This window comes from Plectropomus leopardus, chromosome 12, assembly GCF_026936395.1.
Source record: "Plectropomus leopardus strain MGB_pleo_1.0 chromosome 12, ASM2693639v1, whole genome shotgun sequence".
Lineage (NCBI taxonomy): Eukaryota > Metazoa > Chordata > Actinopteri > Perciformes > Serranidae > Plectropomus > Plectropomus leopardus.
The window spans coordinates 22,522,376-22,654,458 of record NC_142187.1 but is presented as its reverse complement, the minus strand read 5'-3'; the positions used below and the strand labels follow the sequence as shown (position 1 = coordinate 22,654,458).

At 39.2% G+C, this 132,083-nt stretch overlaps 2 protein-coding genes across 4 annotated transcripts; both read right to left on the bottom strand.

Annotated features, from left to right (window-relative positions):
• Window positions 1-31,916: 31,916 nt before the first annotated feature.
• Window positions 31,917-50,081, bottom strand: LOC121951723 (tetratricopeptide repeat protein 39C-like). The gene is made up of 14 exons (XM_042498172.2): window positions 49,595-50,081; window positions 45,447-45,495; window positions 42,215-42,343; window positions 41,931-42,045; window positions 40,149-40,548; window positions 37,947-38,115; window positions 37,738-37,831; window positions 37,549-37,656; window positions 36,692-36,801; window positions 35,628-35,751; window positions 35,425-35,522; window positions 35,120-35,224; window positions 34,874-34,912; window positions 31,917-32,701 (listed from the first exon to the last, which is right to left on the bottom strand). Exons 1-14 carry the CDS (start codon window positions 49,738-49,740, stop codon window positions 32,609-32,611), a joined length of 1,779 nt encoding a protein of 592 aa, XP_042354106.2. The 5' UTR covers window positions 49,741-50,081; the 3' UTR covers window positions 31,917-32,608.
• Window positions 50,082-51,622: 1,541 nt separating this feature from the next.
• LOC121950945 (laminin subunit alpha-3-like) lies at window positions 51,623-130,334 on the bottom strand. Of its 3 annotated transcripts, XM_042497082.2 has the most exons (78): window positions 129,819-130,334; window positions 128,368-128,520; window positions 113,343-113,460; window positions 111,042-111,160; window positions 110,770-110,940; window positions 109,168-109,268; window positions 107,295-107,410; window positions 106,456-106,574; window positions 105,181-105,271; window positions 104,944-105,075; window positions 102,355-102,486; window positions 99,627-99,677; window positions 99,455-99,505; window positions 98,160-98,294; window positions 97,251-97,385; window positions 96,681-96,815; window positions 95,617-95,669; window positions 95,023-95,122; window positions 92,800-92,852; window positions 92,558-92,663; window positions 91,562-91,661; window positions 91,277-91,433; window positions 90,596-90,734; window positions 90,256-90,398; window positions 88,621-88,724; window positions 88,198-88,354; window positions 87,498-87,661; window positions 87,272-87,380; window positions 87,091-87,188; window positions 85,890-86,088; window positions 85,615-85,741; window positions 85,184-85,332; window positions 84,563-84,678; window positions 84,061-84,272; window positions 83,763-83,967; window positions 81,928-82,072; window positions 81,677-81,817; window positions 81,174-81,332; window positions 79,866-79,967; window positions 79,688-79,771; window positions 78,858-79,088; window positions 74,803-74,916; window positions 73,705-73,823; window positions 73,525-73,605; window positions 72,681-72,781; window positions 72,524-72,577; window positions 72,275-72,426; window positions 71,658-71,768; window positions 71,442-71,553; window positions 71,051-71,218; window positions 70,117-70,313; window positions 69,701-69,817; window positions 69,241-69,395; window positions 68,915-69,056; window positions 68,014-68,113; window positions 67,820-67,936; window positions 67,530-67,700; window positions 66,406-66,557; window positions 66,107-66,313; window positions 65,871-66,019; window positions 65,105-65,267; window positions 64,876-65,006; window positions 63,520-63,664; window positions 63,314-63,409; window positions 62,902-63,059; window positions 62,687-62,804; window positions 62,428-62,568; window positions 62,173-62,303; window positions 61,171-61,305; window positions 60,894-61,014; window positions 56,540-56,673; window positions 56,181-56,361; window positions 55,894-56,052; window positions 55,600-55,765; window positions 54,455-54,609; window positions 54,095-54,188; window positions 53,860-53,979; window positions 51,623-52,915 (listed from the first exon to the last, which is right to left on the bottom strand). In XM_042497082.2, exons 1-78 carry the CDS (start codon window positions 130,089-130,091, stop codon window positions 52,773-52,775), a joined length of 10,395 nt encoding a protein of 3,464 aa, XP_042353016.2. In that variant the 5' UTR covers window positions 130,092-130,334; the 3' UTR covers window positions 51,623-52,772. The 3 variants fall into 3 exon arrangements, with proteins under 3 accessions (XP_042353016.2, XP_087941665.1, XP_087941666.1); XM_088085539.1 differs by lacking the exon at window positions 81,677-81,817 and having other exon boundaries at window positions 129,819-130,106; XM_088085540.1 differs by lacking the exons at window positions 51,623-52,915; window positions 53,860-53,979; window positions 54,095-54,188; ... (3 more) ...; window positions 56,181-56,361; window positions 56,540-56,673 and adding an exon at window positions 59,129-59,600 and having other exon boundaries at window positions 129,819-130,106.
• Between the last annotated feature and the right edge of the window lie 1,749 nt (window positions 130,335-132,083).

Genomic DNA, 132,083 nt, shown 5'->3' with positions numbered 1-132,083 from the left:
ATTGCCTCTTTTGGCCATTTTTTTGACATGCTAAATTTTGAAGTTTTTGGCGTTTTTTGTCCTTTATTTCCGCTTTGTGCGCTATGGCGCGTCTCTACAAGCTATTCTAGGTGGTTTTCAGCCATTTTTAGGAGCGGTCCAAATTTGACTTTTTCGCCATACTATACTATTGCCCCTTTTTTTGCTATTTTTTTGACATGCTAAATTTTGACGTTTTTGGCCTTTTTTGTCCTTTATTTCCACTTTGTGCGCTATGGTGCGTCTCTACAAGCTATTCTAGGTGGTTTTCAGCTATTTTTAGGAGCGGTCCAAATTTGACTTTTTCGCCATACTATACTATTGCCTCTTTTGGCCATTTTTTTGACATGCTAAATTTTGAAGTTTTTGGCGTTTTTGTCCTTTATTTCCACTTTGTGCGCTATGGCATCTCTACAAGCTATTCTAGGTGGTTTTCAGCTATTTTAGGATCGGTCCAAATTTGACTTTTTCGCCATACTATACTATTGCCTCTTTTGGCCATTTTTTGACATGCTAAATTTTGAAGTTTTTGGCCTTTTTGTCCTTTATTTCCACTTTGTGCGCTTATGGCGTCTCTACAAGCTATTCTAGGTGGTTTTCAGCTATTTTTAGGAGCGGTCCAAATTTGACTTTTTCGCCATACTATACTATTGCCTCTTTTGGCCATTTTTTTGACATGCTAAATTTTGAAGTTTGTGGCCTTTTTTGTCCTTTATTTCCACTTTGTGCGCTATGGCGCGTCTCTACAAGCTATTCTAGGTGGTTTTCAGCTATTTTTAGGAGCGGTCCAAATTTGACTTTTTCGCCATACTATACTATTGCCTCTTTTGGCCATTTTTTTGACATGCTAAATTTTGACGTTTTTGGCCTTTTTTGTCCTTTATTTCCGCTTTGTGCGCTATGGCGCGTCTCTACAAGCTATTCTAGGTGGTTTTCAGCTATTTTTAGGAGCGGTCCAAATTTGACTTTTTCGCCATACTATACTATTGCCTCTTTTGGCCATTTTTTTGACATGCTAAATTTTGAAGTTTTTGGCCTTTTTTGTCCTTTATTTCCACTTTGTGCGCTATGGCGCGTCTCTACAAGCTATTCTAGGTGGTTTTCAGCTATTTTTAGGAAGCGGTCCAAATTTGACTTTTTCGCCATACTATACTATTGCCTCTTTTGGCCATTTTTTGACATGCTAAATTTTGACGTTTTTGGCCTTTTTTGTCCTTTATTTCCACTTTGTGCGCTATGGTGCGTCTCTACAAGCTATTCTAGGTGGTTTTCAGCTATTTTTAGGAGCGGTCCAAATTTGACTTTTTCGCCATACTATACTATTGCCTCTTTTGGCCATTTTTTGGACATGCTAAATTTTGACGTTTTTGGCCTTTTTGTCCTTTTATTTCCACTTTGTGCACTATGGTGCTGCGTCTCTACAAGCTATTCTAGGTGGTTTTCAGCTATTTTTAGGAGCTGTCCCAATTTGACTTTCTCGCCATACTATACTATTGCCTCTTTTGGCCATTTTTTTGACATGCTAAATTTTGACGTTTTTGGCGTTTTTTGTCCTTTATTTCCACTTTGTGCGCTATGGCGCGTCTCTACAAGCTATTCTAGGTGGTTTTCAGCTATTTTTAGGAGCGGTCCAAATTTGACTTTTTCGCCATACTATACTATTGCCTCTTTTGGCCATTTTTTTGACATGCTAAATTTTTTAAGTTTTTGGCCTTTTTTGTCCTTTATTTCCGCTTTAGCGCTATATGCTGCTCTCTACAAGCTATTCTAGGTGGTTTTCAGCTATTTTTAGGAGCGGTCCAAATTTGACTTTTTCGCCATACTATACTATTGCCTCTTTTGGCCATTTTTTTGACATGCTAAATTTTTTAAGTTTTTGGCCTTTTTTGTCCTTTATTTCCGCTTTGTGCGCTATGGCGCGTCTCTACAAGCTATTCTAGGTGGTTTTCAGCTATTTTTAGGATCGGTCCAAATTTGACTTTTTCGCCATACTATACTATTGCCTCTTTTGGCCATTTTTTTGACATGCTAAATTTTGAAGTTTGTGGCCTTTTTTGTCCTTTATTTCCACTTTGTGCGCTATGGCGCGTCTCTACAAGCTATTCTAGGTGGTTTTCAGCTATTTTTAGGAGCGGTCCAAATTTGACTTTTTCGCCATACTATACTATTGCCTCTTTTGGCCATTTTTTTGACATGCTAAATTTTGACGTTTTTGGCGTTTTTTGTCCTTTATTTCCACTTTGTGCGCTATGGCGCGTCTCTACAAGCTATTCTAGGTGGTTTTCAGCTATTTTTAGGAGCGGTCCAAATTTGACTTTTTCGCCATACTATACTATTGCCTCTTTTGGCCATTTTTTTGACATGCTAAATTTTGACGTTTTTGGCCTTTTTTGTCCTTTATTTCCACTTTGTGCGCTATGGCGCGTCTCTACAAGCTATTCTAGGTGGTTTTCAGCTATTTTTAGGAGCGGTCCAAATTTGACTTTTTCGCCATACTATACTATTGCCTCTTTTGGCCATTTTTTTGACATGCTAAATTTTTTAAGTTTTTGGCCTTTTTTGTCCTTTATTTCCACTTTGTGCGCTATGGCGCGTCTCTACAAGCTATTCTAGGTGGTTTTCAGCTATTTTTAGGAGCGGTCCAAATTTGACTTTTTCGCCATACTATACTATTGCCTCTTTTGGCCATTTTTTGACATGCTAAATTTTGAAGTTTGTGGCCTTTTTGTCCTTTATTTCCACTTTGTGCGCTTATGGCGCGTCTCTACAAGCTATTCTAGGTGGTTTTCAGCTATTTTTAGGAGCGGTCCAAATTTGACTTTTTCGCCATACTATACTATTGCCTCTTTTGGCCATTTTTTTGACATGCTAAATTTTTTAAGTTTTTGGCCTTTTTTGTCCTTTATTTCCACTTTGTGCGCTATGGCGCGTCTCTACAAGCTATTCTAGGTGGTTTTCAGCTATTTTTAGGAGCGGTCCAAATTTGACTTTTTCGCCATACTATACTATTGCCTCTTTTGGCCATTTTTTTGACATGCTAAATTTTGAAGTTTTTGGCCTTTTTTGTCCTTTATTTCCGCTTTGTGCGCTATGGTGCGTCTCTCAAGCTATTCTAGGTGGTTTTCAGCTATTTTTAGGAGCGGTCCAAATTTGACTTTTTCGCCATACTATACTATTGCCTCTTTTGGCCATTTTTTTGACATGCTAAATTTTGAAGTTTTTGGCCTTTTTTGTCCTTTATTTCCACTTTGTGCGCTATGGTGCGTCTCTACAAGCTATTCTAGGTGGTTTTCAGCTATTTTTAGAGCGGTCCAAATTTGACTTTTTCGCCATACTATACTATTGCCTCTTTTGGCCATTTTTGACATGCTAAATTTTGAAGTTTTGGCCTTTTTTGTCCTTTATTTCCACTTTGTGCGCTATGGCGCGTCTCTACAAGCTATTCTAGGTGGTTTTCAGCTATTTTAGGATCGGTCCAAATTTGACTTTTTTCGCCATACTATACTATTGCCTCTTTTGGCCATTTTTTGACATGCTAAATTTTGAAGTTTGTGGCCTTTTTGTCCTTTATTTCCACTTTGTGCGCTATGGCGTCTCTACAAGCTATTCTAGGTGGTTTTCAGCTATTTTTAGGCGGTCCAAATTTGACTTTTTTCGCCATACTATACTATTGCCTCTTTTGGCCATTTTTGACATGCTAAATTTTGAAGTTTTGGCCTTTTTGTCCTTTATTTCCACTTTGTGCGCTATGGCGCGTCTCTACAAGCTATTCTAGGTGGTTTTCAGCTATTTTTAGGAGCGGTCCAAATTTGACTTTTTCGCCATACTATACTATTGCCCCTTTTGGCCATTTTTTTGTCATGCTAAATTTTGAAGTTTTGGCCTTTTTTGTCCTTTATTTCCACTTTGTGCGCTATGGCGTCTCTACAAGCTATTCTAGGTCGTTTTCAGCTATTTTTAGGAGCGGTCCAAATTTGACTTTTTTCGCCATACTATACTATTGCCTCTTTTGGCCATTTTTTTTACATGCTAAATTTTGAGTGTTTTGGCCTTTTTGTCCTTTATTTCCACTTTGTGCGCTATGGCGTCTCTACAAGCTATTCTAGGTGGTTTTCAGCTATTTTTAGGAGCGGTCCAAATTTGACTTTTTCGCCATACTATACTATTGCCTCTTTTGGCCATTTTTTGACATGCTAAATTTTGGCGTTTTTGGCCTTTTTGTCCTTTATTTCCACTTTGTGCGCTATGGCGTCTCTACAAGCTATTCTAGGTGGTTTTCAGCTATTTTTAGGAGCGGTCCAAATTTGACTTTTTCGCCATACTATACTATTGCCTCTTTTGGCCATTTTTTTGACATGCTAAATTTTGAAGTTTTTGGCGTTTTTTGTCCTTTATTTCCACTTTGTGCGCTATGGCGCGTCTCTACAAGCTATTCTAGGTGGTTTTCAGCTATTTTTAGGAGCGGTCCAAATTTGACTTTTTCGCCATACTATACTATTGCCTCTTTTGGCCATTTTTGACATGCTAAATTTTGAAGTTTTGGCCTTTTTTGTCCTTTATTTCCACTTTGTGCGCTATGGCTGCGTCTCTACAAGCTATTCTAGGTGGTTTTCAGCTATTTTAGGAGCGGTCCAAATTTGACTTTTTCGCCATACTATACTATTGCCTCTTTTGGCCATTTTTTGACATGCTAAATTTTGAAGTTTTGGCCTTTTTGTCCTTTATTTCCACTTTGTGCGCTATGGCGCGTCTCTACAAGCTATTCTAGGTGGTTTTCAGCTATTTTTAGGAGCGGTCCAAATTTGACTTTTTCGCCATACTATACTATTGCCTCTTTTGGCCATTTTTTGACATGCTAAATTTTGACGTTTTTGGCGTTTTTTGTCCTTTATTTCCACTTTGTTCGCTATTGCGCGTCTCTACAAGCTATTCTAGGTGGTTTTCAGCTATTTTTAGGAGCGGTCCAAATTTGACTTTTTCGCCATACTATACTATTGCCTCTTTTGGCCATTTTTTTGACATGCTAAATTTTGAAGTTTTTGGCGTTTTTTGTCCTTTATTTCCGCTTTGTGCGCTATGGCGCGTCTCTACAAGCTATTCTAGGTGGTTTTCAGCTATTTTTAGGAGCGGTCCAAATTTGACTTTTTCGCCATACTATACTATTGCCTCTTTTGGCCATTTTTTGACATGCTAAATTTTGAAGTTTTTGGCCTTTTTGTCCTTTATTTCCACTTTGTGCGCTATATGGCGTCTCTACAAGCTATTCTAGGTGGTTTTCAGCTATTTTTAGGAGCGGTCCAAATTTGACTTTTTCGCCATACTATACTATTGCCTCTTTTGGCCATTTTTTGACATGCTAAATTTTGAAGTTTTGGCCTTTTTGTCCTTTATTTCCACTTTGTGCGCTATGGTGCGTCTCTACAAGCTATTCTAGGTGGTTTTCAGCTATTTTTAGGAGCGGTCCAAATTTGACTTTTTCGCCATACTATACTATTGCCTCTTTTGGCCATTTTTTTGACATGCTAAATTTTGAAGTTTTTGGCCTTTTTTGTCCTTTATTTCCACTTTGTTCGCTATGGCGCGTCTCTACAAGCTATTCTAGGTGGTTTTCAGCTATTTTTAGGAGCGGTCCAAATTTGACTTTTTCGCCATACTATACTATTGCCTCTTTTGGCCATTTTTTGACATGCTAAATTTTGAAGTTTTGGCCTTTTTTGTCCTTTATTTCCGCTTTGTGCGCTATGGCGCGTCTCTACAAGCTATTCTAGGTGGTTTTCAGCTATTTTTAGGAGCGGTCCAAATTTGACTTTTTCGCCATACTATACTATTGCCTCTTTTGGCCATTTTTTGACATGCTAAATTTTGAAGTTTTTGGCCTTTTTGTCCTTTATTTCCACTTTGTGCGCTATGGCTGCGTCTCTACAAGCTATTCTAGGTGGTTTTCAGCTATTTTAGGAGCGGTCCAAATTTGACTTTTTCGCCATACTATACTATTGCCTCTTTTGGCCATTTTTTGACATGCTAAATTTTGAAGTTTTGGCCTTTTTTGTCCTTTATTTCCACTTTGTGCGCTATGGCGCGTCTCTACAAGCTATTCTAGGTGGTTTTCAGCTATTTTTAGGAGCGGTCCAAATTTGACTTTTTCGCCATACTATACTATTGCCTCTTTTGGCCATTTTTTTGACATGCTAAATTTTGAAGTTTTGGCCTTTTTTGTCCTTTATTTCCACTTTGTGCGCTATGGCGTCTCTACAAGCTATTCTAGGTGGTTTTCAGCTATTTTAGGAAGCGGTCCAAATTTGACTTTTTCGCCATACTATACTATTGCCTCTTTTGGCCATTTTTTTGACATGCTAAATTTTGAAGTTTTTGGCCTTTTTGTCCTTTATTTCCACTTTGTGCGCTATGGCGTCTCTACAAGCTATTCTAGGTGGTTTTCAGCTATTTTAGGAGCGGTCCAAATTTGACTTTTCGCCATACTATACTATTGCCTCTTTTGGCCATTTTTTGACATGCTAAATTTTGAAGTTTTGGCCTTTTTGTCCTTTATTTCCACTTTGTGCGCTATGGCGTCTCTACAAGCTATTCTAGGTGGTTTTCAGCTATTTTTAGGAGCGGTCCAAATTTGACTTTTTCGCCATACTATACTATTGCCTCTTTTGGCCATTTTTTTGACATGCTAAATTTTGAAGTTTTTGGCCTTTTTTGTCCTTTATTTCCACTTTGTGCTCTTTGGCGCGTCTTTACAAGCTATTCTAGGTGGTTTTCAGCTATTTTTAGAGGCGGTCCAAATTTGACTTTTTCGCCATACTATACTATTGCCTCTTTTGGCCATTTTTTGACATGCTAAATTTTGAAGTTTTTGGCCTTTTTGTCCTTTATTTCCACTTTGTGCGCTATGGCGTCTCTACAAGCTATTCTAGGTGGTTTTCAGCTATTTTTAGGAGCGGTCCAAATTTGACTTTTTCGCCATACTATACTATTGCCTCTTTTGGCCATTTTTTTGACATGCTAAATTTTGACGTTTTTGGCCTTTTTTGTCCTTTATTTCCACTTTGTGCGCTATGGCGCGTCTCTACAAGCTATTCTAGGTGGTTTTCAGCCATTTTTAGGAACGGTCCAAATTTGACTTTTTCGCCATACTATACTATTGCCTCTTTTTGCCATTTTTTGACATGCTAAATTTTGAAGTTTGTGGCCTTTTTGTCTTTTATTTCCACTTTGTGCACTATGGTGCGTCTCTACAAGCTATTCTAGGTGGTTTTCAGCTATTTTTAGGAGCGGTCCAAATTTGACTTTTTCGCCATACTATACTATTGCCTCTTTTGGCCATTTTTTTGACATGCTAAATTTTGAAGTTTTTGGCCTTTTTTGTCCTTTATTTCCACTTTGTGCGCTATGGCGCGTCTCTACAAGCTATTCTAGGTGGTTTTCAGCTATTTTAGGAAGCGGTCCAAATTTGACTTTTTCGCCATACTATACTATTGCCTCTTTTGGCCATTTTTTGACATGCTAAATTTTGAAGTTTTGGCCTTTTTGTCCTTTATTTCCACTTTGTGCGCTATGGTGGCGTCTCTACAAGCTATTCTAGGTGGTTTTCAGCTATTTTAGGAGCGGTCCAAATTTGACTTTTTCGCCATACTATACTATTGCCTCTTTTGGCCATTTTTTTGACATGCTAAATTTTGAAGTTTTTGGCCTTTTTTGTCCTTTATTTCCACTTTGTGCGCTATATGCGTCTCTACAAGCTATTCTAGGTGGTTTTCAGCTATTTTAGGAGCGGTCCAAATTTGACTTTTTAGCCATACTATACTATTGCCTCTTTTGGCCATTTTTTGACATGCTAAATTTTGAAGTTTTGGCCTTTTTGTCCTTTATTTCCACTTTGTGCGCTATAGCGTCTCTACAAGCTATTCTAGGTGGTTTTCAGCTATTTTTAGGAGCGGTCCAAATTTGACTTTTTCGCCATACTATACTATTGCCTCTTTTGGCCATTTTTTTGACATGCTAAATTTTGAAGTTTTTGGCGTTTTTTTGTGCTTTATTTCCACTTTGTGCGCTATGGCGCGTCTCTACAAGCTATTCTAGGTGGTTTTCAGCTATTTTTAGGAGCGGTCCAAATTTGACTTTTTCGCCATACTATACTATTGCCCCTTTTGGTCATTTTTGACATGCTAAATTTTGAAGTTTTTGGCCTTTTTTGTCCTTTATTTCCACTTTGTGCGCTATGGCGCGTCTCTACAAGCTATTCTAGGTGGTTTTCAGCTATTTTAGGAGCGGTCCAAATTTGACTTTTTCGCCATACTATACTATTGCCTCTTTTGGCCATTTTTGACATGCTAAATTTTGACGTTTTTGGCCTTTTTTGTCCTTTATTTCCACTTTGTGCGCTATGGTGCGTCTCTACAAGCTATTCTAGGTGGTTTTCAGCTATTTTTAGGAGCGGTCCAAATTTGACTTTTTCGCCATACTATACTATTGCCTCTTTTGGCCATTTTTTGACATGCTCAATTTTGAAGTTTTGGCCTTTTTTGTCCTTTATTTCCACTTTGTGCGCTATGGCGCGTCTCTACAAGCTATTCTAGGTGGTTTTCAGCTATTTTTAGGAGCGGTCCAAATTTGACTTTTTCGCCATACTATACTATTGCCTCTTTTGGCCATTTTTTTGACATGCTAAATTTTGACGTTTTGGCCTTTTTTACCCTTTTTTTCCACTTTGTGCACTATGGTGCGTCTCTACAAGCTATTCTAGGTGGTTTTCAGCTATTTTAGGAGCGGTCCAAATTTGACTTTTTCGCCATACTATACTATTGCCTCTTTTGGCCATTTTTTGACATGCTAAATTTTGAAGTTTTGGCCTTTTTGTCCTTTATTTCCACTTTGTGCGCTATGGTGCGTCTCTACAAGCTATTCTAGGTGGTTTTCAGCCATTTTTAGGAGCGGTCCAAATTTGACTTTTTCGCCATACTATACTATTGCCTCTTTTGGCCATTTTTTTGACATGCTAAATTTTGAAGTTTTTGGCCTTTTTTGTCCTTTATTTCCACTTTGTGCGCTATGGTGCGTCTCTACAAGCTATTCTAGGTGGTTTTCAGCTATTTTTAGGAGCGGTCCAAATTTGACTTTTTCGCCATACTATACTATTGCCTCTTTTGGCCATTTTTTTGACATGCTAAATTTTGAAGTTTTTGGCCTTTTTTGTCCTTTATTTCCACTTTGTGCGCTATGGCGCGTCTCTACAAGCTATTCTAGGTGGTTTTCAGCTATTTTTAGGAGCGGTCCAAATTTGACTTTTTCGCCATACTATACTATTGCCTTTTTTGGCCATTTTTGACATGCTAAATTTTGAAGTTTTTGGCCTTTTTTGTCCTTTATTTCCACTTTGTGCGCTATGGCAGCGTCTCTACAAGCTATTCTAGGTGGTTTTCAGCTATTTTAGGAAGCGGTCCAAATTTGACTTTTTCGCCATACTATACTATTGCCTCTTTTGGCCATTTTTTTGACATGCTAAATTTTGAAGTTTTGGCCTTTTTTGTCCTTTATTTCCACTTTGTGCGCTATATGGCGTCTCTACAAGCTATTCTAGGTGGTTTTCAGCTATTTTTAGGAGCGGTCCAAATTTGACTTTTTCGCCATACTATACTATTGCCTCTTTTGGCCATTTTTTTGACATGCTAAATTTTGAAGTTTTTGGCCTTTTTTGTCCTTTATTTCCACTTTGTGCGCTATGGCGCGTCTCTACAAGCTATTCTAGGTGGTTTTCAGCTATTTTTAGGAGCGGTCCAAATTTGACTTTTTCGCCATACTATACTATTGCCTCTTTTGGCCATTTTTTGACATGCTAAATTTTGAAGTTTTTGGCCTTTTTGTCCTTTATTTCCACTTTGTGCGCTATGGCTGCGTCTCTACAAGCTATTCTAGGTGGTTTTCAGCTATTTTAGGAAGCGGTCCAAATTTGACTTTTTCGCCATACTATACTATTGCCTCTTTTGGCCATTTTTTGACATGCTAAATTTTGAAGTTTTTGGCCTTTTTGTCCTTTATTTCCACTTTGTGCGCTATATGGCGTCTCTACAAGCTATTCTAGGTGGTTTTCAGCTATTTTTAGGAGCGGTCCAAATTTGACTTTTCGCCATACTATACTATTGCCTCTTTTGGCCATTTTTTGACATGCTAAATTTTGAAGTTTGTGGCCTTTTTTGTCCTTTATTTCCACTTTGTGCGCTTATGGCGTCTCTACAAGCTATTCTAGGTGGTTTTCAGCTATTTTTAGGAAGCGGTCCAAATTTGACTTTTTCGCCATACTATACTATTGCCTCTTTTGGCCATTTTTTGACATGCTAAATTTTGAAGTTTTTGGCCTTTTTTGTCCTTTATTTCCACTTTGTGCGCTATGGTGCGTCTCTACAAGCTATTCTAGGTGGTTTTCAGCTATTTTAGGAAGCGGTCCAAATTTGACTTTTTCGCCATACTATACTATTGCCTCTTTTGGCCATTTTTTGACATGCTAAATTTTGACGTTTTGGCCTTTTTGTCCTTTATTTCCACTTTGTGCGCTATGGCGTCTCTACAAGCTATTCTAGGTGGTTTTCAGCTATTTTTAGAGCGGTCCAAATTTGACTTTTTTCGCCATACTATACTATTGCCTCTTTTGGCCATTTTTTGACATGCTAAATTTTGGCGTTTTGGCCTTTTTGTTCTTTATTTCCACTTTGTGCGCTATGGTGCGTCTCTACAAGCTATTCTAGGTGGTTTTCAGCTATTTTTAGGAGCGGTCCAAATTTGACTTTTTCGCCATACTATACTATTGCCTCTTTTGGCCATTTTTTTGACATGCTAAATTTTGAAGTTTTGGCCTTTTTTGTCCTTTATTTCCACTTTGTGCGCTATGGCGGCGTCTCTACAAGCTATTCTAGGTGGTTTTCAGCTATTTTAGGAAGCGGTCCAAATTTGACTTTTTCGCCATACTATACTATTGCCTCTTTTGGCCATTTTTTGACATGCTAAATTTTGAAGTTTTGGCCTTTTTTGTCCTTTATTTCCACTTTGTGCGCTATGGTGCGTCTCTACAAGCTATTCTAGGTGGTTTTCAGCTATTTTAGGAGCGGTCCAAATTTGACTTTTTCGCCATACTATACTATTGCCCCTTTTGGCCATTTTTTGACATGCTAAATTTTGCAGTTTTTGGCGTTTTTTGTCCTTTATTTCCACTTTGTGCGCTCTGGCGCGTCTCTACAAGCTATTCTAGGTGGTTTTCAGCTATTTTTAGGAAGCGGTCCAAATTTGACTTTCTCGCCATACTATACTATTGCCTCTTTTGGCCATTTTTTTGACATGCTAAATTTTGACGTTTTTGGCCTTTTTTGTCCTTTATTTCCACTTTGTGCGCTATGGCGCGTCTCTACAAGCTATTCTAGGTGGTTTTCAGCTATTTTTAGGAGCGGTCCAAATTTGACTTTTTCGCCATACTATACTATTGCCTCTTTTGGCCATTTATTTGACATGCTAAATTTTGACGTTTTGGCCTTTTTGTCCTTTATTTCCACTTTGTGCGCTATGGCGCGTCTCTACAAGCTATTCTAGGTGGTTTTCAGCTATTTTTAGGAGCGGTCCAAATTTGACTTTTTTCGCCATACTATACTATTGCCTCTTTTGGCCATTTTTTGACATGCTAAATTTTGAAGTTTTTGGCGTTTTTTGTCTTTTATTTCCACTTTGTGCGCTATGGTGCGTCTCTACAAGCTATTCTAGGTGGTTTTCAGCTATTTTTAGGAGCGGTCCAAATTTGACTTTTTCGCCATACTATACTATTGCCTCTTTTGGCCATTTTTTTGACATGCTAAATTTTGAAGTTTTTGGCGTTTTTTGTCCTTTATTTCCACTTTGTGCACTATGGCGTCTCTACTAGCTATTCTAGGTGGTTTTCAGCTATTTTTAGGATCGGTCCAAATTTGACTTTTTCGCCATACTATACTATTGCCTCTTTTGGCCATTTTTTTGACATGCTAAATTTTGAAGTTTGTGGCCTTTTTTGTCCTTTATTTCCACTTTGTGCGCTATGGCGCGTCTCTACAAGCTATTCTAGGTGGTTTTCAGCTATTTTTAGGAGCGGTCCAAATTTGACTTTTTCGCCATACTATACTATTGCCTCTTTTGGCCATTTTTTTGACATGCTAAATTTTGAAGTTTGTGGCCTTTTTGTCCTTTATTTCCACTTTGTGCGCTATGGCTGCGTCTCTACAAGCTATTCTAGGTGGTTTTCAGCTATTTTAGGAAGCGGTCCAAATTTGACTTTTTCGCCATACTATACTATTGCCTCTTTTGGCCATTTTTTGACATGCTAAATTTTGAAGTTTTTGGCCTTTTTGTCCTTTATTTCCACTTTGTGCGCTATGGTGCGTCTCTACAAGCTATTCTAGGTGGTTTTCAGCTATTTTAGGATCGGTCCAAATTTGACTTTTTCGCCATACTATACTATTGCCTCTTTTGGCCATTTTTTGACATGCTAAATTTTGGCGTTTTTGGCCTTTTTTGTCCTTTATTTCCACTTTGTGCGCTATTGCGTCTCTACAAGCTATTCTAGGTGGTTTTCAGCCATTTTTAGGATCGGTTCAATTTTGACTTTTTCGCCTTACTATACTATTGCCCCTTTTTTTGCTTTTTTTTGACATGCTAAATTTTGAAGTTTGTGGCGTTTTTTGTCCTTTATTTCCACTTTGTGCGCTATGGCGCGTCTCTACAAGCTATTCTAGGTGGTTTTCAGCTATTTTTAGGATCGGTCCAAATTTGACTTTTCGCCATACTATACTATTGCCTCTTTTGGCCATTTTTTTGACATGCTAAATTTTGGCGTTTTGGCCTTTTTGTCCTTTATTTCCACTTTGTGCGCTATGGCGTCTCTACAAGCTATTCTAGGTGGTTTTCAGCTATTTTTAGGAGCGGTCCAAATTTGACTTTTAGCCATACTATACTATTGCCTCTTTTGGCCATTTTTTGACATGCTAAATTTTGAAGTTTTTGGCGTTTTTGTCCTTTATTTCCACTTTGTGCGCTATGGCGTCTCTACAAGCTATTCTAGGTGGTTTTCAGCTATTTTAGGAAGCGGTCCAAATTTGACTTTTTCGCCATACTATACTATTGCCTCTTTTGGCCATTTTTGACATGCTAAATTTTGAAGTTTTTGGCGTTTTTGTCCTTTATTTCCACTTTGTGCACTATGGCGCGTCTCTACAAGCTATTCTAGGTGGTTTTCAGCTATTTTTAGGAGCGGTCCAAATTTGACTTTTTCGCCATACTATACTATTGCCTCTTTTGGCCATTTTTGACATGCTAAATTTTGGCGTTTTGGCGTTTTTGTCCTTTATTTCCACTTTGTGCGCTATATGGCGTCTCTACAAGCTATTCTAGGTGGTTTTCAGCTATTTTAGGAGCGGTCCAAATTTGACTTTTTAGCCATACTATACTATTGCCTCTTTTGGCCATTTTTTGACATGCTAAATTTTGAAGTTTTTGGCCTTTTGTCCTTTATTTCCACTTTGTGCGCTATGGCGTCTCTACAAGCTATTCTAGGTGGTTTTCAGCTATTTTTAGGAGCGGTCCAAATTTGACTTTTTCGCCATACTATACTATTGCCCCTTTTTGCCCTTTTTTTTGACATGCTAAATTTTGAAGTTTTTGGCCTTTTTTGTCCTTTATTTCCACTTTGTGCGCTATGGTGCGTCTCTACAAGCTATTCTAGGTGGTTTTCAGCTATTTTTAGGAGCGGTCCAAATTTGACTTTTTCGCCATACTATACTATTGCCTCTTTTGGCCATTTTTTGACATGCTAAATTTTGAAGTTTGTGGCCTTTTTGTCCTTTATTTCCACTTTGTGCGCTATGGCGCGTCTCTACAAGCTATTCTAGGTGGTTTTCAGCTATTTTAGGAAGCGGTCCAAATTTGACTTTTTCGCCATACTATACTATTGCCTCTTTTGGCCATTTTTTTGACATGCTAAATTTTGACGTTTTGGCCTTTTTGTCCTTTATTTCCACTTTGTGCGCTATATGGCGCGTCTCTACAAGCTATTCTAGGTGGTTTTCAGCTATTTTTAGGAAGCGGTCCAAATTTGACTTTTTCGCCATACTATACTATTGCCTCTTTTGGCCATTTTTTTGACATGCTAAATTTTGAAGTTTGTGGCCTTTTTTGTCCTTTATTTCCACTTTGTGCGCTATGGCGCGTCTCTACAAGCTATTCTAGGTGGTTTTCAGCTATTTTTAGGAGCGGTCCAAATTTGACTTTTTCGCCATACTATACTATTGCCTCTTTTGGCCATTTTTTTGACATGCTAAATTTTGGCGTTTTGGCGTTTTTGTCCTTTATTTCCACTTTGTGCGCTATAGTGCGTCTCTACAAGCTATTCTAGGTGGTTTTCAGCTATTTTTAGGAAGCGGTCCAAATTTGACTTTTTTCGCCATACTATACTATTGCCTCTTTTGGCCATTTTTTTGACATGCTAAATTTTGAAGTTTTGGCCTTTTTTGTCCTTTATTTCCACTTTGTGCACTATGGTGCGTCTCTACAAGCTATTCTAGGTGGTTTTCAGCTATTTTTAGGAGCGGTCCAAATTTGACTTTTCGCCATACTATACTATTGCCTCTTTTGGCCATTTTTTTGACATGCTAAATTTTGAAGTTTTTGGCGTTTTTGTCCTTTATTTCCACTTTGTGCGCTATGGCGTCTCTACAAGCTATTCTAGGTGGTTTTCAGCCATTTTTAGGAGCGGTCCAAATTTGACTTTTTCGCCATACTATACTATTGCCTCTTTTGGCCATTTTTTTGACATGCTAAATTTTGAAGTTTGTGGCCTTTTTTGTCCTTTATTTCCACTTTGTGCGCTATGGCGCGTCTCTACAAGCTATTCTAGGTGGTTTTCAGCTATTTTTAGGAGCGGTCCAAATTTGACTTTTTCGCCATACTATACTATTGCCCCTTTTGGCCATTTTTTTGACATGCTAAATTTTGACGTTTTGGCCTTTTTTTGTCCTTTATTTCCACTTTGTGCGCTATGGTGCGTCTCTACAAGCTATTCTAGGTGGTTTTCAGCTATTTTAGGAGCGGTCCAAATTTGACTTTTTCGCCATACTATACTATTGCCTCTTTTGGCCATTTTTTGACATGCTAAATTTTGAAGTTTGTGGCCTTTTTGTCCTTTATTTCCACTTTGTGCGCTATGGCGCGTCTCTACAAGCTATTCTAGGTGGTTTTCAGCTATTTTAGGAGCGGTCCAAATTTGACTTTTCGCCATACTATACTATTGCCTCTTTTGGCCATTTTTTTGACATGCTAAATTTTGGCGTTTTGGCCTTTTTGTCCTTTATTTCCGCTTTGTGCGCTATGGCGCGTCTCTACAAGCTATTCTAGGTGGTTTTCAGCTATTTTTAGGAGCGGTCCAAATTTGACTTTTTCGCCATACTATACTATTGCCTCTTTTGGCCATTTTTTTGACATGCTAAATTTTGAAGTTTGTGGCGTTTTTTGTCCTTTATTTCCACTTTGTGCGCTATGGCGCGTCTCTACAAGCTATTCTAGGTGGTTTTCAGCCATTTTTAGGAGCGGTCCAAATTTGACTTTTTCGCCATACTATACTATTGCCTCTTTTGGCCATTTTTTGACATGCTAAATTTTGGCGTTTTTGGCCTTTTTGTGCTTTATTTCCACTTTGTGCGCTATGGCGCGTCTCTACAAGCTATTCTAGGTGGTTTTCAGCTATTTTTAGGAGCGGTCCAAATTTGACTTTTTCGCCATACTATACTATTGCCTCTTTTGGCCATTTTTTTGACATGCTAAATTTTGACGTTTTTGGCGTTTTTTGTCCTTTATTTCCACTTTGTGCGCTATGGCGTCTCTACAAGCTATTCTAGGTGGTTTTCAGCTATTTTAGGAAGCGGTCCAAATTTGACTTTTTTCGCCATACTATACTATTGCCTCTTTTGGCCATTTTTTGACATGCTAAATTTTGGCGTTTTTGGCATTTTTTAATCCTTTATTTCCACTTTGTGCGCTATGGTGCGTCTCTACAAGCTATTCTAGGTGGTTTTCAGCTATTTTTAGGAGCGGTCCAAATTTGACTTTTTCGCCATACTATACTATTGCCTCTTTTGGCCATTTTTTTGACATGCTAAATTTTGACGTTTTTGGCGTTTTTTGTCCTTTATTTCCACTTTGTGCGCTATGGCGCGTCTCTACAAGCTATTCTAGGTGGTTTTCAGCTATTTTTAGGAACGGTCCAAATTTGACTTTTTCGCCATACTATACTATTGCCTCTTTTGGCCATTTTTTTGACATGCTAAATTTTGACGTTTTTGGCCTTTTTTGTCCTTTATTTCCACTTTGTGCGCTATGGTGCGTCTCTACAAGCTATTCTAGGTGGTTTTCAGCTATTTTTAGGAGCGGTCCAAATTTGACTTTTTCGCCATACTATACTATTGCCTCTTTTGGCCATTTTTTGACATGCTAAATTTTGAAGTTTGTGGCCTTTTTTGTCCTTTATTTCCACTTTGTGCGCTATGGCGCGTCTCTACAAGCTATTCTAGGTGGTTTTCAGCTATTTTAGGAGCGGTCCAAATTTGACTTTTTAAGCCATACTATACTATTGCCTCTTTTGGCCATTTTTTGACATGCTAAATTTTGACGTTTTTGGCCTTTTTGTCCTTTATTTCCACTTTGTGCGCTATGGCGGCGTCTCTACAAGCTATTCTAGGTGGTTTTCAGCTATTTTTAGGAAGCGGTCCAAATTTGACTTTTCGCCATACTATACTATTGCCTCTTTTGGCCATTTTTTGACATGCTAAATTTTGAAGTTTGTGGCGTTTTTTGTCCTTTATTTCCACTTTGTGCGCTATGGCGCGTCTCTACAAGCTATTCTAGGTGGTTTTCAGCTATTTTAGGAGCGGTCCAAATTTGACTTTTTTCGCCATACTATACTATTGCCTCTTTTGGCCATTTTTTGACATGCTAAATTTTGGCGTTTGGCCTTTTTTGTCCTTTATTTCCACTTTGTGCGCTATATGCGTCTCTACAAGCTATTCTAGGTGGTTTTCAGCTATTTTTAGGAGCGGTCCAAATTTGACTTTTCGCCATACTATACTATTGCCTCTTTTGGCCATTTTTTGACATGCTAAATTTTGAAGTTTTTGGCGTTTTTTGTCCTTTATTTCCACTTTGTGCACTATGGCGCGTCTCTACAAGCTATTCTAGGTGGTTTTCAGCTATTTTTAGGAGCGGTCCAAATTTGACTTTTTCACCATACTATACTATTGCCTCTTTTGGCCATTTTTTGACATGCTAAATTTTGAGGTTTTGGCCTTTTTTGGCCTTTATTTCCACTTTGTGCACTATGGTGCGTCTCTACAAGCTATTCTAGGTGGTTTTCAGCTATTTTTAGGAGCGGTCCAAATTTGACTTTTTCGCCATACTATACTATTGCCCCTTTTTTTGCTATTTTTTTGACATGCTAAATTTTGACGTTTTTGGCCTTTTTTGTCCTTTATTTCCGCTTTGTGCGCTATGGCGCGTCTCTACAAGCTATTCTAGGTGGTTTTCAGCTATTTTTAAGCGGTCCAAATTTGACTTTTTGCCATACTATACTATTGCCTCTTTTGGCCATTTTTTGACATGCTAAATTTTGAAGTTTTTGGCGTTTTTTTGTGCTTTATTTCCACTTTGTGCGCTATGGCGCGTCTCTACAAGCTATTCTAGGTGGTTTTCAGCTATTTTTAGGAAGCGGTCCAAATTTGACTTTTCGCCATACTATACTATTGCCTCTTTTGGCCATTTTTTGACATGCTAAATTTTGGCGTTTTGGCCTTTTTGTCCTTTATTTCCACTTTGTGCGCTATGGTGCGTCTCTACAAGCTATTCTAGGTGGTTTTCAGCTATTTTTAGGAGCGGTCCAAATTTGACTTTTTCGCCATACTATACTATTGCCTCTTTTGGCCATTTTTTTGACATGCTAAATTTTGAAGTTTTTGGCGTTTTTTGTCTTTTATTTCCACTTTGTGCGCTATGGTGCGTCTCTACAAGCTATTCTAGGTGGTTTTCAGCTATTTTTAGGAGCGGTCCAAATTTGACTTTTTCGCCATACTATACTATTGCCTCTTTTTTGCCATTTTTTGACATGCTAAATTTTGAAGTTTTGGCCTTTTTGTCCTTTATTTCCACTTTGTGCGCTATGGCGGCGTCTCTACAAGCTATTCTAGGTGGTTTTCAGCTATTTTAGGAAGCGGTCCAAATTTGACTTTTCGCCATACTATACTATTGCCTCTTTTGGCCATTTTTTGACATGCTAAATTTTGAAGTTTGTGGCCTTTTTTGTCCTTTATTTCCACTTTGTGCGCTATGGCAGCGTCTCTACAAGCTATTCTAGGTGGTTTTCAGCTATTTTTAGGAAGCGGTCCAAATTTGACTTTTCGCCATACTATACTATTGCCTCTTTTGGCCATTTTTTGACATGCTAAATTTTGCGTTTTGGCCTTTTTAACCTTTATTTCCACTTTGTGCGCTATGGTGCGTCTCTACAAGCTATTCTAGGTGGTTTTCAGCTATTTTTAGGAGCGGTCCAAATTTGACTTTTTCGCCATACTATACTATTGCCTCTTTTGGCCATTTTTTGACATGCTAAATTTTGAAGTTTGTGGCCTTTTTTGTCCTTTATTTCCACTTTGTGCTATATGGCGTCTCTACAAGCTATTCTAGGTGGTTTTCAGCTATTTTTAGGATCGGTCCAAATTTGACTTTTTCGCCATACTATACTATTGCCTCTTTTGGCCATTTTTTTTACATGCTAAATTGTGAGGTTTTTGGCCCTTTTGTCCTTTATTTCCACTTTGTGCGCTATGGCGCGTCTCTACAAGCTATTCTAGGTGGTTTTCAGCTATTTTTAGGAGCGGTCCAAATTTGACTTTTCGCCATACTATACTATTGCCTCTTTTGGCCATTTTTTGACATGCTAAATTTTGAAGTTTGTGGCCTTTTTGTCCTTTATTTCCACTTTGTGCGCTATGGCGTCTCTACAAGCTATTCTAGGTGGTTTTCAGCCATTTTAGGAGTGGTCCAAATTTGACTTTTTTCGCCATACTATACTATTGCCTCTTTTTTGCCATTTTTTGACATGCTAAATTTTGACGTTTTGGCCTTTTTGTCCTTTATTTCCACTTTGTGCTATATGGCGTCTCTACAAGCTATTCTAGGTGGTTTTCAGCTATTTTTAGGAGCGGTCCAAATTTGACTTTTTCGCCATACTATACTATTGCCTCTTTTGGCCATTTTTTGACATGCTAAATTTTGAAGTTTGTGGCCTTTTTGTCCTTTATTTCCACTTTGTGCTTATGGCGTCTCTACAAGCTATTCTAGGTGGTTTTCAGCTATTTTTAGGAGCGGTCCAAATTTGACTTTTTCGCCATACTATACTATTGCCTCTTTTGGCCATTTTTTTGACATGCTAAATTTTGAAGTTTGTGGCCTTTTTTGTCCTTTATTTCCACTTTGTGCGCTATGGCACGTCTCTACAAGCTATTCTAGGTGGTTTTCAGCTATTTTTAGGATCGGTCCAAATTTGACTTTTTCGCCATACTATACTATTGCCTCTTTTGTCCATTTTTTTTACATGCTAAATTTTGGCGTTTTTGGCCTTTTTGTCCTTTATTTCCACTTTGTGCACTATGGTGCGTCTCTACAAGCTATTCTAGGTGGTTTTCAGCTATTTTAGGAAGCGGTCCAAATTTGACTTTTCGCCATACTATACTATTGCCTCTTTTGGCCATTTTTTGACATGCTAAATTTTGAAGTTTTGGCCTTTTTGTCCTTTATTTCCACTTTGTGCACTATGGCGCGTCTCTACAAGCTATTATTCTAGGTGGTTTTCAGCTATTTTTAGGAGCGGTCCAAATTTGACTTTTTCGCCATACTATACTATTGCCCCTTTTGGCCATTTTTTGACATGCTAAATTTTGACGTTTTTGGCGTTTTTTGTCCTTTATTTCCACTTTGTGCGCTATGGCGCGTCTCTACAAGCTATTCTAGGTGGTTTTCAGCCATTTTTAGGAGCGGTCCAAATTTGACTTTTTCGCCATACTATACTATTGCCCCTTTTTTTGCTTTTTTTTGACATGCTAAATTTTGAAGTTTGTGGCGTTTTTTGTCCTTTATTTCCACTTTGTGCGCTATGGCGCATCTCTACAAGCTATTCTAGGTGGTTTTCAGCTATTTTTAGGAGCGGTCCAAATTTGACTTTTTCGCCATACTATACTATTGCCGCTTTTGGCCATTTTTTGACATGCTAAATTTTGGCGTTTTGGCCTTTTTGTCCTTTATTTCCACTTTGTGCGCTATGGTGCGTCTCTACAAGCTATTCTAGGTGGTTTTCAGCTATTTTAGGAGCGGTCCAAATTTGACTTTTTAGCCATACTATACTATTGCCTCTTTTGGCCATTTTTTTGACATGCTAAATTTTGAAGTTTGTGGCCTTTTTGTCCTTTATTTCCACTTTGTGCGCTATGGCGCGTCTCTACAAGCTATTCTAGGTGGTTTTCAGCTATTTTTAGGAGCGGTCCAAATTTGACTTTTTCGCCATACTATACTATTGCCTCTTTTGGCCATTTTTTTGACATGCTAAATTTTGACGTTTTTGGCCTTTTTTAACCTTTTATTTCCACTTTGTGCACTATGGTGCGTCTCTACAAGCTATTCTAGGTGGTTTTCAGCTATTTTTAGGAGCGGTCCAAATTTGACTTTTTCGCCATACTATACTATTGCCTCTTTTGGCCATTTTTTTGACATGCTAAATTTTGAAGTTTGTGGCGTTTTTTGTCCTTTATTTCTACTTTGTGCGCTATGGCGTCTCTACAAGCTATTCTAGGTGGTTTTCAGCTATTTTTAGGAGCGGTCCAAATTTGACTTTTCGCCATACTATACTATTGCCTCTTTTGGCCATTTTTTGACATGCTAAATTTTGACGTTTTGGCCTTTTTGTCCTTTATTTCCACTTTGTGCGCTATGGCGCGTCTCTACAAGCTATTCTAGGTGGTTTTCAGCTATTTTAGAGCGGTCCAAATTTGACTTTTTTCGCCATACTATACTATTGCCTCTTTTGGCCATTTTTTTGACATGCTAAATTTTGAAGTTTGTGGCCTTTTTTGTCCTTTATTTCCACTTTGTGCGCTATGGCGCGTCTCTACAAGCTATTCTAGGTGGTTTTCAGCTATTTTTAGGAGCGGTCCAAATTTGACTTTTTCGCCATACTATACTATTGCCTCTTTTGGCCATTTTTTTGACATGCTAAATTTCGACATTTGGATCCTTTTTTGGCCATTATTTCCACTTTGTGCGCTATGGCGTGTCTCTACAAGCTATTCTAGGTGGTTTTCAGCTATTTTTAGGAGCGGTCCAAATTTGACTTTTTCGCCATACTATACTATTGCCTCTTTTGGCTATTTTTTGACATGCTAAATTTTGAAGTTTTGGCGTTTTTGTCCTTTATTTCCGCTTTGTGCGCTATGGCTGCGTCTCTACAAGCTATTCTAGGTGGTTTTCAGCTATTTTTAGGAAGCGGTCCAAATTTGACTTTTTCGCCATACTATACTATTGCCTCTTTTGGCCATTTTTTGACATGCTAAATTTTGAAGTTTGTGGCGTTTTTTGTCCTTTATTTCCACTTTGTGCGCTATGGCGCATCTCTACAAGCTATTCTAGGTGGTTTTCAGCTATTTTTAGGAGCGGTCCAAATTTGACTTTTTCGCCATACTATACTATTGCCTCTTTTGGCCATTTTTTTGACATGCTAAATTTTGACGTTTTTGGCCTTTTTTGTCCTTTATTTCCACTTTGTGCGCTATGGTGCGTCTCTACAAGCTATTCTAGGTGGTTTTCAGCTATTTTTAGGAGCGGTCCAAATTTGACTTTTTTCGCCTTACTATACTATTGCCCCTTTTTTTGCTTTTTTTTGACATGCTAAATTTTGAAGTTTGTGGCGTTTTTTGTCCTTTATTTCCACTTTGTGCGCTATGGCGCGTCTCTATAAGCTATTCTAGGTGGTTTTCAGCTATTTTAGGAGTGGTCCAAATTTGACTTTTTCGCCATACTATACTATTGCCTCTTTTGGCCATTTTTTGACATGCTAAATTTTGGCGTTTTGGCCTTTTTGTCCTTTATTTCCACTTTGTGCGCTATGGTGCGTCTCTACAAGCTATTCTAGGTGGTTTTCAGCTATTTTAGGAAGCGGTCCAAATTTGACTTTTTCGCCATACTATACTATTGCCTCTTTTGGCCATTTTTTGACATGCTAAATTTTGAAGTTTGTGGCGTTTTTTGTCCTTTATTTCCACTTTGTGCGCTATGGCGCGTCTCTACAAGCTATTCTAGGTGGTTTTCAGCTATTTTTAGGAGCGGTCCAAATTTGACTTTTTAAGCCATACTATACTATTGCCTCTTTTGGCTATTTTTTGACATGCTAAAGTCTGACCCTTTTGGCCTTTCTTGTCCTTTATTTCCGCTTTGTGCGCTATGGCGCGTCTCTACAAGCTATTCTAGGTGGTTTTCAGCTATTTTTAGGAGCGGTCCAAATTTGACTTTTTCGCCATACTATACTATTGCCTCTTTTGGCCATTTTTTTGACATGCTCAATTTTTAAGTTTGTGGCCTTTTTTGTCCTTTATTTCCACTTCGTTCGCTATCGCGCGTCTCTACATGCTCTTCTGGGTGGTTTCAGCTATTTTTAGGAGCGGTCCCAATTTGACTTTTTCGCCATACTATACTATTGCCTCTTTTGGCCATTTTTTGACATGCTAAATTTTGAAGTTTTTGGCCTTTTTTGTCCTTTATTTCCACTTTGTGCGCTATGGCGCGTCTCTACAAGCTATTCTAGGTGGTTTTCAGCTATTTTTAGGAGCGGTCCAAATTTGACTTTTTCGCCATACTATACTATTGCCTCTTTTGGCCATTTTTTTGACATGCTAAATTTTGACGTTTTGGCGTTTTTTGTCCTTTATTTCCGCTTTGTGCGCTATGGCGCGTCTCTATAAGCTATTCTAGGTGGTTTTCAGCCATTTTTAGGAGCGGTCCAAATTTGAGTTTTTCATCATACTATACTATTGCCTTGTTGGACATTTTTTTGACATGCTAAATTTTGAGGTTTGTGGCCTTTTTTGGCCTTTATTTTCACTTTGTGCACTATGGCGCGTCTCTACAAGCTATTCTAGGTGGTTTTCAGCCATTTTTAGGAACGGTCCAAATTTGACTTTTTCGCCATACTATACTATTGCCTCTTTTTGCCATTTCTTTGACGTTGTTGGCCTTTTTTGTCCTTTATTTCTGCTTTGTGCGCTATGGCGCGTCTCTACAAGCTATTCTAGGTGGTTTTCAGCCATTTTTAGGAGCGGTCCAAATTTGACTTTTTCGCCATACTATACTATTGCCTCTTTTGGCCATTTTTTTGACATGCTAAATTTTGACGTTTTTGGCGTTTTTTGTCCTTTATTTCCACTTTGTGCGCTATGGCGCGTCTCTACAAGCTATTCTAGGTGGTTTTCAGCCATTTTTAGGATCGGTTCAATTTTGACTTTTTCGCCTTACTATACTATTGCCCCTTTTGGCCATTTTTTGACATGCTAAATTTTGAAGTTTTGGCCTTTTTGTCCTTTATTTCCACTTTGTGCGCTATGGTGCGTCTCTACAAGCTATTCTAGGTGGTTTTCAGCTATTTTAGGAAGCGGTCCAAATTTGACTTTTTAAGCCATACTATACTATTGCCTCTTTTGGCCATTTTTTTTGACTTGCTAATTTTTGAGGTTTTAGGCCTTTTTTGTCCCATCTTTCCACTTTGTGCGCTATGGCGCGTCTCTACAAGCTATTCTAGGTGGTTTTCAGCTATTTTTAGGAGCGGTCCAAATTTGACTTTTTCGCCATACTATACTATTGCCTCTTTTGGCCATTTTTTTGACATGCTAAATTTCGACATTTGGATCCTTTTTTGGCCATTATTTCCACTTTGTGCGCTATGGCGTGTCTCTACAAGCTATTCTAGGTGGTTTTCAGCTATTTTTAGGAGCGGTCCAAATTTGACTTTTTCGCCATACTATACTATTGCCCCTTTTTTTGCTATGTTTTTGACATGCTAAATTTTGAAGTTTTTGGCGTTTTTTTGTGCTTTATTTCCACTTTGTGCGCTATGGCGCGTCTCTATAAGCTATTCTAGGTGGTTTTCAGCCATTTTTAGGAGCGGTCCAAATTTGAGTTTTTCATCATACTATACTATTGCCTTGTTGGACATTTTTTTGACATGCTAAATTTTGAGGTTTGTGGCCTTTTTTGGCCTTTATTTTCACTTTGTGCACTATGGCGCGTCTCTACAAGCTATTCTAGGTGGTTTTCAGCCATTTTTAGGAACGGTCCAAATTTGACTTTTTCGCCATACTATACTATTGCCTCTTTTTGCCATTTCTTTGACGTTGTTGGCCTTTTTTGTCCTTTATTTCTGCTTTGTGCGCTATGGCGCGTCTCTACAAGCTATTCTAGGTGGTTTTCAGCCATTTTTAGGAGCGGTCCAAATTTGACTTTTTTGCCATACTATACTATTGCCTCTTTTGGCCATTTTTCTTGACATGCTAAATTTTGACGTTTTTGGCGTTTTTTGTCCTTTATTTCCACTTTGTGTGCTATGGCGCGTCTCTACAAGCTATTCTAGGTGGTTTTCAGCTATTTTTAGGAGCGGTCCAAATTTGACTTTTTCGCCATACTACACTATTGCCTCTTTTGGCCATTTTTTCGACATGCTAAATTTTGACGTTTGGATCCTTTTTTGGCCATTATTTCCACTTTGTGCGCTATGGCGCGTTTCTACAAGCTATTCTAGGTGGTTTTCAGCCATTGTTAGGTGCGGTCCAAATGTGACTTTTTTCGCCATACTACACTATTGCCTTCTTGGCCATTTTTTGACATGCTAAATTTTGAGGGTTTTTGGCCCGTTTCGACCTTTTTTTTCCACTTTGTATGCTATGGCACGCCTGTACAAGGTATTTGACGTTGTTTTTAGCCATTCATAGGAGCAGTCAAAATTGGACTTTTTTCGACATACTATACTATTGCCTATTTGGCCATTGATAGTATGAGTTTTCTGTCATGACTTCTGAAGGATGGAGACACCTGTTGAAACTTCAATCAGCATGTTTAATATGAGCAAAATTATGAGTATACAATTAAAATTACAATTACAACAAACACAAGTACAATAAGCAGGTACAACATAAATGAAGATGAGTACAAAGACAAACTAAAACGAAGACTACAAATGAGGACAAGTACAACAAAGATGAGCGCTCAGGTCAGCCAGACAAAGACAAGACTAAACGTAGACTAACTAACACAGAACATGGAAAGCTGGCTGACACCGATCACATACAAAGGCAGTAGTATTTATACAATGCTGTGACGTAGATGTTAGGTATCAGTTACTAAAATTTCAGGTATTAGACTTCTTTTGAGGAATGAGGCATGTATTTGTGTTGCTAAATTTACTGGCGCTGGTCCAGCTCAGGTATCCATGGTCAAGCATAACTTACAGGCAGTGAAACTTCACCATATATAGGTAGGTCTTCCTTGAGATAGACATACAGTCCCGAATTAACTATGGAGGATGCATAATCATAGCAATGCAAACTAAGAGCCATTGTTCTTGACATGCTAAATTATGAGGTTTTTGGCCTTTTTTAACCTTTATTTCCACTTTGTATGCTATGGCGCGTCTCTACAAGCTATTCTAGGTCGTTTTCAGCCATTTTTAAGAGCGGTCAAAATTTGACTTTTTTCAACATACTATACTATTGCCCCTTTTTTTGCTATTTTTTTGACATGCTAAATTTTGAAGTTTTTGGCCTTATTTGACCTTTATTTCCACTTTGTTCGCTATGGCACGTCTCTACAAGCTATTCTAGGTGGTTTTCAGCCATTTTTAGGAACGGTCCAAATTTGACTTTTTAGCCATACTATACTATTGCCTCTTTTGGCCATTTTTTGACATGCTAAATTTTGACGTTTGGATCCTTTTTTGGCCTTTATTTCCAATTTGTGTGCTATGGCACGTCTCTACAAGTTATTCTTGGTGGTTTTCAGCCATTTTTAGGAGCGGTCCAAATTTGACTTTTTCGCCATACTATACTATTGCCTCTTTTGGCCATTTTTTTGACATGCTAAATTTTGAAGTTTTTGGCCTTATTTGACCTTTATTTCCACTTTGTTCGCTATGGCACGTCTCTACAAGCTATTCTAGGTGGTTTTCAGCCATTTTTAGGAACGGTCCAAATTTGACTTTTTAGCCATACTATACTATTGCCTCTTTTGGCCATTTTTTTGACATGCTAAATTTTGACGTTTGGATCCTTTTTTGGCCTTTATTTCCACTTTGTGCGCTATGGCGCGTCTCTACAAGTTATTCTTGGTGGTTTTCAGCCATTTTTAGGAGCGGTCCAAATTTGACTTTTTCGCCATACTATACTATTGCCTCTTTTGGCCATTTTTTTGACATGCTAAATTTTGACGTTTTTGGCCTTTTTTGTCTTTTGTTTCCACTTTGTGCTATGGCGTCTCTACAAGCTATTCTAGGTGGTTTTCAGCCATTTTTAGGAACGGTCCAAATTTGACTTTTTCGCCATACTATACTATTGCCTCTTTTGGCCATTTTTTTGACATGCTAAATTTTGACGTTTGGATCCTTTTTTGGCCTTTATTTCCACTTTGTGCGCTATGGCACGTCTCTACAAGTTATTCTTGGTGGTTTTCAGCCATTTTTAGGAGCGGTCCAAATTTGACTTTTTCGCCATACTATACTATTGCCTCTTTTGGCCATTTTTTTGACAGGCTAAATTTTGAAGTTTTTGGCCTTATTTGACCTTTATTTCCACTTTGTTCGCTATGGCACGTCTCTACAAGCTATTCTAGGTGGTTTTCAGCCATTTTTAGGAACGGTCCAAATTTGACTTTTTAGCCATACTATACTATTGCCTCTTTTGGCTATTTTTTTGACATGCTAAATTTTGACGTTTGGATCCTTTTTTGGCCTTTATTTCCACTTTGTGTGCTATGGCGTGTCTCTACAAGCTATTCTAGGTGGTTTTCAGCTATTTTTGAGGAGCAGTCAAAATTTGACGTTTTTCGGCATACTATACTATTGCCTTTTTGTCCAACTTTTGACATGCTAAATTTTGAGAGTTTTTGGCCTTTCTTGGTTTTCATTCCCACTTTGTATGCTATAGCACGTCTCTACAAGCTCTTCTAGGTCGTTTTCAGCCAATTCTAGGAGCCGTCAAAATTTTACTTTTTTCGCCATACTATACTATTGCCTCTTTTGGCCATTTTTTTTTGACATGCTAAATTCTGAGGTTTTTGTTGCCTTTTTGGCCTTTATTCCTACTTTGTATGCTATGGCGTGCCTCTACAAGGTATTCTCTGTGGTTTTCAGCCATTTTTAGGAGCAGTCAAAATGTGACTTTTATCGACATACTATACTATTGCCTTTTTGGCCATTTTTTTGACATGCTAAATTATGAGGGTTTTGGCCTTTTTTGACCTTCATTCCCACTTTGTATGCTATAGCGCATCTCTACAAGCTCTTCTAGGTCGTTTTCAGCTTTCATACTATACTATTGCCTTTTTGGCCATTTTTTGTGACATGCTAAATTATGAGGTTTTTGTTGCCTTTTTGGCCTTTATTCCTACTTTGTATGCTATGGCGTGCCTCTACAAGGTATTCTCTGTGGTTTTCAGCCATTTTTAGGAGCAGTCAAAATGTGACTTTTTTCAACATACTATACTATTGCCTTTTTGGCCATTTTTTATGACATACTCAATTATGAGGGGGGGTTTTTTTGCCTTTTTTGGCCTCTTTTCCCACTTTCTTTGCTATGGTGCTTCACTACAACCTATTCTAGGTCATTTTCAGCTATTATTAGGAGTGGTCAAAATTTGACTTTTTAGACAAACTATGCTATTGCCTTTTTGCCCATTTTTTTACATGATAAATTTTGAGGGTTTTGGGCCTTTTTTGGCCGTTATTTTCAATGGCATGTCTCTACAAGCTATTCTAGATCTTTTTCAGCCATTTTTAGGAGTGGCCAAAATTTGATTTTTCGACATACTATACTATTGCCTTCTTGGCCATTTTTTTTGACATGCCGAGTTATGAGGTTTTTGTTGCCTTTTTTGGCCTTTATTCCCACTTTGTATGCTATGGCGCATTTCTACAAGGTATTCTAGGTTGTTTTCAGCCATTTTTATAAGCGGTCAAAATTTGATTTTTTTTTTTGCCTTTTTTGGCCACTTGTTTGACATGCTAATGTATGATGCCTTTGGACTTCTTTTTACATTTATTTTCACTTTGCATGCTACTGTTCGTCTATACAAGCTATTCTAGGTCGTTTTCAGCCATTTTTAGGAGCGGTCAAAATTTGACTTTTTTATTGCCTTTTTGTCCATTTTTTTTGACATGCTAAATTTTGAGGTTTTTTAGCCTTTGTTGGCCTTTATTCCCACTTTGTATACTATGGCGCTTAGCTAGAAGTTGTTAAAGGGCATTTTCAGCCATCTTTAGGAGCTGCCAAAATTTGAGTTTTTTCAACATACTTTGCCTTTTGCCTTTTTGGCAATTTTTTGTCATGCTAAATTATGAGGTTTTTTGGTCTTTTTTGGCCTTTATTTCCACTTTGTATGATATGACGTGCCTCTACAAGCTATTCTATGTAACTTTTCAGCCATTTTTTAGACATGTCAAAATTTGACATTTTTCAGCTTATTATAGTATTGCATTTTCTGTTGTTTTTTGGCATGCCATATTAGGGTGTTTTTGACAGTTTTTGCAACATTCTCGACACAGCAGTTTTTAGCTGTTTTCACCAGTTTTTTGGACATGTCATATTTTGACATTCTTCACCATACTATAGTATGGTATTTTTTTTCGTTTCTTCACCGTGCTATATTATGGTGTATTTGGCTGTTTTTGCAACATATTGTGCTCAAGCGTGTCTCAACATGGTATTTTATGCAGTATGTTTACTTTAAGCCTTTTTTGGGACATGCCATATTTTGGCATTTTTAGAAAAACTATACTATGACATTTTGGGTCATTCTTTCGACATGCTATATGTGACCAGAGGGAAGGTAGGTGGAACTCAAAATATGTAAAAATGACAGAGGTGTGGCTTCCAGTACAAATTTTTGAATGTTTTATTTAATGTTATTGGTTGTAAATAACTGCTAAAAACGTGATTAAACGGTGAATACAAACTTTTTTTAAACAGCCTGCAAAAACTTCAATTATATTTAAATAGGTAAGATTTAAACATGAACTAAAATGTTAAACCAGAAAGTAAAAAAAAAAAAAAAGAGTAAAACAAATGCTGCAAGGACTTAAAACTATGCTTGCTCTAGGTATTAACATAAACTATAGAATGTAAAATTAGGTGCCCATACACAGGCAGACTGTGAGAAGCTGGATCCATAAAAACAAGACATAAAAACCTTAAGCTGGTATCACCACACGTGCTACCCCAAAATACACAGCACAACACAAAACACCTTTACCTTAAAGTGACAAAACACCACACCATGGAAAGAAAAGCCCAGAGGCAGCACAGGGATAAAATCTCAACCAGGTGGTATAATGCAGTGGTTCTACCTCACAAGCACTAAAAACAGCGAGAATAAAAGAGCAAGATAAATTCAATTAAAGTATAAACATATTTTTAAAACTACTAAAACAGTAGCAGGTCACCCTGTAATCATCAGGCATTAGTCAGCTCTCTTCCTCACTTTTGCCACAAACAATGGCATTAATATATACACAATATTTAATTTAATATTTACAGAAAATATAGTTAAATGCCTACCTCTACAGCCGAAATACCACTCAAGTCACAGCACATGCAGTTGCCCAGTTATCCCCGACCTAATGTTTAAAAACAACAGATTAAGTTAAGTTTAATTAAAAGACCAATGAAAACAGGGGAGGGGGAAAATCTGCCGACACATACCTTAAAATCAGTAAGATTCAAGCCGCTGATCATGCCGAATGCAAGGATTCTGACTCTCTGCAGAGGAAGTTTATTCTACGCTGACAGCAGCGTTGCTTTTGAGTATACTCCAGATGTTCTGGCAATTGGCAAGGTCTCCTCTCCTTGCCAATTGCTAATCCTTTATAAGCAGCCTGGCAACAGGTGACTTGGCAGGTCAAAGTAATAAGGTTGCCCCACATAAAAAAAATTTAAAAAATCATTGTCTGCTGCTACATATATTATGATGTTTTTGGCCGTTTTTTGGACATTCTATACTATGACATGTCACCACATGCTATTTTGTGTAGTTTTCAGCTGTTTTGGGACATGTCATATTTTTACATTTTTTCGCCATACTATAGTATTGTAATATATTATCAGAATCAGCTTTATTGGCCAAGTATGCTTACACAAACCAGGGATTTGACTTCAGTTAGCTTTGCTCTCAATGTACAGGAAATTAAACATTCAATATAAAGGAAAATAAAAAAGAAAATAAGAAAATGACAAAAAAAAACTGAAAAATATAGTTTTAAATTTACGTACAAGCCCTAATTACACAACTGTAGCTAATATATACAAGTTTGTGTGCGTAATAGTGCAATTACAAGTAGATTTAAAAACAGTGCAAAGGTTCATACGGTTAAAAGCAAGTTAAAAAGGGTACAAATGTGCATTAGTGACTATTCTGACACTCTGTGACCATTAAGAGTTCATCAGAGTGGCAGCCTGGGGGAAGAAACTGTTTCTGTGTTGGGTTGTTTTGACCTGTAACACCTTTCAGATGGGAGGAGTTTGAACAGTTTGTGTCCAGGGTGTGTAGGGTCGCAACACTGTTACCTGCCCGTTTCCTGACCCTGGACCGGTATAAGTCCTGGAAGGAGGGAAGGTCGGTCCCGATAATCTGCTCTGCAGACCTGATTGTCCTTTACAGTCTGTTCCAGTCCTGTTTGGTGGCAGATCCAACCAGACAGTGATGGAAGTGCAGAGAACAAGAACATGATCAGCAGCTCCTGGGGCAGGTTGATCTTCCTGAGCTGTGGCAAGGAGGTACAGCCTCTGCTGGGCCTTTTTCCGGACAGAGTCTGTGTGGGAGATCCACTTCAGGTCCTGAGAGATTGTGGATGCCAGAAACTTGAATGTGTCCACAGTAGACATTGTGCTGTTCAGGACTGTGAGGGGTGGTGGGGGTGGGGGTGGGGGTGGGGGCTCGGGTCTCCTAAAATCAACTGTCATCTCCACAGTCTTGAGCGGGTTCAGCTCCAGGTGGTTCTGGCCACACCAGAGGACTAGCTGTTCTGTAGTCCCATGCTGACTGCATCGTGCACGGACCTGTTTGCTCGATAGGCAAACCGCAGGGGGTCCAGCAGGGGGTCCAGCAGGGGGTCCAGCAGGGGGTCTGTGATGTCCTTCAGGTTGCTCAACACAAGTCTCTCAAAAGATTTCATGACTACAGACGTCACGGAAACTGGCCTGTAGTCATTTTATCCTGTGATGGAGGGCTTCTTGGGGACTGGGATGATGGTGGAGCGTTTGAAGCAGAGAGGTACTTCATACGACTCCAGGGAATGGTTGATCGGTTGTCTGCCAGTCGGTGGTTTCCTACAGGTAGGGGAGGATTGTCTCCTGTAACTGGTGATGTCCAGCAGGCCTCTCCAAACTGACGCAGGCTCGTTGGCTGAGAAGCTGTTTTGGAGTCGCAACAATGGCTGTGGGTTCGATTCTGTCCTCGGCTCTTTGCTACATGTTGTCCCCTTTTTCAAATGTATTTTTTGGTGCACACCTCACTTAAAAATAGTAAAAGTAGTGGATACAAAAATATTCTATTTTACAATATTCATTTTATTATCTGGAAACAAACAATATAAATGGAAACCAGTTTACAGCCAAGAGTAGCACTGTTCATTCAGGCCACTCAACATGATGTTGGCACATCTATTAAAACGTGTGCGCAAGACATATTTATACAGATAAAAACAATCTGCTTAAAAAAGGCGCTGCACTAAAAAAAGCCACTATTTAGTACTCATGCCTATGTATTAACAAAGCCTTTATACTGTAAATGTCAACCAACACTGAGAAGACTGAGTCATTACTTTTAACTGCTTTGTCAGTTAATATTTTATGTGCCATAACTCTACTGACTCATCTCCAAATCACAGGACAAAATGTCCCTCTATGGAAGCAATATGTCTGATGCTTTCAAAATTATTTACAGATTTTAATCAGATTTTCCTGGCATCCAGTTTTTTTAATTACCCATGTAAACAATAAAAATGTGATTTTTTTTTAATTTATTGTAAACTACAATAACAGATAAAAACACCTCTTGTAACTATTCTCCCTTAAAAACACCTCCTGTTTATTGCACACATTTTAAAATGATGCATTGGCTCAGAATATGAAAATTAATAAATTAAAACTAATAAAACAGGGTAACAATAGTGACTTGAATGATACTGTGGCTTTTTAAAAATACGTGTTCCAGTTCTTTCTGAAGTGCAGATAAAATGTCAAGGCTGGGCCGCAGCAGCCCTCATAGAGGCGAGAGCAGAGTGAATGCGAACATGGAGCCTGTTCTCAAAGTCATAGCCGGCATAGTCCTCCTGCATTAAACACGAAAACAGGCAAAAGTGAATGAAATAAAAATGTTATTTCGTTTCTGCTCTGCCATCTAACAAGCTTTGCAGTCAGCACACTCAGACTGATCAATGCACTCGCTGCCCAATCTGTAGCAGCATGCCCATTAAAGAAGCAGAGAGCCTCCTGCTCAGCTCCTCCTGAGCTCCTGTCAGACAGAGCCGATTTTTTTTTCTGGAAATCTGCTCAGGCATGCAGAGTTGGCTGTTACAGGAACAGCAGAGCGACTGACATCGGTGCTCTGTCAATGTCAGCTGCCCGTCCAATAACAAAGTCAATGCTGCTGCACCAATTTCCATCGCAATACGTGTGGGCGAGGCTGCACCCGGTGATGTGGCCTGCTCTGCTGTCTCATGACTTCGTGCTGAGGTAGGTCGGACAATGCGAGTACACCTTAGCTGAACCAACAGGGCAGTATGACGTCTCCCTCTCCCCGAGGGCGCACAACATCCCAGGTTTCATCAACATGGGGCAGCATACCAAGGAAAGTCCAATTAACTGGCTGCTCCACACAGTGACGGGTAAAGCTTCAGCCAGCCACTCTCATTGTTTCCAAGGAGAACGCAGGTGTCGCCTGCACTTATCCCTACAAATGAGTGTTTCCCCTTATTAAGGTGGACATTTCTGCACGCTCTCAGGACTGCTGACACCAGGGAAGTTCCTAACTACTCATTTCTCTGACGTTTAAGCACAAATTTAAACTAAGACTAGTCTGAATTGTGCTTAATTTTGACTCTTTCGTTTGTTTTACTTTTGAAGGAATACTCAACCCACAAAATGGCCATTTGTATATGAGTCATGCTGTGTTACCTTGAATTTAAGATAATTGATCTTGAGTGCCTCCAAAGGAAACAGCCAAGACATTGATTTACTGATTGTCTGGGGAAGACATTAACAACCGCAAAACTATATCAAAACAGTTTACAAACTCTCACAACTAAACTGAAATGAGTGGGAAACTTATCTATGCTCTTTTCAAAGCCAATATTAAGGGTTTTTTTAAGTAAAAATGCATGTTTGTAGGGAATAGTAAGAGCCCGAGAATACAGTTAGAACTGCTACAGAGGCCTAACTCACAGGGTGGCTTGGCTACTCTCTGCCACTACTACTGGGCCACAAATGTTCAAAAAATCCTTCATTGGCTCCACACTCCTGAGACAGACTGGTGCCGATTTGAAGCCACAGCATGCATCTCAACATCCCTCTGAGCCCTGGTCACTTCCAGTCTTCCCCTCTCTATTCCACACTTTACAAAAAATCCAGTCGTCATAAATACCCTAAAGATATGGTTTAAGTTTAGACAGAACTTTGGGTTTAAAAGTCTTCTCCACATATGTCCGATATGCAATGAACATCTTTTTCCCCCAGCTAGATTAGACTCTGAATTCTCTCTTTGGCAAAAACATGGCATTTAAAGTTTAAAGATATGTATATAGACTGTGTGTTTGCAAGCTTTGAGGACTTATCATCCCAATTTGACCTCCCACGGTCCACTTTATTTTGGTATTTCCATGTCCGCCACTTCCTTCAGCACCATGACCCTAACTTTCCACACATAACTCTAGCCTCAGGTTTGAATGAAATGTTAGGAGCCCCTTTTAACTCAAAAAGATTAATTTCAAGGATACGCAACTGTGTATCCTCCCTTAAGAACACAACCCTTGTAATGTAGGTATGGAGACAGGTTTTCAGACCGCACAAACCCTGTCCATGTCCACAACCTGTGGAGGTTGATGGCCGCTAGTTTTTTCAACTGGTGTTGAAAAGTACAAAGATTCACTGACTTCAACAGGAACCGAGCATTGGCATTGCTGCTCCTATGTTAGATATGCCATCACCTGATCAGGTAGTGAGTGTATTAATCTGTCAAAGTGCTTACATCCTAAATACTTTTACAAGACCTTGATCAAAACTTTTGACTGAGGGCAGAAAAAAGACAAAATCCAAACACCCTACCGATAGCTCTAAAGGAATGTCATAAGGAAATGCTACGATCTTAGGGAAAAACCAATAATAAAGCTGGTTGCAGAGAACTAGGCATAGAACTTGCTACCAACTACTTAAAAACTACCAATAAACAAATATAAAGCAGTATAAATCTTTAGAGAAAATAAAGCAAAAAAGAAAAAATCCTGTACCTTAGCCTGAAGCATCAGCATTCTGCCCTTCCCTGCAGACTGCAAAAAAAATACAATAAAATATTTAGACTATTATTTTTCCACAATCGCAAATATGGAAAACATTCTCTCTTTCCATCACACACACACACACACACACACACACACACACACACACACACACACACACACACACACACACACACACACCCACACACACACACACACACACACACACACACACACACACACACACACAACACTTGCCTCTGGGGAGTTCAGCAGCACACAGCCCAGTTCATAGCATGAGTAGGGCTGCACATAAGAGTTGCTGAGACGACCAACCTCATCTCTCGCGGCCAGTTGGAAATACTAAAAAAAAAATTAATAAAAAAACAGTCATTTCACACAAGATCAGTTGTATTAATCAGCACAGTGTTGACTTTTGTGTGATGAGTACACTGTTTAACTACAAAAATCCAACAGCTACCGTTAATCAGTGCAGTGTGTCCTGCAGTGCCTCGTATTTCCACACCCTATAACTTGTATTATATAATTAGTGATAAAAGTACCTGAATGGCATCTTTGGTATTATGAAGACATCTGTATATGGCACCAAGAAGCAGGTTTTTCAGGCCTGCACATGAGGCATCGTCAATTCCCTGCAGGACTGAAACAAGAAAAATAAAACTGAGCTATGCCAAACGACGACAACGACAAAAAAGGCTTCACAATGACACACAAACTAGTTTTTAAATATTATATAATCGAGTACCTTGTGTCATTGTCTGCAGCTTGGCGGTGGAGCAGTTGGGCAGAGCTTTCCACAGATAAAGAATCTCAATCACAGACAGGATGCAGAGTTCTTTGGATAGACTGGGGGTCCTCAGCTTCTCAGCCTGTTGAAGTATATGCATGTACTTATTTTTAGGGGTGTTACGATCCCATCTCAAAGTTCGGTATCAGGGCCAAACAAGGCCTTTTTCTGACTGATCGGGATCAGCTATCTTGAACTCCGATGATTTGTTTTATGTCAGCTGTCACACAGGTGTTTTTACTTTCATGCACAACAACGTGAAGTGTTAGCTTTCCAACTCTCTACTGTCTGTCTCTCCACTCTGCTGAGCTCCCGTGTGTAAGAGCAGTAGGCAAACTCTGCCCATAGCAAAACAACACAAATCAGCAGTCTGAGACTGATAATTTATATTATGTTATGAGCATTTGTCTCATTTTACTGAGAGTGTTGCGTTTTGCTTTCGACTGTGGCACATGGTGTTTCTCCGCCCTGCTCTGATTGAGGACAAACAGCAGTGCAGAGCTTACAACAACCACACTCACCACACCACTGCAAGTGCAATAAAAGCCCTGCATAAAAGCCTAATTTATTATTGAAGCCTAATCTGCGCAACAGATAACAATAAACACTCAACGGTATACAGCAAAGCAACAAACAAGAGAATATTCTCTTAAAGGGACAGAAAAATTCCAACAAGACCGCGACAAGGACAAAAAGATTAAAGGGCAGGTTTGTCATTTTATACTTTTTTTTAGTAAAAATAAAAAACTTAATAGTATTAACAACAATAATAATAATAATAATAGGCTATTAAGGAACGGCATGGATGCAGGTATCTTTAAAGAAGCATATTCAAAGTGTGCACCATATAGCAGTATCACTTCAAATCAAACAAATCAGATCCAAAATCTGTATCAGAAGATACTCAAAAGACTCGGCTTGAAATAGGGGGCAAAAAAAATGCAATCAGGGCATCCCTTCTTGTTTTCACTGTGTTCTGCACGAAACATTTGCAAAAGAAAATCAGCTGGATGTACACTCACCCTCTTCATGGAGAACAACTCAATCTGATTATTCTTGCGTTTGAAAAGTCTTTCAACATCCTTAAAAACCTTGACAGCTCCTTCCAAATCACCTGTGGCTCCTTGGCACACTATAAAACAAATCAAAATATGATACAGATTAGGAGCCAATACTAAACTAACAAGAAATGCCCTTGAAGGAAAACTTCAACCACGAAACAATCAAATGTATATCAATCACGCACCCTGCTACACTAAATTTGTGAAGAAAACGCTGTTTGCTGGGGCGCCCAGTAGCTCACCTCGAGGACCGGGCACCCCATGTATAAACATGTCTTTGTCGCAGTGGTCAGAGGTTTGATTCCAACTGCAGCCCTGTGCGGGTCATCACCCCTCTCTCCCCCTTTCATGCTATAACTGTCCTGTCGAAAACAGGCAAAAAGTCCCAAAAAAATCTACAAAAAAAAAAAAAAAAAATAGAACGTTGTTTCCCAAACAAAAGCATTTTTGCTAATCCCAAATAAAAGCATTTTTGCTAAAACCTTACTATTTAGCACTTCCGCATAAACAGTCTCATGTAAAGATGAGTAGTGTACCTGGGCAAGCACAAGCATGTGCACCTTAACTCTGTTTAATGGTATGACACGAACAGAGTTCAGACATACACACTTTCCCAGGCACACTACTTTTCCCTGCATGAGACCGTTTTTATAAGTGTTTTAAATATTAGGGTTTTAGCAAAAATGCATGTGTTCATTCATCCTGCAGGCCTGAAAAAGAAAGAAGATTTCTTCACAAATTCAATGTAAAATGGGGTTAGGAAGTGATATACAAATGGTCATTTTATTTGAACCCTTAATTGTTTTTACTGTTACCACCTCCAGTCAAATAGGCGTAGTAGCACTGGGACCAGCGAGACTCGGTCTTCAGTCGCTCAAAGGCCCTGTAGGCTTCTCTGTAGTTCAGCTCAATCATGCTGCACCAACCTAAAATGTTCAACAATCAGAAATTATGATGCAGACTAGCGCTGAGCAAGGTGGTTTCAAATCTGAGAGGGAAAGTAGTACCTATTTCATATAAACACACGTGCTGAATCTCCCTCTGGTCAGAGGCCAGATCTAAGGCATCACGGAAGGACGTCAAGGCAATACTGATCTGGCACTAGAAAGGGGAACTTTGTGGTGTGAGTTACAGGCTGAGACAATATTTAGCTTTCTCTACCAAAGGCTGGAGAACAGGCAGTAGATAATAAGGTTTATTCTTAACATGTATTTACCTCAAGGCGTTGGACTCTGCCTTTGAAAAACATGAAGAGGGAGGAGTTTGGATAGATAGCCTCCCTTTGTTGAAGGATGGACTTGGCCTCCATCAGGCCGGCCTGTGTGTCTGTGCCATCCAGAGCAAAGAAGGGCTGCACTACCGTGTGGTACCACAGGAGGGCCAGGCTGTGAGGGAGACACAAAGACCGCAATGAGTGAGAGAGCAAACATGACACCATCTGGTATGAAACTAGAACCATTTGTAATGATTTTAATGAGGTGGGAATAACTATATTTGATAAAAACCTATCAAATATTCTAAATACAACTGAAACCATTCATAGTGATCATGGTTACTGTAATCAAAAAGTTTGGGATAGAATCATTCCTATACAAACACTGTTAAAAAATTTACTTAAAATTATCCGGTAAGGCGAGACAGTGTTGCAGTGGTTAGCACTGTCACCTCACATGGTCACCTTCTGTGTGGAGTTTGTACTTTTTCCCTGTTTCAGCATTGGTTTACTCCAGGTTCTATGGCTTCCCCTCGCAGCCCAAAGACATGCACCTTAGGTTAACTGGTGACTTTAAATTGGCTGTAGGCCTGAATGTGAGTGTGAATGGTTGTGTGTCTGTATGTGTCGGCCCAGTAATAGTCTGGTGACCTGTACAGGTTTTGTTAAGCATCCACCCAATGTCAGCTGGGATAGGCTGGAGGCATAAGCATATAAATAAGTGATTATGGATAACGAATGATCACGTTGTCTGCTTAGTGTTCATTTTGGGTCTTTTTATACATGACAACATATGGAGAAAAAACATACTGTAGTTCTCTTTTTTTTAATTTACTACCATGATCTTTTGCATTGCAGTAACTTGTCTGTTTCCAGCTGGCTACTTGAGGCATGTGCTGCATACACAATGAAGTCCTGACTGTAAAAAAAGTTATTTTCTCTCAATGAAAAACATAGTCTCCTTGAAGCTTATGACAAAACCAAGCCAATAAGATGCAGCAGCGATGCAGCATCTGTGGCTGAAGCTGCCCTTATGAAGTGGATTGATAATTTCGGATCATGTAATGTCCCCATAATTAAACTTATTTAGTCTCTAAACAGTCAGATAAATTCAGTAAAAAGCAAATATGTCCACGTCTTTACTTGATATTAAGGTAATAAATATGCAGTTTTAAATTAAATAGCAAATCTGCATGTGAAATAAAGAAAAAGAAAAAAAGGAATCAATATAACCCAGACAGACGTGACCACTAGAAGCAGTTTCCACTGCAGCATTATGTAGTGTTACCAATAGTGACCCTTATTAATCAATATTTGGATAACTTGGTAGACACGACCAAATTTACACAGATATTGAAAAAGGGTTAACATTTGAAACCTGAGAAAATTGTCTTGATTTATTTCAAAATCATGGGAAAAAGACAATGAGCAACTTGACCCAAAAAACAGCCAGAAATTAGTAAAAAAAAAAAAAAAAGTAACAGAAATTACCTGAAAATTAGCACCAAAAAATAAAAAATAAAAACAATCAAACAAAAATGGTAACTGACCTGGAAAAAAGTGTTTAGAAAATTGATAATTCCCTACAAAATAAAAACAAAATTAAAGAAAAGAGTAAAATAATATTAAATATGTAATTATATTAAATAGAAATATAATTTTCTGGACGTTTCTTCTAAAAAAATTTTTTTCTAAATCTACTAATTTCTTGCAGTGCGCAGGACATTTCATTCCACATTCCTTATTGCCTTTTTCCCATGTTTTTGAAAGAAATCAAACCAATTTTCTCAGGGTTCAAAGGTTTAAAGTCTTGTCCGAAGGTTCAAACACCAAAACTGATGTCGAACCAGGTTGCCAAAATATTGGATGAATAAGAAAGAATTAAAAATGATTCATTACGTAGGCATGATTGGGCAGCTTATGCTGCAGGTTCTGGCATCAATCTGTTTTACAAACCGTTTACAGAGGAAGTTTGCCATGTTCTGTATATCATTGCTTTTGTTTTTGTTAAATATTTGGTCAATGTTGTAATTACAATATACGGCATGATTCATGACAGTGCTTCATCTCAGAAGATGAATTCTCTCTTTCCTCTAGAAATTATGCTCCACTATCTTGTCATCTTGTTTACATTTGAATGATTTAGATCATGTGTCAGTTTCAGCCAGAATACAGATACACAAACGTACTCACTCACATACTCACGTAGCTAAGGGGGCCTTCATGTCCTTACTTTCACTGGCGTACGTAAGCGCTGATAGGCCCTGAAGGCGGTCGCCAGGGAAACCCAGCAGGTTGACGATTTTCAGGAGGTGCGGCGGCACCATGGAGATGCAGAGGTGGAAGAGGCCGTAACCGAAGCTGACCGAACCTTTTAGACGATCCAGAGTCTCTGGGTTGATGCCGTCCAGTCTCAGGGCTGGGCTCGGCCCGGGTGAAGAGGAGCGGCTGTGGTCGGACTTTTCAGAGGATGACAGAGACGGAGGCAGCGATTGCTGTTCAGAGGCTCTTCTTCTGCTGCCCTCCTGCAGGTGTGTGATGTCGCTGTAACATTTGTTGTACATTTTCCAGGCCTTACGGAGGATCCAGCCTCCTTTGATGTAAGCTGTCAGGAGATTGAAGGTGAAGTCAGTGAAACCTGGTATCTGACAGAGTTGGGCTGGTGTAAAACAAAAACTTAAGTCTGTTTGATAATAAGCTGAATAACAGACTGCTATACTAAATTTTACCACTAGGCAATGCACTTAACTCAGCAGCTGCTCCTGTGTGGTACATAATGACACCATGTCCAAAAACAGCCAACGAGCATCCAACCATCACATCGCTTTGCTCTCTGTCCACTAAATATGCCCCTCTGTTGCACCATGTAAACAAACCATGTAGACTAGAGACATAAGCACTTAAAAGATGAGTGAGTGCCTACTTGTCATCTTCTACGTGTGTACTTTTTGATCAGAAAACACATTTTATAAAGTGATATTTACTGTAGATGACATACAATTTAGCCAACTGCAAGTATGTTGTTATTAGTGAAGGTCATTCACCAGAAACTGTCAGTTCCCATCTTATTTAGGTTTTTGTACTAAAACCAGGAGGCATTGTGCAGATAATTTATCATACCAACTTCATAAATCAGCCTTTCCCCATGCACTGCGGTGCTATCAAAGCAAGCAACAGGAATAAATAGAACAGAGCGTCCAGCAAAATGGTGCGACAAATACATACGTAGTAAACAAACATAACTAAGCCATGATGACCCTCCCACCTCTGCTGAAATTTGATCTCATGTTGTCGGTGCTTGACTGGTCAGACGCTAGTGGCTCCGATACTCCCAAGGTCCCCAAATGTTTTAAAGGACAAAATTTCAAAACTTTTTCATGACTTTTCAAGGACCCATAATAACATTTTTTGTTGGCCCTACTTGTTCAACTTTACATATGAAACTGTCAAAACATCACACAACATTTTAGAGCCATGTTACATCAACAGCCACAGAAAATACATTTGCAGTTATGTTACACTGCATGGAAGGATGTTCACCGAAGATTACTGTGAAAAAAAAATCATTGCATACAACAAACTTCCATGACTTTTTTTGGTTTTTACTAGTTCCGGGACTTTTCAGGCTTGGAAAACATGCTTGTAAAATTCCATGATTTTTCCAGGTTTTTCCATGATCATAGGAACATCATGTCATCCTGCCATTGGCACAGAATGTAGATGTAGGCTACTTTTTAATTCACCAGTCATAATTACGAATTCAAATTTAGCCAGTTTGCATTGAAATAAACCCGGTTTTTAAGCTTGTACACAGCAGAACAGCAAAACCGAACATCAACTCAACTCTGGTATTAAAAAAACAAAACAAATATGCATCTGTTAATATCAAAACTCAGTTTACAGAACTGCTAAGTTCCTTATTTTAGTTTTGCACTGCTGAATGTGCAGTCTTCATAATTTACCAGCAAGTACAGAAGGTCGCCTTACATGACAGCTCTTGCTTGATGAAAGACAGCACTGCAAGGTAAACCTGGCAGTCTGCAATGATGATCTGCCTCTGGAGTCGGTCGACTGCAGCCACCCCCGACCTCTGAGAGTCCATCTGCCCACACAGACACCTCACATTTACACACTGATGTGACAGGCAAGCTGACAAACTGTAAACATGGACGTTATAGTCTAAAAATAAATGCTCCCTTTCGGGTAAATTACATTTGTTCTATAAATATCATGTACATTCAATTGAATTAAGTGATGAAGAGGTTACTCACACTCCTCTTGATCTTATTTTTGATGGTCTCAATGACACCAGTGTTTTCACTCTCACACAGTCTCTCTGTAGCTTTGAGGTCCTCAAAGGCCATCTGCATTTTCTCCTCCTCAAACGTCATCATGGCGTTCTACAAAAAGAGACAAATAACCACGTTACTGAAATACAACTACTCCAAAATAAAAGCCGGTGATCCAAAAGTGAAGCAAAACGTCTAATCCTGGATTGAACCCTGGAGTCCAGAAAGCAGCAAAACAAAACAAAAACTGTAATCTTCTTAAATTTCAGATTTCATTTGAACAAAAAATAGTCAGGACTCCTGTATTTGTCTATATATTTTAGATCAGTTTATCATGAACTTAAAGACAGCATGAAGCCACTTGCACCTACACAAAACACTTAAGCTTGGCCTACTCTAAACACATCGGATAGGTTGGTTTTAACCCAATATTTTGCTTTTTTAAGAAACAGAAATTCAGTTAATAGGGTTTATCTTCTCCATCTTTCTTTGTAGCAAACTTAGCATCTAATGCTTTATCCTTCAAACACACTGCAGTGCAAACCTGGTGACCATGTATGAGGTGAGATAAATGCAAACCACTGCTATCATACTTCATCTGTCTTTGGGTGCAGAATTGTGGTGGTGTGTCGTGACGCTCTGAATCACATTTCCTGAGGTAAAGTTTTTCCATTTAAAGAGTTCTTTATCACATTTAGCAGTGGCACAGCTGCTTCAGAGCTATGAGACCAGTAATGTGACAGCCGAGAGAGTATTTATAAATCACCACACCCGCTGATCGAGGCTTTATTCACCTGCACCCAGCCCTTTGCATGTTGCACTGCTGCAGGAGGTGCACGTGGAGAAGCAACATATATCTCTGGAGAGCACAAAGGTTTTGTGAGGGAACAACAAAGTTTTACAACGAGAATCGAAAGTATTTATCTAATATTACCATTGATTGTATCAATGTTTAAAGAGCAAGGAAATCCTGTCTGACCGGCATCAATGCCCCAAAAATATTTGAGCAAATCTCCTGATGCAAAAGCCCTCGACCTGCAGCCCCGAAAGGGGGCAGCTGCCACAGACGGCCTTTATAGCCTACTGCCGTTCACTGGGAGTAAACCAGCTGTCAAAGTGCTTACGTGGATGTGCAGTGAGGCGGGGAAATACTAGTCTGACACCAACCAAAGCCCGGCATACAGAAACTGACTGATGCGGGACTCGAGGTGACGGAGATCATGGCAGTGAGTGTGCACACACTGGAGCGACACACAGTCTGATCAAACTAACTCATCTGAATCACACAGGCTGCCAAAAAAAAATGTTTAAGACTTTTTTCACTGGAAACACACAGATAAATGTACATGATACTAAGCTGCTGGTCTGCACATAACATGTAGACCACTCTCCCACAGATTAGCAAATTGGTAGATAGGAAAATGTTTATGTGTTGCTAGGGAAAAGCTGTCAGTCTCATCAGCTGCAAAACTGTTTGTGTTGGCGGAGCCAAAAAAATTGTAATAAACAGTCAAATCATTCAAAGTTGTGGCATATTACTGTAACTAATAAATGGCACTTGTTGAACTCTTGTATACAAGCAATATAACACTCGAGGTTGTGCTGTTGTACTGTATATCATCATGGCTGTGATTATCTTTGGCACTCAGCCTGAGGCCTCTTGCCTACGACCGAATCACAGCTGTGATGATACACGGTACAACAGCACAACCTCAAATGTGATATTGCTTAAATCAAACCAAATCTGCTCTGATTTGCATATCACACATATATAACACCTGTACTCAAAAATAAAAAGGATGCTAACGTGTCTCCGGTCTGCTCTACGTGTAACACTGACAGTGGCAGTTACATTCACTGTTTGTGGTTATGTGTGTTTAGCATGTGTCTTGTACTGAGGATGAACTGTGTGTTATATTTGGTCTTCAAATAGAATGAAACCCTACGTATATACGTCCTACTTGGCTTTTTTGGATGGTCATACTACAAATATCAAACACAAGAGGCTCTTCAATCTATTGACCTTTGCTGCCTGGAAAAATGTTTCGCTCTTCTGGATAAATGATGCGACTCCAACGAAAAAAATCATGGCACAATCTTATAACGTAGTGTGTTTCCAATGAATATATTTCTTGTATGCTTCACTTCTCAGCGGATGCTTTTTTTATTAAGTTTGGGTCCCTTACTTTAAATAAATTGGACCTACGCCGTCATATTCTTTGGGTTTCCCAAATCTGCGTAGCCAGTTTCTGTATGTTTCCTTGGAATCAATCCCGTGGTAACGTTGATATTTGTCCACACAGCGTGCGTTTGTATTTTGATGTTGTAGGGCAGCAAAACTTAACTTGCTTTGCCTGGGGGGGCATGTTTGTTAAATTGCAGCAGCAGTCCCACACATTTTCTAGGATTTTAGGACATTTCTTGGATTTAAGTAATTTTCTTTGTTTTTGGGACATTTCTTGGATTTTAGGACATCTCTCAGATTTAAGGACATTTCACTGATTTTAAGATGTTTCAAGTTCTTTATAGGATTTTAGGATGCTTCAAAGATTTTCAGAGTTAAGGACATTTTTAGGGGTTTAGGGATATTTCTAGGGTTTGAGAACATGTCTAGTATTTTTGGATGTTTCTAGGATTTAGGACATTTCTAAGATTTTAGTGGATTTTAGTAGATTAGTGGCTTAGTGGCTGAATTAGCAAATGATTGAGGGGCCCACCCTCAAGTATCACTGTTGTATGGAGAGTGAAGGTTGGGGATGGATATGTCAACTTCTTTATTTTCTGATTTTTAGCTACTTATTTTGTTATGTCTGAGCTGTTTAATTCTGTGTTGTTTATGAAAAATGTAATAAATAAATTTGTTTTTAATTGCAGGCTCGACCATATTATATATGGTTATTTTATTTTTACTTTGCACCGTGATCTCTGAACATGCTTGTAGTTGTTTATTTAGATGTTATGACATCTTCCTCCTCTTCCTATTGTGTTTTAATCTACTTATTGAAAAGGCATTACTTGAGTCAGTCACGCTTCTGTTTTTGTACCAGGAAAAAATGAAGTCTGGCTTTGTGCCTTGCAGAAACAAGATTCCTTCAACCTCATTATGAAACTGAAGCGCTTTTTAAAGGGAATTTACGATATTTCTGTCAGCATTATCTTGACCACAAAGTAAAACAGTGCAGTGCTGCAAAAAAGATATTGCGCCATAACTCACCAGAAAACTCACAAAGCTGGCCCCGAAACTCATCAAAGGACTGTGGTTCCTAAAACAGAGGATAAAGAATAGATAAATGGCATGTAAGTGACAGACGAGCTGTGTGAACAGATAACAGATCAAGAGGCTACGAAGGACGTCACTGGGTGTAGCAACAAAAATGAGTTAAGCCGGTTTCATGCATACAGCAGCGGACTGAGTCGCTGTGAAGAAATGAACAAGTTGAGGCACAATGTGACAGTCAGACAAGAGCAACTGGATTCTATAAGGATGGTGTGATTTCAGATATCCCTCCATGGAGTTGGTGGTGTTTTAAAGGGGCAGTTTACCCAAATCAAAATATTTTCCTCTTACCTGTAGTGCTATTTATCAGTCTAGATTGTTTTGGTGTGAGTTGCTGAGTGTTGGAGATATTGGAAATAGAGAGGTCCGTTTTCTGTTGAATTTAATTTACTAGATATCACTCAGCTTATGGTGCTCAAAGTACCAATAGAAGACATTTTAAAAACTCAACAGCAATGTCTCTTTCCAAAAATCATGACCCGGCTACTCAAGATAATTCACAGACCTTATCTTGAGCAGTTTTAGGCAGGTACTATTTTCTTTCAACCAAACTACACCCGCCCATACTAGGCTATCACTGTGCAGGAGGAAGTGTGCATCAACTGCCAGCTCACACTGAGCTAAATGTTACAGCTCAGTTGAGGAGAACGCTTTTAATGATTAAAATCATACGCTGTCACAACCACGAGCCTGTCGACCATGAGTGGATGCACTCTTCCTGCTTCACAGTGATACCTTTCAGTGGATAGTACAGATGTCCCAATCCAATCTCAACGACTGATATCAGGGCAAATCAGGGCATTTTTTGACTAATTGGGATCAGCTTTATTCAGCTTATAGGGCAGATCCTTTTCTCCTCTGAGCTGTAGCAGTAACTAGCTCAGTGGTGCTAGGAGAGCTAGCAGTAGATGCAAGTGTCCTTCTGCACTGTGGTACAGTTGATGGGTGTAGTTTGGTATGAAGGAAATAATTCTTGCATTCTTGCAGAATAAGGTCTGTAGATTATCTTGAGTAACCAGGTCATGATATCTCAAAAGTGACATTGCTGTTGAGTTTTTCAAACATATATTTTTGGCACTTTGAGCACCAAAAGTGCCATCTAGTTCTTATATCTTCAACACTCTGCAGCTCACACTTAAACAATCTAGACTGATAAATTGCACAACAGGTAAGAGGAAAGCCATGCATTTTTTTTTCAGGTTGAACTGTCCCTTTAAGGCATCACTGAACCCTATTACCTATTCCCCTACACCCACAACACAGAACACAGAGTCACCCTGACGAAGCCTGGGGAACTCTATCAGCAAACTGGTTAATCAAGACGAAACAACCGCATTCAAAACCGGATGACACCTAGTGTTAAGCGCAATTAGTGGAGGAGGTGACATTTAAGGTGTCACCAGGGGTTGGGACACATAGGGTTCACCCTTCTGTGGCATCGACAGTCAAGCTGAAAGCAAACCTTTCCTATCAGCACTTCTAATTACTACACAGCATGATTCAATGTATATAAAATCCTGCAGATTCACTCGAGAGTGCAGCTCAGAGCATGGGCTCCAAACCCTTTTAACTTGTGAGCCCTTTAAAGTAAGTAATGTCTGGTTGTGACTGATCAAAGGTTGCTTATGGGGTCAGCCAAACCAGTTTTTAGGGGTTTTTTACATGTAAAATAGTTAGTTACATGGAAAAAATATTTAGCAAAGAATACATGTTTATTGCATCTATTATATCCAGTAAAATGTCATAAAAAAACAGGATCATGAAGGTTCGGGTTACGGCAATGATTCCCAAAGCTATATCTCAGCATTTCATTTATTTCCGTAAAAAAAAATGATATTGTCATTTAAAAAGTTTAGATTCTTATTCATGATATAAACTTAATTGTCTCAAAGGACAAGGACACATAAATTGCCTCGTCCTGCATTAGAAAAGTACACAATTATAACAATCAAAGAGCTTATAGAACAATGGCAAAGTATGGGGGCGAAGATAAAACTGAATTTGTCAAGAAAAGAAGCCTATTATGCAAGTACGACTATTTAATATACATTTAAAAAACACAACACAGACCGAGAACTAAAGGTTATTTGGGTTTTTTTTAAACAGCACTAAAAATAGCTGTAAATCTTATCTCTGATGCAGTATTCAGGAAACAATCTACTCAAAATTCATCCAGATTGCTTGTTTTACACAAACTTCCTGCAGGTACTGCATTCACTATTTGGGTTAATTGTACCGTTCATCATTATGTACTGTTATGTTATGCATTGAATATAATGGGAAATATCCATAAAATATGTCAAAATGGGCCTGTTAAAGAGATGGTTTGGGTTTTCTTAAGTGGGGTTGTATGTATTAGTATATTACATACAGTACATGTCGGTCGGCACACCCACAGTTTGGAAAAGCAGTACAACATGGAAACTAAGAAATCTACTGTTGTGAAGGTGTCAGCAACAAAACACAGCCACTAAAAAAAAAGGTCCCAACTAAAAAAAAAGTAAATATCAGTTTAAGTGTACACTATATTGAGAGTATTTTCTTAATGTCAGACAGTGATTTCCAACTGGAAAATGAAGCCATTATATTGCTCTCTTCAAATCCAGACTCTATTGAAGAAAACAGTGATTTAACGTTGCAGAGTGAAGGAGCCGCTGGTCCACAGCTGCCTCAAACTGTTACTCAGTTTGTGGCATTGTGTGACTTAAGCATTTAAAAGGGGTTATTTCGGATTCACCAAAGTCACCCAATAACACAAACTAACTAACAGATCAATGCAGCAGTGGACCAGCAGCTCCAGTCTTCAGTGATGTTACATTACTGTTTTTGTCAGTGAAGTCTGGTGGCTTTATGAGAGCACAGATGGGGACCTGAAGCTGTTTACAGCTTGTCCTTCAGAATAGGTTGTCTCACGGAGAGGACAAGCAGTAAAAATACTCTCAATGTATCGTATACTTGAACTGATATTGATCATTTTCTAAGGGGGCTTTTTCTAGGGGGCTAAAATAAGTTTCACTGCTGACCCTCATCCACAGCAGTACATTGCTCAGCTTCCATGTCAGACTCCTGTATGCTTCTCCAAAATGTGGGGTGTGCTGAGTGACATGTACCATATGTAAGGGGTCAACAGATTAGCGGCCCAGCTGATTATTGAGGCTGATATTTGGCATTTTGCCAATTATCTAGATCAGCGTTTTATTTTATTTAAATCACCAATAAAAGTAATTAATTAAAAAGTGCAAAGAAAGTGTCGGCATGGGGAGAGGGGGGCTTCAGAGAGCTATTGTTATTTATTATTATTTATTCATTCATTTTTATTTCAATTTTCACTTGAATTTATAAAAAAAAAAAGTTTCTGGGAACTTGCTGTATATGATGTTGAACATGTCAGTTTTGATTAAACATCTGCTAAAGGTGTTTAACATAGTTTTGTGTTGGAGTTTGTTATAATCCAAACTCTAAATATTGACGAAAAGCTTTTCATTTTTATTGTGAATGCATATCGGTTCTCAGTAACTACTAATAATTGGTATCAGTATTAGCCCTGAAAAACCAATATCGGTTGACCCCCTACAGTATGTTAAACACTGAACAATGACAAGTTCCTCATACAACCAGAAAATCTGCAGCATCAATTTAAAGGTTAGAAGTTTTAGATGGTTTTCTTGGTAATCTTCCAAAAAGTTTCCAAAATAACCCAACTTCCACACAGTATTTAAACTGAATGATGCTCACAGCAACTGTAGCAGCCACATAAAAGCAGCATTAATAATATTCAGATACTAAAGTCACTCGACTGTTTGACTATCACAAGTCACGCTGTGGGTGTGGATATTTGCTCAGGGTATTCAAACAGCATCCATCCTGCTTGTGACCCGATCATACAGCAGACAAGCGTGACAAGCATGTTGGGTTTTGTTTTGCAAGCTAAGCAGAGACAGTGCTGGAGGGAATAAATGGCTTCTGCTCATGCTACAGTAGTTTGGACACAATAGCTACTCTGTCTCATTAAGAGGAAACCGTGCAGAGTATTCAGTCACAGAGGTGTTTCAGACAGGTTGTCTCTGAGACAGACACTCACAGACCTGTATGATCTGAAGAGCTCGTCGCTCTCCTTGAATCCATTGTTGAGCAGCATGTTGATCCCTTTCAGTGCCAGCTCTGCGTCGTTGATAACCTCCGTCTTCTCGTCCTCCGCGCTCCCCGGGGCTGCTCCTGTCGGGTCCGCCATTGAGACACCCGAAACCGGAATGAGAAGCTGAACGCGGCCGCGGAGACGGAGGGCGGGAGGGGACGTGCGGCGGTTTGTGTCGGTACTTTACTTACAGGCAGAGTAGTCTCAGCCGGTGGCGCAGTTTGGAGCAAACGCAGTCGTTTTCATTTTCTTACGTGAGGAGATTAAAGAGCGAAAAAAACAACTAGCCGGTGCCTACATGCGTATGCGTGTGTGTGTGTGTGTGTGTGTGTCAGGCGTGTATCCAGCGGTTTGTGTCGCTGTTCCGTATTCTGCCGCCGCCTGACCGGTGGCTCGTGTGTTCCTGTGCAGACCGGAAATGTGCTGCATTTGGGTGCTGTGGGAATTATCGGCTTTCTGATAAGACATGAGACGCGCATAAACAATAAGTACCGAGACGGGGCTTTTAAACCCTTTGAAACCTGAGAAAATTAACTTGATTTCTTTAAAAAAAAAAAAAAACATGATAGGAAGGTAATGAGCCACGAAAGAAGAGTTGACTCAAAAAGTTGGAAGAAATCAGCAAAAAGTGGCCCATAAAAAAGTTACTAGGGCTATAAAACAGTTTTTTTTAATCGTGATTAATGGCATTGTTTAAACAATAATCGCATTTTTAATCAGATGTTTTCAATTACATTATTTTGCATTACAAAACAGTTATGGAGTCCATATTAACGAAGCGGGGAAATTCTCATCAGATTGTTGAGGAATCACATAACAGCAAAAAACTGCATGAGACTCACATAAAAAAGTGGGCATGCCTGTACAAAGGGAGACTAATGCCTGCAGGAAAAATCTGATTTGGTTTTAGCTAGTCGAAGATGGTCTTCTTGCTGGTCTTTGATGGTTTGACATGCTGGTGTCATGCGAAAATTATGTGAAAACATATCTTAAATTGGTCAGGCTTGGTCTTCCTGCAGAACCTATTTCCATTCAGATAACTGGAGGTCAGAGGTCAACGGACTACTTGATTTTAAATCGAAAAAATGTATAGCGCGTTGTTTGGTCAGACATGATATGGTTTGTACCACTGGATTATTGCACTCATTTGCAGGAGTCTGCAACTTTCTCTCGCGACTTCACAAAGTCCGTGAAGGCAGCACCGAAGTGGGCGTGGTGGTTTGTGTTTGAGATGCAGCCAAAGAGATGAGAGGGAAGAGTTTGACAAACAGCTGCAGTAAGGGTTCAACCAATTTTTTGTATCACTTCTTGTGAGGGCCACCGGTGTAATTTTAGAAGTATAATATATTAAAAATCTAAATAGTTGCTGGTTAGTGTTGATTTTTTTTGTGGGGGGGGAGTTATCCCCCTACATGATGGCCTAAATGTTGCATCGAAGCCTTAGCCACCCAAAAGTATAAATCTTTGATTGCATCCTTTTTTTTAATGAAAGCAGTCAAATCTAAGGATAGGGCTTCAAAAAATGGGTGTAAATGTCTCCTCAGGTTATTGAAAATCTCCACATTCCCACACTGAACACTGAGGGTGTGACTTCAGTGTCCCTGTAACAACTGTCCTGCTCTTAGTTAAATTATATGAACATTATAATTCCCTAAGGGGCAATAAAGGATGTGTGAACAAAAATGAAAACCTGCTTAGAGTTGTATTTACTGAACATAATCTTAACTAGTCGTAGTCCAAGCTGAACAGCTCCCAAAAGGAAGGCACACTGAGATAAATCAGCATTATGTATTCCAGCACAGCAGATGTTAATCCTTATTTCCTCATACCAATATTAAATATTAGACATATTTAAATAAATTGAAAATAATATTTATCTTATCTATAATTTAACACTTATTTCTGCATGTCAGCAAAAAAAAAAGCACGTTTTAGTATGTAAAACAAACTGAGTCGAAAGATATTTTTCAAGCCCTACTTATGGCACTGAGACGTATTTATAAAGTAATAAAACAGTAATTACAAAATGGCTTACAAATCAGTGGTCACAAGACAGGAATGCATGTAAAAATCATCAATCGTCATGCATATTTTTTCTATATGACAGATTTTTCCACAAAAGTACACAGCAGCTATGGGACAGTTCATCATCATTGTGGGGCTGGGGTTAGCTTCCGCGTTCAAATACTTAATTCTTCTCTATTCTAATTTGTAGCTTCAGGGAGGGTCAAGATTGAAAATAGAAAAAAAAATTAAATCCGAGACACCCCCCTCCCCTGATAAATAAAGTACAGTCCCTAAGTAAACACTTGCTGGGAAGTTTAAATACATCAAAAACATGTTATTTTGTAATATAGCTTTAACTTTTATATGGACAACATGGTCCCAAACATGAATTGTGAGTGTTATTAGAAGATAATTGCATCTATATGTTTTCAACTCAATGCTCCACAAACAGCCATGAAGAAAGTCCTCATGCATGAAAAAGGAATGCAAAATGGAAAATGGAACAACGGTGTGAGAAAAAAAAAGTGATTTCATGGCCTGTGTGAAGACACCACGTCTATTAAACCAGTTAAATGCAGAGCTCTACATGCTGGCATGTGGTTTTGAATATAAAACAGCTAGGCAGCCTCTGAAATGTCACTGATTTGAGCACCGTGGGTGTAAACGTAATTATTCTAGACTTTCTGACAAACAAAAATTAAAAATCATCATGAAAGCACCATCACAAAAGGCATCATTTGTTTTCTTAAAGTGCTGGGTTGCTCCTATTGCAGCCCTGACCAATCACAAGCATATTCATTAGCATTTGATTGTCGACAGAAAATGAATGGACCAACACATCAGACTGTAACACAAATGTTAGCATATGTAAATTGGTGCTGATTTTATCACAAAAAAATAAATACAGAGACGTTTAACCGAGCAGCAAATATTATGAACCTGTAAGCTGCTGCTCATATCTCCATTTTACACACAGACGCTCACACACTCACATTGAAACACACACCTCATAATATATACATTCTTACACACAAACACATTCTGTGTCTCGGTAACAGATTGCACATGGTTGGCGGCGGACGTGGTCCCAAGGTTTGATTCATGATGACGCAGTGAGATGTTCAGCCTGGACACTCTTTGAGATTAACCAGACCGAACACGCCAGACAGCCTGTCGAATGAGACTGAGTCGCCGTTGATCCTCATGTCCTGGATGCATCCCACAAACGATGATGTGACGGGGAGCGTCTGACGCATTGACATCTCTGCAGTAGATCAACACAAGTGGTAAACATGTCATATGTTGGGACAGTTTGGCCCAACATCAAAAATACATATTTTTCCTTTTACCTGTAGTGCAGTTTATCTAGATTGTTTTGGTGGGACTTGCAGAGTGTTGGCGATCTCGCCTGTAGAGATGTCTGACTTCTCTCCGATATAATGGGACTGGACTGCACTGGGCTTCTGGTGCTCAAAGCGCCAAAAAATACATTTGAAAAACTTAACAGTAATGTCATTTTCCAGAAATCATGACCAGTTACTCAAGATGAACCACAGACCTTGTTGTGAGCAGTTTCATGTTTGAACTGTTTACTTTCTACTGAACGACACTCGCCAACTGTATCACAGCGCAGAAGGAAGCGTGCATCTACTGCCAGCTTATGCTAATGCAACCGTGAGCCGGTGACACAGTTGGCAGGTGTAGTTCAGTACAGTATGAAAGTGTTTATGTTATTGAAAAATAAGCCTACTGAAGTGAGTATCCAATCAGCACCTGCTATTGACAGATACTCATTAATAAATGAGCAGTAGTATGGGGATGGAGGCAAAAAGAAAGAAGAAAAAAACATTATCGGGACATCTCTCGTAGAAAGAAAATTGTTCGGCAATGAAACAGATTTGTGAATTATCTTGAGTACCCAGGTCATGATATCTGGAGAGAGACATTGCTGTTAAAAAATGTATTTTTCTTTTGCGCTTCAAGCTCCCCAAGCCGAGTGCCATTTGGCTCCATTATATTTGAGATGTGGCAGACATCTCTATGGCCGATATCTCCAACACTCTGCAACTCACACCAAACCGATCCAGTCTGATGATTAGCACTACAGGTAAGAGGAAAAATATGTTTTCTTCATTTTGGGGTCAACTCACCCTTTAACTAAAATGAAACTAAGTAGATTAACTCTCAGATTAACAGATTAATACTCACCAGGAATGCCACCCACATACAAAGAGTCTTTGGTCAGAGTTGCAGTGGAAGATGGTGGTCCAATCTTGTAACTGTCTACTGTGTCCACATGCAGTTGCACGACATTTTTCCTCTTGATTACTAGAAGACACATGGACAGTGATGTAATGCAAAATATGATTTAAATCAGAGTCCTAATAGGTTTGAAAAGCAGTTTGTCTTGAATACTATCATGAGGTGATTGTGTGTATTTTACCTGAAATTTTATGAAACATTCCATCACATAAAGAAGCTTTCGGCTTCACAGACACCATGAATTCCCCTTTGCCATTGTTCGCTTGTGCCACCACCTGGAAATGTGAACAAACACAGAGCATTTAATCACATGTACAGACAACACACTCTAAGAAAAGACCCCTTTTTGAAATCTAGGTTAAATATAGGACCGGTTCTGTAATGTAAAAGTCCCCAAAACAAAGGCACACACACACTAAGAGATGTGTTTCTCTAATCCAGACTCACTTAACCCGAGTCTTTATTTTATAAAAACTAATTTTAAGGGTCAGGAGCAGAAAAAAGAGCTTATGTGGCATCATTAAACTGGCGGAGACCTCACCTCTCCTCTGTGCATGTAGACAGTGAGATAGTGGCCCATAGCAGGTCCATACTGGTTCCTGCTGAAATCACCGACATGCAGCAGGAGGCCACTCAGGTTCCGCGGGCGAATATTAAACAGCAGTTCAAAGCCGGAGCTCACAACAAAGGAGTCATCTAAAATACATAAAAACACACATTATCGTGGTTGTCATCATTGCCATTGTTATAGATATTATAATTTAGAAATTAAGCTAAAAACAGTGAACAGAAAACCATGAAATAAACATAGAGTTTCATAGTTTTTCTGAAGAAACTGAAACGTCACTAATTTCCTAGGAAGTGTCTTTGAAAGGAAGCAGCAGGTAAATTGAACATGGAAAATGTAAAATTTGTCTTCCTGTGTACATTACTAGCATAATGGGGAAGTTAATCAATACCAGCGATAAACACTTCAAACACCCATTACATTGGTTCTATTGATTATCAAAATGTAATCACGGGTTTTTTTTTGGCTATAACATCATTTTTTATGTTACTCTCATTTCTATTTTCTTCCTCCAAACACAGTCAAACACATTTAATTAGTATCAGATTTAAGAATAGAAAAAGACCTTGTCAGAATACCACTAGTATGAAGTAATTACTATACTTGTAAAATATTTTTTGCTAATTTTCTGTACTAATTAAAAACTTTATCAGTCAGTGGGAAAGGCCTTTAAAATTCACATATGATCACTTATATCCCTCTATTCAGACATACTTGCCTTTTTAGAGGGGAAAAAATAAGTTAAACCTGAATCATGTCCACTGGCATTTCCAGCTTTCAGAGATGTCTATATCACTGTTTCCCAACCAAGGGTTCCCAACCCCCACTAGGGGTCGCCATAGCTTCACAGGGGGTCACAAAGTCCTCTTGATTTAAAAGGGTGTAATAAATTTTTCAAAAAATTAAACAGTGAGCCTATATCTCAGGATATTAACCATTTTGGTGATCAAACTCAACATTTTTTAACTTGTTAAAGTTTAGATTATTATTCAAGATATTACTTGAATAGTGAGCAGGTTGTGTGGATGCTGTTGCAAGATCGCATACAAAAACTGATAAAGATCTTGATGAAATGCTTTTGCAGTGTTATCAGATTATTGTCAGAGAGATGTACTCACTGATGACGACATGCGCTCCATTCCCTGAGAAATAAGCCCCTCTCTGTGTCGGTCCCTCGAAACAGGGGCCAGCACCGTGGTTTGTGGTTGGATTTAACATTTTTGCTCCATTCATTTTAAAATTGCGTATACAGCCGGACACACTTTGCTTTGGAAGGGCCTTTAACTAAAAGTGAAAAAAACAAAACAAAACAAAAAAAACAAAATAATAATAATAATAATAAAACAGTGAATATAATGATATTTGTAAATTAACTGTTTGAGTGCTCTTTTTATTTATTCATTTATTTTTACCTTCAGCTCTTTGTGAAGCGACTCGGGGGCACTGCCCAGGTACACCGGTGACACAAACTGTTGCATGGATGTCAGCTCAGCATTGGTCAGCTGACCATCCTGGGCCCTGATCCCATCTACAACCAGTCGAAATTTCTTCCTCTCCAAACTAAATATGACCTGCAGGATTCATTGTACACATACAGAATGATAAAGCTTAGTTCTGTTATTGAGTAATTCTGCATTTGCAGCTTTAAAATTGTGCGTGAGTTGAGTTTCATTTGAAAGTATGATATGAGTCCACTGACCGAGTGCCACTTTCCATCATTGTACTTCTCCCTGTTGAAGATCTCCTTCTGTTTGCCAACTGACAGTCTGATCCTGCCTTTGGATATGTATAAAGCAAGATGAGAGCGCCCTCCTCGGGTAGCAGCAAAGAACAGCAGGCCCTCAAGGGCCCGAGTCTTCACATCTAGAGAGAAGTGGGGCCTGGAGAGGAGAAAGAAAGACACCATCTTTAGTGTTTGTGTGCGTTTGGCTCTGACAGAACTGTAGCATAAATTTTGAGATGACAGACTCTGTCACTTTTCATTTAGAAATCTTCCTCTGAAAGTTTTGTGTGTGTGCATGTATGTGTATTGTGAAACGGGTAAAACGGGTTACTCGCCTGGGCTGCAGGACCTGGAGTGGAAGGCTGTAGCTCAGGCTGCTGACAGGGCCGCCCATGCGATAAGCATTTGGAAGCAGAGCTGGTAATGCACATGCTGATAGGCTCTCATTCATTGCCTGCATCACAACATCCTGAAACAGCACAAAGAAGACACACTGAGCACAAGTTGGCCATCGAATCATCATTTTCTCACTCATATTTGGGACGTCTCCAAAGGGGCCCCACTCTGTCAAAATATAAAGATGCAGGGTAGTGGTAAAAATGACAACAATCTTAGTTTAACATATAAAAAATTCTTTAACCCACAGATGAGAACACTCAGGATTGGTCATACACTGAATGAACCAGCTCAGAACTGTATTATTTTCATTATCCATTCATCTGCCAATACAAGGAGGATTAATCGACTAATCGTTTGGCCAATAAATTGTCAGAAAATAGTCATACAACTGTCCAAAATGTAAATGTATTTCATTTTCTATCATAGAAGATTAAAGAAAACTAGTAAACATTCTCCCCTTTTTTAAGATTCTTTGCATTAAAAATACTAAAACAATAATCAAAATTGTTGCAGATAAATTTTATGTTATTTCACTGCTCATCTAAATCAGCTAATGTCATCATGCAGATCAGAAAAAGAGCAGATGATGGAGACATGCAATAGTTACGATAAAAAGCAAAGTATAACCCGTTATAGTGATTTCATCACTCATTTAGTCAGTTTGGATCTTTTAGTTACAGCTACAAAATAACGTACCAGATACGTTACGTTGGTACAACCCCCGCACACTTCCTGTTTACTCAGAGGTGTGTTTGGATGCAACATGGTTGGGAATTTTGTGCTTGTTTGGTTGCTTACAGTGTATGATTTGAGTGGTTTCAGTGATGACAGCAGTGAGTTACAAATAATATAGACTGTGAACAAACTCAAAGAGCTTTTTTAAATCGTCCATGTAGTCCTGATGGTACAGAAAACACTAATGATACAGGATGAAGGAGCAAAAAGAGTGGTATCATATGAATACTAAGTAAATTACACAGCCATTCTTGTACTCCTTCAGTTCTATTTTTCCCAAAACTCAAGACTCTTATGTGACAACTGATTATTGCACTTGTATGAACTCATGCAGCAGCTGAGAATTCATTATTCAGGCAATCTACTGTGGGTCAGGGTTGTTAAAGATTGTGGTGGTGATGCGGTCTCCATTAATCACATGCTCCAAATAAAAAGCTCAGAGCTTAGTAAATTATGATGGACATGCAAGATCCTTAGTGATTTAAAGAAATGATGTAACCATGCTTTGAAAATGTATCAGCACACAGTACGCTCTGCTAGGCCTCAAATTTTTCACTGCTTATCTGTGAAATGCCAACAATTCCTCTCAGGCGATGCTGCCAAACTTCTCACTGGCTATATTTACTTGAATGTAGTTTCTAAACCTTAAGATTGTATTCAGAGTTGCAATAGATGGATAAATTTAGATTTGGTTGTTAATTCAAGACAAGTTTATTTAGGTAATGACAAAACACAGGGCTTTGTTGGCCCACAACAGCAAGGGAACCATTTACAGGATAAAACCACCTAAATTAAGAATTCCACTATTATTTCAGTAGCCAATCATTAATTGTATAAAGTTTGGGGCTGCTCAACAGACAGTGAATGGGAGACAGATTTTATGGACATGGAGAATGTTTGTTTTCTTTTTTTAAATACACAAATAGGCTGTATTTTAGTGTAGTGTTCTCCAGTCTGAAACAGAAAATGTCCCCATAAACTCAGAGGTGTTTCTAGGATATGAGAACATTAGGGGCTTATTTTTTAAATTTTTATTTATTTTGAGGAACAAGCTCTATTTTGATGCCTTTTTATGCACATTGGCACCTTATTTACCTTTAAAAAATTGCACTTTCGAGGTTAATTATGAGTTGTTATAGTAGTTGTTAGTGATTAGTGAGTAGAAATAAATGCTATCATTAAAAATCAATTGACCGGAGTTGGAAATATTGTTAAATGTATGTTTGTATAATCATTATATATAAACAATTTCCCCCACAGGATTAAAGTATTTCTATTCTATATTAACTTAGAGTGGTGTAATGTAACTTATTATATCTACTCAAGTACAAGTATAAACAGAATTATTACAGATTTTTACATCTGGGGCTTTTTAAATTATTATTTGGCCTATTCTTATTTTTGAAATATAGATAGCCTATATATTTACATCCAGGGCTATTTATAAAAACATTCTGGGATGAAGCATTGGACGGTGAGTTGCTTCTGATGTCTTTTCTGACATCTTTCCTGATTCACTGTCTGTAGCAGCTCCAAAAGTTGAACCCTGTGACAACATAAATTTGAGTTTTAACACTCTAGTTTTTGGATTGGGGATACAGTTCATGTTTATTAACACTTTTAAACTGTCTTCTTGAAAATGGCCATAATTTCCCAAAGCAAACTAATTTAAAATAATTTAACAAGTTTAAAACATATCATCTGTGTCCCTTCGTTTCCTTAAAAGTAGATTAAAAGTTTGCAAATTCACATGAAGTCTAACACGTAAAGCAGAGTCATGGGTCAGAGAATGTAAATCCTGTTGTTTATTGAATATTAGCTGTGATGATTAGTAGTTTTATTTGATAATGAAGTTACCATTTGTATCATCTTAAAATCAGGCATGTCTGTGAGTGTTTCTATTAGATCTGACAGTAGTGAGTTAGAAGACACGTGCTTGTGAATGACTGTTAGTGGTTCATTACTGAGTTACACGAAAGAAAGAAAAGAGACATGAGCTGATTTCAAGCTTGTTATTCCACAAGTTTTTGTTTGAAATTAATGGACTTTTAAATAGAATAGATAGACAGAGATACAATACATTTAATAAATTGTGTGATTATTGGGAATGTTCATGATACGTTGTTTTATTTAAGTACACTGCAGATGAATGAGCTTGTGCATATAGGCAACAGAACGCTGTGGCACAAGCTGCCAGTTTTTCATGTCAATATTAGATTCTTGTCAGCATCAGCAGGTCTTAGGGCTCCTTCTTCTTCATCTCTGGAAATAAGGCAGCAAAATACAATTTGAGCAATGTCAACAATAGACAAACACAGAGTGATTATTGATTTGCACTTAACAATTATACAATAGTTTCACTGTAAAAATGAATAGAGGTTATAAAAGGGAAAGATAAGGATGACTTACTGCTAGTGAGTGGAATCAATCATCAAGTCACCATGTTCATAATGTACATGCTAGTTTTGAAAGTACCGCCTTTAAATAAGATGGACTGCTCTAGTTGTTAAACAGTTATTTTACTCAGTTTATTCCCTTTGAAGAAAAGTTAAAATTATTTCATCATAATGTCAGTATAGAAGCTCTGAGAAGCAAAGTGAAGGAAAAAAACCCTGGTGATCTATGTTTTAACTGTGATCCAAGTTGTTTTATCTCCTGTGTTTATGACTTAAGAACAGGTAAAAAAAAAAAAAGATTTTGTCAGGATAATATTAAATTCCTTATTCTGTTTTTTTCATCTGTGAAATCAGATGGGAAAAAATTGGGGGCAGGTACTTATTTTTTAATTTGTCAGGGTGATTTTTGTATAAGTTTGTTGTCTGTTTGTTGTTCTAAATAGGACTAAAAGCTTTCATGTTTTTTTTCCAGGTGAGTTTTAACCTCGCTAACGGCAGATTAGCGCAGATTAAAAACCATTTCTAGCCAAAAGAAAGACATGACAGTAATCTTACATAACTTACTTAAACACAATTTATGTACCTTGTGTTCAGAGTACATGAATTAAACTCAAACTGTTGCTGCCCCCCCATCCACCGACCCGCCATTACAAATAGATTCTTATTTTGTGGGAAATACAAAATGTTCATAACAATAAGCTCAGAATTTAAGACAGCATCACAATTACCGTTGCAATTTTCACTCGCCCCCTTATTTTCACTGCAAAACATGCCTAAAAATATTGCATCATGCATTTCAATCTTTTCGAAAAGCTGCTGTGAAATTGGGCATTTCAGGCTGCAACAGTCACAAAAACAGCCTGTGAAATCCAATTACAACAACAACCCACCAAAAATTAAATAATAATATGGATAATTCTGATTATATTGTTCACCTGTTATCCACAATGAAAAAAAAAAACGTAGGTTAGACATGAATATGCTAGCCAAACTTTTTTTAAACACCAGTTTTACAGATGAAAATTTAGGGAACTTAATGAAAGTTAGAGCACACTTAGAAAAATAGATCACTAGATCACGAGAATTTGATTTGTTACTTGCCTCTCAGGGCTTCTGTAGGTTTGTCATTTGTTTACAAAAACAATCAGCAAAGACTCACCTTCTTCGAGGCGCGGTCCAGCATCATTTTAGCAAAACTGTCGGGAGTACACACATCCAGCAAAACATCTCCAGAAGCAGCAAAGGTGCTGAGGTCCTCAGCCTTGTACAGATTGGCTGGCCTGCAAACAGAGTAGATGACAAATACATTATTAACACCAAACATCAAAGTGTATAGATATCTGGTGTGCAAACAAACTTCACTAATAAACGCTGCACATGAATCTGGAGATATTTCAAAATGTTGAGCCATGCAGTGCAGAGTGAGGAAATACTACCGTCTTGTGTAGAGGTTGGAAATGCAGCCTTGGAACTTGTTTTTTCCCAGGATCACAGAGCCACCTGTCTCAGGTATGGCAGCGCTGCCGCTCTGCTCCTTACCCGCATCTTCGTCATCAACGTACAGCTCAGTCCTGTTTAGAAAAATCGTGATATTTTTATCAGATTTTGGATTTTAGACTGCCAGCGTTTGTTTCACATTATATTCAACGACTGTTTGATTTTAACTGCAGCTTAACCGGTGTCGTTGTCAACGTTAATTTGTCATGTGTAGAACTGAGCCCATTTACTTGCTTGCTTGGCTTAAAACTAAAATCACACGAAACCACAGTGTAATGTGTGTCGTTGTCAAAAAAATGTTAAGTATGTGTGGATGTCAACATCATTTATTGTTTGTCTGAATAGCCCCTTTTACACTGTCTGTTCAAGGCGGAAATATCACGCCATTATGCTGCCTCGCCATTCTGTAAAAGCACAATCGCAGAATGGGAGCATAGAGAGCAAAGGGAGCATTGTCTCACCTTTGAGCCGGCACAGAAGGTAGTACAAGCCCCGAAATGGTGTTCATGTAAAAAGGTAAGCTAGTAGGATGGGATTATGGGCAGGCCGTGTGTGACAATTTTGGGGTCGTGTTACGTGTGTGACCCCCTAACAGAGATTGAAAGAGCAGCTAATAGCAGTTAGCGGCTGACACAAATAAGCTTCCAAGAATGGTAAACGACTGCTATTGACATCTTATGTTATTGTTATTGTTTAGAAAGGGCTGCTGCTGGGTATGCAAACGTCACACTAGAGGCTGATGCTGTTGTGTTACATGTCATGCCTGTCACTCCTCTTTTGCTTCTACAATGCTGGCATATTGTCTGAGATCACTGCTTGATGCCACGGTTGTTTGGTTCTGCGTAAAAATGCAAAGGCGGCATGAAGAAGAAAGTTTTTAGCGACCCCATAGCAGGATCTCTGTTTAAAAAGGGCTAATGTAAAATCAGTTTCTTTCATACCTTCCACTTCTTCTAGATATGGTCAAATAATGCCACTGGCCATCGTTATATTGCTTGTTTGATTTCCAGATCTTGTTGTTGAAGTGGAGAATCACATGGCCGTTTTCCAACTCAATACTTATCCCATTAGCCTGAAAAACATAAAAAATGAAAAGTTTTAAAATCAGACCAAGTTTTACCTGTTGTCTCACACAATCCAGATCTCATGAGGTCACAATTAAAAATTAAATTTCAGAATAAATGTTAAGGACTGACCGACTGTTTGTTCTGCAGAATGAGACCCTGATTCTCTGTGCTCTTGAATCCGAGGGACACAGAAACGTCATTGTTCAGAGTAAAGCCTGAGAGGCCAGATGACAGGGAGCTCCCTGTGCTGAACTCCGCTCTACGGGAAAGCTAGACAAAAACATGGACATTATGCATCAGTTAATTAGTTCATACATTAGCCTAAGTGTGGTTTGGGAGGTAATATACATGCTGATAACAGTTTGGGAAGCAGGGGATAAAGTCCTACCAAGGAGTCTGTGGGACAGCCTTTGCTGATGCCCACTTGCTCATCAAGAAGTTGAATAGCTGACAACTGCCTCAAGTTCCTCAAGCATCCTTTGTATGGCTGTATGTTGATGCCAAATCTGTGAAGAGGAACAGAAAATCAAGTTATGTTCAATAAAGTGGGAATACCTAACTCACAGCACACAATGATTAAGAGGAAAATTGACAACCACTTACTTTTCCCTGATGTCTTGTGGGGCGCCACCAACATAGAATTCTTTAAAGTCGGTGTTGGCGTACGAAGCTTTGGCTATGGCTACTTGTTTACTGGCCAAGAGGACTTTTATTTCTCCCTTTCCTGCGCTGATAATTAAGATTTCTTTCCATTCATTTATCTAAAGAAAAGAATAGAGAAGGTGAATGAATGATTCTTGATTTACAAATGTTACCTGGTTGGGTAATAGCAATTGTTAAGGAAGACCACTCACAAACAAGTATGTTCATTTGTCTTTATCATGAATTTTGGGTCGGCACCCATTATACTGAAAAGACGAGATTCAAGATGAACCTGTCAGTCCTTTTGTTTGAATTGTCAAGGGGCGAACCTAAGTGACTGCAGAAAATGAATAAGAAGAAGAAAGCCTCTTACCGGGAATGACTTCTCTGTCGCCACAACTGGTGCATCAAGCAAATTACTACGTATGACAATGAAGCCCTTCTCCACCGTCACCATTAAGTATTTGTTCTGTGTTGAGGTGAAAATCGAGTAATCAAATTTTTGCACGTAGTACATATACGTATAACAAAATGCATCAAAACAAGATGTATAAAGCTAAAATATGAACAAAAGTTTACCTCATCTCCTAAGTATAAGAGCAGACCGTTTTCTGAGTGAGTCCGGAGGAGCATAGCAATACCCAGGATTTTTTCGGGTTTCTTAAAAATCACTTTGCCATAACCAGTGCCTTCATAGTATTGGGAATCATCTGGAGGTACATATCTGAAAGAAGGGGAAATCAGAAAATTACATTTCAGATTTTATTAAATGGGTGTCTTAAAGGACCCACAAAATGACCATCTGAATATGAATTAGTCATGAGATGGTACCTTGAATTTTTAAGGAAAACGTTTTTCTTGCATGCCTCCACAGAAAACAGCAAACATTGATTTATTGATTGGATGGGGACCAGCTTAACAACAGCAAAACTACATCAAAACGTGTTTACAAAGTCTCACACAACTTGGGCAGTATAATAAAGTCTCATTTATTCAGTCATATGCTCAGTACTTCCCAAACATATGCATTACTGCTAAAAAAAAAAAAAAAAAAAACCTTATTGTTGGAGCATGATTTTAATGAGAGCATGGTTAAGTTTAACTCTAAGTTCAGTTTTAACATATACAAGGGAATATATTGGCGACAATGTGATGTAATATAAAAAGTTTTCCTTAGTTTATAATCACCTGAAAACAAGAATAGCTGTGTTTTGTTACTTTTGAATGAACCGTTGTCGACATAAGGAGTGGATCCTCGTCCACAGAGCTTGCCATGTTGCACTGCCATGTTCCTACAGTTGCCCAGAACGGACAAACCAAACACTGGCTCTAGATAGGGCCATTTAAGTCAGCCACCGTAAATGTCAGAAAAACAATGATGGCTTATCAAGAAACTGCTTTATTCTGTGTTTATACCCGGTTTTAAATCACAGCTTCTGTTCGTTTTCAAGTGGAAGAGACCTCTGTGGATAATTCGACTCCTGGTAAAAACCTCCTGAACAATGAACACTGAAGGAATCCTAGCCAAGAATTTCAGCTGGCTGCTATCTGCAATCCTCACAACTAGATGCCACGAAATCTCCCCAAATCTTACAAAGTGTTACTTTAAAAAGAAAGGTTTTAGTGAAAATGGACGTATTTGGGATGTACTGAGAATACAACTAGATAAATGAGACTTGGAGTATACTGCACAAGTTGTGTGAGAGTTTGTCAACAAATGTTGTGACATAGTTTTGCTGTTGTTAATAAATCTCTGTTTTTCTGCTGCATGTTTATAGAAGCAGCGGTGAAGTGCGGCTTGCGCAATAATTACATTTTTCTATGGCCAAGAGGTGTGTGTGTGTGTTTCAGGTGGAATTAAAATGCACCTCACCACAGGCCACACTTGATGCTGCTTGGTGTAGGTGTGTTTTTACCATAAAAAGATATTATTACCTCTTGCATGTAGTGTTTGTAGCTGTGATCCCTTGTGCCTTTTGGAAATTGTAGAGACTGATGCCGTTGTCGTTAAAAGATGAGAACTCAAGGCAGCCTATGTACTTGGGATAGTTGAGAGAAGGTGGCGGCTGAAGAGGAGCAAAACAGAGACAAGTTTATTAACACATGATATAGTTAAAAATAAACAAATAAATGATATTACAGTTTTTATTTCCTTGCTGCTTACTGTGAAGTTGTCAGGATAGCCTCCAATGTAGAAAACAAAATCATCAGGACTGACATTAAGGAGGTTCTTGGTCTCGTCTCCTTGCCTGTCTCTTACAATTGGGTCTTTGGGTTTGGATGAGGTGATTTCTTTGGTGAGTGTCATCTTTGCATCTTGATAAATCCTAAATCCGCAACACATTTACAATCTTCACAAATGTCTTTGGCATTTCACACTTACAATGCTATCTAGTAAGTCACCTTGGATAAGAGTGTGCACTTATGCCTCATTCCCACTGCACTTAAAACTGCAAACATCGACTAACATCTGGCTTTTTAATAAAATGGGAATGCGTACAATCAGCTCTGACATCCAGGTCAGATGACTCTCCGACGGAAACAGATATTTATTGCCTCTGGCTCCAATCAGCAATGATGGGAAACTGAACACATGGTTGACACGCTAATTTCAGCCTAACCGGCAAGATGCAATGACGCACTGCCACTAATCATCGACCGTCTCCTCCTAAACAGTGCTCAAACATTGGTCCAAATTAATCTGTATCGAGTTTTCTCACACACACTCACACACACACACACACACACACACATTAAGAGGCAAACTTGTCTGCTGAAAAGCCGTGTATACAGCTCTGCTCTCCTGGTAATGGGAAAGCAGTGTATAGCCTATTTTTAGCAGGTTTACCTGTGTTTAATAATCCCGAATGCATGCTGTAATTTTAGTGGAAAGAAACATGTAGTGAAACAGATTTAAGCTGCAAGTTTACCTGCGTAGGTCCACTCTATCAAACGTAGACGGCTCAGACCCAGACCTACTGATGGTATCCAATGTTAGCTTGTTCTCGACTCCGTTGAGCTTGTACACACCATGCAGCACGTTGTTCTTCAGATACATGCCGATGTAGTCCTTAGAAGGCTAAAAGAAAACAGTATGTTTGCAATTTGTTTGCAATCAGGAGCTAAATCTTCATCAAAGGATCTATATGCATTTAGAGTCACTTACATCTTTATTGCCAAGGTACAACACAAACATGTTTCCACTGTCTGTGACCTGTCTGCGTCTGCGTCTGCGTCCTCTATCACCCCTTGAAGGACTTTCAGGTCTCTGTAGCGACAGTGACAGGGACGTGTAGGCTTTCATATCATCCAGATTCCTTGGTGGACGCATCTCCACGTGGGCATTGCCTGAGAACTTCATTGGGATTGCAATCTGGGAAAGAGACATAAAAAAGGGAAATTAAATCTAAAAAGGCAAAAGGGACAAGTCGGTTTGATTTGTTTTTTTACGGAGCGGGACCTCACCCTGTTAGCTGCGTCCCGGGCTTGTTCGATGAGCTCTTTGATCTTATTGATGTTGTCAGATATCTTGGTTATGGGCGAGAACTGCAAGGTCAGGTTCTCCACCTCTGAGATCTTATCACTCAGATTTGGAATTTTGTTCAGCAAGTCCTTCACTGTGAGTAGAAGATAAGAGAGAGAAAACAAACTGTTAAACAAATGCAGCATCTACATATTTAATACAAAGTTTATAATAAAAAACATGGCGATTCTGTACCTTAAAGTACAAAAAAACCTACTAGAATTACCAACTTGCTGTTGTATGCCTTCACAAATCTGTCAAGTAATTAACATCCATGTCTGTAAAAACAAGGATGCTGCACACGCATCTTTCTCCCGGCAGCACTGAAGATCTTTACAATCAGTGCAGATTCAAGGTGGACGCCGAAGATTTGTGTAACCAATTCGGTATCTGACCAAATGTCTCTCCTTCTGTTTCTGAGTTACGCCTTTGAATCATGACCAGAAAAGTTTTTTACAGAACATCATAATGTTACTGTGAAGTAGGCCTTTGACCTTTTGGATATAAAATATCACCACTTCTTAATTTTAACCTATTAAACATCTGTGTGATTTTTTTTTATAATTGGTACATGAAGTCAGTGAGCTTGATATGGCCTTAGGTCACTGACTTCAAACCAGTTTATTCTTGAGTCTAAATCAACACGTGTTCAATGTGAAGACATTCCCTCAAGGTGATCTTGAGATATCACATTCACAAGAATGAGATGGATTCAATATCACTGTGACCTTTGACCACCAAAATCTGATCAGTTTGCCGTCGAGTCCAAGTGAATGTTTGGGCCAAATTTGAAAAAAACTCCCTAAAGGCCTTCTTAAAATATTGCCTTCACAAGAATGTGACAGACAGGATCACAGTGACCTTGACCTTTGTCCTCTGCCCACCAAAATCTGAACATTTGTCGCCAAATTTGCAAAAAAAGATGTTCTTGAGATATTGCGTCATGAGATTGGGACGGACAACCTGCAAATACAATGCCTCGATACACGGTTATCACAGGCACGAAGGCATGAGAAATGAAAAGGTATTACCTAATGTGCCTAAATACATCTTTTCAAAATCTCACCTGTCTTGTTCACATCATCCAATACACCGCCTAGGTTTGAGTCTCCAGAAGTGACACTGATCTTAGCCATTTCCTTTTTGATGTCATTCAGTTTATCCATTGTATTTTTGGCCGTGTCATTGGCTGCAGCTGCCTTCTGTTTGGCTTCATCAATCATGTCACTGATGTCATCTGATGTGAAGAAATGAGTGATTAGGGAAAGTGAAGAGGAAACGAGAACCTTGATAGTAGACTCAGACACAATCAGTTAAATATTCATGCCAATGCTGTTGTGCAGTGACTTGTTCTACCTCTCTGGATGTTGTTTATTTGGTTCTGTTTATCCAGCAGGTCTTTCTGAAGATCTTGCTTTTTCTTGTCAGCATCTGCTAGGCGCTTCTTCAGGTCATTAATTTGGTCCGCAGCATCTTTTTAAGAAAAACAATTAGCGACAAAGCTTTTGGGTCATTTTAAAAAACAACGGTTTAATTTTAGGGCTGAATACCTTGAAGGTCTTCCTCGGCATCGTTTGCATTCTTCAGGAGCTCATCACCATTCTTTTTGAGGTCTTTTGCTCTTTCTGTGAGCTTCTTGTTTTTTACATCCTAATGGGACAAAAAAACAGATTCGTTAACATGAAAAATGTTATCAAAATATATCTAAAAATGTAATTTCTATCATTCCAAAAAGCATGTACAATTACTTGTTTAAAGGTCCAGTGTGTATTTAGGGGTATATATCTGAAGAAATGAAATATGATATAAATATATTGTCTTTAGTGTATAATCACCTAAAAATAAGAATCACTGTGTTTTTGTCATCTCAGAAATAAGCCGCTTATCTCTAAATAGGGAGCGGGTCCTCGTCCACAAAATCCGACATGTTCCACTGCAGTGTTTTTACAGTTGCCCAGAAGGGACAAACCAAACACTGCCTCTAGATAGGATTATTTGTTTGTTTTTTTGTCACCGGAGTTAGAAGCCCCTGAATGAAGCTGAATAGCTACAGAAAAACACTTATTTTTAATGTGAAACTGCTTCATTTGTTTGTTTTTTTTCAGTTTAAATCACTGGGTATGTTTATTTAAAGAGAAGAGGACACCGCCACACATAATTTGGCTCCTGGTAAAACCTCCTGACATTTGCAAGTGCAATGTGGAACTGATTTATTCCATATATACACCAGTTTTGATCATCTGGTCCGTTTGTTTCGGAGAGGAGGAGACCTCTATGGATAATTCGGCTCTCAATAAAAAACACCTGAACCATTAACACTGAAAAAATCTTGACCAGGAGTTCACACTTGGCACAGGAGAAGTTTCAGCTGGTTGTAATCTTCAATCTCCACCACTAGATGCCCCTAAATCCTACACACTGTTCCTTTAAGGTATGAAGTCTGTGGCTTACATTCAAGGCTTTGTCCGCAGCATCTCCGGCCTCTTTGGCAGCAGCCTCAGCAGCATTTATTGCATTCGTGATGTTCTTGTAGGCGTCAGTAGCGTCTTGGGCATCACGCACCTCAGGACGTCCCATAGCGTTCTTCACATCACTGTAAAACAGAATAACAAGGGAAAATAAACCAGAGACACATGGAGAACAGATGCTGATGATGAGACACGTCTTGAAAACTAAGCTGACTCTGCTTGAATAGCACTGAAGAGAAGCTTAAATCTATTCCTTAGACCAATCAATAAAAGGACTGTGTGTCATTGTTGTGTGCATTAAAGACCCACTTCTCCATCTTATTTGCCAGCTCAGCAAGTTCTTTCGCATGATCCTCAGCAGCTTTCACGACGTCCTCCTTGGCTGCAGCCTTGGCGATCTCATTTACCCTCTTGGTCAAGTCAGTCTTGGCACCGTCCAGCTGTGCGGCCAGCCCTTCATATTCCTACAGATGAACAAGACAGGTGAACAGGTTTAAATTATTCATTACAGCAGGAAATGCCATTTAGCTTGCCTCAGCGCACAGCGAGCAAAAGCACTGATCATTATCTGAGAGGAGGGCATGTTGGGACCTGGCAGCGCACTCAAACTAGATCAGAGATGAGACTTTTTATTATAACAAACTGTAGCTACAGTGTGTCAAAAATGTTGTAGCTCACGCTGAGGCGTACGAGATAGGTAGGTGTATGATTCTGACTACAGGGAGTATTTTGGGAAAAGAACATGCAGGTTACAGTCTGCTAATCGTACCGTTTTGCTTTTGGAAAGCGTTTTCACCATGTCCTCTGTTTTCCTCAGCTCTTTTTCAGCCATGTCCATTTGGTCCTCAACAGTGTCCCTCTCCTTTTTTAAGTCTTTGATGCGTTTCTGTTGAAAGCACGAGTCAGTTTAGAGAGTAATGACTATAAACAGCATTGATAACCAGCAGGGCATTCTTTACTTTGTTCATGTAATACCTTACCTTAATGTATAACTGCAGTTTTATGTTATCAACGACTAAACAGCACATCCTTACTTATCATTCATGCATTGATTGTTTATGAAATATAAGTTTAATCACATGTGTACATATAATCCTTGTAACGATTTCTTTTCTCACTAAATATTAACTCACATATCCACACATTTCTCATGACTGATTAACTACTTGACATTTGACTTATTACCTGCAGGTCTGTCAGAGAATCAGCATTGAGCCCGTTCTGGGTGTTGGCTTTTTTCACCAAGTCCACTGCCTCCTTCAGAGCCTTGTCCAGGTCCTTCAGCTTGGCTTCGTAACCCTTCAGCAGGTTCTGAAGATTCTCTGCCGCATCCTCGTTTTGGTCACTCTGCTTACTCACATTAGCCTTGATGTAGTCCAGCACTAGATAATAAAACAGAACAGATTAATTCAAGTTTTTTTCAACAACCACACCAGTGCTTTGATGAAGCAAATCTGCAGGGATTTATTAAAGCCTAGTCCACACTATACTGGTATTTTTAAAATGCAGCTTTTTCTATACATTGTGGCCTTCTGTCAACACCATAATCTGTATGAAGATAATGGATGTAGACCTGTAGACTTGTTTTGAAACCTCAACTTTGGCGTTTTTTGGAGCGAGAAGTGGCGACACCTTGCAGATGGCCTGTAACTCTAAACAGCCAGGCTCAAAATATGCATAACTTTAAGCCTTAATGAAAGTTAAACAGGGTAGTTATTTAAAAATTCATCCCCTGTAAAAGTTTCATGAATGCTATAATTAGCCATAGAGACTAAAACTGTTTTCTGTACAAGGCCATAAACATGTTTATTTCTGCTATTAAGTTGGGCATTTCAACATTTTAACGTCTATGGGGAATTACTCTGTTTCGATAAACTGCAGTTTTTTGCACTTCCTGTTGGCTTAATTTTTCAGCACCAGCGGTTACGGCTTGGTTCACATGTAAACTGTTTTAGGTCACTGAAAACAGACCTTTAGTAAAACTCCTGACATGGAGGTAGGGAAAACAGAGTTTTTGGCTAATAATGGCAGAGTGTGCACCGTTATCTCCTTTGTGAGGCCTCTCAAATGGGGTGAAATTTCATGTAATGGCTAACTAAGTATAGGCTACGTGTCTTACGTTTCTTCGCCTCCTCTCTTTCTTTCTCAGCAGCTGTCTTCTGTGGGGTGAAGTTCCTATTCTGCATCTCCTTCACCATGCGCTTGGCATCTTCTAGCATCTTAGCCAGGTCTGCATTGGGGACTATTTCACCGCTGGCACCTGAATCCTTCAGTTGGTCCAGCAGAGCTTCAAACACACACAAAACACACGCCCAGTCAAGCAAAGATTTAGTCTCTGATAGTCATTTTATTTAAGTCTTTTATTCTACCTATGGAGATAAACTACATGTACTAATGAACCAAACATAAATGCAGAAACCTGAAGAAAGAAGGACATCAAAAGAAAGCCAAAATCAAAAAATAAGGACAGAGAAGGGAGAGTGTTGCTTCTGAATTTCAGTAACTTTTACCTTGGATTTTCTTGAGCAGGTTTTGAATCTCTGAGTCCAGATCTTTAGCCCGATTGTGGGTTTTTCCAACTTCTGTCACTGCCTTGTCAGCATCAGCAGCCCTTTTATCTGCCTGAATAAAATACATACCAATGATACATACTCATGCATATTTTCACAACTGCATGCTGGTATTTTAAAAACATCCTACAGTAGGCCTTATCTCCCTCGCTCTACCTTGTCTTTGAGGGTGCGGATGTCATCTGAGAGAGTGTCCATGTCCTCGTCCAGCTGGTTGACTCTGGACTTTTGGGTGTTGATAGCAGAGTTGTATTTGTTGACCAGAACCTGCAGAAAGCACAGCAGCAGAAATGTAAAATAAGCTGCATAAAGGAAAATTCAGATGTTGCAGGTGGTGTGCTGAAGCCTGAGGCTGATTGGGGCTGGTTTCAATTTGTGCTTTGCTTATTCATTAGTGTCTCATGAATGCAAAAAAATGCAAATGAGGTGGATGTAACACTGAGATTATGAGGGAATGAGGAACGACAAGTCAGCAAGACAAGCACTGGCATCCAGTGGTGTGGTCTCTAACTCGTGTTGACACACAGGCTCTGGGACAAAATTCACTGAGATTGCTTATCAGCAGGAATCTCGAATGTTTGAACAAGCACACCCATCCTGTGCCACACTGTTTGTGTGTATGTGTGAGTGTGTATTCGTGTGCATGTGTAAGAAACTGACATGCGCAATGTGCTTAAGACCAAGCAGTTTGCATAAGGTTTTGGTAGCATAACTTTTGTGTCTACGCCAAATCTATAACTATTTAAAATATCTTTATCACTTCCTTAATTTACCTTGGTGTCAGCTATGGCTTTTTCCAGCTTATTCAGCCTGTCCTGAGAGGAGGCACTGGCAGTGGCGTTGTCTAGTTGAGTCTTGATCCTTCCCAGCTCGTCATCCAGCTTCTCCAGATCAATGAGTAAAGTCTGGGCACAATTGTCACACTCTGCACAATAACAAAGGATTGAATTAGCAACGGATCATGCTCAATTTGTTGCAAACTGCATGTCACAGCATCCAAACTCAGTTAGTTGTAAATTCACCTTGGCAGTGGTTATCTGTGTTTGTGTCTCCCGGCTCCAGGGTGTTCTTGCAAACTAAGGAAACCAAAGAAAATGTATGACAATGTTTAGATATATAAAAACAATAAACAACTAGTGGATTATTCCATTGTTTAGAGATGGGAGTCCATTATCTTACCTCCAGTCTTGGGATCACAGTTGTTCCCATTGCCGTAGCAATTACAGGGCCGACAACTTCCTCCTGGCGTCAGTGGATCACCATAGTAACCAGGAGCACATCTATGGGAAAGAAAAAATAAGATGGAGATAATAAGAAAGCCCAAAGGATTCCAAAATACGCAGTATCTGCACAGGATTTCTACACCATTGCATGGGCTGTAAGAGCCCCGACACACCAAGCTGACGTTTGGCCATTGGCAAGCATCTGTAACGCTGACATAGTTTGCGTAGTGTCTGTTGGCACTAGTCTGCCCTTGTCAGCTTTTTTTTTATCACCCAATTCAGCATGTTGCATCAGAGACGGTGGAGCCCACTGATGAATGAAATCACCCTGATTGGCAGTTTAGCTCCATGCACAAGAAGAGAAACGGAAGTGAGGAAAGTAAACAAATGATTAAAGTCAAGAGGGAATGAGATCAAAACAAATGCGTTTACATGTTTTCTAGCCATTGAGCTCTTTAGCAAAAACTGTTGGTAATTATTTGTGTTTTTGTTCGTTAAAGCACATCAAATATCCCCTGTTCTTTCAACACCAGGTTGTGTTGTTAATGTGCTAACTGGCTAACAAGCGTCTTGAATCCGTGCTGTTCGGATCTTCCAGTTTTCGTTTTTGAAAGATGATTACAGACTCCCGCCGCCAGCTGCTATGGAGAGTTATTTCCTCGCACACAGGTGCAAAATGTATGTGCAGGCTGGCCAACGGTCGTTGTCTTTGTGGCAGCTGGCATTCATAGCCACCGGTTCTTTGATGTCAGTTTGGTGTGTCTGGGCCTTTAAACTCATCTGCCCATACAGACACTCACCTTTCGCACTTGTCTCCAGCGTAGCCCGCTCTGCAAACACACTCAATCTCTCCAAAGAAGTCTTTGCAACCTATTGCAAAACTGCAGATTGACAGAGAGGTCATGATTCAATTCTTGAGACACGCATTTCCATGTAGTTGTGGTACAGCTCTCTAGGGGTCTTTTGTTTTTTTCACTCACCTGTTTGTGGCGATGCTTAATGGGCAAGGGCAAACTCTGCAAGTCCTCAAAGCCGCATTTCCATAGTAACCTTCTTTGCATCGTTCGCATCGATCCCCAGCTGTGTTGTACAGACAGTTCTGAAAATGAAAAAATAAGTTTATTAAACCACTTGATAACTATATGTAGAGCACGAAGAGTGTTAGGAATACATTGATATTATATCTATATCATGATATGAGACAAGATAGTGCCTTAGATTTTGGATATCAAAATATTGTGAGTGTTATCTTTTCCTACTTTATTTTTTTTTAATTTACCAGACTTTTCTAGCTGTTTTATTATTTGCCTTTACTCACTTAGACATCATATCCACATTAGTGATTTTTTTTTTTTAATCTCATTGTGTAAATATTTTGTCAAAGCACCAACAGTCAATCCTACACTATCGTCACATTATCATTATGAAAAAATATGGTAAAAAATATAAATATAGAATTTGTTTTTTTCATATTGCCCAGCCCTACTCTACAGACCTTGTATAAAAAAAAACAAAACTCAAGTACTGTGTGTGCACTGCAGTGAGCCTTTTACATACATACTGTACCAACTCAACCAGACATTGAGTGTTTTATTACACTGAAGCAGGAATGCAAACGTCTAGGGGGCAAAGAGAAAAGACATTTCTCTTCCAATCAATCAAAGAGTGTGTTTGATGCATGGTGTGTGTTCAGTCGCTTGTGTCCATATGGCTTTGAGCTGCGAGGGTGTGGATCCATGGGTGCATTGCACACACAGGCCCGGTCTTGAGCGTCTTACATAACAATAACAAAACGGAGACGAGTGAGATTGTGAAATGCATAAAGGCACATCTTCGCATCAAGGACATTAATGAAAGGGAAGGGTCTGATGTTGAAAAATCCGATAGACATATAAAACAGTGCTGCTGATGTGGTTCACAGATGTACCCTGAAGGTGAGAGGTCTAGACTCTGACTAAACTGTAGCTCACACTGGAGTCAACTGGGGTGAAACGCTTGCCCTTGGTTTGAGGTATGTGTGGGCGTCTACTGTAACTGTGGTCATGAAGTCATTATTACGGGTTGAGGGTGTTTCTTACCAGGCATCTCCCTGTCCTGTCCTCACACTCATCAGCCAGACCGTTGCACTCACAGGGCACACAGCGGCCCAGGAAAGGCCCGCTGCCATCTCTGTAGTAACCAGGAGCACATTTCTGAGGAAAAACACACAGATATAAAAACTCAATTACCCATCCTGAAGTTACTGCTTATTTACAAGACAAACCCATATACCTAGGTATATAACTGTATCAGAATCAGATTTAGGAATATTGAATTGTGATACGTTGCTGTCGCTCCAATCTATAGCATATAATTACAGAAAGTAGAAATAAAAAGCATGAAGATAAGAAATATATTAAATCATTAAAAAAAAGAAATATGAAAAAATATGTGCATTAGTAAAAATAAAAATATGTACGTTATGCTTCAATTTCACACCTATATGTGAAAATTCAAAAATCTATAATATGTGCACTGCATATGTCAAATGTGTGATCATATAGAAATATAAAAATATGTGTCTCACGCTACATTGTAAAGGTTTAAATATAAAAAAATGTGTAAAAATGTATGTATCAGTATATCTGAATTCAAAAGCAAAATTATGTCATTACAACAATTATGATACATGAAGTGAAGAATACATCTGTAGATCAAATTTGCTTCATCGTGATAGAGTATATTTTTATGGAAAGTAAATGTTTTGTTTGTTGTTTTATAGATTTTTTTTTAAAGATTAACTAACCAGACACTCTGTTTTGTGATGAATGAAGTCATTGATCACAATGATGTAAATTCCTGAAAATTCAATACTTGTAAGAAGCGGTACTGCTCAGTGATTTGCAATATTTCCTTTAAATACAATTATCAGCAGTGTTAACATAAATAATGACATTTCCATCTTCTTAAGTTATATACTGTCATATTGACCAGTCTTAAATTATACCATGCACAAATGATTAAGTTGTTCAGCACAAGTTTTAAATTTAAAAAATGTACAGCATCGGTTTTATTTTGCCTAAACTCAGCAGCGTCCCCCAGATTTTTTCACAGAAGATTAAAAATGACTCTCCCAGACTGTTTGGTCTGTCATGAAGTGTGAGAATTGGAAAAGCGCACAATAATGAACTTGACCTGAGGTCAAGTGTTATTAACAATCAACACTGAAGAGCCAAAGCATGAACTTTGCTTTCAGCGATAACAGTCTTCGACAATCCACACCTGGGATGTAAACAGAGAAGTGTAAAACAAAATCCTGTCAACAACAAGATGCATAACGTCCTCACAGATTATTACCTGAATCTGAGCACTGGAAGCGCTGTCACTAACAGATGGATAGTGAACTGTCTGTCCTCTGTCACGTATCCAGGGGTAGCGTATCCCCTGGGTACCCCGATCATTCACCGATGGAAACTCTATCCGCTGAGCTCCCTGGTCATTAGGCGATGGGAAGTGAATCCTCTGAGACCATCTATCATGACGCCTGGTGTGGCGCGGTCGCTCGCCTCTCTCTCGAGGCCTGTGGCCAGCGCAGCAAAGTCCAATCAAAATGCAACATAGCAGGGCCTGCATCAAAACCCCCGGACGCCGCCGTCTATCCATACACGTATCTGACATTCCTAACGTTTAGTCTGTGTGAAATAATGCTCCACTCTCTCCTGCCTCAGCCTCTTAAACACACACTCACACTGACACACACATGCATAAGGAGGACACGCCCCATTTCCTACCTGAGTCAGTCTTGTAGATCAGCATGAGTGTATGCAGGCGCACAAGCACACACATGCAAGTGGTCTATCTCTCCTCTCTCTCTCTCTCACACACACACATACACACACACACAAAAGCTTGTGAAATGGAAATCCACCATTACCTTTTCTTAATAGAGTAAAGGAAAATCACAACATAACAAATGCCACTGTGTTAATTTAACCCTGAGCAATATCTCTTTTCTTGTGCTGCTTTCAGACAGCTTTCACAGCTATTTAAATCTTTAAACATTGAGCAAATTGGTGCAATTTCTTTGAAAATCATGGGGAAAAGGGCAATGTGTAACATGATAAGAACTGTTCCACAAATTGTAAAAAAATTAGTAGTTTCAGAAAATTACTCATAAAACAGCTAAGGAAACAAAGTAAAAAGCTAGGGAAAAACTATATTTATAATCATCATTACATATTTAAAATCATGTTACAGAATTTTTAGAAATTTTTAAGCACCTTTTCCAACTCTTGTTTTTTTTTTTCTTTCTTTTCTTTATATTGTTCGTTGCTTTTTTAAAACTGATTTTAGGGTAATTTTCTTGTACTTTTTTTTTTACTAACATTCTTGCACATTTTTGGGGTCATTTCCTCTTTTATTACACATTGCCTTCTTTCTCTGTTTTTGACAGAAATCAAGACCATTTTTTCAAAGGGTTAAAGCTGAAATGGTGTGGTGCTAAAGCTTCTGCATAGAAATAAAATTTAAAAAAAAAATTAAATACGTGTGTGTATGTGTGTGTGTGTAATATTGTTTGTGCAAGCATATGTGACTGAGAATTCAGTCAGACATCCTCAGACAGCACAGACAACAAACTCACACCTGAATCACGCTCCTCAAATACACAACAGACACAACTAGGTGTGTCCGGTGTACTTACGCACACACACACATACACAAGCTGTGGGTGAATCCAGGCGAACGCACTCAGGTTTATGAGTAACCATGTGTTGCCAACTGCCACACCTCGTGTCAGGGTGAGGCACCTTGTCATATGGCCTTTGGGCACATGAAATCGACTTCCTTTAATCACTCCCCATCAGACGATTGTTCACGATTACACAGTTAAGTAACCATATCTATGGCAACGGCACTCCAACAAACAAGAAAAACATTTCTTTATATTCCTCTCTGCTAATAAATGTTCTGCTACATTTAAAAAACCTCCCTTTTAAGCAGCGGTTGCTCTATTCTCATTTTTAATTAGCGTCCGTGGGCAAAACTGTTGCAATCAGGTGTATACAAATCAGATCTGAGAAGCACAAACACACTCAGTCAAGTCAACACCATTCCCAGGATAAAAGGAATTCAAGTTTTCCTTAGCAACTACATCACAGTTGTTTGCACTACATTGCTGTGAGCTGCCAGTGATTATAGCCGTAGAATCACTAATATAACGTCTGCGTGATTGTGCATCGTATCCCAGCCCCGGGGCTACACAGTTTGGCTGCGAAGCTCTCCAGCCGGTATTTTCCAGTACATTCCATCCAAAGCTCCTCCAATGATGAATTTTTTCTCTAGAAAAAGGGTGCGGTGCCTAGCTCAGGCGTGTCAGGACACCCTAAAAATATGAGGAGGAGGTCTAGTTCCTCAAAGATGAGAAGATGCTATTTCACCCTTTATTGCTTTACTTGCTCCACCCTGCTTTTTCTCTCCACTGCTTCTCAGACCTGACAAAATAATCCTAACCACCCCACCCCTGTCTATACTTTTTCAGATTTTTTTAAACACCTACACAGATTTCAGACACAGGAAAGACTTTTAGAGTGTGGAAGTTTTTTTTAGCGTGGAAGAATCAATGAAACCAGATTCCTTTATTCTACTGTACACCCCAGACACGATTCACTAATGTGCTTTTCTTAGAGTTCTAAGAGTTTCCTTATTATATATATACATATATATATATATATATATATACTGTTACATATAATGTTTTATGGAAGAAAATTACACATTTTTCTCTGTTAACATTCTCAGGACTTCAATGATGGTGCTGAGACCCCGTGATACAGAAGACCCAGACACACTGATCAATCAGAGCAGTTTTGGCTTTTTCGGTAGGGGAGCTTGGAGAGACAAGCACTACTACGCAGTATTTTCAGACAGGGAATGAATACAGGTGTTCCGGCACAGGCAATGTGTGGAAAAAAGAGCATTTTCTGAACAATAAAGCATTTAAACATGTTCTAGTAACAACCCAAAATTGAAGTATGAACCTGAAAATGAGTATCACAGATCCCCTTTCAATAATTTTACAATCTAACAACATTTACCATATCTACACACCTTTACACCACAGCATTGAGAGATAAATAGCATTTAAACTCCTCACCTCACAGGAGTCTCCGGTGTATCCGGGGGGACAGGAGCAATCTTCCACAGTGTTTCCAGGACTACCAGTCCCCGTGTTAGTCGCCCCCTCCAGGCCCACTTCTCCTAAGCTGAGACGCTGGGTTTCAGTGAAGTACAAGGCTCGTATCCTCAGACCAACCAGACCAGCTAGGACCATCATCAGTTCCTCTCTGGAGACAGGCCTGTTGGTGATGGCATGGCGAAAGTTTCCCTGCAGACAACAAATCAGTTATTTTGTAACTACTGCTTAAAATGTATAAGGGGAGACAATGCTCAAAAATCTGATTTCATTTTATATAAAACAAGAGAAGCCATACAGTAAAGCTGTCTCACTCTCTATCAATTAGATGCAGGGCAAGACATTATACTATATTATACTATATTATGTCATATCATATCATATTATGGTTCTTTGAGGATGAATCCTGATTGCTTTGGTGACTCTCTGACCTTTTCTCTTGCACCATTATCAAGAAAACATCCAAATCTAGATTGCTATGAACTTTGAGAAGCACATTTACATTCCCCTGAAGATGAAACCCTTCCATTTTAGATATTCAAAGAATTTTCCAATGGCCCGATTCTCAGGTCGAAATCTACCTCACACAAATATATTATAACAAATCAATCGCCAGATTGCCAAGGAATCATTTATTAGTTTGAATGATCTCACAACTGGTTAAGAATCTAAGAAAATAAATATCATCCGTGTGTAGTTCTTCTCTTTCAAACACTTTCATATCATGAGGTTGACTTTAAATCACAGCGTAGTGGTGCTTTAGATCGTCAAATACAAGAACTGTACTTTACCTCCACAAGCTGGACTCTGCCCTGATACAGCTTGTCTGGAAGTGGGACTTGCGGAGCCATGTGGATCAGGGTCATATTGTGACCCTGTGGGAAATAACAAGATCGATGAGTTAGCTGTGTTTCTGCAACTGATAAAAATGATAGAACTAGTAGTGAAGAAACTAGTAGCCGTACGCACAGTAAGCACAACATCAGGTCTTCTCTCCATGAGAGTCATCCCCTCACTGGGAATCCCGAAGGATTTGGACTGGTAGGTGAGGAAACCACCATAAGATGAAACCTGAGAGAGAGAGAGTAAAATTCAGTATCTATACAACCTGAGTATTATTTCACAACCAGGGTGTGATACTTGAGGCCATCATTTCTACCAGTTCTGATTTTTTTATTTTATTTTATCTATTGATCTAATTAACAATATTTTATAGACATTGCAACATTTCTAAAGGAGTACATCAAAGCAGACGACTTAAGAAGGGCAAAGAAGTAAACCTAATCCTCTAAAACGAATCATTTTGGATGTGAAAACAGAACTGTGACAGGAAGGTTAAAGGGATAGTTCAATCCAAAATAAATATTGTTCCTCTTACATTTACTGCTATTTATGCATATATATTGTTTTGGTGTGAGTTGCAGAGTGTTGGAGATATTGGCCATAGAGATGTCTGCCTGCTCTCGAATATAATCAAACTAGATGATACTCGGCTTGTGATGCTCAAAATGCAAAAAACCCAAAACATTTTAAAAACACAACAGTAATGCCTCCTGATAAAAATCATCCACAGACCTTGTTATGAGCAGTTTCATGCAGGAAACTACACCTGCAAACCATATCACTGCACAGAAAGACGCCTGCATCTACTCATAGATGAGAGCCTTGTGCTCGTGACAGAGCGAGATGTAAACATAGACGGCATCCTCCTCGGCTGAGCTGAAACATTAGCTAGCTCAGTGGTGCTCTATGTCTTTTCTTTCTACTACCAATTTTTAAAGAAAACATACCTTCCAAAACTGTAGGCCCACAGGTTTAGAGAGTAGGTTTTCTTTACAAAATTTTGACAAATTTTCTTTCTCTAAAATTTTTGGCAATTTTTAAATACAAACTGTTGCCTTTTTTTTGATGATTTTAAAAAAACAAAAACATGCTTTCCATACCAGGGGCATGTTATCTTTGAAAATTACCTAAAATTTCTCCGTTTATCAAAGCTAGAAACCATAAAAACAGAATTATTGCTGGGTTTCCAAACACATCGTGTGTTATCAAACAGGTTGTGAAACAAAATTCCATGAATTCACCCAAACATTCTGGGTATGTTTAGTTTTCAAAAACCTTTCCAGGCCTGGAAATTGCTATTTGCAATTTTATTGACTTTTTCAGGTTTTCCATGACCATACAAATCCTGTATTCATCTGAAAATAGTGTATCTGTTTCCAGATCTACAGCAACATTTGTAAACGAGTACTGACAGTCTGCCTTTAATTGACTCACCCTGTCTCCCAGGTAGGACGATGGTGCCACCCAGTGTAGAGTTTGAACTGTCGGAGGAAGCTCCTGGATGTCTGCCACCACTGTGTTACTGGCTGTGTTCAGCACTGAGGTAACCTCCCGCTCGGGACTTTCCAAACGCCAGATTCGCATCTCAACAAACTGATAACAGGGAGTGTTTGGGGGTTAAACTTAAAACACTGTCCTAAAACTGTGCTGTATTTACAATACACAAGTGGCAAGTGACTCCATGTGGTAGTAGCTTCCACGATATTACAAACAAATGAACAGAGATGAATGTGAATCAAAGAATGTAACCAAATTCCAGTGAAATCACCACTATGCAACTGCAGGTCGTTCTGCTGAACATCTGCACAGTATGTACAGCTTTCATTTTAAAAAAATCAAACTGCTCACCACATTAATGCGATCAGCTAGAAAGCTCTGCAGGCATAACATTTCCAAAGGCATTCATAGACATGCATGGGCACGAAAAGCAAACACACCTTCCCCCTGCGCTTGCTGGAGCTCTGACACTGGTCAGTCGCTCCGAAGCAGAAGCAGCTGGTACAGCCGTGAGGGTTGGAGGGGTCAAAATAGAAGGAACCTCCCCGACAGGTATCACACTTGATTCCAGCAACATTTCTCTACAAACACGGCGGCAATGACAGAAAGAAAATCAGACCAAGGAAAGACAAAGACACCGAAATGAGCCAAAGGGAGTTTTAAAATCAGCAGTTTGATGAAATGAACTCACCTTGCAGAGACACCTCCCTGTGTCTGGGTGGCAAATTTCAGATGTGACACCACCAGAGTTACAGTTACAAGGCATACAGTCGGGGAAGCGATAGTATCCTGGGGCACAGCGATCACACTGCCGGCCCCCAATCCTCGGCTTGCAACTACATAAAAATACACAGGCGCATTATATTTAGTAAAATTCTTGTCATAAGAGGTTCAAATATTTATAAAGTCATATTAACAGATTTTTTAAAAAAGCAAAATGCAGTAGCATCACATTTTAAGCATTATTGTACAGTATGTTGCTTTGTGCCACTATTTGTTTATGCATTCAATTGTTTCTTTACGAACAGACACAACAACTGAGCTGGTTTTGAGACTGAAAACACACTTGACAGAAAAGATGATGGACATGACCGGACGGTGAACTAATCCCCTCATTAATCACTAGTAAGTGGTCATGTTTCACTCTCACAGTTGGAGGCTGCAGGCCTCACATTCCAGCATTTGTCATCACTCAAAAATGAGTACATGAAAGAGAAAATTCATTGGCGAGAGTCAGCCCTTACTTGTGCAGCTGTTGATAGGTAGTATAAATCATGGAGACATTATATATATTATTATATTATTATTATTATAATGACACATTTGTGTATCTTTTACCTCTAACTGACAACTCAACTGTGCGTTAAACTTTTGTCTTACACATTTAATTTAAAAAACAAAAACATAAACATTGCAGGTTATTATTGATTTTTAAAGTGACAAAGATCAAGCATATTATTCAAGTGTAAGTATTAATCAAGTAGTATCAAAAAACTTACTGGCTGGTCTTTTTACTCTTTTGCCATTTTAAATTATGTTTTTAAATTATTTCCCGTCTTGTCTAATCTGAATTTCATGTTTTAGAGAGTTTTTATTTTTATTTTATTTTTTAATTTCAGTAATATGTCAATACCTCAGGTTCAACTTGCATTAGCCAGGGCGACTTTGATAAGTGACAGAAGGCCAGGGGCCAGATAAAAAACAAACAGTAACATTTATTAGTATTAGTATTTTCTGTATACAGCCTTTTGATCTGCCCTGTGATCGGGTTTACGCAGTAGCGTTTCCAGGATTTGAGGACATCACTGCCATTAGCCTAGACCTCTGTCTAGGAGGAGGTCCAGGGGAGTGCCCTGGCACTTATTTTTTTGATAAACAAGCTCTGTTTTTTTTTAATATACTCTGGCACCTTATTTTTATTCATAGTACAAAAATAATTCCCAGTGTGAATCAATTTATTTTCACTGTAAGTTAAAAAAATGGTTGGAGGGTCACTAGGCACCTTATCGTAGGCCAGATTTGGTCCACAGCCCTTGACTTGAGTATCACTGCAATACATGTTTTTTTTGTCCCTGATTTTCAGCTTCATACATAGGAAACAAAAACAAAATAGCGCACAGAACACTGTTTAATTGACTTCTCTCAGTAATAAACCCCAACCACCAATTTTATGTGTGCAGCTTTGTTGAGGCTCTGGGCAATATTACAATTATATATCAATATCGTGATATGATACTAGATATCATCTTAGATTTTCTGGTTTTATGGCTGTATTACAGTAAAATAATGCAATTTTCTGAGCTTCCCAAACTGTTCTTGCTGTTCAAATATTTACCCACTTAGTCTTAATTTCTATATTACCGATGTTTATCTTAAAATCTTGTTCTGTAAATAGGTTGCATAAGCACCTGTAATCGACCCTCCAATACTGTCATAACATCTATAATAACAATACAAAAATATTGTGATATTTGATTTTCTCTATACCGCCAAACCCTCCTATGCAGGTTTTATGTTCCCCCTTACCTGCACTGTCCAGTGATGCGGTCACAGTCAGGCCCTGCGTTGGCTTTGATTCCATTCGGTGAGCATTCGCAGCCCTCGCAGCCCAGCAACGGGTGATAGCTGAAAGTCTGATTCTGACAAACATCACAGGCTGGTTTGACAGTCTGCGGTGGACAGATGCAGCGTCCTGTCACCTCGTCACACAGTCGACGGCCACACTCACATGCTACAGAAGGGAAAGAGGGGATTTTATTTGAAAAAAATAAAAATAATTAAGAGTGTGAAACTCTCATATCCAGTTAAGAAACCGTTCACTCACGTCTGCAGTAGGGAAAGCCGTAATATCCCGTGGCACACTTCGTGCACTGTCGTCCTATGACATGCTGCCTACAGGGACACTGTCCCCCAACAGGATCACAGGTGGTCGATGTAGAGCCAGACTTGTCACAATCACAAGGCAGAGCTCCGTTGTTATAGGCTGCTACAAGAGAGCGGGCAGAGTCTCTGCAGAACTGGGGAGAAGTTCTTGGGCTGAAGGCACAGAGAAATAAAAGTTTAAATGCAGATGTGTTTTTTACTCCATCTTCACAGCTAGAGGGCACTATTTCCAAAAGCTTCCACTGTGTTTCTTATTGCAAAACTGCTGCACAGGTGGCTAAATATACCATTGCGCTTCAAAAATCTAACAAAGCATCAGTATATCAAAGATTATGAGATACAGGAGCAAATTACAAAATAAAAAGGTGGTTGATCAAATCTTTAAAGCGTCATTTTAAATGGATTTGAGTCTAGCTTGTTTTACAGACATGGTGGATACTTACTCAACATAGAAGCCTTCTCCTCTACATTGCTGAATGAAATCTGCAGATTTGTCCAGCGGCTTCTCTTTCAGGAGATCTGGGGTGTAACTGCTATCAGGAACCAACATGATATAATCCTGTTCAAAGATTCAAAGCATAACAAATGATAAAAACACATAATCTCACCCGAAACTTCCAGTTTGGTTTGTTTTGCACTTAAACGCATTTATCAGTGTGAAGCAGAGAGTGATGAAGTGATAAAATGAGGATTTTAAGTGTTTTAGCCACGTTTTTCGTCTTGATTTTATCTGAAGGAGAGAAAGCAAAAGCAAGGGAACAACAGGCAAGCAAAGCCCAACCTGCCCCTGCCCTATAGAGGCTGCAGGCTTAGGTTTTAGAAAGCTGTGTGGGGCTGCCAGGTAGAATACAGTCCCTTCATTGTTGTTGTTGGGGATATGGCATAACACTGAGGAAAGAGGACCTCAGCATGCCAAGTACTCAACCTGAACAACTCAAGTACAAAACATGGACCCACTGCACACAGAAGTGTTTTACTATTTTGTAAGAATATTTCTATCATTTAATTCTTATTCAATTTAGTTGGTAAGCATCATTTGGGCTGTGTTTGACTTCAGCACCGACCAGAATAAGTGTCTTCTTAGGTGGCACGATCACGGAGATGGTGGGCTGCTGCCAAGTATCCTGGTCAAAGTTAAGGGCAATGCGCCCGTCAGCGATCACAACCTCCCTGCAGCCTGAGACTGCAGGGCAGAAGGATGCATTTATTGAACCTGTAAGAAAAGAGAAGAGTTGAGTAGAGAAAGAGGAAGAAGCTTTGTATGCATCACAATAATCCGTCCCCCCTCTAAAGCCATATAGGGAAGTGTGTCTAAGACCTTTGATCATCTTGTCATGAGCCCGGGGACTTAATCTGCTCTTAAGGAGGAATTCCCCCCTCACTGAGGAAGCTCAATACGCGAGTAACCACACTTATATCCAATGGGAGCCGATAAACTCTTTAATTCTATTTCATTTAACTGGAGCCAGCCTGCCATTTCCTCCAACACACTCACCCTTCCACTCACGCCCTGCGTCCACTCGGACCTCTACAGGGAAGGATGTGTGTTCAGGCTGGCGATAATGAACCACAACCACATACGAGCCCGGGAGGGGCACTCTTGGAGTGAAACTGATCTCCGTCTAGAGAGAAAAAAAAGGAAAGGACGAAGTGTCAGTCGTGCTGAAATTGAAAATTAATGCCAGAGCAGCGATTGCTCATTGAATGTCTCCAACTCCTAACACCAGGGTTAGGTCCAGAAAAGCTTGAAATATACAACAAGCTTTTTACCTGAGGGAATTTAAGCAGTATCCCATCACTTTGCGGTTCACGGACAGGGAACGCCCCGGTCTGGCGCCTCCATCTCCAATCCTCATTTTCCCCTCGTTGGGGTGAAACAGCCGGTACCGCAGACAGCTGTCCATCACGGGCAGCATACAAAATCCAGGCTGAGGAAGGCTTGTCAAATTGCATCTGGATGCAGTGGCGACTGGAAACAGTAAACAGCAACAAAACTCTGTTACTTAAAGCCTGCTGAGGGTGTTTGCCAAGCGGTATTGTAGCAGAACAATGTGACTCAGGGGAGGCGTCAGCAGCCAGTCAGAGTTTGAGACCAATAAAACAACATGAATCTCCAATAATCCTTTTTATAAATCTTAAAATCCTCTGCTTATCACTCTCTCTGATCAACGTGCAGAAATCCTGACATCAGAGACTAAATATACACACACACTTCTGAGGAAAGTTTTTGTTTTGCAGGCTAACATACCTTCGGTTTGCATGTCCTCCTTCCTAATCCTACCTCTCCATTTCATGCTAATATTTGGTCAAACTTAATTTAATTATCCCTGAATTTCCCTCTTGGTTAAATGTGTGCTTTTCTTTCTTGATTTGGAAACTAAATTGGTACACAAACATGTAAAAAAGAATTCTGTATATATACATATATATATATGTGTGTGTGTGTGTGTGTGTGTGTGTGTGTGGGTGGGTGGGTGGGTGTTTGTGTGTGTAATTTTTGATTTTAATAGGATCTTTAATATATTCCTTGAAAATTGAGGCACTTTCCAATCAATTCTATCTATCTCTGGCATATTTTTCCCTTTTGTGAAGGCTTTTCTTACACTGACATAATTGGAATACACCGTAAATGACAGGACTGCATACTGACGGCTCTGTAAGTGTAGCATACTAACCTGATCATTAGGGTTCAGTGTGAGAGTAAATTAAGTGTGACAGAGAGAGAAAGAGAGAGTTTGACCCTAAGTTCATCCTCAGGTACATTATCTTACACAGTTGGAGGAATGCCTGCAATCACACCTGGAAAACAGATGTGTGTTTCCACGCTCCAAAACAACAAGACAATACAGAGGTCTTGTCTTGTAGCATCATTTCCTGAATTGCAGCTCACATTTCACATAGGTGTTGAAAATGCTTCCGCATGAATAATGTTATTAAAAGATTAGAACAGGGTTTATTCAAGGTGACTTACCTGTCCTCAGTGAAGCGGCCATGAGTGGAGACACACAGCACCTTTGGATCTACATACTCAATGGAGAACTCTTCTGCAGGGACTGCATACACTTTATACTACAGACAGAAACAAATGTATGTTTAATTACATGTCTAGATATTAAACTATCATGTATCTTTTTTGGAAACATTTTGCTCACCAGCAGGAATGATGTCGTAGAAGTTTGCAGAAGAACCTCCGTCTTATGAGAAAGCTGCAACATTGTCACCTGATTACTGCTGTCTACCGCCACGCTCCGGCACAAAAAGCTGCAGCAATTAAAGACACAAAACAGCTGAACAACACACATATTCATTCTAGCTGTAAAATAGTATTAAATTAGATGTTTTTAAAGCTGAAGCAACAAATACAAATACAGGACTCACCTGTAGGCACAACTGTAGATGTTGGCCCTGGCTGGGATCTGGCCATCTGATTGGCCACTGATGAGTATGTTGACATTTTGGACAGCATCCACCTCGCTGGCATATTCCAGGACGAGGGCGTATGGGCCAGGACGAGGCACACGTAGACTGAGCTGAAGCTGTGACTACAGATTCAGATTCAGAAATACTTAACTGAGTGAAATCTGGACATGTTATATAGTTGTTCTTATACTATATACAGACATGGAGGAATTATAATAAAAATAGAAATAAGGAGTATGCAAGAAAAATGTGCAATATGCTACAATATAAAATACAATATATATGATATATGTGCAAGTATACGTAATATAAATACAGGAGTAAAATAGGTAGGAATTATAGAAGAGAGTATTGTACAGTTGAAATATATTCACGGGACTGGGCAGAGACTGTAAAACAGCATTTTAATTTATCCTAATATATTTGTTGAATAATATTTTGAAAGGATAAACTACTTAAATGAGGAAAAAAGCTATAAGTAAAGTAGGGCAGTAGTTCCACAGTCCCAAAGCCAAAAACCTGACCTTCTTTTTTTTCTGGACTTTGAAACAGCTCATAACAACCTGACGAAATACCTCAGTCTATTTAATAGCTTTATTCATGCTTTGAAGATGATGACCACAATATTGAAATTCATGTCTGTATCCAGGGCTGCTACCTGTCTGCCATTGAGAGCAGCCATCTCGGGGTGATATTGGGTGGGGCGTCGCACACGAGCCTGTCTCTTCCTGCGCCCGCTGCGGTCGGAGAGCATTCCTTGTGAGCCCAGAGCAGAGCTGAAGCCATCCATGGCTACATGCTTATACAACAGACAGCTGAGACAGAGACACACAGATACACACAGGGTCAGCAAGAATAATGAGTTTTGTAGTTGTAGTTTTGTAATGTAGTTTTTTACAAGTTATTTTAGCTAAAAAAATCTGTACATTTAAAACCCTTGTGTTTATCATGATAAACTTATGTAGAAAACTTTTGGAAAATGTTGGCTGTGAGTGTGGTACAAACAAAAGAATGGGTGGATATGAAAACATAGCTATGTCATGTATGATTGGAACTCAGAACATAAATTTTTAAGATTTACTTTGTATCCCGGCTGGCAGTGGGCAAGTATGTGCACGGCTCGGTGACCTTCTCCTGCAGCAAAGGGGCCTCGTAGTAATCCTGGGGCAGCAGCACTAAATAGTCCTGGAGAGTGAGAGGGACAATGTGTACTTTAGTATTCAGTATATTGCTTTCTTTCTTCTATAGAGAGGCGAAGGCCCTGTCCTTCTAGTGGACAATTATGGGACTTACTTTTGGGAAAATTAAGGATGATAAAAAATACGTGATTTTTTATCCGTTTCAATATATGCCATGAATTGCACATATTATGGCTGTCAACTTGAAAGAAAATTTTACCCGTCAAGAAAGTTGCTGTTCGATTATAAGACTGTGAAAATTCGTAATTAGAAAGACTACACAAGTCGCATAAATGACATCATAACTTTCTCTCACTGAAGCTAAGATGCCTCTGTGTGTTGTACTAAGATGTACTGACACAAACAGCGGTCCTTGCCCGTTTTTTTGCTTCCCAGCTGATAAAAAGATCTCAAGTCGCTGGATGAAATGCACCACGTAAAATTACAGCAACATGATTAACTGATTAGTTGTCAGTTATTAAATAATACATCAACTAATTTGATAATCAATTAATCAGTTGGAGTAACTTTTTCAGAAACTAAAGAAATAAATTCTCTGGTGTCAGCTTTTTTAATGTGTATATTTTCTGGTCTCTTTACTCTTCAGTGACAGTAAACTCTGACAAAGGAAGACATTTGAGGACGTCATCTTGAGCTCTGGGAAATGTTTTTACTTCTTATAGACCAAACAACTAATCGATAAATCAATTACTGACAGATTAATTGACAATGGATGAAAGAATCCTAAGTTTCAGCCCCCGGTAAGATAATGTTAGACTAGTTTGTGAATCATTTTTTATATTTTTTTTAACCAGGTTGGTCCTGTTGAGATTAATCTCTTTTTCAAAAGGCGACCTGGCAAAGACAGTCAGCAGTGAAAACACAAAGTTTCAGACAGCAGAGACACAGTGGGAGACAAAAGTATATTAAAGCAGCTCCTTAAATTTCAAGTCATTCTGCAACAAATTCCAATTATTTGTTTGTCTTTTGGGTATTCCAAGTTTCCCAATTTCTGACCGAGCGTTTGGTACACAGAGCATAAAGAGGTACTGAAAATGCAGTGAATACTGTCCGGTACTTTCCTGTGTGATAAAAACACATAAGTAGTGTGGGAACAGACCAAGAATTGCCTTATAGATAAAGATAAAGGTGTACCAGAGTAAGAGCCTATGTGTCGCCAGAACAGGCCATCCTACCTGAGAGTAAAACTCACAATGGTGGGTCCGAGCAGCTAGCTGGTGCTGGTGATGTATATTGTGCAACATGAGAGATGCAGTGTACTGACTTATACTGGACTTTTTTTACTTGCAAAATTATTTTTAAATAGACAAACACCAGATGCGGTACTCATGGCACAATTCAAACTGGTTTAAAAAACTATTTGCTTCTCGTCATTGACTTCCATACATGACTACCAGACTTTGCCTCTCTATGCACAAAGAAACAGAGGAATTAATAAAATCCAAAATTAAACAGAAAGACTCAAATTACTGTTCTTTAAAAAAAAATCCACATCTTTGTCTTCTGTATAAACTCACCAGCAGGACCCCCTCTGCCTTTATGTGAATGATCCATTTCCCAGGGGTCAACGCAAAGGGCTCAGCGAAGCCCTCTCCTGGGACAGTGAGGAAGGACGGGGAGGGACTCTTTGGGAATATTACTTCCTTACTTTGATCTGACCCTAAAGACCAGCAAGCAGAAAGGTCTGTTATGTTACACACTCACAATCATCAGCATGACACACATGATGCACCAGCTTATGTATAATCACAAATCACAAATAAAACTGGTTATTTATTTCTTCAGTGATGCATTAGACTTGATGATATGACATGTACATGAGATGTAAGAGCTGATCAATGACAGAGGCAGGCTCACCTTCAGCGCCTCTGTTATTGGTAGCCTTGATGCTACCGGTCACAATGGTGTTGCTCGGGTTAGTGAACCGCAGAACCACACGGAATAAGTGCTGCTTCTCATCTTTTGGGTCAACATGCACTGTTACTCTCACTTCACTCTGCAGGAACGAGAGTGACACACATCTGACTACAATGGCACGGGTTTAAATGGACAATGGCGGTATAATGTATAACGAGAAAGGTTAGAAAATCATGAGAATTGGAGCAAACGGAGCGGGTTAATCAACAGATGGCAAGCGAGGTTTAGAGATGAAGATGCAGCCAAAGGAAGGCAGGCCCTTCACTTACAGTCACAGCAAGACTGAGAGCCAGCTTCGTCCACCACCAAGATCCTTGCTCTCACTCGTGCTCTCCCCTTTCTTTTGGGGGTGGAGTAGCGCATTACAATTTCGAAAAGGCCAGGAAAGCCAAGGGTAAGCGTGAGGATGACCTCCGGCTGAAGAGAGACAGTGTTAGTTCAAAGAGAGCTGGTGTCCACGATCCCACATCAGCCCTGATATCATAGAAGGATGTGTGCTTTAAGCAGGAATATCAGTGCAGAGGTAAAAGTGAAGCAATCATAAGAGCAGACTGAAAAAGGAAGCTATAAGGTTATTGAAGTGGCAGATATATTAAGGTACTGATTGGAATATGTACTAACCTGTGCAGGAGACATTATAGCGTAACCTCTCCAGCTGAAATCTGGGAACTCTTGAGGGTTATAGCCAAAGCGCGCAGGTCTGGCATTCGGCGTGGTGCCATCCTCAACCTCAAACTTCAGTTGGTGCATAGAGGGGAAATAGTAGCCTGGTGCAGGTCTAACAAGGTGCATGGAAATTTGAATTAAAAACTTATTAAAATAAGTTTATTTATTTTATTAATATATTTTATCAAAATATTCCATGCTTAATTTTGCCTAATGAATAATGACGTTCATTCATCTTACTCTGTGCATTCACGGCCAACTATATTCTTCCGACACCAACACTGGCCCGATGACTCATCGCACGCCACGCCAATAGCACCACCTACATCACACTGACAGCCTATCAGGGGAAGGAAAAGTCATTATTTTTAATTTAAGAGTGGCTTCACTGCTGGAAAGATGGTCTTTTCATAAAACTAGGCTGTCTTTGCAATAGAAAGTTGCAAATACTTTTGACATTAATGCTACATGCACTGTGGCATTCATTTATGCTCAAAAGGCAGAAAACCTACAACTACGAGAATGCATTGCTACACACAGGACCAATAAACACTCCCATTGGTGGGTTGTGTAGTTTGAGCTTGGCCGTTTTGACACAGGAAACAATATGGAGGCCAGCTGAAACCGAGCAATCTCAAATTACAGTTAACCAGTGCACTAAAATATGTTTATGGGTTTCTGGAAGCATTTCAGATGAGAAATAGGTAACACAGTAACTGAATATTAGTTCATATTTGATCATCACTGCCTAGTTTTACAGTTTGATCTCAGTTTTACAATACAGTCAACAGTATGGTGCCCACCTCTTATTCACAAAAACACAACAGTGCAGTAGCATATGTTTCCGAAGACATTTTGGGTGAGAAATTTGCAGTTCAGTAACAAAATCTTGGTTCAGCTTTGATCAGCGCTTACAGTATGATCTGAGTTTGGTTTGAGTTTGAGAGAGAGGGAGAGGGTTGGGATTCTCTCTTGATCCGCTCCCATACTACTTACGTCTGTGGTGGTGGGCATACAAAAATGCATAAGTAAAATCTGTAGTTTCAGCAAAATCCCATGAATGCCAGACTGAAAAATAGTATTTCCCTGCTCTCTTTGGTTGACATTTTAAAGTGTGTTGTTTTTAACTTCAATTTCCTCATTTTATCATACGAGATACATAGTCACCAGCACATAGACTACATAGTATGTAAGTGAAATGTGGTATTAGACGTTTGGCTAGGAAGAATGTCTTACCTTGACAACCAAAATACTGCTTTTTCTGCAGCAGGTAGTATCCATCCTTACAGGTTTCGCATTTAAGTCCACATGCAAAAGGCTTACAGTGACACTGTCCACTTTTCTACACAAACAGAAGATCAAGAGAATAGAAAACAGACTTTCAATAGTCAAAACTCTGTGGGATAACTGTCTAATATGAATCACGATTTGATTAATAGATTTGTATCAGTCACTGCAAGTTCTAAAGAAATACTCACCTGCTGACACTCTCCTACACCACTCAGCGTCCCTTTCAAATCACACCGACACTCTGGTATGAGAGAGACAGAGAGAGAGAGGGAGGAGAGGTTATAAAAGTATAAAGGGGGATCTACAGTGAATAGACTCTGATTACAGGATTTTGTCACTTTCATGGGTGAAAACACAACAGCACAAAACCCCATAATCTTCAGAGATCTACACATCAAAGGTCCAGAGGAGCTTTACTGCCATGGCTTGCTTTCAACACAGTGAAAAAAGCTTCCCCTTAATGTCCGGCCACAGTCAACCAGAGGCATTCTTTGGATATTAAAGCTCTTTTTTTCCCCCTTTCATCTTGAGTCTTCAGGCAGTGCAGCAGTGACAACATTCTTGTTCTGTAACATTAGACAGGTATCTGGACAAAGCCTGAAGCTGTTCCCTCAACGGATGGATAATGGCAACCACCTTATTCCTAAAATTATGGATTTTCAGAGGATTAGGACAGAGTTATTTTCTGTGTGGGTGGAGGAGTACTGAGTTTCTAATGTGCCACTGGGTGCTCATTACTGCAAAGTCACAGCATGAAATCACACAGGGTCACTTGCTCGCTCCACACTCAAAGCAGTTAACAGGAATTTGCCTGTATGTGTTATTCCTCAGCTCCCCTCTGAGGGAAAGGAAGGCAGATCCAGCCTTGTTGACAGGGGTGTGTTGACATATCCTCTGGGTAAAAGGGGCCAAGACCCATATCAGTACCCTGTCAGATTGCTACTGGTGATTTAATACAGTGGGAAAAATGGGCTCAGTGATCAGAACTAATACTCTTGGAGAGAAAGTAAAATAAGACAGGGGAACTCTGGCTGAAGGGAGGTCAGCTCAGTTTTTTTCTCTTTATTTTCTTACAACTTTTACAAAATTAGAGATGCAGTGTAGGATTTAGGCGGATATATTTGCAGAAATGTAATATATGATAAGTGTCAGTGTTACCCACAGAATGACGGCAAGGGTGGGTGGATTTTTTGTCATCTTTTAAACACCTGTGTCCCTTTGTATCACTACGTGCTCTCTCTCTAAATTCTGATGTTTTTGTGGGTCTCTGAACGCAGCACAGGCGGTGCTCTCCATGACTTTTTTTTTCTCCACAGCTGTTTTACACTTGCGAGGCGGATGACTGATCTGTCGACCTGTTCTCAGCTGATCAGATCACATCCATGGATGAAGGGAACAGCTGTTTGTAGGTAAGCAAACTTTTAGACCCAGCAGAATGAACGGTTACGTTTCACTTTCAATGCATCTGACGTTCTGTTTGACTGTCTGTGCTCCAAATGCGCTATGATTACCTTCAAGGTACATATATTCCAATAGTGCTCCTAATTAACAGTCCACCACTTAAACCTTTTCTAAACTTTTTGTAGTGGTAGATGTTTTAATTACGGCGGCCTACAAACAAGTCAATGTTTGGGAAACACTGAGTGCCTTTTCTTCAGTACATAACATGCTGCTTTGTCATGTTTCTACAGTAGCATAGAACAGCCAAACCAAACTCTGGCTCTTGATAGGGTCAATCACATTTTTGCATCAGCAACTGTAGTTAACATCCCCTCTGTGACGAGCAGTGTTGGAAAAACACAGATTTTTTTTTTTTTAACACAGGCCTCCCACACATTTTTAACAATTAATTTTCAAACTTTTTCATGACTTTTCATAATTTTTTACACGATTTAAATTACCTTGCTTACATAGTTTAAAAAAGGCAAGCCTGTATGGCGAAACAGCCATAAATTATTAAATATGTAAATATGCACTTCCCAGGCATTTGCAGATTAGCAAACTACTAGTGTTTGCTTTAGTATCCGCCCATCAAGTATTCCCACTGCCAACTTGCTGCATGTGCCAATTGACGAGACTGACACGTAAGTATTGGCACTAGATTTTAAATTAGAACAACAAGGAATGTGTATTGTGTAACAAACATTACACACATTTTGGGATTTTATGAATATTATATTTTAAATATTAGCCAAAATGATGTATATTCAAAACTTTTCCAAAACTTTATTTAAATTCTGAACCATTTCCAGGTCTGGACAACAGTATTTCTGATTTCATAACTTTTCCAGGAATTTTTACCAGTTTACATCACCTTAAAATATGAACACTGAAGGAATTCAAACTGGGAGAAGTTTCAGCCAGTTGTAATCTTCAAGTTTTATGTTGTATTTAAATCTCCACTCACTCACCTACACAGCCACCAGCGTTGTCTGATGCCAGACTCCAGTAGAGAGGTTTACACCTGTCACAGAGGGTTCCCTCTACGTTTGCTCGGCAGCGGCAGGAGCCCTGAAACAACAAATGAGGAATCTAATGCTTGTTGAGACTGGTAGCCACTATTGAAAGCCACCTTCTATTTTTTAAATCAGTCTCAGGTGCTTGCATATTGTTCTGCAGTGCAAGTTTTCTGAATGATTTTAAATTAAAAGTTAAAAGTTTTTCTTACTTTCAAACATAGGCTAAGTTCTAAAATAGAGCGGGAAGTGCCCTTCCAGAATCTCGTTATTGTTTTTCTTCCTCTTCAAAATGAAAGGAAGTCTCTTTTCCTTTATTTTAACTACGTTCACATTTCAGGGGAAAACACTTCCTTGAAAAATCTGACGGAGGAGGTTTTAGCAGCAGCACAGCTGTGTTATTAGTTGCACAAGTTTGAGGTAAGGTAAATCCACACCCCAGTGCTGGATTTAGACTGTGACTACTTCTGTTATCAAGGCTAATAAAAACATGATCAAGGCTAGGCTTCAGTAGACAGAAAAAAAAGAAGTTTATTGAGAGTGACATACCGTTCGAGGATCAGCAGCCTCAGTTCCTACGGGATTACACACACTGATGGGGGCTGGAGTCACAAAACGAATACACAACAAAGTAAAAAAACATTAGTAAATCAGTATATTGTACACTGCAGCGGATGATCAACACATGGAAGAAATATTTTAACCTCCAAATGATCATTTGTATATCACTTACTCACCCCAAGTTACGTTGAATTCATGAAGAAAACATTTTTCTTACATGCCTCCACAGTGAATGAAGAATCCAAAAACGGAGAAAATTCTTGATGAAATAAATAACCATATACAAACTCTCACACAACTTATGCAATATTTAACCAGTCGTATTCTCAGTGCTTTCTAAACAGACAGACACTTTCCTTACAGCTCCCCGACAGGAAACTGTAAGGAATGTAAAACTCATTAATGCTCTCTTGAAAGCCGGACTCCATTAACAAAAACAATCATTTTGGCTCTCTGAGCATGACTTGCTGCTGATGTGCCGCTGCCTCTATCAGTAGTTTGTGTTACTGTGTGATTTCGGTGAACCCGAACTAAACCTTCAAAACACAAAAGTGATACAATAACACAAACAAACTAACAGATCGAGGCAGCCGTACAGTTGCAGCTCCTGTGTTCAGCAATGTAAAACTACTTTGTTTTTCAATAGAGTCTGGCTTTGAAGAGAGCGTAGATAAGTTTCACTTCCTGTTCAGTTCCCCATCAGAAAGGGGTGTCTGTTAAAGCATACAACCGGACAAATAAGACTGGGATTATGCTGGACAGGTTTTGTAAACGAATGTTTTGATACAGTTTTGCCGTTTTTAAAAAATTACGCTTACGCTTCCATTCATCGAGAATTTTCTTCATGTTTGGGTTCTTCGTTAACTGGACGTGGACATATGTGAGAAAAATAAAGATTTCTTCATGAATTCAACTTAAAATGGGGTGAATAATAGAAAAAAAAACTAATGGTCATTTGGTGGGTGAAGTATTCCTTTAAATACCACTGGTCTAACTGCTGCTCCTACTCAGTCCCCAAATTACTTCATTTCTGAGTATGATGATGTGTTTACCTGAGCACTGAGGGAACCTGAGTCCAGAGGCACAGCGGTCACACTGCTGGCCCACCACCCCTGGGAGACACAGGCACTGACCTGACAGTGGGTTGCATATGCTGCCATATGAGCCTTCCTGTGAGCATTGGCAGACTAGGGGCAGAAAACAAGCTGAATTATGAACTCTTCGAAGTGTTTTCACCTCTGGGGTTAGGTGAATCTGGTATCATGAACAGGGTTTTTATTTTCTCCAAAATCTGATTTCCCGTAGTGATTCCCAGTTGTCTATTCTTGGGAATATGATTCCCTAGAAGGAAGAAGTCCATATATTTCTCATGCTCCAGCTCTCTGTGAAACGCAGTGTCATGAAGAATACATCAGTAAATGAATGGGGATGACAACAGAGGGTTTTACAGGATACTGTGGGAGAATGAGCGTGTTTGTTCCACAGAGTCATGAGAAGAGGCCACAGTAAAGCCAGTGAAACTAGTAGCAACATTTTTTCCAGCAGTGCACGGATCACATGCACCCAACTGGTTTATATATTGTAGCTACACTGGTGGACATAGATGGCTCAAACCCACTCACCAGCACATTCTGGGTATCCATAGTAGCCTGGTGCACATTCGTCACACTCATGCCCCGCATAGTTGGGAAAACAAACACACTGGCCAGTTGGACTGCACACACTGTCCGCCACACCAGACCCATCACAGACACATGCTAGGGGAGGAGAAAAAGGGTTATCAGCAGCTGCTTTTGCACAGTTAGACACTCCTTATTTCAATTCCCAGAGCTGTCGGCTGAGAACAAAGTTTACCCAAGATTAGCAGCACTTTATGAGCTGTTCGATTAAGTAGTCTACGTATTATCCTTTACAAGCAGAAATGCGTGTTTGAAGGTCAACAGGTTTGCTCAACCTGCAGGTGAGCACCTTAGAGGCGAGGCTAATTTCATATTTATAGTTTTGCCCATACTAACTGAGGCAAAGGTGAGTTACATCTAAGCCATTTTAAGACATGAAAGGGATTTTCTCACGGAAAAAAAACTTCAATATGTGATTTTGATGAACAGACATAAGTTTTAAAAGGTTTAATCGATGCCTAGAGAGAAAGTTAATCTTTAAAATGACTGTTTTTTTCACCATTGTGTGCACTTGTTCCAGATGCTACTGCAAGCAGGTTCGTGTGGACAGAAGCACTCTTTTGTTTAAAAATAAAGCATAAGATTGCTGTACAAACTGTTGAATTCTTGGCACACCAACCCTTACCAATTAGTCCAAAATATCTCTACTCGGTACGCTGCCATGAGAAAACATATCCCCATTTTTTTTCCTGGCATGCTGTCCTTGTTTACATCTACAGTCTAGCATCATGCAGCCATCTGTTTCAAAATAAAGGTCATGTTTCATCATTATTCAGACAAGTTACACTGATGATGTTGTTTTTTGCAGGCTGTGGGGGGTAAATGCTCATTGGCACTGTGATTCTTTCTCACCCTGGCAGTTTGGGAAGGAGTAGTATCCTGGTTGGCAGCGGTCACATCGCTCGCCTTCCACACCCCGACGGCACAGGCAGCGGCCAAATGCGTCGCACACCCAGTACGCTGTCCCTCTGTAGTCGCATATACACTCTGTGCACAAACACATAAGAAATGTTTATTTTAACAATAAAAGTAATCAAATTAAATCCCAACTAAAGGAAATTCAAATGAGTAACCCTGCTGAAGCCTGCTTATAAATGAGCCTGAGCTCTTTCTTCAGTCCAGCTGAATAACAGGGAATGACAATTACTTCTGCCAGTAGATCTATTCTCATATTGTGGCACACAGTGGTGCGGCTACACTGGTGCTCACATCTTGCCAAGCCTCCCTTGGTATTGGTATGTGAATAGACTTGGCAATACGACAGGATGGCGACCATAAGGGCTGCCTCAGTTTTATTTGCCCCAAAGCTGCTCCAGAACATTAAAATCAGCTTTTCGAAGGCTGCTGATAAAATTCCTTCTCAGTCAGCTCACAGGGTAAAAAAAACATGTTATTCAGACAAGTTATTGTTTGCCTACATTCTCTGACAAATGATAAAACAAGGCTAAAGGGCATTGTTTTAGCAGAAATGCCATTTTTCTAATAATGGGCTTCCCAGCTTGGAGGAAACCAGAAAAGGGAATTTAGAACATAACTAATAATAGACCGGTTATTTCTCGCTGGACTGTCCCAACTGACTATTGCGATCTGGAGAGAACAGAGACCACTTGAGCTTAAATCCCCACTGACAGAGATAATAATTTAAGACCATCTGAGTGTTTTGCTCAACAATGGTAAGACATCTGCTGTCACTAAGCAGCAGATTTACTCATTCTGATGATACATTTTACAAGTATTTTCACATTAAGCCCCAACTATAACATACTGCCAGTTCTGTTTTCATAAGGCCTAAAAACATGACCTGACCTTTAGTCATGCCTATATACGTTGAGCTTTTTCCTGACTGACCCCTGCCGCATGTTCTTAACATTTAACTCTGCAAAAAATAAAACAAGTCAGACTCAGTGGTGCCTTAGAAAGCCCTTTTTACAACCTGGGCTGCTTGTGAGGAAATGCTACTCACATGATGAAAATGTCAAGGACTTCCCTGTAAAACAAAATGCTCTTCAAGAGGATAAAGTTTCAGTAGTTTTTTTCCTTTTGAGATAAAGTAATGCAAATGAGAATAGCAAGAAAAACACTTAACATAACACTGCCTTGTAAACACCTTTACAGTAGCATAACATTTCGCATGCAATCACACTCACGCTGACAGCGGCCGGGTGAGCCGAAATAACCTGGAGGGCAAGCAGTGGGCCCTGTATGGAGAAAGAGAGAGAAAAAGGAGGGCTTGAAGAGTATAAACACTCTAAATTATTATTTAAAAACATCTTTCAGGCTATATTGTGGTAAGAGACACTGCTTGTTTTTTGAACTCACCCACAATGGGTCCTGCAGGGGATTTGGTGGTCATCTGGTATACGGGATATCCTGATTGCAAAGGAAAGGCAACGCAATTAAGACCTCCACTAATGGGAAACTGTGACCAAGTAAAACCTCAAGTGTCAACTTTATTTATCACAGTGGGGGATTGCTTTTGCTGTAACATTAAAAATTTGCATCAAACTCAAAAACAACAAACCGCTATGCAGTTTGAAGCATGTATTATTGAAGCGGTGTGACGGTGGGCATGTGAGGTGCTGTCCTGTTCCTGCTTGCTCTGCACCGCCAAAGGAATAAACACATTGGATCACCATTATAAGCAGTTCAGAGGCGGCTACAGAGCAGAGTTGCTTCCCACCCTCAGGAGGAGCGACCATGTGAGAGATGGAGCCAATCAGAATGTAGAGGACATTCCAGGACACCACCATTACCGTCACCAAAAGATGATCAATGAATTCGCTGAAACTGTATTTAATTTCAAATACAGCAGAGGCAGCTATACCCTAAACTACAGTCAAATCATTCCACAACCTGAACTGTGGATTACCAGAACCAGGGGAAAAAATACAGTTCAGTTAAAGGAGCTGATGGAGTTTTACTTTGTAAGAAACTCATGTGACAAATGAATGACTGATTGACTGAATAGTATGACATTTTTGGGAAATATGATTCATTGCCTTCCTTAGTGATTTGTTTAAATTTAAACAGAGCCAAGCTAGCTGTTTCCACTTTTCATGCTGAGCTAAGTCAACTGCTACATACCTAGCATTAAAACTACAGTTGTCAACGTTTTTGAAAATAATTTTGCGTCATATTTGCTTAAACCGTCACTTTTCCTGAAAGAAGTGCATAAGACAGATAGTCTCTGAAAAAAAATCATGTCCCTCTCCCTCTTCCTTCTGCCTTTCAATGGCATTCCCTGGAATTGACCGTGGGAAACTAAAAACAACCAATCAGAGCCGAAGTTTCTCCAATCCAGCAATCAATCAGGTCAATCAGCTGCAGTCAAACTGATAAGAGTCAATATTCTGTTACTGATTAGCCTGTGTCTCACCTTGAATGATTTCAGAAACATATTTAAGTGTATATTTAGCTGTAAAATGAGAAAGTTTGTTACCCAGACAGCATGTTGACAACAGTACCAAAAACAACTCACTGGTCCGGACATACATTGGTATTTCACAGCTAAACTAGTACACCTTAAATATGCTTCTGAAAACACTTGAGGCCAGAAATACGCAATGTCGTAACAGAATCTTGATTAATATTTAATCAGCGCTGCCTAGTTTGACGGTTTGACCACAATTCACGTGCACTAAGGCCATTAGAAGCACTACAAGGCAAGAGAAATGGCAGAGAGATAGATTTTTTTGTCCACAGATTATCTGTCTTATTAAGTGCTGTGTAAATATAGTTTTAGTATACGTGTAGTTTGACAATTTCAGCAAATAAGCAAACAGTTAAAAAAAAGTTACCAACTGCTGCTTTATAATTACTGACAAAAGAGTTGTATTAATCCTCTCATCTCCCTTTTGGCATGAAAGGAAATGAGCGTATTTCCCAAAGTCTGCCTGTGACACTGTGATCTCCTCATGTAAAGAATCACAGCCTTTTACCAGCAACAAACTGACTTGACTTTAATCTCCTCTATCACAAACACAAGTTGTAAAAATCTTAACGACACAAAATAAAGAGAAGAGTCTCTTGAAACCCAGACGGCCTCCTAATGACTGTGTCAGCATGTTTAGACTAGTCTGTCAGTGTTAACAGCCTGCTGAGATGAGAGACCCAGTTTTAATAATAACGCATACTAATAAATCTATCTTTCTCTCATAAATGCCAAGTCTAAATTTATTAGTCTGCTATTAATTTCACATTTATATGACATAAGAAACAATACGCCTGGGGCAGATTACAGATATGTTGCTTTTTCGTGTATTAATGCTGTATAAATGTTAAGGATGATACCACTGGTTCATCAAAGAGGTTTACAATTGTGCCTCTTTGAACCATTTTATTGACAAGCTGCGCTAATTTAAGTTTTAAAACATAAATGCCTCCTCAGGGAAAACAGTGACTGTCAGTTATACATTTATCCAAATTCCAGGGAAACAGAAGATGAGTGCTGTAGCAAGTTAAACCGCTGACCTTAAAAAGGATTTAAGTCAGTCAAAAACTGGAAGAAAAAAAAAAACTACTCAAAAAGATGAAGGACGGGTGGCTTATCTCTGCACCCTGGCAGGCTTCTGAGCCTGTAGCCAGATCAGAATGAGATATGATGGGGAAACCCTCCTATGTGTGTATAATATTTGAGTTTATTTGTTTAGATGAAAGTTGGGCATGTGGAAGGGTTAGTCAGCACTGTAGCATGTGCATGCATCCTCCTGCATGTCGCCCTGCAGCACTAAGGGCATACTTTTTTAAGCATATAATAATAAGTTTAAAATAGTTGTATTCTTCCCCCAGGGGAGGAAAACTGACAGAGTGAAACACAAAAGGTTTAAAACTGGTGAACATGAAACTGATTCTGACATCAAAGAGTGGCTTTAGTTTCACATGATTGTGCACTGTATACTTTGACACACCGAGCTCCCAAACACAAAACACAGAAACATCATCTTATCAAATGATAAAGTTTTCCTCTTATCCGTGATTCAAAAAAGAAAAGGGTAAGGGTAAAGGTAAAGTGTACATACAGTATGTGGTAGGAGAAAAAAAAACTTACTTATGCACTCAGGGTAGTAATAGTATCCATCAGCACAGCGATCACAGTTTTCTCCAGCAAATTGTGGCTTGCAGAGACACCTTCCAGACCCCATTTCACAGCCGGCTGTAGTCCTTTCATCACACCTGCAGGCTGATGGAGTCACATGTTATTTTTAATTACCATACGCAGACAAATGTGCACACATGTAAATAGATGCATTGATGTAGACCAGAGTTGGGGAGTAACGGAATGCAAAATATTAAATATTAATATATTAATACATATTATTATCATTATTTAAAAAACTACAGTGATGTATCATCTGAAACTAGAATATCAGAGGAATCCAATACTAGCTTCTCAGTAAGTTGGTTGAATAGCACTCCAAAGTTAGTCTAAATTTTGGTGATCGAAAAACAGCCATGTCATTTCACAGGGATCCCTTGACCTCTCGCCTCAAGGTATTTTAATGAAAATGGGTTCTGTGGGTACCCACGAGTCTCCCCTTTGCAGACATGCCCAATTTATGCGAGTTTTTTTTTTTTTTGCTGTCATTTGATTCCTAATCAAGACAATCTGGTATTGTTTAACCTTGTCAATATGCAAAATAATGGAATTGAAAATATGTGATTAAAAACTACGATAAATCACAATTAACTATTGAAATTCTGCTAATAATCACAATTAAAATAATTTATAGTTTGATAGCTCTAATATTAATATGTTAAGTAATCCAAAAGTAATCCAAAGTATGAAAAATAAATTACTTCATTTGAATAATCTACTTAAATAGGTTACAAATGACATTTTAAGACATGTATTCAGTAATCTGTCGTGACAACATTTTGATGGTATAGTTTGGAGCTTTTGAAGTGAGGTACTTATCCATTGTCAGCATATTATATACAGTAGCCAGCAGTCGGCGTTGGAAAAGCAGACAGGAATACCGCCACGGAGGCTAAGTAATGTACTGCTGCCGATGGTGGCAGCAGCCAAACATATTTTAGCCACCTAAAAAAAAAAAATCAAAAACAGATCAAGTGTACGCTATATTCCATATATTTTGAAATTTTGACCTTTCCATCACACAGTTCTTTCAGGCGAGGAAGCTGTTAACAGCTTCAGTCCCCATCTATGCTCTCATCAAAGCCATCATTAACAAAAACTATAATTTTAGCTCCCTGAACACAGGAACTGGTTAATCACTACCTTGATCATTCAGTCTTTGTGTTACTGCGTGACTTTAGTGAATCTGAACTAACCCTCAAGCCAAAGTCACACAATAACACAAACAAACAAACTAATTACGGCAGCATTAGACCAGCAGCTTTTCACAATGGAGTCAACTTTGAAGAGCGCAATATAAGGGCTTCAAATCTCCATAGAAAATCGCTATCAGGTAAAGTTGTGAAAATATTCCTAATATAGCACCCACTTAAACTGATATTGATTTCTTTTGGTGGGACATTTTTTTAAGCTGGCTAAAATATGATTTGGTGCTGCCCATGCTGTGCCCATATAAATAAAAAGCTTAGCTTCTGTGTCGGTACACCTGACTGCTTCTCCAAACTGGGGAAATGCCGACCAACATCTACTCTATGTAATATACTATTCAAAAGATCTGAATTATCTTTTTGGAAGTTATGCTCCCAAACACTGAATAGACTAACATGGACATCCATTCTCACAAACACAGCACTTTCTGGTTATAAGTCAAAAAGACGTTAACTGTACATAAGTCAAATATGAGTAACAAGTACAGGAAGCTTTCATGCATCCATCATCTCAAAATAAGAGATCACAGGGACAAATTATGATAACTGAACCTTTACTGACTCTGAATTTGGCAAAACGAACATCTTCCTCTACTGAGCTGACTTAATTGAGTTTGTGGATTTTATGGTTTACTTTTCAAAGTGCTCAGGGCAACCAGTTTAATTCCACTATCCTCTAATGTCCAAACATAACTGGCAGCTATTTATATGGTGAGGAACAGCCATGGACCATTAAAGTAATGTAAACAAGAGTGGAGCCCAGTTTAGCAATAATACAAGCGGCGGAGCCAGTGTCGCTTGCGTAGTGGTGCCATTTGTGTCTGTCTCAAACAAGACGCTGATGCCTCTCTTTGAATAGAGCACTGTTTTGGCTTTGCTTGGCTGTCATATAAACTGAAAGTCAAATACCTACATGGTGAGACATCTTTCAGTTCACAAACTTATCTAGTGTTGTATCCTGATAATTTGACAGATGGCAAAGTTCAATACCATCAAGTAACATTTTCATTATATTTTATTTATTTATCTATTATTTATTAAAGCAGCTACAGAAACTAATCTGAACTGGCATCTGAAGAATGGGCATTTTTTTCTCTCATAAATTTAATATAATTTACATGTTCATAGGTCTAGAGATACAATATTTTTTGCAGTACTCTCAGACACAATGACCATTTCAATCCATGCAGGAAACAAGAGGTCCTACATCTTAAGGCAAATTAAATTCTAAAAAAATGTTAGAATTGAAATATTTTATTTAAAAAAATAAAAGGATAAGGGTAAAGGTAAAGTGTGCATACAGTATGTGGTCGGAGAAAAAAAAAAAACTTACTTATGCACTCTGGGTAGTAATAGTATCCATCAGCACAGCGATCACAGTTTTCTCCAGCAAATTGTGGCTTGCAGAGACACCTTCCAGACCCCATTTCACAGCCGGCTGTAGTCCTTTCATCACACCTGCAGGCTGGTGGGGTCACATGTTTTTTTTGTTTTTTTAATTAATATACACAGGCAAATGTGCACACATGCACGGTAAATCAAGGGGACAAACACAGAAAACGCAACTCACGTATGCATCCAGTGGGAGACTCAGGAGGTACTCCATAAGGTCTGTAGAAACCTTCAATGCATCGCTCACAGTTCACTCCATCAGTGTTGTGCTAAAGAAGAACACACAAATAATGTGTAAGCAATAATCCCTATTAACTGAACAGGGAGAATAGAAGGAGCACAAATACTATGAAAGCCTATTTCCGCCAGTGCATTAAGAAAAAAAAAAAAGGACCTTTATAGTCATTATAATGAGAAACTTGAAATAAATAATGACTTGTTTATTTGAAAATACAGAGGTTTTTTTAAAATAATGACTTACTCATTTCAAAATAATCACTTAGTATCTAAAAATAATGAGAAACCTTTTCAAAATAACTTATGGATGTCAAAATAATGACCTACTGATCTAAAAAATGACTTGGTATCTCAATAACATGAGAAAGGTTTTTTTAAAACAAGTAAGTCATTATGTTGAGAAAGCTTCTCATTGTTTTGACATACTTTATCATTAATTTGATATAAGTCAGTCAATATTTTGATATATGAAGTCATTATTTTTAAGTAAGTTTCTTCTTTTTTTGTTATTTTCAGATACTAAGTCATTATTTTCGGATACTAAACCATTACTTTTAGTAAATTTTTTTACTATTTTGAGATACTGTCATTATTTTGAGATAAGTCAGTCATTTGGAGAGATGGAGATACCAACTCATTACTTGAGATACTAAGCCATTATTTTAAAATACTAGGCCATTATTTTAGAATACTATGTCATTATTTTAAGAAAGCTGCTCATCATTTGAGGATACTAAGTTATTATTTTGGAATATTTAATCATTATTTTGAGATGTTAACTCATTGTTTATCATTCTAATGACCTACAGGATAGTTTTTTTTTCACACTGGGGGGAATGGGCTTCCACACAGAACAGTCCTCTGCTCTATAAAGTAGAAACATAAATTGATGCATTTGATGGGACACGGTGCTCTCATTTAATCTCTGCAGGCATATCATATTAACATAACACTTCATGTAACTTTATTTTAACAACAGAAAATGGCACAAAATCAACTTGTTGAGTGATAAGAGCAGAGTGCAGAGCAATGAGCAATGGACAAAGTTTGTCTCGGCTTCATAAACCCGTTTGCACAAGTTTCAGAGTAAACGTGGTATCAAATGCTGCATAGAGGACAGACAACATGGAACTTTTCTTTTTTGGATACCCTCCTCCCCTACAACCACACACATGCACACACAGGAATCAGTTTAGACTTGACATGTATTTCATACCTGGCAGTTGATGCACACGCCTCCTCCGTCGTACCTGCCGTAGGTGTCTAAACTTGCTCCCCTCTTTTCCACCTCGGGGTCGTAATAACAGTCGAAGGCATGGGAGAAACACTGGCAGGCTGAGGAGGAAAGCCCCGAGACACACACACAGAATTATTCTATATGCCTTAGCAAATTATCTCTGACTCCCCTGTCTGTATTTAAGCACCTTAAGCTACTCATTCTCAAAAAAGGAGTTTTAAATCTGGTTGTTAAGTATGAAGAGAAACTATAAAATCCAAGTTATACAAGAAGGCACATCCTCTTCCTGTATGTGTCTTACTAATGTTTATGAATAGTTAGGGTGCATTTCCACTGCATGTGTGCACTAATTAGAGTCTTCGCCATCTTTCTCTCTCATTTGTGGCTGCTTCAAGGTCATTTTTCATAAAGGGGAAATTTGTCAACAGTCCAAAGTAATTAGATTCCAGCTGACACAGGCTACGCTGGCTGACTGGATGGCTCGCTGATAAGCTGGCATGGGGGACTATCTCGTGGGCTGGCGTGGGCCTGGCTAACCGGCTGACTAGCTGGCTAAGCTGACAAAAAGCAGTTATCCTGGAGCTAGTTGTGCACTGTGCTGTTCATCATACAGACCATATGAGGAATGTCCTCTCAACTCTTCACAGAGGCTCTGCACAATACCATAACAGGGCATTCACAACAGGGCTTCAATAACAGAGGCAAGAGGACACTTCGGTCCACTCCGGGGGTCGTAATTCAAGAAGCCAGCAGCATGGGGAGTAGCAGAGTGTGGATTTGTTTACACACTGAATGAACTGTTGTACATGTACACTTACGACGACACTCATTGGGGCTGTCAACAGTTGCAGCACGCCATGGTTTCTGGTTGAAGCCTGGGCAGCAGCGGTCACATGACTCACCGCAGGTGTTGTGTTGGCATTCACACTGGAGTCTGCAGACAGGAGATGAGACACCTGGATTTAGTGATGCTCAGGTTTTTATTTGCAGTAGAAGTTTGTCCAATCCATCATTAATTGAAGGACAGAACAAGCTGTAGCTACAGACATATTATTACCTTATTAAGTTGTTATGTGTCAGCAAGCAGCTGCCTATTTATATCGACATGTTTCAGACAACCTGATGAATGTAAGTCTAACATTCCCTCTAATTTTAGCTCTGTTTTGGTCTCCACCATCTTCTGAGGAAAATATCTGGCTTTCAAGCTGTTAGCTAGCTAGTGCTAACTTTGTCAGTCTGTCATTTGGTTCTGGGCAAAGGGCTTTTTTCAGAAAACAGTGGGACAGATCCAAACTACTATTAGTGCATTGTGGTTGTATGCCCATTTCCAACTAGTCAAGTTGCAAATTACATGCATGTCTATCCAGACTCATATGTAGCAGAGACAGTCAACAATGCTTCAAATATGGATGCAATATGGAAGAAGCTACATGTAAAATGTTGATGCTTCACACACATCTTCAACCCGACAGTACAGAGGAACTTCACAGTTAGCACAGTTTAAGATTAGTGTCACCAATTCAGTATTTGAAGAGTATCTCAGTATCTCAATATAAATATTATCACTTTAGCATGTTATCCTATTAGGAATTGGTTTTAAATTTTCTCATGATTAGCATATGAATCTCTGAACTATGGCCAAAAAGATGTTTGAACAGTTCATCCTTGAGTCTATGCCAAAGTCTGTGTCAAATGTCATGAAATTCTCTCCAGGCTTTCCTGACATATCACGTTCACAAGAATAGGACAGATGTGAGGTCACAGTGACCTTTGACCATGAAAATCTCAGTTCATCCTTGAGTCCAAGTGGACATTTTTGCCAAATTTGAAGAAATTCCCTGAAGGCGTTCTTGAGATATCACATTCACAAAAATGGAACACATGGATGGACAGGCGGACGACCTGAAAACACAACCTCCTTTGGCCACAGCTGTCGCCAGCGTGGAGGCATAAAAAGTAAAGACGGGGGTTGTACAGCCAAAACAACTGAAAGAGGCTAAAATGCTTCGTAGAGCTGAAGGGAACTTCAGAGTCAGGTGATAATTCTCACTGTTCACTTTATACATGGTCATTTTTAATTAGGAGCGGCTTTAAGCCTTTAGGAACATTTATTTAAAATGCCAAAGTTTCTAGCAAACAATGAAACACAATGAAGCATGATTGAATGCCATGTTACCCTGTTGTTTAGCTGCTCAGAATACAGAAGGCAACAGTGATTCAAAGCAGCACTTTATCACTCATCTTGCCCTTTTAACAACTATTTGCAACGTCACAGCCAGTAAACAGAGTAACTAAAAACATATGCTGCCCTTTACAATGGTGATGACAATTCACAAATGTATGAGGTCATTGTCATTCCTGAGAGACAATTCACTATCACTCAGATCACTCGATTTGGCTGCATCTCTGTGGTTTTGCTTCGATGTTTCCAGCATTAAGTCATCTCAGCAGATTGGTTAAACACAGCAGAACATTGTACAAAAAGACTATTCTACTCTGTTAATGAACAAACAAATGAAATGGATTTACTGGTTGAAGTTATACTTCAAAGTTAACTTCTGAAACACATATAAGGAGGCAGTTCAGCTTATGATTAATGAGTGATGAAAAATGCTTCAGCCACAACTTTCCACAAAAAAAGTATTGCCTCGAATATTTAAAGCAGTGGTTGAGATAAAGAGCGTTACTGACCTGTTTGGGTTGTCCTGGTGTCGTCCCCCACCACACACCTGTGCGTGCCCATGACAAACGCAGCGTCCACCAATGCTGATGTCTTTGATACTATAGTAATACTGTCAAAAAAGAAAAAAAGGGAAAATGTTATCAACAGATACATTTCAAAGTAATACCTTTGTTATCTGTAAAATCACCCACACCAGAACAAATGTCTGGCTTTGCTTGGCAGCGGAAGTGAGTCACAAATGTAAAACCACGAACTACGGCCAATTTCATAGAGTGAATCAGTGCATAAAAAAAAGATAAGATAAGAGTCAGCTGCTGACATCACTGATTTATTCTCAGCATGTCAAATAAAGCAGAATTAATTAGCTGTTCTGGACATGAACCTGAGGATACATCTCAGGAATTACGTCTTCAAACGATTTACTTTATAAAGTTTTACTAAAGCAAAGGTAGAGGATTTCAAACTCAGACATAAATCAAGAAACATATAGGCTTTAGCCTCATTACTCTCAACACTGTAAAATCTTGATCTTACTTGAATTTTACCTATATTTACTTAATTTTGCAAAAGGTGTTTGCAACTTCAGTAAACTAACTGACTTAACATGACCACGACAAAGAAGATTTTGCATGTGGCGGCATTAGGATATCTGCAAGTCCTGTTAAAGCAACAATTGAGTTCCCCTGTGATTACGAGCCACAGATTGCTATTGGGTACTGTTTAGCACCATTTTTGTTTTTTGTGTGTGCATAATATGCATATGGAAGTTGGCTGAAGCTTGACTGAATATTGGCATTTGTGGTAAAACTGTGTCATGAAGCCCTGTTGAAACATTAAGCTAAGTTAAAAAGAAAGATTTAATTTCTAATATTTCTAGATCTTTCCAAAGATATTTTATGAGCCTTACAAGAAAATCTGTGTTGATGACATTATTTGTTTCCACAAATACCGACCTTGTCTGTAGATGCTTATAATTAAATTTTGTTGTAGGAAAAATAATCCTGCAAACTAATCATTATTTGTTATTACTTACTTTATTTATCTGAGGTAATCGGTTTTCTAAATACTACTGAGTAAACCCCACTGATCAGTTAAGTCGGAGTAACTTAGTTTACTTGAGCTGCCAACAATTAAAAAGAACAAGTTAATTTAACTTTGATTATGTAAATGCAACTACATTTTAGGAAAGCTTAACAATTAGATGTAACATAACTTAAAACTGAAAGTAATATTCACTTACAATTTTCAATGTAATTGGTGACCAAGGTTTTTTTGTGTTTTGGTTTTTTTTTTCAACTTTTCAGATTTTACAGTGCAGTTTTGTATTATAATGTATTCTCCTGCTGTAAGGAGCAGTGCCATATTATGCACCTGCAGCCTTGAGGAGCTGTCCCAGCTGAATTACCACGATGACTGGACAGAAAGATCTGGCATTGGTTCCTGACAGGGATGAATGTGTGAGCAGGAGGGAGCAGGTCAGTGTGTTTGTGTCAGCATAAAGGAAGCTGGAGGCTAGGTGGTGCAGAGTTGTAAATGTGGCTTTCCCAAATGGAAAACAAGAGTCTGCCAGCATGACACTTTCGTGTTATATTGCACAGTATGTGCCTCACCCTGCGTGTGACGGTGGGATCTCTCTGGGCCTTGGAGATCAGGTGGCCCAGCAGGGTGCTGGTGCGAAGGAAGCGCAGGCGGATGTTGGTGGCCTTTGTGAAGTCTCGCAGCACTGGCGAGTAGGTGAAGTTTCTGGACCCTGGTCGACCATTGACTAGAGACACCACAATCTGTACAACACAAATGTGTTTATTTCACAAGATTGTTTTGATACCTCATAAAATAATGCAATTTTGATTTAATATTCCACCAACTTGATGCAAAATTTTACCTCTCCGTTTTCCAAAGGGACGATCTTAGAGTATTCTGTGGTGCAGAGCTGGTCGTCATCATGTAATATACGAGCATTGGGCTCCTTTCCGAACTTTTCGATACACTCGCGCTTTGAATCTGCCAAAAAGTAAAAAATAATCATTGAAAAGTCTTTTGATCTCTCACCCAATATTACTTAAAAGTTTAATTTCAATTTTAATGTAAAGACATTAATATTATCACATGGATAACTTCTGTGGAGCTTCTCTCTATCACCAAATAATATAATACAGCAGTTGTTGTGTTTAGGTGCTTGTGCATAAAAACATCACAACAGAGATTGTTTATCTAAAAAAGTGCCGGGGGAGGTTCCCCCGAATCCCCCCAACAGAGGTCTGCACTAACCCGACTGTCAAATTTGCAAGTCTCAGGATAGCGCAAGAATGACACGCCCTGCTCTCCCTATGAGTGCCTAGTACTCATCACCTTCGTTAAATGCACTGGCTAGGTTTTGTTTGTTTTATGCAATTGTAGGATTCAGTGTAATGTTGAATGGATACATCTTGCTTTTTAATATGAGAATTAAATAAAATAGATAATCAATAATATCTGTTTGTTTTTGATAAGGGAAAAAGGCCTTGATTCTCAGTCAATGAATCATGAGAGTTGTTTAAGAAGTTCAGGCTGTGCGTGAACCTGTACTTGCAAAGCTGCAAAGAGAAACTCTGATATTGTAAATCTGATGAGTCACAGCTGTGTCTCCTGGAAATCAGTGTGCACAGGTGCCTCCAGGATATTAGATATCAGAACTCTGATATGCCAACTCTGCAAATCGTGAGGATATATTCAGTTTAGATAACTTAGAAATGGTATGACATTACAGGCCTAGTAGTTAAGTTTGAAATGTGCTGCATGCCACCACTTGCCACCGCTAAACAAAATCTACCCCCAGAGCATCAAGGTTTTAAGCCTGAAATTTATCCAGGATTCCATTTAACCAATAATGTTCTGTTGTTCATTTTGATTTCCTCTTCTTTTCCAAACACCACAAACACACACACTTCCTGTCTTAAATTCTTAAGCAGGCTGATCAGTGAGTCAGGAAACGTGTGCTAGTAAACAAATTTATATTATTCACAGTGGGTCTTTTTCATAGCAGAAATTTAAATTTGACTTGTCAGGGCAGGAAAGACACAGGTGTAATCCATAATAATAATAATAATAATAATAATAATAATAATAATGACTGTATTATACTCAGCAGTGCCAGTTCCACAGCTCTGGTACTCCACATGATGGCTTTCTAGCATGGATTAGTGGGCCACTGTTAGACACACCTGCATATTTCCTTATATAGGGTCATGCAGTCTGCCATAAGAAAAGGCTTATCTCCAAACAATATCTGTTAATTCTGATTTAACAACTGCTTATTACAAGACAATAATCCTCTATATCTGTGTTTTTCTGATTCTGACAGGATTTTGTTAATAAATGGGTGCTGCTGTTGTGTTTTTGCAGTGCACATCTTAGGAATCACTTTCCAATCTCCTGTTTATGCCAAACAAACTACTGTTGCACCTGAAGAGAAAACATGCTGCCAGGTGCACTGAACAAAAAATGTAAACGCTTTCAACAACTCGGGATGTGATAAATCAATACTACGTTATACATATTTAGCAATACTGAATAGTAGACATTAAGTTAAGAGAAAATTAATTACTTAAAGTTCTCCTCCAGACACATTTTCTGCTATAATAAATACTTTGTTCAACATAAATTTCCCACATAAAAGTAAAAAGTGCAAGGTTTTGCTTTCGTTCCCACTTTCTCCAGCGCAGGCGCAGTGCTAAACGAGGTGTGGATATGGGTATAGTTATAGAGGACTAGCACTAGGTCAACCGTTGAAATACTGGTACGCATTAACATAGCTAGTGTTAGAATTAGAGGAAACACTGGAGAAATTCCTCCGTGCATGAGCTTCAGTCAGACTCAGACTCATATGAAGAGTCTGTTGCACACCAAAATCGATGACTAGCACTGACTAGACAGTCAGACTAGTAGGTGTTGTTAGCATCTTTTAGTTACGTTGTTCTTTAACTTATAACTAGCAGTGGCTGACACAGCATTAGTGGTTGTGAAACTTACTAGTAGGTTGTATGAAATGGCTACTTTAGCTTTGATTTTCCAGCCCATAATGCCCATGATCAGCAACGCCAGAGATCAATTTAATTCTAATGTTTAACATTTGCTTCATAGCACAAGTAATGAGGCAGTGTGCAGGAGTAAAATGTTGAAAAAAGACAATCACATGGGAACTTACGTGCAAAATACTGCCAGGGGGTGAAGGTCCTGCCGTTGTCTACAGAGCGCTCCAGCACCCAGAGGTCAGGCCGAGGTGAATTAGCAAACTTGAGGAGGACGTACGCCACATGGAAGAGCTAAAACACAAAACACAAAGAACGGACAAAAAAAAAAAGCAGTCACTACTAAGAAGGGTTTTTTTTCCATTATGTTGTGCTTTCCTGTGCTCTGCTTGCTCTTACAAGTAAGGCCCCATTCTTGGCTGGCAGCTCTGACAATACTCTATTTCCTTTCTTTTGGAAGCTGGGACACAACATCAGCTTGGTTGTTGTATCTCTGCAAACAATCGCCAGCAAACTAATGACTTTGATGAGGACTGTGCCATCGCACTGAATCAAGGCCAAGGCCCTCTGCTCTGAGCTTTTATTCTCGCAGCTTGAACTCAGCACTATCTGTGTGGCCGTACAGCAAAGCACAAAGAATTCACCAACATTTGTCAGCATGGAGTCAATAAAAAGTGGTGCAGGTGCAGCAACGTTAGTGAAAAGACATCAGCTAAGCCCACATGATCTACGTCTGTTCTCTGAGCTCTCTATCTCCACCTCTCATCAGACTATACAGTCCATACAAGGGCAGAAAATGATGCCAATGATTGTTTCTGCCAACACTGAGCTTTCTGTCAGACTCTGAGCTGCACAGTATGTTTCCTTTGGAGTTCATCAACATCCTCATCAAGTCCTGAAAGCGGGTGGCTTCAGCTCGATTGAACATTGTACAATGGAAAGGTAATTCGTGATAGTCAAAGCACTCTTTGTTAAGGTCTGGCACGGACTTGGCATGGCTTGGAATTTAAACCCAGTGACACCAGCCTGCACGTGACACCTGCAGTGTCAACAAAAAGCCTCACCTACACTTGACCACCACACCCCTGTCTTGTTTCTGTGGGGCTGAAACACAGTTTATCTCTTTGCAATTTCAGTGCTGGCGTGGATCCTAAATCAACATTTAACATGCGTCAAAAACAGCAAACTGTAGGCATGTTTGCTAAACTCGTGGTATGTGCCCTCGCGATTGGGGTGATGAATGAAAACTATGACTGAAATATTGTGTGCTATTGAAATAAAAGACATTTCTACAGACTGTCTTCTCTTTGAGGAGGATGAAGGCAGGCCCACACTCGTCTAGCATCCCTCAGCGCCTTGATGAAAACCCCAGCGGGCATTTGAAACATTCGGGTAGCTTTCTCTCCTTGCGTGAGGCGGGGAGCTATGCTAACACACATATCAAAGCAAAGTAATGAGTCATGGACTGTGTCAGGATCCACAATTATTTTGATGGATTTCCCCCCCAAACCTTGAAAAGTAAAGGCTTGAAGTTTAAGTATCTCTTAGGTTGATGGATTGTGAGAGAGTTCAGAGGTCAGCTGGGAAACTGTCTGGACTTTTTCTCTGAAAACTGTCAACAACCCCTAATGACAAACACCAAAATCATTAGGTTTTGACTTTCCTTTAATCACTGTTGTCACTGAGCAAAACAGACAATATGTAAGAAAATAAAATAACTTGAAACGCTTCTTCTTGGCCTGGACTTTGAATGGGGTGTGTCTTGAAATTAATCAGAGAACGCTTCCACCCACATCCAACAGGATGTGCAAAAATGGGTTAGGGCACACGCAAACAAGACGTGGGCTGTCATCCGGCTAAAAACAGAAGCAAAGCTCCTCCAGAGGAGCTGCCTTCTATCAATATGCTGGTTCTGCTGAGGACCAGGAGGAAGTTTAGTTCACACGGGCTGCGATGACGTCAAGGGAGGGCCAGGGAAAGGGAGGCAGGAGAGCAAGAAAGGGGGGATGGTAAAAAGGGGTAGGGGTGGCGAGAGACGTGCTGGCTGGCATGTGGACCCATCTCAGACTCCAAACATAGCGCCACATTCCCCTTCCTTCCTAATGCCCCCAAAGCAGAGCGTGCCCCTGCTTTCAGGAACCTGTCACAGACAGAAATGCGCAGCAGTGAAAATCTTCTCCACCACTTGTCATGTGTACAGATTAAGTTGGTAACAACAAGAGATTCTCCTGTTTCCAAAGAATAACAATGTCCTTTATCACTCAAAAAATCAGCTCCAGTTCTGCTGCGGTTTGTTACAGAATGTGTAACGTCTTGGCGAGTGGCAAGTCTGCATGTCATTTAACTGACGTGTTTCAGTCCACATTTTTTAACGAGTGGACTCAATGAGCTGGGAATTAGAAATGCTAATGCACAGTATTTCTTCTAGAATTATGCAAGGGGAACCCCTGCCAGCCCAAAACAAATCTATTTTAATGTCAAAATTTACACCAAATATCCATCCCCGATATTCGTTCTGCAATGGTGACGCCACTTTGAGTCTGTGAACAGTGTGTGGTTAGTTCACATGTCTGTGATAACATGATTGATTAACTGATTGATTAATTTCTTTGAATTTTGTGTCATGCACACAATGTGCCCAACCCTCATGGGTTTAAAAGACACCAAAATGAAAGCTGCAGCAGTTAAATAATTCAATGCATTTCATTTCAAGATTACAGATTATTTTACAGCTTGGTCTTAAACAAAATATTCTGCCTTCTTTCCCAAACTTGAGCAAGGAATTTTTCAACAAAAAAGTTTTTCAAATTCAACCAATCAAAATAAATTCAGATAAACTGACACAATTTTTGTAAAATGTATATCCTTCAAGTCATCATAAACAGGGTGGCAAAACAAAAAATAAACCTCATTCACAGTATCACCTAGGTCACTCAATAGTCTGTCCTCCTCTATAGTGTCATAACAGCAGGACAGTCATGTGTCTGTTACCCAAACTGTTAACAAACACAGGAGGGGGCGATATGGCGAAAATCAAATATTACAATATTCGATATTGTGACAATTTTGTAGGGTTGACTCTTGATGTTTCCACAAAATATTTACACAATTATATTTCTGATAAGTAATCACCAGTAACGTTGATATAATGAGTTCTTGGGTAAAGCCAAATAATAGAAGAGCTAAAACTGTCTGTTAAGTTCAGGAAATACATTACTTTAATGTAACATAGCCTTTAAAACCAGGAAAAGACAACACTTCAGATATCACTATATCTGAAATCTAAAATGATTTCTATTCTCATATCATTGTCATAACATAATTTTGTTTATTGCCCAGTCCTGGTCACACAGGTGACGTAAAGATAAAGTTGCGAGTAGGCTACCAGTTACAAACAGATGGTAGTGAATGACATACTAATGTGCTAATAAATTTGGTGTTTTATGATTTTAGCTGAGCTAGACCAGAAAACATTCAGTTAAAACAAGTTGGTGATGCCATTCTCGGTTTTGATGAAAACATAACTTCTGGCATTTTCTCCTGGTGTTCTTCACCACTGTATTGGAAGACGGAAATAATGATAGTGTACCAACTTTAAAAGTGATATATTTTCTTTTTAAATAAGTGCTGTGTGGAGGATCTAACTTATGCCGATGTGAAGAGTAGCATGTGGATTTCAAAAAGTACCCCATGAATATTTGGAAAAGTAGGTTGACTGTTAAATAAATAAAGAAACAATAAAGTGATACATTTAAAAACAAAATTTGGTGTGGTTTTAGGTGGTAAAATGAGTGTCACGTTTCGTCAGAACCTCCCCCTCAGCACCTGCTCAGCCGTCAGGCTAAAGCAGGCAACTTAGGGGAAACACAGGGTGCCAATACTATAACTAATCAGACAAAAGCATTCATGCTAACCTTTGGTACTTAAAGCACATTTCAATCAGTACAAAAAACTCACTGATGTTCAGTACTTAAGCCTACTGGTGAGGAACCAACATTGATATTGTTTATTGGTTTGTCCACTAGACACAGTCAGTCAAACATAAGAGTGTCCTTAATTACTAGAAACAATTTAGGTCTTGTTTTTTTAAAAAAAGTAACTTAATTTCATCAGAAAAGAACTTCGGCTGAATTCTCATCTAGCCTGACTGCTGTGATGCTGTTCACTGTGGTATCTAACACTGATTTGATGCCAGTAACTGAGTGATGGCGAGAACAATTCTCCGGAAACAAACCCAGCGAGAAACAGACAGCGAGATCTTGGAAGACAGGGCCTGTCCTGGCACGGCTTCTCTTAATTTCAGGCCTGTCTCTCCAACTGTGTCCTGCCAGTCTAAACACACACTCTTGAAATATGTCCAGCACCTACGTATTGTTTGCAGGCAGCATGAAATATCGTGATGGCATGCTAAGCACACCAGCGCAGGATTCCAGTGGCGTATGAAGACATGAAACAGATTGACAAGCTTGTGGCAAAAACACTTGGAATAACACTTGAGCGGAGCCATCCTCGCCCCTCCCTGCATCTGCAGCCTCAGGCTTTAGACAAGAGTGCCATGCCAGGAGGTTTTTAGCGTAGGAGGATGTGTGTGGGTGTCAAAAAGGTCAGAGGGTGAGCTGTGGCAGGTATGGACTGTTTGACACCCTGCCTCTCTGCCTGCCCCCCCCCCGATCTCAAATTCCTGACCTTGACCCCCTATAATAGTGTCACATACACAAGGTATAAAGTATCCAGACCTCCTCTAACCTCCTAATTAACACAGCACAGCAACACAGCCAACCAATTCCCTCATGACCAAACACCATTTTAACAACAGCGTATTAACATTTCCCCTCTCAAAACATTTGTACACAATATGTTAATACATTTTGACAAAACACACACAGTCACACTCCTGGATCTGCTGACCCCTGACATTTCATGCCTCCGTAGTGTTTGCATGTGTTATCATTTCTGGAGTACGGAACCCCAGTTAATGCCTAGTTGGCGTGTTTGATAGCAAGAGTGATAAATGTGCACCCTTACGTGCAAACTTTAGCAGCAATGCTTCAGGTAATAGAGGTGCAGCTTTTCATAATCATAGAAATATCTAAGATCTAAAAAAAAAAGAGGCCTGATTGCGTGACCCTTTGCCAGTTGCTCCTGCTACTGTGCCTGCCACGTGGATTTCTTCAATTATAATCTCTTTGTATTAATCAAATGAAGTGGATGGTAAACTGCACTGCCTAGGAATTTCTCACAGCCTCTCAATCAGCAACTACAGTACTTGCAACAATTACTGTCTCTCTTATTTCTTAATCCGTGCATCTGATATACTAATGTTATTGTATTGCCCTTATAGCAGGTGCTGTATGCCACAATGTGAAGATGAGGTGTCAAGACTAGGGCTAAGAATGTATTGAAATATTATCAAAATCACACTATCAAGTGCAATATCCAAAATCACAGGAGCTGCTATTATTTGATCAACATACCATTAGAAATGAAGCATTGTGGTGCTGCAGAGACGCCGCAGCCTACAAATTGTGTTCCAGATGCAAGGGAACATGCTTATTCAGCACAGGCCAGAGCAAAAATCCCACCATCGTCATTTTTATATTTTATTCAGTGAAAACAAAAAGTAAAATCGCCATTGCTACTTAAATCACAACACATATCACATTTGAAATATCTGTCAAAGTAATCACAATATGATTTTTATAGCAGGATTCAGCATTCATTTTTGCCTTTTTTTCCACTTGCCCAGTTGTTCAAATAGGTCAGAAATCAACTTGCCCAGCGCCAATTTTTACTTTCCTATTTGCAAACAGTTTATGTATTAACAGTTATCTAATAACAACAAAGACTTACATTAATTGTTGTGTTTAATCTCTATCTTGCACACATCTTTTAACACCTTCCAACAAAATTCCTGTTTCCAGGATAATTAAAATGCTTGCTTGCACTTCAATTCATAAACCTTCTCTTTACCCAATGCCATTATCTTGTGAGTGCCTGATCAGCACTTTGCATGTGCAATTCTCAACATGGAAGAGAAAGAAGAAGATGGCTCACTCCTTAGCTACTTCCATAATCAGCTCTGGAAAAAAACAAAGCATTTAATTGTCTTTTACTACCCAATTTTACTTGCACAAGGCAATCAGGCATTCTTGATTGTTGAGTTCTGGACACGGACCGCAATAAAAAAACAATTACAGTAAGATGATCATGGTGAATTTACATGACAGGGATAATCCTGGATTTTGTGTCCAGTAGCGACCAAAGGGCAACCAACAATAAAAGTGACTCCACAAGCCTAAAGAATCGCAGAACTCTATCAAACACTGACATATATCAAAAGACATGATGTTTATGACTGTTAAAAAATATGTGCATCCTATCTGTGATACAATGATTAAAATGTGTTTCTTCAAATGTTTCAAGTACGTTTTAGTGCCATTTTAACAGTTTCAAGCATATTTTGATGATTAAATAGATATTGTCAATAAATTGCTATTATTTGGGTCTGGATGATTGTGACACGATCATTTCATATTGTCCAATGCTTAATCTGATCTATGCCACTGCCATTGATCTCAACAGGCAGGAGATGTAATTTAGCAATCTAACATCAATAAGTACATTTGCAGCAAGTACAGTCAAGAAGCAAATGTTGAATATCCTAATGCCAAATTACAAGCAAGGTCACCGCAGATCCAAGAGGACTGTATCTAGAGTTAAAGAGGCATCCTGACAGAAAGAGACCATCTGAGTGAACGGCGGAGAGTCTGATGTGAGATAAGAGGAATGCAACTCAAAGGAGAGGAGGCATCACCTTCTGTTCGAGTGGATCATCCCTGCCAGACAGAGCACACTGCAGCTCAGTGGGGAGGAGCAGTTGGCCTCCAGCTTGTAACAATGCAATGTACAACTGTTTGTCTGTGTGCAACAGGTGGGCGGTGGAGGAGGAGAGGGGTAGTCTGGTGTATTTTTCTCTGTCTCCATGACAGAATTAGTTATGTGGTGACAATGAATAGTTGGCCAAAAGACCCAAGAGAACTGTAGGTGTAACAGAAATCCATACAGTAGATGCAAGTTTCTACTTGATAGCAATCTTCACATTGTTAAAGCAGCTGCTCAAGAATTGTCTGTTTGCTTTTCAGCTGTAAACACTGCATGTTTGCCTATTTATGAAAGAACATTATGAACCTTTAAAAGACTTCAAAATGGGCTTATGACATAAAGGGTTCAGCATCAGTGAATATGCTTACATGCACATACATTCAAATATTGTTCACAATATAAAAACATTTTGTCAATTTTTTACTACTTCTCGCCGAATTAAGCATTCTCTGGTTAAGACGTGAGATATGCTGATAATATTCAGTTATATTAGCATTCTTTTCTTTTCACACATTGCATTCAGAATATGCTTCTCAAACGAGGTTTTACCACAGTTTGTAGCACACACCATCTTGTCTGTTTTCGGTCAGCTCTGTGCGTTGCCAAGGATATGTTTTACACAAGTACAAGACTGTGGTAGAGATGAATGCATGTTCAAAAGAAAAGCCCACATTTCTAATCAAAAGGAGAAACACACCTCATTTAAACCACATGAAAGACATCATAGGGACATCAACAGGATTTGGATATGCACAAATATTGTAACGCCAACTTCTTCAGGAATGGGGTTGAACAAACGAAAGAAGGAGGGAGTGTTCACATGGTCAAACAAGTCCGACCCCAGTGAAAAAATTGAACAAACCCTGCCATTCCACTTTTCCCTGTTTAGGGCAATCATTAATCATTTACATGGCTACATGTAAATGGGAAAATTAGTGGAATGCTCATTTTCATTAGCCATGTAAACGGCTGAGTAGGAATTAGGGTTGTCCCCGACTCATGTCGTATAGCAAACAAGCTAATAGTGCTAATGACAGGTCATAAATATGCAATTTTGCCGACACTAGATATCAAACAAAAGCCAGAGACTATATCATATAAAGTTGCTGTGAGCTGTAAATCCACCACTTTTAAAGAAGAAGGTCTTTCCTTGCTTTTCTTCCGTGCCACTGCCTGCATGTCTGCAGCTCACAAAGAGTAGTGTGAAAGTCAAAAGCACTCACTCTGTAGAAAAATCTGGGGACCAAAACACCCCCCAAAGTACCCTCCACAGCACGCTGACTAGCAAAAAAAAAGTGCTGCTCTACTTGACGCAATGTCAGTCAACTGAGGGTCTCTGACAAAAGATTCAAATCTCCAGCTTTCAAAGGGCAGCCCTTGTAGAAATGTTGTGGGGGGGGGGGTGTATTTTGTGCATGTAATTGTATTCAATGTGTTTAAGTTTTTTTTAGGAATTGTTAAGCAAGTGAGACATTTTGGATTTTCAAATTGTTATTTGTTCACTATAATCTCTCTCAATTAAGTTATGAATCTTTGTTACAATTGGCTCAACCAAAAATATATGTGAGTAAATATTATATTGCAATATTGCCCTGATGCAACATTTCTGTTCATCTCTTGCATATGGGTGTGCTACTATTCATGAAAGCCTTGGCCTAGGAAAACTCCTGCTCTCGAAAAAATCCTATTGCATCAATGCCTGCGTCAGTGAACCTGTGAACTGATTAACATTTCCACGTATGAACTGATGACAAAGGCCTTGAAAAGGTTAAGAGATCCCACTTGAACCCCCACAGGCTTTTCCAAATAGGAGTTCCAGATTTAGGAGGAACTGCTGTCCAACAGTCACCCGTGATGCACTCGCCAAGCCTGACTGCTATACTGCTAACTAGCACGAGGTGGCTGTTAGCAGAGTAGTAAATAGCTGCTGGGTTGGCCTGGCGCCTCAGGCAGCCCGGCTAAACACGGGCGCTTACATCACCTCCATCGTCACCACAGCTAAAGTCCAACAGCCAATCTTGTCTCTTGGGTCGGACTGAGCTAGCTGCAGTGTATGAACAAATCTTTATTACCAAGCATATACGACAAGATTCAACGACATTTAATCCATTGTTTTTTCTCAGAGTTTTTTGATGGCATATTCAAAAAATGACACCTCAATTAGGATTACAGCCGCTACATATTTGCTGACCACCTGTTGCATGACTTGGAAGGATGCAGCAACACACAAGTGCACACATGATCATACATGTATGCTCGGCTGTGGCTTAATGTCTCCTCTACTACTACTGTTTTTAGTCTAAGACTTGTGTGTTTGTGTGTGTTTTCTGTTTAAGTACTTTCTCACCACCGAATTACACCACCTCTCCATTTCCATCCATTTATCGAGTGAAAGGAGAGGGCCAGGTCACTTTCAGGGAGGCTTAAACAGAAGCAAACCTTTGTGAGAGTCTGAGAGCACAGAAAGGATGTCACACAATACCGCCTAGAAGGATTCGAATACAAAAGGGGGCGACGGCTGCAAATAAAACATTCAACTGCGGTGGGAGGTGGACCCCTGAGAGAGGGGATTAGGTTCCAAGGGAATGTCTCTAAAATTGAGTTCTTGGAAGTTTTGTTTCTTGATGGCTGCAGACTTGTGAGCGGTGCCAATGCCATCGCACTAACCTGAACCAGACCAGTATCATGAAAAAATTAAAAATGCAAGAAAAGGAGCACTCTCTTAAAATGTTAAAATGCCTTTATTTCTATGGCATTGTCATGATGAACCTTAAAAACAAACTCCTTCATGTTTCGGCATACAAGCCTTCGTCAGGGTGGGATATATAAAATGAATATATCGCAAACATCCGAGTATAATTTGTCACATAATTTTTTTAAGCTGGCATTAGACTTGCTCGGGCATTTTGGTTGTCTCACTCTCACAGATACACACACAGAGAAAGACTCAAACACAACATGTCACACACACTTATACGCCAATCCAGACCACTTTCTTCTGAGCTGCAATGGGTGAGCAGGCAAGGTGTTTGTTTTTGTATCCCAAACACTACTATTTAATTGGATTTTGCGACCAGGGAGCCACAGTGCGACTCGCAAATATTTTTAATATATAAACCGGAGAGCTATTAGTTTGTTTCTAGCTCACAGTGAATAAAGCCTCACATTTAAAGCCACAGCTGTATCAGTTCAATTTCCTGCTAACTGTTTCAAGTTCACAGCAAAAACAGCAACACTTCCAGAGCAATACAAGCCAGGTGATCAAAACAAAATCACCAGTAATTCTGCTTTATCTATCTATGTATTTATTTATTTAATCTGTCTGATTACATATAATAATACTTTATTGAACTTAATTACATGACAGTAGCTACTTTTTTAACTTTATTGTTACTATAGTTCACTTAATGATTTTGTATTTAAGTAGCCTACAGTAGTTTAGAGGAGAAATATCAAAATAATATTTTTTAGCCATATTGCCGAGCCCTGCTTGGTCACAACCCCTATAAAGTGAAAAGCATGTATATCCATTATCACAGCCTGCTGAACAAATAACCTATAAATCACAGATAAACAACAAGATATTCTGCAATCTGTGTATTTAAAGCCATAAAGCCACTACACACACACACACACACACACACACACACACACCACATCATCAACACATGAAACACCTGTCACCCACAGAAATAATCCACAGCTTAACCCTTCATAAAAATGCCAGTTAAGTCCCTTGAACATCAGCTAACCAGAAGTTCATCAAAGCCAATAATGTCCGATGTTCATTCAGTGACTGACGCCGACCAATCAAAAGCAGCTCAGTCTCATCAGATGGGAGACAGACAGCAGTAAGCCCTGGTATGTTTGCCTCGCATGGTCTACTCTGGGCTCACTCAGGCAGATAAGCGCATGTGGTCAGGGCTCCTAAAAATACATTCCCCAGAAAAAAGGAGTGACTGGCTGTCTGATATGTGGTGTAAATGTTTAGCAGAACAATAGCTTGCCTACTGTGCTCTGTAAATAGAGTGAGGGCAAAAGTTCCTAGAAATGTAGCCTGTATTTTGGTGGGCACAAATGTGGAATAAATTTATAATGGGATGGACAAACATTTTTGTACTGACTCTTAACTCGGGCAAAACAAAATGGTAATAAACATACAGAAGGCAAATCTATTTTAATGAAATCAATCGGATCCATGCTCTTACAAATATCTCCTTAACTCAAATTTGCCAATTTTGGTTTAATTATACTCATGATGTAAACACGCCATTTATGCCAAACACCATCTTTACCTGTACAGAAGCCAGTTTAAGATTATTGAGGTCATTTTCTCATTTAAGACAGGGGGTCACGGGTCAAAAGCAAAGAAGTCGCAAAAACAGGGAGCAGTTAACCTGCTGGCTTTGGCCTGTCTGAGACACAGGGCTTATCCAGAAGAGACACCGAGCTTGAGGCAGTTTAGGGAGTGGTCATGTCACTAGAAGCACTCAACTTTCGGGCTGGTTAATGAAAGTCGCACCAAGATTTGAAGATAATGCTTGAATGAAAACAGGACTAAGTGTCCACGGCTCTGTTGAGCTCTACACGAGGCAAATGCTAACATCAACAGGCTCACAACAGTAATACCTAAGTACCAATGTATGGCAGGCATTCGGGTTAGTATGTAGTATAATTACGATTCATGTGCATACATCTGTACACATACCTGTATTTTTCCTTTTTCTTTCTTTTAAATGTATCTTTTCATGCAAGTAAAGATATATCCATGTATCTTAACAAACATAACACCAGTACTCAGGGATACATTTTCTAATTTAATGTGGACAAAACAAAACTGAACATGTTTCAGTCCAAAGCCATCAACAGCTAAAAAAAACATTAGTTTTTGTTTCCCCCACATTTAGGGCTGCACCTAACGTTTATTTCTTTTAACGATTAATCTATCAATAATTTTTTCAAATTAAACAATTAATCTATTGATTATTTTTTTATTGATCTAACTATTATTTTTTTATTACTCGATTAATATAACAGCAAATTTACCGAAAATAACATTTTAAAACTTGTCATACACTGCAGGGCATTATTCTCCAACAAAAAATAGCCCAGTCTTAACTGGTAATCTGTGTTTTACAGTCTGATGAAGTCTGTCCAAAAATAAAATGAATGCAAGAGCTTGTTCCACTCAAGTAAAAGGAATGTAGTGCAATCTACATTTAGCAATCCAACAGCAAAATCAATAAAACAATGTAAAACTAAGTCATGTTTAGGAGGAGTTACAAAAGTGCTGTATTTTTATATTTATAGGCACATATTCCACTCATTTATGAAGTTATACAATCTCCTGCACAGCTGACAACCCCATCCTGTAAATGTTTCAAAATAAAATGCATTGCATCAGCAACTGATGGCATTCTGTCCACAGAGACACAGTCAGATAGCTTTTGTTTTGAAAGGCAAGCAAGAAAGTTGAGGTAAAACAATCTTTGTATTTACTCATTTCTGTGACAGAGAGAGAATTAAAACTGCAGTGTAAAGTGGTATAGAGTCAACAAACACGAGCGTCACACATAAAAAAATGACGAGCCACCATTTCTCTAGATATGCTGCAGCTGACACGCAGCTCAGACGCGCCTGACAAGCGCTGCTCAGGCGAGCAGTGTGCACGATTTAACTTGATAACATGAGTGCTAAAACAAAAAACAACACGCTTGGTGCTGCTCATGCTCCCATTACGCATGCTGTGTGAAACAATGCGACGCATCGACGCATGTTATGTGAATCGACATATTCACGTAATCGTTTACGTCGACGCATCGCCACAGCCCTATCCACATTAAATTTGAAAATGTATCCCTGAGTGCAGGTATTCTGTTTGTTTTAATCTTTGTCACATCTGTGCACCCAAAACATTGTTTAATATTTGGAGCTGTAAGAGCTGCTATCAGACCACACATGAGATATTTCAGTCTGGACCAAAGTGGTGTACAGCTGACGGACTGACATTGCCATCCCTATAGCCAAACCCATGATAAAACATTTGACAAGGTTTTCTGTCAAATACTGCTCAAAATTTCATGCCCAGTTCCGTATAAATTCTCTGACAAACAATTGAGTTCACTGAAGTCAGATTAGTCTAGCTCTAAACTTGGCAGACCTAGCTTCAAACAATCCTCTATACAGAAAAACCAGAAACAGCCCTGTCTAAAGGCCTCGCTCTTTGAACTTAGTCATTTTAACATAAACAACTGTTATCTAATATCTCCATAGAGACCTATATAGATTACAGCTGAACAGCCACCTGCGTTTGTCTTGAAAGAAACCACAGAAGCCATTCAGCTGGGTCTCGCCCACATAGTTCATTGAAGACATCATTTATCCTTTGGAAAAAAATCTACTGTACAAAGCTATCAGCTTCACATGGAACAGTCAGACAGCTTGACAGCTCTAATGCATGTGCAGGGTGGAGGGGTGCAAAAAAGCACTCTGGCAGGCAAATATAACACTCAAATCCAAATGCAAATCATAACCTAAGATATAAAACAGCCTTCATCATTAAACAAATCTTTCACTGCTAGGAATATGGTCTTTTCATTAAAAATGGCTGTGCATGGGGCGCACAGTAGCTCACTTGGTAGAGTGGGTGCCCCATGTATAGAAGCTGTGTCTTCGACTCCGGCCTTGGCCCTTTGCTGCATGCCACTTTGCCAAACTTTGCAGGTTTTTTTCAATCTATGTCTTATCATTCTGTGTCCCCTCTCCTCATTCTGCCGTTTTTGCAGGTCCATGAACGCAGTGCAGGTGAAATTCTTTATGAGTTCTGTTTCTTCCTCAGCAGTTTAAGTCTAAGGGTGAATAATTGATCTGTCGATCCAATCACAGCTAATCTACGATCTGATCAGATCGACGGATAAGAGGAGGAGCTGCTGCAGAGTGAAAGCAAACTTTTAGACTAAGCACAATCAACGAGTAAGTAAAAAAGTAACAAATGTTCGACAAATAAATGAATGTGTGGGAAACCCTGTATGCATACACCCACATTTGTTGTGATACAAAGCTGGTTGAAAATCACCAAACCCTCTATAAAAGTGATATTGTATTCATATTCCTCAGGTATTTCTCTCAATATAGGCTTTTTCCCTCCATATATAGAAGAGCCCTTCAAATGCTGAGTTTGCTGATTTGATACACCAGAGGTTGCAAAGCTGCCAACTGATAAAGTTCTCATTAGTAAATCATAAATCTGCCGCCACATACCAACCTTTTTCTCACAGAGTCTGTTTTTTCTGCTCTGCACACAGAGTGCTAAAACAACCGTTTGGCATGCAATGGTGGCAGGTGAGCACTGTTTACAGTCCTGGTGGTTGCATCAGATGCCATAAAAAGAAAAATGTGTGTGACAGGTGCGTGTATGTGGTGCTGTAGTGAGGGAGGGCAGGGTGTTATGCTTTTGGTAGTCACCATGAGAGATCTAGCCACGCTCGTTTTAGCACACCATAATACAATAATGCTACTTTCCCGGCTCCCAAATAAACTGAGCATTACCACGTATTAGAGTCAGACATCCCTACAAGCCCTGCATGTGTCCATCCTCCTGTAAGTGTGGACTATATTTAGCCGTATAGGATCTTTGCCCAGCTCAGTCTGCCTAAAATAGAGAGAGAAAAGCCCACACCCATTGTCTGACACAGTGCCCACTGGGAGCCAAAGATGCAACACGTGTGGAGAGGAGCTCTTTTGTTGCTCTCTTTTTTTAAGTCTGTTCCAGAACTGGTCAAAAACCCTCCTTACACAAGAGGGCCAGGTCTCCACCTGCACTCTCTGAATCTGATTTTACATCCTTCTGATCCCTAATCCAGAGAAAGAATTCCTCTCTTTCCTCACAGTGGATAATTGAGCGTGAGGTGCAATTTTACGGGCCGCGAGCCAAACTCCTGCCAAAGACACGGGTCATGATGGAGGCGTATTCGCTGGCCAAAGGGGTATGAATCTGATTCCTGGCAAGCACCCAACTGCAGGACATTATTCACATGATCACTCAAACTGAAAGCATAATAATTTTTGGAATATTTGCAAATCAAACACCAGAAGTAAAACTGTGAAGAATACAGTGCAAAAAATACTGCTCTGCCACCTCCTAAAATTGACATCTTACACAGCAGCAGAGCAATTACCAAGGCAGAAAACTTTCCTTCTCTTCCCTCTCTAACATCCAAGTGCTATATTTTCCTGTCACCACACAGCAATCATCATTCACAGTGCAGGTAGCAGCAGGTAAACAGCTGTTCATAGCAGAGTAAAGTATGATAATCTCACCTGCCCAAGGTCCAGGGTAACGTTCACCTCATTGTAGCCCAGTCCCCTGGAGAGAGGAGGGCTCTGCCACCACCGCTCGGTCCCATCAATGGCATTGGTCACTGGGTGGGCTTTGTTTGGGTCCACAGAGTTGCAGTAGTCACAGAACTGACCCTAAATGGCAGAGGTGGGACCAAGTTATTGTGTTGCAAGCCACAAGTAAGCTTCAAGTCATTACACTCAAGTCCCAAGGCAACACTGACAAGCCCCACGTTTTACATTTTGTATTTTGCGTTCTAAACAAGTCATAACGTGCTTTTCACAAAATGTAATGCCATTTAACAACAGAATAATAATATATTACATTTTTCGTGAATGCTTTGTAATATTTGTTCATTTATTTGTTAAAATAAGTTGTTTGAAGTTGTTGCATGTCTGTCTGTAATTTTAGAACTGTGTTTTGCATACCGCTTTTTGGGGCATGTTTTTGTTTAAAACTGTGTGGTTATTATACGCAAATAAAATCATCTTAAGTATAATTTTTCAACTAGCGTTCAGTAACGTAACATCTGTTTTTTATGGTTCTCTCCTGCAACTTGATTGGATGCTGTCAGATTGGTTCAAACAACGCTGGTCATTTGAGGAACACAGTGTCGACTTGCCAGGAATATATAGCGCTGACATTGGTAAATTCAGGAAATAAAGAGAAATTAATTGATTCATGGCACACTTTTTAAATAACTTCTTAATCTTTGTGCTTTGGGGAAGGTATCGGGTATTTTTAAGTCAAGGACTCAAGTCTAAATGAGGTCATAAGTCGTTGGTGTTAAAATCCAAGTCAGTTTGCAAGTCTTTTTTTATTTTGTCAAGTTGTCTAGAAACATCTAATTTGTGATTCAAGTCTGACTCAAGTCCAAGTCATGTGACATGAGTCCACACCTCTGCTAAATGGTGTCAAATTGTTGGTATTCAGAAACATGCACACCCAAATAATTGTAGAAAAAAACACAGGCAGGTTTTATAATGGGGGCAGGCACTGGCAAATAACTAACCTCATGCAAATATGAAAAATATTGCACCTACAAACAAATCTCAGCAAAAGGTTTTTCACACAGCCATGTCAATCTGCAGTAATGTACAGTAGTGTCCTTCCCAAGAGAACAGGACCTCTTTTGAAAGGGCATTTCCTTTTGGAAAACTCAACTACAATGGTGTAAAACTATTTCTGACAGTTGAACTACTTGGTCAGGGCTGAATTGTCAGAGCATTTACAAAGACAACAACGACATTTGTGAAGGACCATATTCATTAAAAAAAATGCTTAATATACTTTCTGATAATAGTTATATGATGTATATAATTTACTGTTCACTTTATGTATCCGGCTATAGTGTCACTTCCTATCGCAGCGCCTGCATGCTGTTGTTCACCTCTTACGCACGGACCGAAAACTTTATTGCGATGAAACTTACCTGTATATTCTGAGTAGGAAGTCCAGTGGTCGGTCCTCCAACAAGTTTACAGTATAATTCATATCTCGGTGTCCCAGCCTGATCCTGACCGCAGGTTGCTGTGGCAGAGATAGTAGCCCCCTCAGCGAGATTGAAATACGGAGGACTCAAACTATAACCTGTTATGTCATTAAAAGATCCTTGACCATCTACTTCCCTTAAAAGTGTTATTGAAAAAGTAAAAAATACAGCGAAGAGATGAGTTCCCCTCATCCCTCTCGCCATGTTCCACATTAGAGATCCCTGTAGATGCCGAGAACAACCCGCAGCGTGCAGGTCTTGTCATCTATAGATTTCCATGAAATGCGCCCAAGGGGCTGCGCGAGTTACGCGCGAGGTTCTTTCGGTAGGACTACACGTCCGCTAATGTCAACGACAAAGCTTTAAGTTGGTCTCCTGCCGTTGAAGGTGTGCTCTTTTTCCGCTGCATGTTTCCAAACTAACAACGCCATGCTTCCAGTCCTCCTATCCAAACTGTGCGCCACTGCAGCTATCAGGTGTCGATGGTCTGAGCTCGGTGCTAATCCGCAGAGCGGGGCCAAAGGTCTCCCATCACACTTTACAACGCGTTTTCCAGCAGCACCTCTGAAGTCGCTTTTTCTTTAACGTCAGAAATATCTCTTACTTGCAAGTTTAAGATAGATACACAGCCATTGAGCATATCTGATGCATATACTCATTGTTTGTAGAAAACGTTTTGTATCCCATTATTTTACAAAAAAAAACTCATTTTGATGATGTTGCTGTGTGCCATTTAAAATATACACTGTATTATTCTCCTCACAGAGAAATTTAATTCCAACTGGCTGCTACTTTTGCAAATACAAAAAGAAATGTTAAAAGGGATAAGATGAAATTAAATTAAGTTGTCAAATCATATAAACAATATGTGACTTCATTAAGAAAGCCTCTAGACAGGGGTGAAAATATTGAGGCAGGCAGAGCAGTGGCACTGGGGCCCAAGGGACGAGGGGGGCCATAGTACAGTGGTTCCCATTTGGTGGGTCGAGGTCCAGAAGTGGGTTGCAGTCCATTCTGAATGGACTGCAAGTCACTTGTGAACGTCTCAAGTTTGTAAATTACATACTTTATTTTGGAGTACAGTGAATTTCCAGCAAAGGAAATTTAATTTTTAAGCGCCGTCTCTATTTATTCTTGGAATATGCTTTATTTGTTTGTGTTCTAAGTGGACGCTTTGTTTAAATTTTGTAAAAATTAAAAGCCTGGTCTAGCCACCCCTTGGCTAGACCAGTTGAGAACCACCAGTATATAAAGTAAGCGCTCCAACAATATGCAGGGGCAGAAAACGGGACCTTGTGAGAAATTCAATCTGCCACCTTAGAAATATACCTGTGTTTAAAGAAAAAACTCACAAAAAAATAAAACTGGTGCCATTTGCTGTGCATATATGTTTCTCTGTAGGAAAGTCAGGAGCAATCTATGACAAATTATGCTATAAATATATGCCTATTCTATATAAACTTTAGATAAACTAGAAATCATTTAATTAGATGAATATTCACTTATTTTCTATGCAATGATGATTTCTGTGTAATATGTTGGGGTTATCTGATGTTAAATCTCTATCTGATCATGTTGCGAGACAGTATGATTATACAAAAAAAAGTAGTGATCTTTTAAATATTTATTTTGCCATTGCTTCACCATTGTAATTGAACCCCCTTTGATTTCACTTAGTCAAAACTATGATTATTGCTTCTTATTAACAAATGTCAGAGAAGTCGTTGCACGCTACTTTAGAAGAAACCTGGCTAGCCGAGTAATCCTGATTGGTGCAATGCCCCCACCTGGACGCTGGTGTCAAGAAGGCAGGTGTCTGACTGATAGCAACTTTTTTCCAATAAACCCAACTGAGTTTTTGATGGCATGTGACTTGTTCTTATTATATATATATATATATATATATATATATATATATATATATATATATATATATATATATTAGAATGTCATATCTCATGTACAGTGTCAGTTAGAAGTTTTTAACAAAGTAGTTTGAATGACTTTAATATTAGTTCACCAAATTAAATTTCTCTCTGGTAGCATTGCTGTAGTTTAATTTCTTCCAGTGTGAAGTATTTGGTAAGCTTTGCTTTCAAAACATCTTCGCCAACACTGGACACACAATATTTAATTTATATAATTTTACATGCTTAAGTCTTGATATGAAAGTATTACCTCTTGTAGCAGGCTCAGTGGAGCCCC

Excerpts from the sequence above, each read along its gene's own strand:
- LOC121951723 (XM_042498172.2), bottom strand. The coding sequence starts at position 49,740 with ATGGCGGACCCGACAGGAGCAGCCCCGGGGAGCGCGGAGGACGAGAAG. Across the intron at positions 42,046-42,214 it reads AAAATAAGATCAAGAGGAGT|ATGGACTCTCAGAGGTCGGG; the intron begins GTGAGTAACCTC and ends CTGTGTGGGCAG. Across the intron at positions 35,523-35,627 it reads GCTGCAGACAATGACACAAG|TCCTGCAGGGAATTGACGAT; the intron begins GTACTCGATTAT and ends TTCTTGTTTCAG.
- LOC121950945 (XM_042497082.2), bottom strand. The coding sequence starts at position 130,091 with ATGTGGAACATGGCGAGAGGGATGAGGGGAACTCATCTCTTCGCTGTA. Across the intron at positions 110,941-111,041 it reads TCCCTTTGGAAAACGGAGAG|ATTGTGGTGTCTCTAGTCAA; the intron begins GTAAAATTTTGC and ends TGTGTTGTACAG. Across the intron at positions 90,399-90,595 it reads CAATAACAGAGGCGCTGAAG|GGTCAGATCAAAGTAAGGAA; the intron begins GTGAGCCTGCCT and ends GCTGGTCTTTAG.